The sequence below is a fragment of the Taurulus bubalis genome, assembly GCF_910589615.1.
Source record: "Taurulus bubalis genome assembly, chromosome: 21".
Taxonomy (NCBI): domain Eukaryota; kingdom Metazoa; phylum Chordata; class Actinopteri; order Perciformes; family Cottidae; genus Taurulus; species Taurulus bubalis.
Genome location: NC_136609.1, coordinates 4,142,791 through 4,286,969, shown reverse-complemented (window position 1 = coordinate 4,286,969; position 144,179 = coordinate 4,142,791). Strand labels below are relative to the sequence as shown.

Here is a 144,179-nt window from a genome sequence, read left to right as displayed (position 1 = left end):
CAAATGTAAATTAAGCGAACTGGATTATAGAGACGAAGTCTTGAATCAGCATTAGTTGAACTGTTTGGGCGACTTGGGGGCAGCAGAACATACTGCCAACACAATGTTGACACTAACACTCTAAATGGGGCATGAGAAACACGTTGGCAAGCTGTATCCCGCAGAAACTGCATCATCATTTCATCATTGTCTTGTTTTGGAGTCGTGTTTGTGTCCAATATCTCCTTTTAGCTTTGATCTCCATGAGAAACATGTCTGGCTGAGGTTTTGAGAGCTTTCTCACTGAAAACAGATGGCTGCTTTTTGGCATTGAGACCAACTGAACCAAAACAATGTGCTAAAAGAGGATTAGCATCAGAGGTGTGAGCCATGGTTGAGAAGTGCAGCTTGAAAGAATGAATGAATAATGGTGTTACAGGCACTGAATCGCATCATATAAGTAAGAGACCTCATCGTTGCTTTACCTTGAGCAACCTTTCCGATCTCTGGCTGGCTGCAGGCCTCCGCTGTGCTGGAGGAAACCCGGCCTACATGAACAGAGCAGTCATTGAACGGCCCAGGGGCACGGTAACACAAACAGGCTGCGATCATCACAGGAGTTCTCAGCGACAGTTTCAGACTTGGCCTGAGCCGAGCATGTGTGTAGGTACTGATGTGGTTTCAGTTCACTGGAGTCTTACTGGACTGGGTTCCCATATCTGCCTCTCTGTGTTAACCTATAGGAGAAGAAGTCCTCTGCAGGGCCATGGTACAGTAGAATCCAATTTCTGATCCGAGTCCAGGAAAAAGGTCTATACATCCTGCCGTTGGTCCATTTCTCCTGTGATAAATGGATCCCAGTATCTTTCCAGCAGCTGTAACCAGTTAAGTATGATTTCATCCTCTCTTCCCGCTCTGCAGAGAGGTCACGTTCATTTCACTTTTATACTCCTAAAAGCACCTCTTTACTTTCTAATTTGCCCACTTTGGGATCTCATTGGCAGTCCTCCTGCTGTCTCTATTAAGTCTTTTTCTTTCGCCCCACAAAAGCCGTCCGTCCTTTGCTAATGAGGTCTGAGGAAGGAGACAAGGAACCAGGGAATCAGAGTTATCCATCAGAATGCTGGTGGACAGATGGTTTCCATCAGCTCTTGGTAGTTTTCTGCGTAGGTGTGGCTCCCTCAACTCTGTGTTGTTGACCCATCAGCAGACAGGTGCTGATCTAAAGGAATGCACACACATACACTCACCTAAAGGATTATTAGGAACACCGGTTCAATTTCTCATTAGTGCAATTATCTAATCAACCAATCACATGGCAGTTGCTTCAATGCATTTAGGGGTGTGGTCCTGGTCAAGACAATCTCCTGAACTCCAAACTGAATGTCAGAATGGGAAAGAAAGGTGATTAAAGCCATTTTGAGCGTGGCATGGTTGTTGGTGCCAGACGGGCCGGTCTGAGTATTTCACAATCTGCTCAGTTACTGGGATTTTCACGCACAACCATTTCAAGGGTTTACAAAGAATGGTGTGAAAAGGGAAAAACATCCAGTATGCGGCAGTCCTGTGGTCGAAAATGCCTTGTTGATGCTAGAGGTCAGAGGAGAATGGGCCGACTGATTCGAGCTGATAGAAGAGCAACTTTGACTGAAATAACCACTCGTTACAACCGAGGTATGCAGCAAAGCATTTGTGAGGCCACAACACGCACAACCGTGAGGCGGATGGGCTACAACAGCAGAAGACCCCACCGGGTACCACTCATCTCCACTACAAATAGGAAAAAGAGGCTACAATTTGCAAGAGCTCACCAAAATTGGACAGTTGAAGACTGGAAAAATGTTGCCTGGTCTGATGAGTCTCGATTTCTGTTGAGACATTCAGATGGTAGAGTCAGAATTTGGCGTAAACAGAATGAGAACATGGATCCATCATGCCTTGTTACCACTGTGCAGGCTGGTGGTGGTGGCGTAATGGTGTGGGGGATGTTTTCTTGGCACACTTTAGACTCCTTAGTGCCAATTGGGCATCATTTAAATGCCACGGCCTACCTGAGCATTGTTTCTGACCATGTCCATCCCTTTATGGCCACCATGTACCCATCCTCTGATGGCTACTTCCAGCAGGATAATGCACCATGTCACAAAGCTCAAATCATTTCTAATTGGTTTCTTGAACATGACATTGAGTTCACTGTACTAAAATGGCCCCCACAGTCACCAGATCTCAACCCAATAGAGCATCTTTGGGATGTGGTGGAATGGGAGCTTCGTGCCCTGGATGTGCATCCCACAAATCTCCATCAACTGCAAGATGCTATCCTATCAATATGGGCCAACATTTCTAAAGAATGCTTTCAGCACCTTGTTGAATCAATGCCACGTAGAATTAAGGCAGTTCTGAAGGCGAAAGGGGGTCAAACACAGTATTAGTATGGTGTTCCTAATAATCCTTTAGGTGAGTGTATGTTACAACATGCTGTGGAAGCATGAAGCAGCCTCTGACCTTAAGCGACCTCTATTTTGGTATTGTAACAACACATAAGCTTGATACCTTTTGGGATACTTCCTGTTTGAGCTGGGTGAGCAATGGCCTCCAATTATCATGAAAAAGCTTATTAATGGCTGATATTTGGACATTTTGGACTGTTTTCGGACAGCCATGAGCTCTATGGCACAGAGGAAGAAGATGTCAGCTTTGATACACACACATTGCTGATGCACTGATATGTTATGCTGCATATTTCCATGCATTATACATTTCCATGTCACTTTATGCAAATTCAGTGCGTCTTCCAGGACCTTTTTGTCATGGCTCAAGCGTCTCAAACAGCATCGAGCTGAGTCCTGCTGCTCATTCCTAGACTGGAATAAAACATTTCCTGAACACATTCATGTAAATCAACACTCCAGGCTTCAGATTGTTGCTTTGAAAGAACTGGTACTTTCACTTTATGAGCTGTTACTCTCATTTTATTCACTTACGTTGACACCAACAGTTCATCCTGAAGGTCCTCATCACTTCCATTATAACACATTTCTGGCTGTAAAGAAGCCAACATTGTGAGCTTCCTGCCCACAACAAGTGTTTCCTTCCAGCAAACCCTCAATCCTTCACTGCAGCGATAATTACACTAAACACCGCTTTTCAGTCAGCTTTAAAAACAGCCAGCAGCTCCGCAACGTCTGTTATTTTGCAAACTCAGAGCCGTACGAGCTGTCCTGGATCGCTGAGCATTATCCTCTGGAGACGCATCTCACCGCTGATGGAGACAAATGGGCCTGGCTGAATTCCCCGTCCCCAGCTGAGGAAACAGAGAGCTGGCTGGTGCCCGGGGGAGCCGAGAGGGAGACACTCAATGAGAGGAGATTTGCCGAATGAGCAGACTTGCCTTAGGTTTGAAACCATGCTCCCTTATACTGATAGCTCCATGGAGACACTGGGTGCAGGAATATCCTTTTAGAGTCCATCGCTGTGATCTGGCTCCACGTGAACCTCCAGGACTGATCAGGTCAAAATGATGACTGTAAATCCAGCTATGAACCCTTGTTGTCAGGTTGTCAAGAGCAACTGGTAGGAGATCTTCCAGCGATGAGACAACCACACATGACAGACTGCATGCAGCATCCTACTCAGTAACAGGTGGTCGCCAAGCAGCGCTGCTCTTCCATGAAACTTTAGCTTGCACATCGATATTCCCCGCATAGCTTTCTCATGATCCTTCCTTATCATTGCTTCCTGGAATGCCAGACAGGGGAGTCATCCACAGCGGATCTGCTGCTCCCTCACGGCTCCACTTCACTTGACACCAACACATCTGGAGAGAGCCTTTGATGCATTTATGGAGTTCTGTAGTTATTCATATCATAAAATGTTCCGGATTTACACAACGTTGGAATCATTGTTTTTGGATTAAGCGAGACTGAGGATGACTGAGACTACAAGTATGTGGCGCTAATAAAACGGTTAGAGGCCGCACAGCAGACCATGAACAGTCAAATAAAACATCCACGTTATGATATGTATTAAACGACGCAGCACTGTGTTGCATTAACAGGGACCCAGTTAAGAATAACACCAATCACACTAAGCAGCACCAGTCCAATGTAAACCCACAGGACTACAGTCTGATGTGACTGAGGACCCGATGATGAGACTTATGAAATTATCTAAACATCACTCAAATAAATTATATCCAGCTCGAGAGTAAACACACTGTCAATATATAAATGTCAGATATGTTTGACATTTTTAATTTCACCCTTTCATCAGTTACGATATCCTCTACAGCCGTTTTTTGTGGAGCTTGTGATCAGAACCCAGCAGGAAGCAGCAGAAAACCTCATCAGTAGAACAGGAAGCGCAAGTTTCACTGTTTTATTTTAAAATATAAACATTATATTTTGAATCATACAGATTATATACATACATACACTGTATAATTATATGTATATTCCGATTTTATTGCACACATTCTAGTGTTGTAGTGATTATGAGGAGTAAAGGAGGAAGTCAGGTGACGTAGAATAAAGAGGAGGCTGTTTGTTTAAGTTTAAATTGTGCAGTGTATTTGATTTATGTCACATAAAACACAAGTTAACATACTTATTTCAACCCAAAGCATGATCTCACCCTGGACATAAAATGGAGGTTTAGTTTCCTCTCCTGCTTTCACTCGTACAAGCGGCCCATTCTCTTCTGGCCGCCCTGCGAATGTCTCTACATGTGTGTGTTCCTTTGTGTGTCGGCATATGATATCCTCGGACATGTCTGTTGGCATGTGACTGTGTGTTTAATGTGTGGAACCCTTCCACATTCCGGTAATTAGCGTGCAGGTTTAATGGCGGCGAGCGGGGCTCCAACACCTGGCAGCCAGTCGCCGGCTCCCCTCCTGACCTGCAGCCGGTTAGCGACCACTTCCCTTCTCTCTGCCCGGCAGCAGCAGACGGGAGGCGGCTGCTCCCACACAGCTGCAGCCCAGCGGGCAGAGCGGGGCGGCTCGGCCTCTGGAGGCCGGCGGCGAGCCAGCAGAATACTAAACGGAGGAAGTGACCCAGAAACCTGTGGCTGAGCCACCGGACCACGAGGGGCTGCTGATGGACATTTGATGAGCGTACGTGGCCGTATTAAATAACCATTCTGCTTTATTACGACTGATATGGATGCATGAGCAGCAATCAGTCACTGTCTGCTAAATGTATTATAGCACTTTCTCATCAGGCAGCGCTCATATGGAGTTTGAGTTTCTAACTAATGGCTTCATTGATAGTCAGTTAATAGGTGATTTACTTTGATCAATCATAACGCATTAATAGAACAATATACAAAACTCCTCCTCTCCCCTCTCTCTCTCTCTCTCTCTCTCTCTCTCTCTCTCTCTCTCTGCAGGTTCTCCGTAAGCTCCCTGGCTTCATAAATAAATAAATGATTTTAGTTTTATATATGCGCATTTTTCCTGTGCAGCCCTCAAATGTATGCTGACTTGGTGCTCAATCATCAAGACTTTGAGAACCCTGGACTAAGGCTGGCTTGGGTCTTTTTGTTGACAATAAGAAAAATATAGAATAATTTATTGAAGAAATTGTATTTCTTGATTCTTGTTGTTCTGAGTTTTTCCTCATGGTTGAATGCACTTATTATAAGTCACTTTGGATAGATGAAATGTAATGTAATGACGTGTCAGTGGGGAATAAGGAGAAGTTAAAGCACAATGTCAGTTCTTGCTAAATTATATAGATTTTCTGTTCCATTGAAAGTATATTCAAAGAATATTGCAATAACTCAATGCTGTCAAATTATTCAGATTACGTTCTTAAATTTGTTTAAAAAAATATTTTAATGCGAAAAATGCTGCATTTACATTCACAATGAACTAACAGGCTTCCCAACACGCAATGAGAGAACATGTGTGCAATAACACATGAGGAAAACAAGTATTATGGTTATGACATATTGATGCAGTGGATATTTGGTTGTCTTCGGTTTGGTCCTGCGTGTTGAGAAGGAGCGAGCTGTTTGTTTGTGTGCAGCTCTCTGCCTGCGAGGTGAGTCTGAAGAACTGAAGAACAGATGTTATTCTGCTCCCTCGGTGTGTGTGTGTGTGTGTGTGTGTGTGTGTGTGTGTGTGTGTGTGTGTGTGTGTGTGTGTGTGTGTGTGTGTGTGTGTGTGTGTGTGTGTGTGGGTGGGTGGGTCTGGCTGTTGACATCACAGAGCAAACTTCAGTGATTTCTAGATCAAGAGCATCTTGAGTGCAAGAGTTGTTCAGGGACTGAGATTAGAGTTGGCGGATACCTTCAGACAATGATTCAGCCAGCCTGTCAGTGAAGTATGCTTCAAGCTCTATCTTCTCCATCTGAATTGGCAGATAGCGGAACACAGTAATGTGCATTTGAAATGAACCTTCTATCTACATCGAGTCAGAAATGACCTCACTGAAAAGAAGCCAAATGAAACGCGGCAGGCAGACGGAGGCCTTGTGCCCTTAGCAACTCAGCCCAACCTCCTCTCACTGGTTCCTTTTCCACTACAGACAGGAAGTACCTCCTCCTTGTAGGCGGGTCTCTCAGCTGATGGTCACAGTGACGCCGCGTGAAACCGCCGTGACGTCATCCTCAATGCCATGTTCACTGAACCCTGTCATCAGCAGCTATTCAGAGGAACCCCTTCACTTCCAACTGTACGCTGTAGTGTTGGTAGTGTACGGCGTAATGTATGTGTGTCCTGCATAGAGTATGTGGTAGTGTACGCCGTAGTAAGATCTATATTATATGTAGTGTACAGCTAAGTGTATTTAGCGTGTAGTGTGGGTACTGTTTGGTTGGTGTTTGTAGTGAATGCCATCTACCAGTGTACACCGTAGTGTACGTGGTGTTATGCATAGTGCATGTACTGTATGCAGTATGGGCCGCGTACGTCATAGTGTACGACATAGTGTACGACATAGTTTACGACATAGTTTAAGACGTAATGTACGACGTAGTGTATGCCGTAATGTGTGTACATAAAAGAAAAAAGAAAACATATTAATAATAATCAAAAATCGTGGAATAAACGGATCACGGTCACTGAGGACGTTTGCTTGCTATTTCAAAGCATTTGTTCAGGATCTCCAGTGTTTTTTCTGGTGACGATTCTCTCTGACCCATCAGTGATCTGCAGTGTTTTCACTCCACCTACTAGTATCGACTCAGTTTCCTTGAAACCTCAACCGAGGTGCTACGTTGTTGGTACCACGTAAAGGTAAAAATCACAGAACTTCACAGAGCTCATGGAAAAACAAAAAAGAACGAGTTGAGGATCAGTCCGGACCTTGATGGCCACTGGACGCCAACCTTAAAAAGGGTGTGAACCTATCGAGACCCAACAAGTCTCTTGAGATAAGAATTATTATTTCACATATTTTTTCCTCAAGTCATTGTCAAAATGTGAGGCCTGAGGTCCAACTCCACCATAAATCTATTTTGGAACAGTGGTCACTGAGCTGAATCTCTGTTTGAAGAGTCCTGTCTGGTAGAAACGACTGCAGGAGCTTGAGTGACAGATGTCAGCTTGCTGCTGTCATCTGTCCGGGTCAGGCTCCTACATGAGGTCATAGCCGTCCCGGCGAGGAGGACGGGGGAGGACGAAATCAGTCCAGGTCGTGTTGCAAAGGCTGACACATGTTAACGCTCAAAAATGTGTCCTGGGGTGACAAAGTCATGGAGGATTTTCCATCCGGCAATGAGTTACTTTTTCCCCTCCTCTCCACGGACCGTAAAGCTGCCTTTACTCGATAATGACTAAAAGTTCAGTGAGGCTCTTATATCTGTACCTTTTTCCCAATTTCTGTCTCAGTGCTCGGAGGCTGAAATGGCGTGGGTGTGTGAATAAATCTTGAGGGATCCTGCTTCACCTCGCGCTGCCTCTCTCACTGCAAACAGTCTGGAGGGAAAGGATGAAGCGCTAATCCCTTTACCTTCTGCTGCCTCGTCAGCCTCCAACACCGCCGCCCGGGATGCATCTGCAGATGTAGAGGATTTCACCTTCTTACTTTCCAGGCATTAGGCTTCCCTTGGTGTTTACGTAGTGTCCAAACTGTATCCAAGAGCTCTCCGGCGGCTTTTTTTTCTCCAAGCAGATTGTCATTAGATGGCAGAAAGTCACTCTGAGAACACATGAAAGCCATATGTCTGACTGAGGGAGATTTATAGTGTGTGAAGGCAGGAATACTCTCGCTGATTCCTTTCACTTCTCTCTCTTTTATTGCCTTTTTCATTCGGTCTGTCTCAGACATATTTATACACTCAGCCGTTCTCTTAAACTGCGTTTAGTTTCAGGTGGCTGGAAGCAAACAGAGAGTCTCCTCATCCACAGGTCATCTGCTCACAGGCCACTGGAGGGATGGACAAGGCCGGTACTGTAAGAGTAGGATCAACGATATGATCTGTACGACCTTGTGTCACACATTATGTTCATATGCAAGTATTATCAGAAAATGCCATCTGGAATACAAATTATTCAACAACGTAGCGCAACAACGTAGCGCAACAACGTAGCGGAACAACGTAGCGGAACAACGTAGCGGAAACAACGTAGCGGAAACAACGTAGCGGAAACAACGTAACGGAAACAACGTAGCGGAAACAACGTAGCGGAAACAACGTAGCGGAAACAACGTAGCGGAAACAACATAACTTAACAACATAACTTAACATCGTAACTTAATAACGTAAAAACGTAATAACGTAAAAACGTAATAACTTAATAACGTATTAACAACCGTAACAAAGTTACTGTCGTAATTTGCGGATGTAACGAGTGTAAAGTAAATGCTTACTTTTGGTTTCACTTGGTAAAAGTTCGGCGTTTGTTTGATCCCTGTGGACTTTGTCACTTAATACTCGTTAATATTCGACATAACTTTCGATAACTAGATATACTATGTAACTTCCTCTGTGCGTTGCTCATTGTTCTACGTCACATGCTTTGACCAAATTCTAAAACTTCAACATTCAATGTGTTAATGCTTTACAGACACGTACAATGCAACTGAAGCAGAATCAGAGCTGAGGGTTGTAGCTGTATTGTCACTGACGTAAATACTGAAGTGCCTTTGAACGCTGATGAGATAATTTATCTTCTGAACAAACCACATAGTCAATGTCTACAACTTCAATAAGCAAAGTGATTTATTGTTTCCAGCGCTAGTTTGTTGTTGCCTTCCAAAGACGAATAAATGAAGAAATCTTACTGTAAACACGATAGTGGTTTGGTTATGTTGAGGCACAAAGGACCGTGGAAAGGTTCACTGAAACGTGGTTTGGGTTACAATGACCACTCTGTTAAGGTTAGGGGACTTTCAATGGTGCAGCTTTTTGGCCAGCGACATTCTGCAGGGACTTGTGATTGTGTGAACATGTATTATGATTGGACTGATACCAAATTCCTCATTTTAAAGTAGAGTTTTAAAACATAAGCAGAAAGCTTTAAGGGCATTTTGGAATCCAGGCCACTGTTTGCTATACCAGAATCAGGAAGTCCTATTTTTAACTCATTGAAGAGCAGCATTTATTCTAATGTGAGAATAATGGGATTATAAATGTTGAAAACAGCTTGAATTCATCACTGTAAAACTAAATACAGAGTAATTACTTGAATATGGTTCAGTCATAAAAATGAAACGAGCCACAGCATCGGATGATCGGAGAGAAACTCCATTCGGGTTCATTTTCTTCGATTAAAGTGACCACTCTTCCTCTGATGAAATAAATTCACTGTTCACAGAATTTTCCAACTGCAGCGTTTTTATAGATTGGGTCTCAGGCTGCATGTGCTTTCAGCAATTGAAGCAAATTCTTGTGGTCCATGACCCTCTCATCGCAGACCAAACCTCACAGAAGGAATCCCTCGTTCTAAAGATGAACTCAGCTAAACTAATTGTGCTATGATGAAAAAGTTCCACTCACATCATGTCCTGACTCCAACTAAAGCGTTGAACTTTAAGAGTGTGGACGTTGTGTTTGTGAAGGAATCACATGACGGAATTATACTTTAGATTTAAATTTGTTGATGGCAAAAATCTTTTTATTGTCAATGTAATGTAGTCTTGGTACAGATGTCATCGCGGTCCTTCATGATGCAATTTGACTCAATATTTCAATCAGCTCTGCATGGTCTGCTGGGTCTGCTGTGTGATTGACAGCAGGATAATCATCATGATATTCTTAAATAATTAAATGTCCATTTGCTGCTCTCTGTCATAGATTGTTGTAACACAGTAGTCATTCAACTCTCAGTTCATAAAAGCTTTTATTTTGACAGAGTCAGGTCCCTTTTAGATTCTGCTGTTCATGCCTGTGCTTTGCTGCTTTGGCATAATAATAATAATAATAATAATAATAATAATAATAATAATAATAATAATAATAATAAGGAATAAATCTCAAATACCAACACCTTCTGACCAGTTCCTGTTGAAGCAGTAACTCAACCAGCTGATTCCAGAAAACTCATCTGAGTCTGTGACAGCTCCCTAAAATGAAGCCAAAACATCTGGATCTTCTACTTTATTATGTGTTACTTAAAGCACAGTTTTATTTTAGCAACTCATTATAATGCACATATCATGTCAGTCACTTATCTGGAAAGCCGCTCATCAGATTAACTTTACACTTGGCGGTTGTTGTACATTTTGAATAAACAAGCAATAACACTATGTATTCTGTGCAGCAACAGGGGCGGGGCTTCAGGGTGAGCGTGTCGCCTGCAGTTCACCTTCACTGCTGATGTGTCTAATGTCACAACCTCTTCCTCACTTCAAGCTTTCACACCTGGCACCTCAATCAGGTGTTTTCAACCATATCAGTGAAAGATATTCCAAAAGCGATATGAATTCTGGATTAATTGTGATGAATTTAGCTGTTTACATTAAGGGAAAAGCTCAAAGCAAGATCTCTACAACTCAAGTCACCGGAGCAACACTGTTCCTGTAGAGCTGTGTTTTAAAAACTACATTTAAGTTTAGTTATGACTGCCTGTAGCTTTCATCCTCTTCCCTCTGCTGTCTCCAGATGAAACTATTCAACAAACCTGTAGAGCTTCATCTTTATTCTCGTTGGGGTCGACCTAAGAACAAACCCAACCAGTTGGATTGAAGCAGAAAGCATTATTATTATGCAATCCTCTCTCACACAGAGATGTTTACAGTTTTTGAAAAACCATAGAAGAAAAAGGCCGGACTGTTGCAAACTCGGACTGCATGTGAGTGACAGTAACACAAACACTTTGGTGGCTGAGCCATGCGGCCCCTCTGCTCAATGGAGCCACTCATTTTGAAATATCTGGGAACCAAACAGCCTGACCCACGGTGAGGTCATCTATCAATGTAATAGTCATTTTCTGATTAACGGCCTCGGCCTCAGGCAATAACTCTGAGGAGTTCCAGGAACAGGACTGCTGGGAATCCCAGAATGATGTTGTTGGGGTTGGATCTGAAGCTGCAAGAGGATCACTGTTGTGCTCACAGTCCATGGAGGATGGCACACCTTCTGCTATTATGTTCTTCAACACCAGTGATGAGGGTCGATCGGTTCTATCGCGTATGAAAACATTGTCTTCAGTAAAGTCATAACTGAGATATGAGAACGCAATGAACAGGGCAAGAGAAGAGCAGTCAGAGTCCACATTTAAAAGTGTGACCTCATAAACATTCATCAGTTTCATCAGACACACTTCTTGCTTGACCTTTGACCTTCTGTGACGAGTAGTATAATGAAACGAAGGTTGAAAGGTTTAATATCCAGTGAACAATTATATTCAGCTGACATATTTACTCAAATGTACATTTCTAAGATCTCCTGTTTATAAAGCGTCTAAAAGATGAACTGGACTTCTCTCGAATTCCTTATTTTACTTCTTAGTTTCAGTTATTTTCTTTTGTGTTATTGTGGCTCCAGATACACAACAAGTGCTGCGACAACGTGCAGATCCTTTGTGCTTAGACGTGTGGAACTAGAAACAACACAAACCTCATGATCCTATTCTCTAATTCCCAGAAAGCACTTGTACTGTGGGTTGACTTATTGATTTCTCTCTTTCATACTTGCCGAAGGAAGAATCTGTAGTGAAAAATTAGTGAGCCTTATAGTATGCAAAAGTAGTTTTTGTCTGGACCGGAGTATCTTTGATATGCTCATATTTGGTCCCTATTTAGATAGATATGTATAGAAATTAATAAAAATGTATGTCAAGGTACGTTGTTAATCATAAATGCACTGTACTTGTAGATATTTGTTCTAGTCTTTAACACAACATGTCATCATCCATCATACACTGGTGGGAGGAGCTACCATGCAAGGCTCCACCCACCCTTCAGGAATAGTTATTCATACCCATTCATACAGCCTGCGGGAGCAATTCTGGGGTTTAAGTGTCTTGCACAAGGACAGATCAACATGGTCTAGCAGAGCCGGGGATCGAACCGCCGATCCTCTGATTACAGGACGACCCTGGTCTACCACTGAGCCACCGCACCCCCACAAACGTGTTAGTATCTCAATAATTGTTGTTTAATATAAGTCCAAATGCTTCCTTTGTAGGAAATGCAATCTTCAAAAAGCAATGATTTGTTTTGCTTGGAGGGAAATGAGTTGTGATCTCATCTCCTACAAAAACATAAAGGTTCTCATGTTATTAAGAATCTCGCAGCATCGCCGTGATGTGTGAAGTGTTCGTAAATGTCAGATTATCGACTTTGAAAAATGAGAGACATTCTGCATCTCTTTCCTTTATCTGGGATGCTGCTCCGCCCACTTCCTGTGACCTTTGTGAACTGCAACATGATTGGCTGCTGGAGGCAAACCACCACGAGGCCCTAACTCCAGTTTACTTGTCCCATCGTAGACATGCCGTCCTAAACACCCGCAGCAGAGAGAGGTTCAGTTTCTCACTCAAGGACATGTGGACATGCGGACTAGATCAGATTACTGGACGACCTGCTTTAGGTGTGTAAGCTTCACACCTGTGTGACAGTTGTTTTAGCGGCTCTATGAAATATCACTTGTTCAAATAAAGTGATGCGTGGAGTGCAGGGCGGTGACGTCTTGATGGAGGAGTGAAGCCGTCCGCTGACCGTCACCAACACTTTCCTCCAACACTTTCCTCCAAAGCCGGACCAGCAGCTTCCGGACTGCAGCACTTAGGTGACGGAGGTTTCTGGAGGAGGGACTCTCAGGCCAGAGCGTCATAGGTCGAGCAGACATTCCACGTGACTGAGCCCAATCACAGCAGCATATAAAGTCCTACCACCTGAGCTTTGGGCCCAGATCAGAGCCGATATCAGAGAGATGTTCAGGTTCCTGTTCCAGTAGAGGACACACAGCTTCCCTCAGGTTGTCTGTCAGCTTCAGGATTAGATGTGAGGCCCTTTGTTCTTATGGCCTGTGTTGTCTGTGCATGCTTCTTTTTCCACTGGTTGTGTGTCTAGACTTCATGCTGTGAATATGTGAGTCAGGGTTAATGAAGGGCTTTGAAGTTATCCCCCTCCACAGAGAAGGGCCAACAGCAGGTTTTATGCTGACATAGCAATGTGGGTGATTTATGGCAAAGTGCAGTTCTACAGAAGCAAAGATCAATGTAACATATTTAAATCAATGTAACGTGTTGGACAGAATAACATCATCTCTGATGTCACAGTGATGTCAATGGCCACCAACGGCCAGTTGACCAATGGCACCCGAGTATTGACTTAGCAAGGGGAGTGTTTAATGTTGACGTGTCCACATGCCAACTGACCTCTTCACAGCCAAGTTAGTCGGTTGTTTATGGCAGTTCTCTGATTGGCTAATACTTGCTGCCTACTTTGCAGAATTTGTAAAGTTTATTGCTGATAGAGATGATTGGTGGAAGGTCGGTTAATGATTCCAATCCAGATGTTTTTCATGAGGATGGCCGCCTTCTAACAGCGTTCTTCTTCCTGATTATGTGAGATTGTTTTATTCTTTTTGTACGTTGCACATCGCCTCAATAGATGGAATACAATAACAGATCAGAGTTTTAAAGATTGTCGACTAAGAAAAATATGTCTATCATGTGGTCTCAGCTTATGTCAGAATATTCATGAATGGAGCCTTTTCTTTGTGTCTCTCCTTTATCTGGATGAACACAAACCAAATGTGTTTTTGTTGTTTTGAAGCAGTTCGAGACAACTTAGACAATTCTTTTAGTTTCCAGTTGCTCTCTTACATTACACACTCTTTAGTGATGATGGATCTTCAAATGCTTAGAATTTAAATCTCAAAGACTCTATGCCAACTGGAAACATATTTCCTCATTTGGAGTGAGAAAAAGTGTGGAGCATGAACACACACGCACACGCACGCACGCACACGCACACGCACACACACGCACACATACAGTCACATCTCAATACATAGACCTCCAGCTGCAAGAGAAGTAAACCAAAAATGAAACTTAAGCTTTTTACATCGTATTTAGTAGCATTTAAATTCATATTTATCTCTCAATATGGGCCTCATTTGACAGGTACGGCTTAGTTCAGGTCATGAACCTCATCCTGGTCTGCAGTTCTGATCTCTATCTGTCCCGTTGGGTTTAGATCTCCTCTTATTCAGCTGTTGAGATCAATCTCATTTATCATTGTTTCAATATGACTCATCCATATGTCCCAGCACCGCTAACCAATGCTTCATACTCTGCAGACTACAAGTGTTTGGCTCAGTAGCTGAGTATCATATAACTCAGTATCTCTCTCCAACTTCTTCTGTCCTCCAGACAAACTTCTGGCTCCTCCTGTTGCGTCGCGGCCGCGCGCCGCGCGCCGGAGACGCTCCTCACTCATTCCGGACTGGAGCTCCACAGAGCAGGACCCGGACCCAAACTCCCCCCAAGGATCTGACAGAGAGTCTGCGTTCAGCTTCTGCTCTGTGCAGTCTACACACTTTGCAACAGAAGCTTTGTTTATTGCCTCCTAGTTTCCGTTTTGGTTCGACTGCGCGTTCTGGACTTCAGCCTCGTTGAGATGGAATATGAGGAGTTCCCCAGAGACATGCTATCAAGATTGTGAGGTAAACGCATTTATATTTCCTTACAATGATTTGAGCTGAAGTTATTAAATATGCAGGCAGCACTTTGGCTGAAAGCAGCTGCAGTTCATCCTCTCACGCGCAGAGAGGAAGAGAGGAACTTCAGCCAAACTGGATCCGCGCGCAGCGACTTCAGTTTGACCTCCGACAGATTATGACGAGTCTGGGTGGTTTTGGTCCAGCTACAGTTTATTCTCACCAGAACCCTGAACTTGAACCTGAATACTTGTATTAATAATAATAATGATAATAATACGAATCATCAGAATAAAGATTAACTAATTAATGATAATTCATAATAGATAGATAGATGTATACTTTATTTATTCATTTGTTACAGTAGCAAGCAAGTTACATAAGACACAAACATTAAAAATGTATACAAAATATATCACAAAATATCCTAAATGCAAAATACTTAATACATACAACAAAACAAAACAGTAAAGCGTAATAATTTAGGAAATGAAACAATAAAGAAAGTGCAAAAATGCAAAGTATGTGCAGTGTATATGAAGTGTATAAAGAATGTTCAGTGATTAACTACACTGTGAGACTTTGATGTAAATTTACAGTGAAATTCTAACAGTAACCTACTGTATTGTGCTAATAGTAACTAACAGTATGTGCTAACAGTATAATGCTGTAAAAGCAATGCATTCTTGGAGGTATAGCGCTTGCTTCCATGATCCTACGGTCAAGTGTTTCTTTTCACAATAATTTACTGCGTACCGCTGAGAATCATGGGAAAGTAACGTCTATTGTTTAGAAGTTCTCATAAATAATGAGCAGCCAGAGCGGAGTTTTGCAATTCCTCAGTCAATCTTGTCATTTTCTATTTGAATTATAATGTCTTCCGTTTAAATATGTAAATCACTTTTAGTCCGCTGCTCGGTTCGTGCTCGTCGCAGCAGCAGGAGACCATTCCCTTAATGCAGGTGGAGGAGACACAACACCTCACAATGTTACGATCGATATGTTTTTTTGATTTTCACCACCTCCAGTTTGGGAAAGTCATGAGGATGTATTATTTTTACGTTTTGATCTTCAGTCCAGATGAAAAGCGCAAGAAGGACGACTATTAACTACCTCAAGGTAAGTCCAGTTGCAACTTAAGATACATTTTTGAACACCTTCGCTAATGTGTAGCTTAACTTTAGCACATGTTTCTACATGCTTTTTATGGTTATAACCATTAATTTGGCAAAGTTTTGTCTTTAACATGTCACGTATATAGAGATCACTTAAGTCAGAGGGAGTAGAAATTAAGTGAAGAATGTTCTGGCACAAGGACATTAACATTAGACATTTTATTGTCATTTACTTATCCCACTCTTCAGCAAGCAACAAAATATAATGTTCACAGCTGACAGCATAGTAGTCTGAGCTACTTATGTCTCAGGGATAGAACTTGACTCATGGTTTTAAAAGAATTACACCGCCAAACTGCATGATGGGTAAATCCCGCCCACTCAGTCACACAGGAAGAGACAGAAAAGTCTCCTGTGCACACCATGAGTCAAGTTTTATCCCTGAGAGTAAGTAGCTCCGACCGCTGCACCCTCAACTCTGAGCTGTGAACATTACATGTTGCTCCCTCCCAAATATTGCACGACCAGGATATGAAAAACAGCACCACTTTGAGAATCACTGCTTTAGGTTACAATCACTATAAATACATTTGATTAACTCCTGGCCAGAATAAACTAATCTGTTGTCCACAGAGCCCTCAAATGGCCAAATAAAGTAACTGCAGTACTAAAAACAACCACATGGCGAAACACTGTGACTGTAATAGAGATGTGTACTTATGCACAAGAATTGTCAAGTTATCAAAAACCCATAATGTTATTTGCACATTTCAAAGATGTGACACTTATAAAAACCTAAGAAAAGTAAGTATTAGCAATACATATAGCACCACTTTTCCATATATCTACTCTAATATGCATTATAAACATAAAGTAGGAAAAAGAACGATTATGCTAACAATATGTGGTGGCCATTAACATCAGTTTAGAAATGGTTTGACTCACGTTTATTTATTTTTGTTCTACCTTGCCATCCTTTCCAGAAGCTGTGTTGGAATCAACCCAGAGGGACAAAGGCACGTCAGAGAAAGGTGATCAGCAAGAAGAGCGGGAGAGCGGTCCAAAAGAAAGTGACATCCCTGAAGCCGCATGTGTGCACCCGCTTGAGGAAGCTCATGGATTTCGAGTGGGACTTTGTATGAGTTTGTCACTACCCTAACTCTGTCCATGGAGCGCACGCACACACGCACGCACACACACACACGCACACACACACACACACGCACACACACACAAACACACAAGCACACACACACACACACACACACACACACACTTCATATCTATGACTGTGTCTCACTCTTTCACATTGCTATTTGTATTTGTAAGGGCTATTTTTGTATTTATTTGTATTTAATTATCTTAACAATGTTCAACCAGGCATTATTTTTTGTTTAATATTGAAGTTGACTATTGGGTAAGCACACTATTGTTCAAGTAAATTAATCTCTTATTTGGATGCTATTTTTTGTCAAACTCAGGCTATTGTAATAAATAAAAATATTATATTGAATATGTCCTTTTGTCTTGTTTATTGTAAGTTGTTATTTGTCATGCTTGTTAATTGTCCTGATGCTGGCATTAAAAGTACTGTTGTATATTTGAATAATTTAGAAATTTACTTTACATTTGGATTACAACAACTTACTGTATTTCCATAAGAGAGTAGTGATGCTGTATATGTTACAGTAATTTTACAGGAGAAACTGCTGCCAGTAAATTACTGTATTTTAGAATTACAGTAAATTACTGTATGCAAAGAATACAGCAAGCTGCTGTAATCTAGTAAAAACAGTAGAGATGCTGTACATTTTACAGTAATTTACAGGAGAAACTGCTGCCAGTAAATTACTGTAAATTTGGAATTATTACAGTAGAGATGCTGTATCAATAGAATATAGCAATCTGCTGTATTCTATTGATACAGTAGAGATGCTGTACATTTTACAGTAACTTACTGGCAGCAGTTTCTCCTGTAAATTACTGTAATTTTACATGAAAAAGTTTTACAGTCTAGACAACAAAAGGGCTGTTGATGATGGTCAATAAGATAATAATAACCTGTGTCATGTGTTGATAACCAGATATTGTTATGGTAGTGATCACATGGCAGGCTGCTCTTCCCTGATGAAGATGCCCCCCCCAGCCCTCCTCTCGCTGCTGGTCCTGGTGGTCTTGCCCCTGGCGGCCTCGGCCTCCTGTCCCCGGCCCTGCTCCTGCCCCCAGCCTGCTGAGCTGCACTGCACCTTCCGCTCCCTCCTCACCATCCCAGCTGCTGTGTCCAGACACGTGGAGCGCATCAATCTGGGGTCAGTCCCTTTTGCATCCTCAGCTTTGACTTGGCATGCCTGTTATTGTGCTCCAGTGTCGGTGATTACCCTCTTAATGCAGTATAAGGAAGGGATTTGGGGATCGTGTAATGTTGATTTTACCGCCCACTCTGGTGTTGTTGTTTCAGGTTCAACAGCATTAATACGATTACAGACAAATCGCTGGCTGGTCTGAGCAAGCTGGAGCTTCTGATGATCCATGGGAACGACATCCACAGCCTTCCCGATGGTGTGTTCAAAGACCTTGCTTCACTGCAGGTACACCGGCTGACACGCAATGAACGCATTACCTGGGAAAGAAAGAGTGAATTAATGAATAGTGGCTGTCCTTGAGCAAGACTTCAGACAGCAGTGTCTTATGTGAGCCTGCAGGTCCTATTGTTGTGTGCTTTGTTGATTAAACTAGATAATGGTATTTTACAGCTCACATCTCCAAATGGCTTTTTTGGGTGTTAAAACTTTAGAAAAACACCATAAGATGCCACACTTTAGTGCTATCATCACCACATTTCAAACAGGGTGTGTCCAGCCCTTTGACTATGGTTCCATTATGTTTATTGACTAACCAGGTAAAGCTACGGCTGACATTTTTTTAAATGTTTGTTTAACAACATACAAATTTGCTTCTGTATCCCTAAACTCCCATCGGTTACTTTTTCAGATAAGACGGTGTTATGTATGTGTAGGGTATGGTGTCATGTATGTGCAGTGTACAGTGTCATGTATGTGTAATGTATGGTGTCATGTATGTGTAGTGCATGGTGTCATGTATGTGTAGTGTATAGTGTCATGTATGGGTAGTGTACAGTGTCATAGGTTTAGTGTACGTGTCATGTATGTGTAGTGCAAGGTGTCATGTATGTGTAGTGTACAGTGTCATGTATGTGTAGTGTACAGTGTCATAGGTTTAGTGTATGTGTCATGTATGTGTAGTGTACAGTCTCATGTATGTGTAGTGTACGGTGTCATAGGTTTAGTGTACGTGTCATGTAGGTGTAGTGTATGCCGTTCATATAAATGATGTCTTCATTATCACATTACATATCTAAATGTGTTGTTGAAGATCTCTGATCTGCTCAGCATAACGTGCCTCATCTAAGGGAAGTGTGGGATGTTGGTGGTGTGGGAGGTTTAAAGAGGATCATAATTTCATCATTTCTAATGATGGTTTTCTTTGTCCTCATTGGTTTAGATGTTGAAGATGAGCTACAACAAGCTGAAGGAGATCCACAGACACACCCTTCAGGGTCTCTGGGCCTTGGCCCGGTTGCACCTGGACCACAACCAACTGGAGTTCATTCACCCAGATGCCTTCCAGGGCCTCACCTCCCTGCGGCTGCTCCAGCTGGAAGGCAATCGGCTTCAGCAGCTGCACCCAGCCACCTTCACCACCTTCACCCTGATGGGCCACTTCCACGTGTCCACTCTGAGGCACCTCTATCTGTCAGACAACCGGCTGACGTCACTGCCCTCCAGGCTGGTGGTGACTATGCCGCAGCTGGAGAACCTGTACCTCCATGGGAACTCGTGGATATGCGACTGCAACATGAGGTGGCTCCATGACTGGGATAAAACTTCTCCAGGTCAGACTTTTCATTTCTGCACTGAAATTTGATTTACCGTTTCGTTATAGAGTTCACCGTTAATGCTTTTGCCAATCGATACATTTTTACTTGTCCCTATATAAAGTAAGAATTGTCTTGCCGTTTTCTCATGATAATCAGTATTATCAAGTTCAGTTTATTTATAGAGAACCTTTAAAACAACAAAAGTTGACCAAAATGGAATACAGTGGTGAAACCAACATATAATATATAAGAAGGCTCACTCCTTATGTACTTCAACAATCAGGTCAGGAAAAAAGCATTTCATTCTTTTTGACCACTTGCCTGATTGGGCAAAAGTGGTATTTTATTTCTCCCAGGCAAGTAGGAAGTCCTTATTGTTGAGCCTTTAAATATAGTGACCTAATACATTAAGGGCCGGTCCCAGTGTCCCCCCTAAGGCCACAAAAGCGGTAATAATCTACTTACTCGTTTTTGTCAAAACAGCTCCACTGACATGATGAATAAATCTGTGTAATATAGTCTCTGCTTTCATGTGTTTTAATGCTCCATCTTTAATCCTTAATGTTGTTGTGTAAATGTAACAGACTGAACACCCATGTGCCGTCCTCTTTGTTTACCTTTTTTTAGGTCTCTGTGCTTCCATTGGTAACTGCGTGTTTAATGTCACAACCCTATGAATTGTGGGTAATGCTGATTTACGGAAAGGGTTCATAAAGGGCTCAAAATGTCTGCCAGAGCCCTCAAACATTCAATGTGACAGTGGGACAAAACTAAACCCTCAAAGACTTTGCGGGAGTGCGCCTCAAAGTCTGTGAGTCTGGGAGATTGGAGAGAATGGGATTTGGCATATCTAAAAATAATATGTTAGATTGGAACATTGAAAGATGTTAATCCAAGAATACTTCAAGGTTTTATCTGACAGCTTTGTGTTTTTTGTCTTCAGGTGTCTTGAAATGTAAAAAGGACAGGGCCCTTCCCGGTGGCCAGCTGTGCCCCATGTGCTCCTCTCCTCGGCACCTCCACAATAAAGAGCTTCAGGCTATGGAGAACCTGGTCTGCAGCAGCCCCATCATCAGTTCTCTTCACAGGACTTCCCCACCTGATGATGTTGAGAGTGAGGTCATGACCATGGAGGACTTCAGGGAACCATTTGGGAACATCTCTCTGGGCCTGTCAGACGAACATGGCAATGAGGTGGATCTGGAGTGTGACATTGGCGAGCCAAGAGTCCTTACCAAGATCAACTGGGAGCAAGTCAACCAGCTCCAGCTGGCCTCCAACTTCACTGTGTCTGTGGATCTTGAATGCCCTGTCGATAGAGAAAAGTATGAGCAACTGTGGAGGCTTATCGCATACTACAGTAATGTGCCCGCCCACTTGCAAAGGGGGATTATGCTCAGAAATGAGCCAAATCCAATGTATGTGTACAGACAGGACTCTGAGAAGGATGCCCAATACTACACAGGTGTTAAAGTTAATATCATGGCCCAGCCGGCATGGCTGATGCAGACATCTGCAAACCTTCAGCTGAACAGACTTCAATCATCAGCCAAGATGATAAAATTGATCCTAAGCACGGACTTCTCAGAGACAGTTGAGACAGAGCTAGTGCGTAGACAGAGGCGGACATGGGTCATGATTGAGTCAATAAACACGACTAGCACAGCGTTGAGTGCTATCCTGGGAAATCCAAGTCAAATGAACTGCAACGTGCACAGTTCTGGCCAACCAGTCATCCACTGGATGCTGACAAACGGCTCTAAGGTGGAGGCACCATTCAATAGTCCAGACAACAGAGTGTCTCTGTCCAGGGATGGACAGCTGGTCATTAAAGCCGTCAGCCACGCAGACACTGGAATCTACTACTGTATTGCCAAGGTTAATGGAGACCTTGCTGTCATGCCATTCCATCTGACAGTGCAGGAATCGTCTAGCCCTCCTCCAGGGGAGGACGCCTCAATTACACCTATTGAAGGTTTTGCAGGCAACCCCATTTCCCTGCCTTGCACAGCATCTGGTTCTCCTGATGCTGAAATTAACTGGATTCTGCCAAACAGCAAGATAGTTAGTTTCCAAGCTAACTCCTCAAGAGTTTTGGTGTATTCCAACGGCACTCTACATATCCCACAGACTCAGCTATTGGATAGTGGTCATTATAAATGCATCGCCATTAATCAACATGGTGTGGATACACTGGCTACAAAAATCACTTTTCTCAGGCGAAAAGGGCTCATTAGGCCCTTGAGGAAGTTTCCAACAAGACCTCAGTCAGCGTCAGGGGTGAACACTCAGATTAAAGTCCCCACAGAGGATGCAGAGGAGGCATCAGGGGACATTGAGGTTACTCAGTTGGGGCCTCCAATAAGTCGCTTGGATCCTTTGAGGAAGAGAATACCAGGAGGTGTGGCCCCTGGCAGGAGGGGCGTCCATCCATCAAGGAATGTGTGGCGGAGGCCACCGGTGCTTCGAAAACCAATAGGATCACATGTTGAAGACAGGAAGAACACAGTTGAGAGCAGGAGGAAGACTAATATGTCAAAGAGTAAAATAGACCCAGAGAAATGGGCTGATATTTTGGCTAAGATTAGGGATCGAAATGCTCCAAATACCGTGACACCACTACCAGTTCAGCATACAACAGAGAGTAAACAGACAGAGAAGGCAACACAGACACAAGTTACTATTGAGGGATCTTCAGATGGCATGACAGTGCATGGCCAGGATTACTTCATAACACCACATACTCCAACACAATATACACAAATGAAAACAAATGAACATAGTACAGAAGGTCAAGGCACATACCTGACATCTCACAGCTATACCACCCCTAATGCACCCGATATGATATTCAACAGTCAGAACACACACAGCGATCATGTTGCAGTGGAGCCACACACAACACAGACTCCATACAATGCACAGCACACAGCCCAATACGCTACTTTGGATATACACACAACTTCAAACAGTGTATTTTTCCTCCCACAGCAGACCACATCTGTTCCCTTACACTATGTCACTTTCTGGCAGGCCAACACAAACACTGCAAGCAGCAGCAGTACATTTTCTCTAAAAGAAAACCAAAGCACAAATACAGATGTTGATGAAGTCAAAACAGCTGATGCATCCAACGCATCGGAGAGAAATGAGAATATGGACAGACCGAATGTTGGTGCCAGCTCTAATACAGACAGAGAACTCTCTTCAAGGGGAAGTCAAATTATCCCTTCGGTCAACCCAAATGAATCAGAATCAAGCCGAGAGGAAAATGGAAAATATCTGAGTGTGACTGCAACAACATCACAGTCGCATACTCATCTAAAGGAATCTGCACTGGATGATTTGCACTCTCAAGCAATGCTCACGGAAGTATCTCCAACAACAACACGAGTACCCACCACTCCAAAAAGGAGGGGGTCTGAAGGACGACTCGCTCCGCACATTCGACAACCTAACTCCAGGAGAAGGGGTTGGGGGCGTCAGAGAAAGCCAAACAAAAGGAAACAAAAGCTGATTAAACCTACACAGTTTAATGCCACCACACCTTCTTACGCTCTCCTAGCAACAGTCAGGACCACTTTCTCCACACAGCTAAAAATAGACCCATTAGAAGTTAAAACCGCCAATTTCAATACCACTGTTCCATTCAGTGGCAGCCAAGCGGCGTCATCAGGCATACTGAGTCATGAAGAAAGCACAGTCTCAGGGCATTACGACAAGGCAGCCAGAAAACTGTCCTCTCTAACAACTTCTCCCTCCGAAACACACGACAGCCATCAACCCACAGCCAAACCACTATTCAAAAGCACATCAGCGGCACCATCATTTCCAACAGCATCTCCAGAAGTGGGTCACGGAAAGACAACTTCTCAAACAGCTCTTAGAATCTCAGAAAGTACGTCTTCTCCCGAGCTCCTGGCTATGCTCACATCAGTCACTCAGCAGATGTTTACGGACAGCCCTCTTCCACCTGTTAAACCCTTAGAGGAGACACGACAGGTTAGCGATACAGGAGACCTTGGACCTATGGCACACGCTGGGGATGTTCACATTCTAACGCAACTGCTAACAGATGTCGGGCAGAACGAATCAGACTACACACCCACGGAAAAAGGTGAAAGAATGCTTTTGGAAGAGACTGCCGTTCTTGTTTCACTGCTGCCTTCTCCATTTGCCTCAGCTGCTTCCTTGGTCGAGCATGAAATCAAAACAACTTCTGGATACACTTCAAGTGGCTTAATTACGACACCGAGCGTGACTCCTAAGGGGGATTTGGACACAGAAGAGAGAGTTACCTCAAAGAAACCTACACTACCTGAAAGACCCTACCATAATTTTAGTAAAAATAAAGCCACAAGCAACGAGTCCGAGGTAGATTGGCATCTTAACAAAACTGCAAATGCAGGAAATAACTCTGATGTTGGAAATAACTCTAATGTTCCTTTTACAAGTATCACCATAATGTCAACTGTCTCTGCTACTTCATCAAGGCCTGATGTTGTGATCCCATCTAGAGTGGCGGCATATGTCACACTTCCCAAAACATCTTCCACAGAAACCAAAATAGGCCCTTCCTTTAGGGCCACCACTCAGGAGGCTCTCAGGATCAACCTCTTTCCAGACAACCACGGTATAGACCAACAAACCCAACCCATCGTCACATCAGAGCCTATGGGAACATCAGACCCCCATCCTGCTACCCAGTCAACTGACCAACAGCTGGCACTATTTATTAGCACAATGCCAACTTCTTCTGCCCTACAATTAACCAGTAAACCGACTGCCACCTCTGCCCCAACAATAGCTGCAATCCAAACCGATCCATTCAGAGAGGGACTTCCAACAAGCACTCAGGATGTGTCCAAAAAGCACCCCCTACCTGGAAAGGGCTCTATTCCAAGAGGGAAGCCAAGAATAACTAAGAGTAATTCCCAGACTTTCACAGTGGACGCTGGAACAGATGCTGAGCTTCCCTGTGGGGCCGAGGGTGAGCCAATGCCCTTCCTGTCATGGACTAAAGTTGCCAGTGGTATGTATGACTCAACCTTCTCACAACTCAGTGGTTTATATACATCAGTTCAGGCTCGTCAGGGGGGGGGGGGGGGGGAATGATGTAATCAGTTTATTCAGTTCGTAAGAGCCTATAATAAGGTACTTTATTTAAGTTTCCAAAAAGCACTAAGTAATATAAATTGTTTAATATGTTCAACATTCATCATCAGTGAAGATGTGTATTCAATGTGTACAGTAAAGCAGTGATTCTCAACTGGTGGGTCCCGTTTTCAGTGGGTGCCCAGGCCTGGGCAAAAAATACAAATAATAATAATTTTTAGTTTTGTATTTTTTTTTATCCTGTGGTTTTATTTTGATGGGACTTTTTTATGCAGCGGAGTGTCGTTTTTTGTTGCTAATTTAATGTAAAATGGAATAGTTTTCTAGCATCGCCACCAGCTGGTCGTTTTGGTTTATCATTAAACTTGTTTTTGTGTTGGCATGCATATTCTGTACTATCTCAGGTTCAATCTACACCGTCTTTTCATTAAATACATTTGAGAAGTTGAGAATGTTCCTCGATTTGGGTCGCGGCTTGTCATTCAGGGGTGATGGTGGGTCCTAGAGCCAGACCAGTTCAGTTGAGAACCACTGCAGTAAAGCACGATGTTTACACATGACCTCCAAAATTGATGAGTATGAGAATGATGAAATGTGACAGCTTTCAATTTTTTGTTCCAAGCCACTTTGTTAAAAATTTGAGGAAGCCGGCCTACTTATGCAGCTTTATGTGGCCATTTGAGGAACTGCAGTTTTTTGCAGTTTTTTGCTTTTTTATGATATTTATTTCGACAATATCTGTGCAACGTAACTCTGGGTTGGTTTAGGTGAGGGACAGATTGTGGTTTTGGCAAATACACTTTGTTTAAGATCATTAAGGTTAGGGAAAGATCATGTTTTTCATTTTTTTAAATCTGCCTCATCAACAGTATATTGTTTATTGACTTTTATACATTCAATTATTTATAATTGATCTTAAATTTATAATATGTCTGAACACTGTCTTTCTTGCAATACCTGTCTTTCCATTCATGCAGGGGCAAGTATTGCTCAGAACACCAGGGTCCAGAGGTTCGAGGTCCATCCAAATGGTACGTTAATCATCAGAAACACACATCCCTTGGATGGGGGCCAGTACCTTTGCACAGTCCAGAACCAGTATGGCACAGACGAGTTGGTGGTCAACCTTGTGGTCCTGTCTCAGCATCCGCGGGTCCTCCAGCCTCGGCACAGAGACATCACTGTGGGCCTGGGGGACAAAGTAAAATTGGAGTGTAAGGTGGAGGGGCACCCTACGCCTCGAGTCACATGGGTGCTCCCTAACCATGTCCACGTAGCTGCTGCCCCACTCGGTGTTGCCCCTCTACGGCATGTGGCTGTCTCTAGTAATGGGACACTCCAGATCAGCCAGGCCACTTCCACAGACAGAGGGATTTATAAGTGCATCGGCAGCAGTGCAGCTGGGGCCGACTCTGTTTCAGTCCGCCTTTATGTCTCAGTGTTGCCACCTGTGATCCAGCAGGCACATCATGAGAACACCACTCTCCCAGAGGGTAGCCCCGCCTACATCCACTGCACTGCCACAGGTGCACCTCAGCCAGTCATCAGCTGGATCACACCTGATGGCATACAGCTCACTGCTTCCCAATTTGGTACTGGACGTAACCTCATCGTCTTTCCCAATGGGACCCTGTACATACGGGGATTGGGCCAGGGAAATGCTGGGAGATATAAATGCTCAGCCAGTAACGCAGTGGCATCCAGCACGAGAACAGTGATCCTGAGCACAAGGAGGAATTCGAACTCTGCCAAAGCCAGTATCACCTTGTCGTCCCCCAAGAAGACCAATGTGATCTATGGGGGGAGGCTGCTGCTCAACTGTGTGGCAACAGGAGGGCCGGAGCCCCGGATCATCTGGAGGACACCCTCTAAAAAGCTTGTGGATGCTCAGTACAGGTAACAAATGTACATGCAAATTAATAGTTTTTTAAAGCAATTAAATGTTAAAATAAATGTATTTCATTAATAATTTGATGTCTTCCAAATGCTGTTATTTCTATTATATTTGCAGTTTTGACCCCAGGATAAAGGTGTTCCCCAATGGCACTATCACCATTCATTCTGTAACCGACAAGGACAGTGGTGACTACCTGTGTGTGGCACGTAACAAGATGGGTGATGACTACGTTCTGCTGCGGGTCGACGTGTTGACCAGACCGGCCAAGATCGAGCAGAAGCAGCAGAGATCCAATCAGGAGGTGGTGTACGGTGGGGACCTGAAGGTGGACTGTGTGGCATCTGGTCTCCCCAACCCAGAGATCAGCTGGGCACTGCCGGACGGCAGCATGGTCAACCCAGACAAACAAAGAGATATCGTCAGCGGGGGACGCAGTCGCAGGTATAAGCTGCTTCATAATGACTCTTAGAATTAACTTTCACTTCTAAAATATACTTCCATTGGTTCATTCAGAGGTGCTGAATCAACTTAAAGAATCGTTAAGAAGTTGAGAACTCATTGAGAACTTTATAAAGTATAGTCCAACTGTAAGAATAAACAGATTTGACGCAATGTTGATTTCTATTACAAAGCAGTTTAACCTGCTCTCTTGAATAATATATATAAAGTCAATTCATTAAGCTCAATATCTCAAATTTACTTCAAGGTGCTTTACAATCTGTACAGTTTATAAAAACTCCTGCCCTTTCACCATTGCTTTAATTTTGGAAAAACATTTCTTGGGAAAGAAAATGTAAGAAACATAAGCAAGTGTAACAGAGAGGCACAATGCATAATGTCCATATAATTGATTGGAAAATATTCCCTGACTCTGCTACTGTGGCAGCTCACCACCTGAAGATTGATGACTCTTTACACTTCCAAAGAAAATTACTTCAAGATCCAATTTTGGCATGTGCTGCTGCAATACAAAAACCCGGTGTGTTTCAACTGTATTCATTGTTTCCTGCCATGATACATGCAACACACTGTCAATACTTATTTTTAGTCTATCAAGGCTGGGCAACCAAACACATTTTTTTCTGACACATAATAGTTGACTGAACATAGGAAAAAGGCGTAGGGTATCATATTGTACCTTTGTTGTCATCTGTCTCAAAAAAGCCTTGGAAATGAATTCAGAACCTGTGTTCCTGGTACAATATGCAAAGAACTTCAATACCAGCTCTCATTCATGTGCATACAGTTCTTGACAAAGAAATTATTTTATTTGTGCTGAGTATTTCTTCGGTAAGAAAGATCTGTAAGTTACAATATGTGATGTCCAAATCTTCATAATTGCATTAATTCATACATGTTGTTATAAATGTACATGAATCCATTTAACTCTCAACTGATCTACAGTCATCAACGTGTAAAACAGTATCTCCCCCCACATCCCTTCACTCTCTCAATGTATAGGTATGTGGTGTTCGACAATGGAACGTTGTACTTCAACCATGTCGGCATGCCAGAAGAAGGGGATTACACCTGCTACGCCGAGAACCAACTTGGCAAGGATGAGATGAAGGTTAGAGTCAAAGTCAAGGTTGCAACTTCCCCACCACAAATCCAGGATAAAGACCAAAAGTCCATCAGGGTTTTCTATGGTGAGACAGTCACACTGAGATGCAATGCCAAAGGGGAACCAATGCCAACCATCACATGGATATCCCCTACAAATAGAGTGATCTCCCCTGCATTAGACAAATACCAGGTCCTGGATGATGGGACATTGGTGGTTCAAAAGGTCCAGCGCTTTGATGGAGGCAACTACACCTGCATGTCGAGGAACAATGCAGGACAAGACTATAAAGTAATTAGGCTGGAGGTCCTAGTAACATCTCCAATGATCAACGGCATAAGAGGAACTGCCAACACCATCAAGGTGGCCGCAGTCCAGGATCAGCGGAAGCTGTTGGACTGTGTGGCAAAGGGAACTCCCACCCCTCGCATCATGTGGGTACTACCAGGAAATGTGATCCTACCTGCACCATACTACAGCAACAGAATGACAGTACACCTAAATGGTACCTTGGAAATCCGGTCAGCCAAGAGGACGGACTCGGGGCAGCTGGCTTGTATCGCTCGTAATGAAGGAGGAGAGGTCAGGCTGGTGGTCAACTTGGTTGTGAAAGAAGTTGTTGAGAATCCACAAATTAGAGGTTCCAAAACTGATAGCTTTTCACTGACGGTGGGGAATACAATGACTTTGAATTGCTCTTTTGAGGGCTCAACACTTCCTCAGCTTACTTGGATCTTACCGAACGGCACACCATTGCATAGCGGTGCTCGGTTTTCAAAGTTTTTCCACAAGCCTGACGGCTCTTTGATCATCAGCAACCCATCTGTTGCTGAAACTGGTATGTATCGCTGTCTGGGGCATAATTCTCGAGGGCGTGTGGAGCGTACGATCACATTGTCCCCGGGGAGAAAGCCAGAGATGAACAACAGATATAACTCTCCTGTCAGCATTGTCAATGGAGAAAGACTTTTGCTTCATTGTCTAACCAGTGGCGAACCTCTCAGACTAACATGGACAATACCCAGTGGGGTGGTCCTCAACAGGCCACAGAGAGCTGGACGATATGCTGTCCTACCTAATGGGACACTTGCCATCCAACAAGTATCAGTCTATGATCGGGGTACCTACGTGTGCAGGGCAGCAAACGAGTACGGCAGCTCTCAGCTTTCTGCATCAGTAATTGTGATTGCATACCCACCTCGAATTACTAACGGCCCTCCCTCTGTGACGTATGCTAAACATGGAGTTGCTGTTCAGTTAAACTGTGTAGCAACTGGAATCCCAAGAGTGGAGGTAGCATGGGAAACACCTGATAAAACCCGCTTGGCTGTCAGTGCGCAGCCACGCCTTTTTGGGAACAAGTACCTCCATCCACAAGGTTCCCTCATCATCCAGAACCCGACACAAAGAGATGCTGGCGTCTATCGATGCACGGCTAGGAATGCAATAGGCATAGACTCTAAAGCTACCGTTCTCCAAGTGTTTTGAAGAATTTCACTTAATAATGGTCCATTAACATACTGTATGCCCAAGCAACTGCCGAGATAAAAACAGCTAATGTTTTTAATGATCATAATGTTGTAAAAACTGCTGTCACAATGATGGAATATTGTGTTGATTCAATCCTGCAGTTGTTCTGTTTAGTGGCAAGCAGTTGATGGTATTTTGCCACACCACTCTTTAACATATACATAATTCTTTTGTTTAATCCACATCACTGGGAATTATCAAGGGCATCCGATTGTGAGCAATGTTTGCTAAAGATTTGCGAATCGCTTGAGGAAGCAGAGTACAATAACGTTTGCCTGTGTTTGCATTACATACTTTTTTTTTTTTTTACAGTTATTGCTCATAGACTGCAGTTGCTGATGTTGTTCTCGTTTCTTTTGGATACCAAATGTTGTGTTTTGCAATTCAGCTTCAGGCAAATTACTGGTGTAGTCCCTTTGTACAGTCTATTACCCGTTACTGAATGATTTACATTTGACTAGTAATAATTAAAAACTGTAAAATATTGGCACCTCATCCTATAAGGTGATGGGTCAGATGAATAATTGTAGTTTTTGATTGGTTCTACCCAGGCCAAACACTATAATAAAACCAAAATTAATTGAAATACTTTGGCACATTTCTTAACTTCTAAATATTTCGAATTGGACAGGACGAAAAGTGAAAAAAACGTGTCTCTATATTCCTACCATACTAGGAAAGATAATACCAACAATGACGTAAATACGACAGCTTTTCTGTCCACAGTAGTCCTACAACTACTCGATGAAATATACATATATAGCTCACATAGCTCACACTTATAACAGTTACTAAATGGGAAAACACAATATAGAACAAATGAGTCATGTTGGACTCAAGTAGCAAACTGCATAATGGCATCAGACTCTATAAACTCCACTCGGTGTTTCACATTAAAGCAGTAAACTGTCTGACCAGTGTCTCCTCAGCTGTACATGAACCGTTGCTTTGATCACATCGTACAGTTTCTTCTGAGTTTGACAGAAGAATCGCATAAATTATATGACTCATTTTCTAACTAGGAAATATTGTTTAACTTAAGTACAGAATTGATTGATTTGTATATTTTACTCTAAAGACATCAGTTGGTATCCTGTGCTTTCCATAAATGTCCATCTTAAGGAGTTGCTGTGTTTCCATAACTGCACATATTTCAATAACTGATTGTTGTCTGCTCTCAGCAGTGAACCATTTTTTAATCTGCTTCTGAAAAATGCTGATCAATGTTCTATGTCCTCATTTGTAAATTATTTGTCTTTGACAGACTGTGGTGCATAGCAGCTTTATCATATTTTAATAAAACATTTCCACCTGTTTTTACGAAGCTCAGAGTAAAAAAGAAATGTTTTATTGCTGAGGCAGGGAAAGCAAAAGATTGGAAAATGATGGCTCAAGAATGTTTTCCATTGTAATATGAATTACATCCATAACTGAGAATCATTTTTAAAATAAACTTTAATAGAAGTGTTTGCCACAAAAGTTTCAGGAAACATACAGACGTGTGTGACTTTATATACTTTTTCGTTACGAAATTATTCAAAAGTTGAATGTAGTTTCTGTTCAGCTGTCCTTAGAAAGCGGAGCACAGATACAAAGCTGAGAGAATACTCAATTTAGCATGCTGGAGGAAGGAAGTAGGTCACCATTATTCTTGAAGACTAGAAACTTGCAATAATCGCTCAGGGAATACAGTTGCAGTCTCATCTTCCAGAAAGAAGAAACATCTGGAGCCATGAGGAAATCCCCCATTAGTTCAGCAGATCGACCTGAAAGAAATGTACCGGGTAGAAGTACCAAGTTGCATTTATTCTTTTTTACTGGAACAAAGTTTTCTTTTGTGTACTTTGAGTAATCTGTATTATATATTTAATATATTTGCTACATTTGCTACAAAAACAAAGGTTACAGGAAAAAGTCTTCATAGAATGTGAGAATGGAACAAAGAAAAGGACATAAATCAGCAGCTGCAGCAGAGAAGAAGCTGCTGGTGTGTCTGCGGCTGCAGGAGGACTGAGCTCCACAGAGAAGGCTCTCAGGGAAAGACGGTGTGCGCACCCTAATTCATCAAAGATGTAATCCATCGAGCATGCTAGGTAAGTGATCCAAATCAAACAAACCCAAATAGTGCATGCTGGTGACCACATTTGGAAGAAAGGGTGAAGATCAGCAAGGCCCAGGTATTGTTAGCATAACAAACGCTAAGTTACCAACTAACTAGCTAGCACCAGCGTTAGTTGGTCACTTAGCGTTACCTGCTTGGTAAGCACAGTATATTCATAATTCACTTTAACTGTTATATAATGGAGAATCTAATTTTGGCTGGACAAAATCACACTCAAACTAAATGTAGCTTAGATTAACATTTGACTTTTTCGAGTTTCTTTTAGTACTCAATGCTGAATACGACACCTTTAGCCAACCAAAATGTTACAATTAATCATTCATCTTTCATGAATAACCCATTGCCACTGGTTAGATTGTCAAAATGAGAAAAATAACTGAGGATCTATGGTTGTATGTACAATGGATAACAAAGATGTGCATCAGAGGGGGATTTAGAAGTAGTTGCATCAAAATAGGAATAAGTCAGACGTACATCTCTGCCCTATACTAGATGACAAGCTCAGTGTTACCTATAACTAGATAGCCAGATCCAAAGTTAACCATCCATTATGTTGCATTCTCTCACTCTACTCAACCATACAATATGAAGGTTGTGTCACAAACCTGTCTGTTAATGAGCCGGTGTTCTAGGTATATGTCCTGTATTAAGTAACAAGGGGTGGGCTAACATACAACATTTGTACTCTCTTCATGTCGGTTTACTTCCTGAGTCTCCATCCATCCTGTCAAACGCTGAATACACAACATAGTTATACGGTAAGCAAAGATACACACCTACATACATCTTTGACATAACTGGCAACCACTTGTTGTGAAGTCAATGCACAGCATTCCCTGCTTTATGCTCCATTTGACTCTAAATGACCATCATTTACTAAATGAACATCACATTGAAGAAGACTTGAAACTAGAAAACAATGTTTACTGAGGGAATAAATCAAGTAGTTTCTTGGAGTCACCCCCTGATGGCCATTAACAATAATGCAAGTTTAAATTACTTTCACATAGGGGGACAGTGAGGCTGAGAGGACTGGTTATAGTGGGACAGTGAGGCTGAGAGGACTGGTTATAGTGGGACAGACAGACTAAGTGGACTGGTTATAGTGGGAAGAACAGACTGAGTGGACTGGTTATAGTGGGACAGACAGACTGAGCGGACTGGTTATAGTGGGAAGAACAGACTGAGCGGACTGATTATAGTGGGAAGAACAGACTGAGTGGACTGGGTCTATTCTGGTATGTATTCTAGTTCTCCTTCCATCTCTGGAGATGTCCATATACATTATGCTCCCTAGTCAGGGGGTTAGCCAGTGCTGCATTGTGTCGCCTCCACTAACTTACAACCCCTCTTTAGTATTCTTCTTGCTAGTGAAATCAACATGTTCCCCTCTGAGAACTGATTAGGCTGCAGTGAGGCATGTTTTCGTCCAGCCAAACCAGATAGCTCACGGCGCTCCACTGGGATGCCTCTGTGTTATGAGGCTGTCTGTTTGTGACCCAGAACCTGCTTGAATACAGTTTGGAAAACCTCACATCTTGTACCCACCTGTTTTCCTTTAGTGCGTCTGTAGTCTGCTCTCATTACTGAAGGAGACGGTCATCAGCACTGAGTAATGCCACGCGTACAGATGTTTACCCTGCTCATGCACAGTTACCTTCCTGTGCTTATCTGCTCTGACTTTAAGGAAATAGACATCATAGGCAATTGAACAAAAAGTCCCTATTTAAGGGATTAGTTATAATCAAGGCATATATATATATATATATATATATATATATATATATATATATATATATATATATATATTGTGATGAGATGCAACAAAATGAAGAGAAGCCTCAGTGAGGGAACCTACTATGATCTGTGACTGACTGTTTTTTCACATGGTGCTGGAGCTGATTGACGAATCAAAGACAGTGCGGGAGCTCTGGCTGTGGAGAATCTGTGTCCTACAGCAACATCATCAATACATCTGCACATCAAGGCACTTCATGTCTGAGCAACAGAGACACTGAATTTGAAGAAAAGTTGAAAGGACTGCTCCATCAGAAGGCATTGGCTTCTTTCTTCAGTGAACGAGAACACGGCGTGGATTCCTTGGTGAAGAAGCAGCGCTGAGCTAACACCTTTCTTCCTCAGTGGCTGCTGTGATGTTGACGACATTTTCATCAGTCTCAGATTTAGCGCTTAAGTATGCATGTGTGATTTATTGTTTGTTTTTGACACAAGGGCTGAGCTGTCTTCAAGAATGTGGGTGTTCATAGTAAATCATATGATCATCAATGTCAGAAAAATAAGCAGCTAAATTGAAAAGAGGTGGGAGAATTTTGCAGCCTTGATGGTCATTTGTGGTCGGCTCCGTAAATCTTTCAGACTGCTAAAAGTTAAATCTACTAACATTCTAGAAGTGTTTTAACACCACCAAATACAGCATCCCCCCCCCCTAGTGGGACTACCAGATATCAGTCTTACAATCTGAATATAGTGCAGGAATGATGGACTCTGACTCCAATAATCAAACTGGCATATAAAAGGTAATCACTGAATTTAAACACAGCCAACACCCAAAGGAGAGAGCAGGCCGTCCTCCGTATATCAGGTATTTTGGCCTCCGGCTCAACATGTCCTCACACAACAGTTCATATCTTATGAAGATGTTTTTGGTGCTTTTTCCTACAAAAGCCAGCAACACATGTCTTCAGTCTTCACAAGAAACTACTTGGTTACGCTTTGGCAACAAAACAACTTAGTTTGGTTTTTGAAAAGATTGTTGTTTGGTTCAGTTTAACTTTGGTAGTGATGTCACAGAAGTATGCAAGTTACATGACGGATGAATCATCGTTGCGTTCTCATTGGGAATGAACCGTGGTCTCCTGGGTGGAAGATATGTCTTGGTTAAACCCATCCACCGCAAATCCCATCAAGATAGTGTTTATTAGAGCCTTAGAATTCCATCCCCACGTAGTTTGTTTCCTGAATGTTAAAGTCAACAGACTCTACTGTTTCGTTTCAACTGTTTACTTTCCCAAATATTCTCTGAGGTTCCAGCAGCCGTGCAGTAAACTTTGGACCTTTGGACCGTCTCCCACTCTGGGTATTAGTGTGCAAGTCTACGGATAAGAAAAATGTCTGTAGGCCAACCTGCAGCTGAATATTGTTTCATTTACTCTGCTTGGGTTAGAAAGGATTCACAAAATTGGTTTGTAATTCACAAGTTCTGGACCCCAGCAGCAGAAACAACAACTGCGAAATCCTCTTTTACGAGCTCACTGAAAAATGTATTTTAGCAAGTCATGAGGTAAGAAATGGACCTTCAGTGTTCCAGATGATGCATCTGTCCATTAAGTAGAGTGCTTACTGGTCTAATTGTGGGGAACTTGTTTCGTTAGTGGCCCAGTTTCAACCAGCACCCTGCAAGGACAAACTCCACTCAGCTGCTGCTCCCCAGCAGGGGGCTTGAAATGAGCACAGACCAGAAACTCCTCCACAGCTGACTGTCATTACTCTTGCAATCTCCAATTAGGCTGATCGCAGAAATTGTGGTTCATTAGAATTTGAAGCCGCCGGTTGATCCGCTGATCAAATTAGCTGAGCGACTTTAAACATGAATCAAAACAGTCATGCGACGGCTCCCACACAAGATGAGCGGAGGAGGCGGTTCAAAGCCGTTAACCCCAAAACATATGGAGGCGCTTATGATTCTGACAGCTCGCATGTCGTTCTCGTCCACACTGTGCATGTGAAGTCAGACGCAGCATGGCTTTAATAACAGCATGGACGTCTAGCCTACACCTGCACGCACATGTCTTCTGTCCTCTGTCACACACACAGACTCATTCACAGCCATCAGTCAACCACAAGCACACCATCAAGCAGAAAGCTGTGTACTCATCAAGCAACTGAGGAGTTCCAGATGGGGACATTATCAGGACTATTTGTTCATCTAAACACACTAAAGAGGTAGGAGAGGGGAAAACACTTTGGTTGAAAATGAAGAATAAACACAGGAAGGGGAACAGAACCCAGATGCCTCACCAATAGACCAAACGGTGCTCGGAGCTCCTTCTCCTTTCTCTAAGCATGGCTTTCACTTTCATCCTCCTTGAGATGTGTGTTGATGTGCCCCACAAAGATGGCATTTATTGGAAACACATATGGGTGTCAGTCCCACACTGTCAAAACAAATAGACTGGGTCGGTGTGGTGAAATTCTTTGTGGGGTCAGTGTGGAGTCAGTGCTGCTTATGTAAGTGAGGCTGAAGGCTCTCACTGAGTTCTGTATCAAACAAACGGCAGATTTTAAAGTTTGAAATATCTCAACAACTATTATAAATTAGGAACAGACAGTCGTCTCCAGAGGAAGAATTTGCCTACTGCCTTTGTGTCAGATATGCATGTTCCCCTCAGGGTGAAATGCAATAACTTCATCTAAAGACAACATGTGTCCAACTTCGGTTTATGATCAAATATCTGCAAAAACAACCACGATGTTGGCATTGTTTCTGCAAACCACGGATACGTTAAATGTCGACCCTTCTGGAACACATACGTTTCATATCAGCCTCGTATCGCGCCTGCAGAAACTCACAATACCACGTAGTTAATGTTTTGAAAGGATTTGTATTATAGGTTTAGGTTTAGGCTGTAAAAAGTTAGAAAAAAAGATAATGGTTAAATTCAAACAGCATCACAACTTTAGCAATATAATTAGCAAAACATATCCACATTGAACCACTTGGTCTTACATAATGTTGTCATAAGCTGAACAACATTACACATCAATCATAAAGTCTGTTTGTTTCACACGGGACATGGACAGCGGTCTCCTCAATGCCTCTCCTGTGTTTGTTTGACTCATCCTTCCAGTTCCCTCTCCCATTCAACTGGGCTGGAAAAACTAATGACACTCCCTTTAGCCTCAGCTGTACTTTGGGCTAGCTTTCCTACATATCAACTGTAAACCTCACAAAGCGCTTTTGTATTTCTTCGATCACCTTATCAGAAAGCAGAATCCTGGTTTCAAAGTCGCCGTATTGAAAGATCTTCATCTCGCTAAGATAGTAGCTCTGAAAGGCAGCGAAACAGCAGACCTAGCAAGAACGCTTCTTCTCACATGGTGGCGACGGCTCAGGGCTTTACAATATCATTTTCCGTTGCTTGTTGACTCAGAAATCATTTAACATGCCCTCCTTAACTGCTCCTCGGCCCTTCGTAATTCTTAGCACTATGAGTTGCAGGGCGAAAGAGCACGAAATCAGACCTTCCCTCCAGCAGGCCTATTAATGCAGCATGAGCCATTGAAGGGTCGGTGTTGTTGAGTTTTCAAAGCAGTGGAAGATTCTCCCTCAGGGACAAAATGCTGATGAGGATAAAAGGGGTTCGTTAAAGGGTCACTTTTTCTTTTTCTACACATCAAAATTGTTTTAGGAGTCAAGAGGAATATGAACGCTGCTGTCGAAAAGTTAGAAATCTCCTTCCACAAGCTTGATTGTGTCCAGTTAAAGGTCTGAGCGGACTGAATGGTCTTTAAAGCTTCAGCTTATAGAAATTCTCTTTATTAATAGATGCTAATGAGTTATTTTAACATCAATGCAACAGGTGATTAGTAACTATACACAGCCCAGGTGTGTGTATGTGAACACAGTTGTAGAATATCTTCTGTGGCTCTGGAGGGGAAGAAACAATAACCCAGTTGATGTCGTAGTGTCACGTTTCTGGGGGTGGTAGAGCAGCGACTCGGGAGCAGAGGACGACACAGGAGATGAGGCGAGGCGAAAGGTAAGGTCTTTACTAGGCCAATGGTCATACACTGGGGGTCAGACAGGGTCAAAAACAGAGAGTAATGCAGAGCCCAAAAAAACATAAAACTGACACTGGAAAATATAGCTGGAAGACGACGCACAAAGACTAACAGGGGAGTATATGTGTGGGGTTGGCAGAGGGACAAACCAGGGACAGGTGATTGGAACGACCAATCAGGAGACACACATGGAACCAACGGGATGTTACACATAGTGATGTCATGAGGGCCATCTGAGCTTTAGCTTGGAGACTACAGATACATGACAGAAGGTTATAAACCTGGGATGTGAAGTTAGAAGGAAAAGGATGTTTACCAATAACCAAAAAGCTGAAAAGCTGTTGAGTTGAATCATGGGAAATGTTTGGAGCTGAACCTTTGTTAAAGGTCAGGATATGTCAGCCTCTGCTGCTTGTTTTTGACTATTTGTGTCTTTTGAAGCAGTTTTATCGAAGTGACCAAGTGGCTGCTGTGACCCTCAGTATTTCAACAAACATCTGGACCCAGGACGACCGCCAATTCCTACAAAAACATATATTTATGATTTTGTTTGACTATTCTAGCCCTTAATGAAATATGTTTCCTAAAGGATATTCATTATTTGTCCTGTGGTTGAGTTGAATTTGGACATTATGATGTTTTATACTATGAGGTCAACATGTCCGCCAGGAAGTAACTTACACCCATCATCTATTTTTCTGTATTTATTTGCTTAACCATTAACGGACTGCAGCAGACTTAGCTGTGGCATTTCTAACTGCTTTAAACAGTATTACTGTCATCATAATTTTGACTTTTATTATCTTTGACTGCCACATCGGTTATTAATGAATGTCAGTGTTTGCCACATGTGTTGACAGTCTTTGTCAATCCCCTCTTGTAATTACCACCAGGGCTCTCAAGTTTTTAAGACAGGTAAGAGTGACATATCCTCCTCCTCCTCCTCCCCCTCTCAGATGTAAACGCGTTCATCTGAGAGGGGAGCTCAAAATAAAGACATGGCTGTTCTTCTGTTGTTAGTTTGAGGTGCTAGATGTGAGACTGGGAGCCTTTCTCTTGCCTCTTAAAGGCTCTCAACATGGCAACAGCTGAGCTGGCAGATAACAGCGTTAACTCCACTATGTCCTTACACAGATAATAGTGGTTTGCTGCTATATTAAGGCTCTGATTCCTGTTTGTTGCACCTTCAACCTGGTTTAAACGCTTCTCTAACCTGGTTTAAACACTTCTCTAACGGCTCTTTGTGGAGCAGCGTCAGCAGGGACGGATACTCCTTCTGATTCATTTTGCCTTTTTGGAGCTTAATGGTCAAGAGATTCCAGCACTTTAATCTCGATGAATCGGAGTCAAGCGGGAGCCACTCACCTGAGAGCAGCGACGTGCCAGGTTCTTTTCAAAGCAATCATCATGAGGCCTTTTCACCGCCGACCCGGCTCCGGCTCGAGCTCACCTCCTGCCATTCGCTTTGTATTCAGCTCACCATCTTCCTTCACTGTGCCATGACTTCATGAGAGGGATGCCGATGAAAATGACATGCACCGTGTGCCCAGTGGATAAGGATCACACGCATACTGTGACTGTAGTCAGACATCTATTCATCTGGGTTCCTGCGTGGTGGAGGCTCCTGATGGAAGGGCCACAGTGCTCCCTGCTGGAGGAGCGAGCACGCTGAAGCAGAAACCAGTCCGTGTTCATGGGTTTACACAAAATAAAGAAATCAAAAGTATCACATGCTTTATTGCAAATGAGGATATATTATAAGAGTGGAGCATTCACAATGTGGAGATTTTGAATCATTGTGTTGAAGCATAATGTTTTGTTTTATGAGTCCCATCATTTTCTCGTGATTCGCTTGAAACAATGTGAGTATTAATTATATTAAAATGGGTAAAATGGAAAGATTTTCTGAGACATCTGTTTGAATTAGTTGTGCTGGGTTTAAAAGTACATTTTCAGAAGAAGTTCGAAGAAGAACTGTTAAATTTTATGATTGGAAGCAAACCAATTGAGCACGGTCTCCACTTCCCCATTATTACCAAATTACATTCTTTCCGGGTAATGTTTAGGAAACCTGGGACCTGTAAAATAAAGCGTTACAGAATGTTTTAAAAGCTTCTTCTTCCATGTGAATGTCATAATTAAATATGTATCACTGCAGAGCAAAAGCATTGAACCACAGATATTAGTTAAGATATGAGTTTGATATTCAGTGCTTGAAAGGTCTGATCGTTCCCAATGTGGAAGGGGTAAAGAGATGTCATCTTGTTTTAATGCAGACACATAGTTATGCATCAGTTTGCTCTTGAATTCATCAGAGTATAAACAACAAAATTAGAAGGTGAGAAATTCTGCCATGGAGCCAAAATAAAGACATGACAAACATGTACTTAAAATATGTTTGTTTTATATAAATGAGGCTCATACTGTGCAGTTAAAAAACCATCCAACTATTAAACAACACATCAATGAGTTTCCTGTTTGGCTCAGTTCAAGAGTTTATTAAGCATTATTTTTCATTTTTAGAACCTGAAGTTGAGTCCCGATCATCTTTCAAATGATTTAATTGTAGGGTTTGTAGAAAAATAAAGCAACCCCAGTGAAGATGTCTGGCATCTCTCAGCCTGTGTCTTGATACTACCACTAGCTGTGCTGCACGGCGGGACGAGAATATTTTAGTTTAACTCATAAATCTGATCCTGAAATCCGCCTGGCGATCACTACAGGGGTCAGAATGAGCTCCACCTCAGAGGAGATGTAACATGAACTAAAGGTGTGTTTGGGTGGCGTAATCGTCCCCATGACTTAATCCAGAAAGCGGTCCAGCATCTTCTGGATGTTGTGGAAGGTGTCTCTGCCCAAGTAGTCGGCCTGGCCGGCCTCCCAAAGCCGGCGATGCTCCAGCTGCTCCGCCTCTTTGCCGGCATCGGCCTCGGCAGCGCTCTGCCACGATCAAGGAGCAGAATAACAAATCAGTCTTCAAAGGCACTTCATCACAAGAAGCAGCAGACTCCATGCAGGCAGACTTTTAGCTGCTGGTTTCATCTCAGTGCACAAACAGAATGCAGTGGAGCATATCAAATCAGAATAGTGGAGTGACGTCATTCTTTCATGCTGTCTTGTAAACATGTTCAATAACCTGCGTCTTCAATTACATTCAGAATCATCTCTCAACTCAGAACACAGACACTTTGTGCTGGGGAGAAAGATACACTTTTGTTTTATTATTTTAAATAATTGACTAATGCTTAACATATCAGTAGTAACAAGAGCAGCTTTTGGATTACATTATAAATAATTACATTTATAACTGCAGACTTGATGGATATATATATATATATATATATATATATATATATATATATATATATACATATATATATATATATATATATATATATATATATATATATATATATGTGCATGATTTAAATCCAGAAAGGTTTACATACAGGATCTGAGTCTGTGTTTGAGGAGCCATCACTGTCCTCTGCTCCCAGGTCCTGGATCTCCGTCCTCTCACTCGTTCCTGCCTCTTCCTCCTCCAGTGGTGTGTTGTCTGCCTCTTCCTCCTCCAGAGGTGTGTTATCTGTGTGGGAACACTGCACACAGCAGCCATGTCACCACCAGTGCACTGCAGTGTGTGCTGTACACCAGTGTGAGAGCAGAGTGAGGTTGAACCATCACTGTGCAGCGCGTGATAACACTGTTGATGTATGTTCTGCTCAGGCTAATCTTACAAGCTTGTTTAAGCACAATGCATCAAGTTGAAAGGAATTAAACAAATGACAGAAATGCAATGAGGAGCTCAGAGGCCTGTAGCAGATAATACACTCTGTGTCCCTGTGTTGTGTCTTTCTGCCAGAGTCAAAGCAGCCAAGCAGAAATGCTCATGCATTAACAGAAACTAACAAGAGGCACTTGAGCTGCCTAATAAGCTACCGTAATAATCAACATGACATATTATAAACACAAGCGGCTATGAGGTCATCCATTTCGCTAATTAAGGAATTGATCAGCATTTCTAATGACGACTCACTTGGCTTTACAGAACACGTGACTTTTAATGAACTCTGTGCTAAACGTAGTTTGAAGATTTTTTTTATTTTTTTTGCAGAGAGATAGCAACTTCATATATATTAATGCTTTGAATAGACTTAAGTCTGAGACCAATCAAAAAGTCTGGACACAACTACACAGACCTGAGAACCGGTCTGAAGAGGTCAAAAAGGTTAAGACATGTGTGTGTGCACAGGTGCAAGGCCTTAAAAGCAGCATTAGTATTTGTTTTGGTCACTTTGGGACAGCAGCGCAAAAAGAACAATGTTAAATGCGTGACCAAACAGTTAACTATCTACACACCCAGCAGACAGAGAGCAATTTTAACATTAATTTGGAATCATGGTTGTGTGTCTTCACCAGGTCCTGAGGGACATATCTGTCTGTTTAGTTGCTAAATGATCCACTATGTTCCCCAGCTGTTTGTTGCTGAGCAGGCAGTAACAGCGGGTTCACAGAGCATTTTCACCAAAAACAGCTGCTGTTGCTGTAAGCAGGTCTATGAAAGTGTTTGTGAGCCATAAAACCAAAGCACCGAGCTGTAGAGTTCATTCTGTGTTTGTCCTTCCGAGCAACACCTTCTGATTTGACCCAGTGGTAATGCACAAATAGTGCGTCAGTACAGGAACACACTGGTAGCACTGCAGAGGCACTTTTAGCTCTGTCAGCATTGCTGCTAGAACTGTCAGCACTGCAGCTAGCACTGTAAGCTCTGTAAGCACTGCTGCTAGCACTGCAGGGCTCTCAAGTGTCACGCATTGAGCGTGACTGTCACGCATTTCGGTCTTAAGTCACGCCCTCCCGCCACACATCGTATTTCCAGGGCTCTCAAGTGTCACGCATTGAGCGTGACTGTCACGCATTTCGGTCTTAAGTCACGCCCTCCCGCCACACATCATATTTCTCACGCTGAAAAAAAACTCTAGGCTATTTAATGTGCCGCAGCGCGCAAACATGACCTGGTCGCGCTGCCCTCACCATGGAGGAATCAAGCACGTCTCCCCCGAATCCCCTGCTAATCAATAAAAAGAAATGGGCTACACGAATAGCCAATCAGAAAAACGTATCTGTTGTATCTGGCTGCTAGCACTCTTAGCTCTGTCAGCGCTGCTGCTAGCACTGTTAGCTCTGTCAGCACTGCTGAGAGCACTGTTAGCTAGCTCCACCTCGTCCATGTTGAGAGACGTGTGTAGGCAGTAGACATGCTCTGGGTTTAGCACCTTAAAGGATTATAACTTCGGAGAAATGGTTCCAGAAAGTGTGTTTTATTGAATTGTATAAAAATGTGTAGCAAAGTGCTTTAAAATCTGAGATGATCTCCTCTATAGGGGGAGGATGTTTCCATTATACTGAGGCACTGTGTGTGCAGGAACATGTCTGTGCAAACAAAATCACTCACGTGTAAAGATAGCATGGCCATAACAACATCATATCAACACTGACACAGAATAAGGTCTTGGCTTACTGTCACTGGTTCAGGCATTGCATGCAGACTTTCAGGAGGGTGTGGGGAAACCACAGCCAGTGGATTGGAACTGTCTGAGTGTTCTCTAAATGGCATCTTGGCTTCGTCTTCTCGCTCTTGGATCTGCAAAGCAAGGGAGGATGTTGAGTGTTGGAACGGCGGCCAATCGTCGGACTGGGCAGCCATGTGTCGCGTTTGGCTGCCGGGCTGCATGTTTATGTTCCAGCCAAACTCTGCAGCAGCTTCTGTGACTGATTAACAAACCTTCAACTAAAGAGGGGAAGTCATCAGTGAAATGTTCTGCTCGAGTGTTTGGAGCAAAAACCTGCAGAGCATCCCACAGACATGGCACATGCTGACTTCTGCACAACATTGAGTGTCTCTGCTGAACACTATAATCAAAGCCATTATTATGACTGTTGCGGATTAACAGTCACATACAGAGGTTTTTAACTGCATTACAGGGAAACTATTGGTGACACTTAATTTTACAGCCTCTGTACCATATCTTTTATCAATCTACTCTATATTTATGAAGGTTCTGACGTATTACCTATGGGTATGATCGAGATTTGATGCACCTTAAATATATTAATGCTGTTTAATTTCGAGTGAACCCTGAGAATAATTAAGTCAGGATAAAGATGTAAAATGCATCCAGAGGAAAACATAACTGAAAAACTAATGTATAGGGAAAAGGTTTCTAATAATAAAATAACAATGAATGAATATTGACTCGGGTTAGTGTGATGGTATACCATGTTGTTCTCTCATGTGCAGATAAATAGAAGTTATTATGTTCAAACAGTGCTGGATGTTATTTGAACTGAGAGGCATTCATGTTATTAAAGCATTGTTTTAAATGAGGTCGACAACATAATAAGAACATATCTTCATAAACCTTCTTTCTGACTGGTTAACAGCGTGGAACTCCATTCATGGACGTGGCCTACTTTTAAGATAAAGATAAAGACTTCCCACAGATGTCCGTACCTGTGGCTGCTTCCCTGCCTCACAGGATGCCGGGTCCCTGAGGTACTCTTTCCACCACAGAGACACAAACTGCTGCATGGTGGGCGAGCGGCTCTCCTCCCTCGGGCTCCAGGGCTTCACTGCTCCTAAGAAATGGACGATCTTTGCGTTGTGGCCAAACCTGCAGGAACAAAGCTGTAACTCCAGCATGCGCTACCGTGCATCAACCTGAACTGTGGAGGATGGCAGGAACAACGGACTGCAAGCCATAAGGGGCTGTCTGCACTGTTCTATTGAACAAGCTTTACACTTTAAAATGTACAGGCCACTGACCCTGTTTTTATCTGAAGAAGAACGCCGTACAAGAGAGTCGACAGGTGAGCTGTGTGTGTGTGTGTGTGTGTGTGTGTGTGTGTGCGTTGAACATTTCATTTCTTCTATGTGTAAAATGGGTTTTTAGGCAATAACTTCAAGGATTGTTTTTGTTCCTCAGATACAAAACTAAATCAAATGCATAATAACAAAGCTAACACAGAGCATTCTGATATAGAAAACTACATTAGAGATGGAATGTGTTATAGAGATACAATCAAAGTTTAGATTATGTCTGTAGTTGTCACTAATTTGGCAAATCATCCTTTTAAAGCTGTATATATTAAGTATTATAGGTATTTTAATTATTATAAGTCCAGTGTCACTATAGCTGACGGCAGTATTCCCAAAACTAGACATATGTTGTAAAAAGCCCAAATATGTTTTGTGTCGGCCTGAAAATGAGATTGACTCTAATCCACAGATGGAGAAGTGTGTGAAGAGAGTTGAGGTGCATTGTGGGTAGCAGGACACTCACTGATGGAAAGCAGGGAGGTAGCTGTAGAAGGAGCTGGCGCTCAGGTTGTAGACGAACGGCAGGTGTTTGCTGATGTCTCCAGTCGGCCAGCTGCTGAAGAACGAATTCAACAGACCCTGGTCTCCTCCTGACCGCAACAAACGTGTTAATCACTGCAATGTGTACATATTGATATGCATTAGATGTGAGGAGAGGAGATGTGAGGAGCTTCACTGTCCAATGTTTCCCTTCTGAAACTCCTTGAAACAGAATGTTGGGACGATGAAACCCATATTCTCTTGCATCATCTCTTAATGTTGTATGAATGATTGGGTGAGTTGTCAGTATTCAGAGCACACGGTGTCCTCCGACATCGTGACCATTGTACCATCAAAGCTGCCGTGCTGCTGCGCGTGGTCCAGCAGGCCGCTGTGGGTGAGGAGCGACGGTCTGAAGACGAACACGCCGGAGTTGAAGCAGTCGGGCCAGCCGGGGTCGGGAGCAGCCGACAGCTCGCCTCTCTCAAACAGCTCGTCCACGTTACACAGAACCTGAGAGGGAGCGGGCCAATCAGAGAGCAGGAGCGCTGGATGTTGGGCGTGAGCACTTTATCGTTTTTTAGGTGAATCTTCCAAGAGACAGACTATGTTCATCAATTTTGTTGTGCTTTAGTTGTTTTGATGCTCAGTATGAGAGTGGACGGTTCACCATCTGATCAAGGCCTCTGCTGCAAGGGGTCCCTACTCTGCCCCATTACGACATCCCCTAATACCTATAGGTTCTGAGTGTGTGTTTAGGGACCATGTGTGTGCTTAAAGAAAACATTGCATTATGTTGTTGTGCTTAGGAGGGTTTTAAGAGTACCCAAGTTCTTTGAATTGTTTTTACATAGCCAGATCTTAGTCATGGCCCTGCCTGAAATTGTACAACCAGGCGTAAACCACCAGTTCTCCGCTACTATGAAATCTTTACTCGACATTTGGTCGTAGCCTTGACGCAATGTGTGTGCACAAGTAGAAGCATGTGCATCAGTGCAGGTATACCCTTGAGACTGTTTGCTCATGCCAACATGAGAGCATGTTTACACTGAGCCAACAGAGGAGCTCATGTCCTCCACATGCGTGCTGTAGTGATCTCAGGACGACATGTCCATAACGTGACCCTCAACGGGACTGACGCCGTGTGTTGACTGATAGATAGAGATGTAAAGAAGGGTCAACACGCCAGCTTGTGTGCATGTTGCCGTGGTTTGTGCAATATCTGCTTTGGCATTTCTTTGGACAGAGTCCGGTGTGTTTGTTTCGATGAATTATTATGAAGAGGATCAAAGCGATGGTTTGAAATGTGTAAAACACAATAAAAAGAATAGAACGGCTGAAAGTTGCACATATATAAGATTAATTTGCACCGTCAGAATAATGTGAAACCCACTATTAACTGTGTTGCTGTGTGTTCAGAGCACTCACGAGCGTGTCCGCATCCAGGAACACACATTTGCTGTACTGGGTCAGAGTCCAGCAGTGGAGCTTGGTGAAGGTGATGCCGAGCTCTGGACGTCCCAGCCAGGACAGGTGGACGTGGTCATCACTGTCTATGACATCCACCGTGATGACCTCATCGAATACGTCCTGAAGGGCAAACCTGAGGTATAGAGATGTAGCTGGTGAGCCTACAGCAGCTCTTCAGTTAAACTGAATTACAGGCTTTGACAGACGATGAAACAGAACAAAATCATTTGGGATCCATCACCCACCTTGACCGCTGTGAGATGTTTGGTGTGACCATGACCACGGTGCTGCGCGTGGTCCCGTGGCGCCGTAGACTCCGGGCCACCACCACGGCTCCCTTGCAGTACGAGTCTGTGGTGGCCAGGGTGACGAAGGCCTCGCCTGCTACACAGCGGCCAGAGGACAGGGTTACACTGATATCCAAGCACTGGTGTCATTGTGGACCTCAACTGGAATCAGCTGGAATATGTTTTTGTCTTTAAAATACATAACCTCCCATCTGGGTTGCACCAGCTGCTCATGAATTCATTACGGAGTCCGAATATAAAGTTATGTCCTGGCTCGTTTCAAACTAGTGCCCCATTAAACAGTAAGACATGTCTTGAGCTGGTAAATACTTTATTAATGTCTAAATCCCTGGCTAGGAAACGTCTATGACACACTCCAATCAAGAGATATCAAACAGGAAGTCATGTGGCATCAAATGTTAGAATAAGGTCCCAAAATGAGGCATTGAAGATCAATCTTTTAAATGAGGAATATATGATTATGCAAAGGTTTTTACTCATTTAACATTGTTTAAATGTTAGCATAATTTAAAGGTCTGTCGTGACATTTTCGTGAAATTCGGAAATAATGTCTGTGGTCAACAGGCGGTTTCAAACCAGCGGCTAAATGAGACGGCTAACACTGTCCCAGCTTTATATTTGTGGTGTGAAGTTTATATTCTGCAATAATCCAAAATCCAATGGAAGAATCCTGCTGTCCTTCTGTGGTTATCTTCTGGTTCGGCATACGAAGACACGCTTCAGCACTTTACCTCTTTCATTCTTCACTCAGAACAGAGCAGATATTAACATGCTAATGTTAGCGCTGCTAGATTGTTCAGTAGTTCACAGCAGCAGCACCACCTGGCCTTCAGTGGGTGTAAGTATTTAGTAAGTAATAATCTTAACATACTGGTTTGTGATGAGTGATGCATACTAGTCTACTTCTTAAACACTGACGTTGGACTCGGGTTGAAGAAACGTCTGCTGCTAACAGCTCCAGCTGCTGCGTCTCCATGGACTAACTGCCGGTAGTTTGAGGTGCTATTTATTATTATTATTTATTTAATGTCCTCTACAGGCCTTCTGAGGGACTACAGCGCTGGACCGCCTCAAACATTGTCTCATGAGGGCGTCTGTTATTAGCTACCAGATGGTCAGTTTGCAAGCGATGTCTATATTGGCACAACATGAAGCCAGAGGGAAAGAATTGACTCTTCTTACTGTGACAGTCGTTTTGTTGTGTACTTTGTGTACTTTTTTGGCCTGGGCCTACAGTTAGAAAACAGTACAAATGCACAACAATGCTATCAAATTAGGGAACCCGTCTTTATGGGTTATGGTTATGATTATCGTTATTGTACCTCAGCCTTGTTTAAAAAGGTTGCATCTACCGTACCTATTCCATCACTGCTTTAATGCACCACCCGGCACTCTCATGAAACACAGCCACCGTGCTGCATGGCCTCTGGGTGCATGAGGCTCTGCTGTGTGTGACAATACTGTGGAGATCTCATCCTCAACTGGTCCACACAACAGATACAGTACATGTGTCTGTACATCTGGATTTTTATCTGCACCTCACAGCTCACTTATCATCATTTGTGAATAAACACAAACTGTTGCACATATTTTTTACTAAAACACCTGCATTGCGTATTAACGTTCCTGTGGATCCTTTACAGACAGCCTTCATGGATGCTGCATTAAAAACTAGTGTATAACTGATAACTGTTTTACATGTATGCAACTGCTGTTAAGTCAAATAAACACCAGTCCAACGGTACCGCTCTGTAATTCCATGGGTACTTCCTGAATACTTCCTGATCCTAAAAGGCTGAAAAGGGCAGGATGTTTATGGCTAAGCGTTGATGAGTTTAAAAACAACAACTCTGCAGACACCTGAAGGCAGCATGCATTGTTCCTTCACACGGTGACTCTGCAGACACCTGAAGGCAGCATGCATTGTTCCTTCACACGGTGACTCTGCAGACACCTGAAGGCAGCATGCATTGTTCCTTCACACGGTGAGTCTGCAGACACCTGAAGGCAGCATGCATTGTTCCTTCACACGGTGACTCTGCAGACACCTGAAGGCAGCATGCATTGTTCCTTCACACGGTGACTCTGCAGACACCTGAAGGCAGCATGCATTGTTCCACCTGAGTGACCACTGCTGACTTTCTTACCGCCATCAGACTGTCAACGACGTCTGTGACCACAATAACATGCATTAAACACACGTCAGTAGTAATCTACTGGTCTGTGTTTACTCATTTACTGTAATATTAATAATATTAATTAATTTACATTTACATCATTACTGTACATGTACATATCCACTTATAAATATAGTGAAGTTATCAGTTAGAAATGCTTTGTTCATCTCTGATGTTACAACATCCCCCCCTACTGGAGAGCTTTATATGACACACGGGTCTCTCAGGAATAAGGTTCTCAAGGTTTTGAAATAAACGATTCACAGATGAATATAAGGATTGTGAATGTTATTAAGTAATGAAATGGAGATGGTTTTAATACAAATAAGATAAGATATTTGTGCAACTTTTTGTGTTGATTTACAAATGTTTAAACGTGAGATGTAAATATAAAGGCAGAGAACAGAAACAGATTTATGGATCAAAATATTTGTGCATTGTGTTTCACGATTATAGCTTAACATTTGTTTGTGAATACTTACAAGACTGTTTTAATTCATAATTCAATGTATTCCTTTATACAATGCACTCACAGAGACTGTGGTCTTCATGCAGAAGTTATTTTTCTTCATAATCTTACTATTACTTGATAGTTAATGTGATTTTTAAATCCCTGCCAAAAAAGCAGGTGCATAGTGCATATCACTATTAAAAGCTGAAAACATAAAACCTACAAAGTGTTGAAGTGCCGGCTTCTTTCTGTATGTGATCCTTCTCTTGGTTCACAGAAATCAAAACTTTTTAAGATCAGAACTATGTCACGAACCAATTCTGCTTCTAAAAATGACTCGGAGTGCAACTCTGAATATGACTTCACACAAAAGGTGGAACATGAAATGTTTGGTTGAAAGCGTCAGTGCTTCATCTTCCTGTCTGCTCGTCGGGGAAGTGAACCTTTAGTCTCTGGGCTGCGAGCCCGAGCACACGGGTCCGCACAATGTGCTCCATATCATTAAAAACTCGGAGAAAAGGACGACTACAAAAAAGTTTGTATTTTATTTTATTTCTTTCAGTTTACTTAACTTGTGTTCAGATGGTCAACTAGCAGACTGAATCATCTATATCACTACATGTTATGTTGAGCTCAACAACGAAAAGAACAATTCCAAATATATATTATTTTCTTCGTTTATAATAAATGACGTCACTTACCTGACATTTTTACAATCTTCCTCAAATCCTGCAACTTTATCCAGGAAGGCGATCAGATCTTGTGTTTCCTCGTATGCAGAAGGCCTCTCATCCAGGAGACGAGGTCACATCTTTAGACCAGCGCCTTAAGTACTGAGAGGAAGAGTTGGTATTCTCTCTGTGTGTGTGTGTGTGTGTGTGTGTGTGTGTGTGTGTGTGTGTGTGTGTGTGTGTGTGTGTGTGTGTGTGTGTGTGTGTTCAACTGGTCATTCAACTAGTAGATAGCGAGCTCTGCCGAGTGTTGCGCAACAGCCTGGACCTCCATACCCCCCTTGTCCCTCGACTCACATCATGTGTAAACTTTTCATTTCCACATTTAAATAATAATCCCACGGAGCGGTTCTTGTCACACTAAAGAAAACAAACAGGTGAAAGGGGTGGGACTTCTTGGTCCTATCAGGAGCCGTCGATGTCCCGCCAGGCGGGTCCCCTCCTCCCCAACCGCCAAGAGGGTTTTATTCCAGCCTCGGCTCAGTGAGAGATTAACGTTCTGATCAGACTGTAATGTAAACAAGTGAACAAATGAGCTCTGCGCCTGATAATAACCCTGCAATACATATCTAAAGTTATATCTAGGTTCATCATAGGAAAGTAGTGAAGTGTATTCATGATTGTAAAAAGTACTACTGTGTGCATAACATCAATATAGCTCTGAATGGTTATTCTAGTTACTAGTCCACTAACAACCTGGCACCTCAGCAAGAGCCAGGGTCCAAGGGCCAGGGTCCATTAGAGGAACGCTGCCATTAAGTGACTGAGAGCTGTGTTCAGACAAGAGGATCAGTGAGACAGACAGGAGGGACGGCAGTGAGACAGACAGGAGAGTTTCCTCGACCACCAGCTTAATTAAACAGATGTCCACCCGTCTACGGAGATCCGGACCTTTTGAACGGAGCGCTGGTTCATTATAAGTCCTGAAGAGGACTTATCTCCCAGATCTAAAAACATGTGAAACAAATAGTCAACGTACACTTCAAGTTGAGTAGTTACCATGGGTTTAGTTACCATATCATGGGTTTCATAACAGTAACTTAACTTAACTTAACATAACAGAGTGTAACGGAAGTTGACTTAAGCAACTTAGCGTGACTTAAGTTGACTTAAGGTAAATCAAGTTAACTTAACATATCTTAACATAACTTCATATGACATAACTTATAATGACTTAACGTGTCTTATCGTAGCTTAACGTAACTTAGCCTAACTTAACGCATTTTAACACGACTCAACGTGACGTAACTTAAAGCAATTTAAGGTAACTTTACATGAACTTACAACTTACAAGACTTAACGTGTCTTAACATCTTAACGTGTCTTAACGTAACTTAACATGTCTTAACGTAACTTAACGCATTTTAACGAGACTCAACGTGACGTGACTTAAGGTAACTTAAGGTAACTTATGACTTCACTTGACTTAACGTGACTTACGGTAACTTTACGCGACTAACGTGACTTAAAGTAACTCAAGGTAACTTAACATGACTTAACGCGACTTATTATGACTATGTGACCCAATTTAATGTGACTTAATGCGAATTAACTCAAGGTAACTTAACAGGATTTAATGCGACTTAACATGACTTAACGTGATCTTAACGTGATCTTAACGTGACTTTATGTGACTTAACTTGACGTGACTTAATGTGATTCAATTTAACGTTTATGTGACTTAACGTGACTCAGCGTGACTTAACGTGATCTTAGCGTGATTTAGCATAGCTTAACGCAACTTAATGTAACTTAATGTGACTTATCACGACGTAACGTAACTTAAGGTGACTAATCAAAACTTACCGGAACGGAAGCTAACATGACGGACAGAATGCAATGTAATGCAATTAAAGTCGTATCCCTATATGACAACGTAAGAAACTCACTTATTGAAACCAAATCATGAGTTGTTTCCTGTGCACATGAAAGTATATTGTGAGCACTTTATAATAACTACACAATATTTAGCATTAGTAAAGCATGAATAAACACTTAATTCATCATTTATAAAGTATTGTTCCAACATGAATACTCATTAGTAACTCATTAGTAAGCAATTCATAAACACACATGTTTTATTCTAGATTAATAAGCAATTATGCTTATTATAACATAAAATAAGATGATCCTTTATTAGTCCCGCAGTGCAGAATTACAGCAGCAATGCACACAAGAGACACATAGTGAATCAAAATCAAGTAATACAAATAAACAGTAAACAGTAATAAAAACAGTAAGAAGAATACAATAGCAATATTAAATATACAGACGGAGTAAAAGTATTTACAAAAGTATTTAACTATATTTATATTGCACCAGTTGAACGTGATTAAAGTGGCCAATCATGCGTTTCATGATGCATTCATTTATACATATGAGTTAGATATGCACTTTATAAACGTGTTTTAATACTGCAATTCATGATTAATTCAGGTAGTTACTACTCGTTAGTTAAGTTAAGTATTAGTTAAGTATGTTCTGTGACCTCATCTAAAGTGAGGACTATATTTACGCATTTATGTCAAAGCTAACACAAGTCTCAGTTGTCTTCTCAACAGAAAAAGGAAAAAGACACAACACAAAGTGATAAAGAACATTAATATGTGATGACAAGCTTGCGAGCTATGGCTAGCTAGCGAGCTAGTGAGCTAGCCATAGCTAGCAAACTATGGAACACTCGTGCTACTGATGGACATGGCCCCCATCACCATCATATTAATGTTCTTTATCACTTTGTGTTGTGTCTATTTCCCTTTTCTGTTGAGAAGATAACTGAGACTTCTGCTTCAGTTTTGAGCCACTGCTTATAAATGCTTTGTAAAGCATAGAGTCTTCACTTTAGATGAGGTCACAGAACATACTTAACTAATACTTAACTAACCAGTAGTAATTACCTGAAGCAAGCTTATTAATCAAGAATGAAACATTTATAACTGTGTTTATGAATGAGTTACTAATGAGTGTTCATGTTTGTATAATGCTTTATAAATGATGAACTCAGTGTTTATTCATGCTTTACCAATGATAAATAGTTATTATAAAGTGCTACCCATGCACGTCACCAATGGAGAAATGCACATGCAGAAAACTGTTGCTTGATGGGTAAGCAGAGCGTCATCGCTGGAAGTGTTTGCTGTATCTGAATGTATGATGCTACTGACATGTCATAACCACGTGTTTTACACATAGAAACTTAAAAACATGTTATCACACGATGAAGCAGCTTAGTTATGAGGGCAGCGAGAAGACTCTGAATGAGATGAGATTATTTAGTCCCTCTGACTGTTTGTGAGCTTCCATCCTAAATTCCATCCTAAATTCGTAATTATAAAGGAAGCAACGACAAACTGTACAACAACACTTTATTGAAAACATATACACACTTTAAATCCACACACAAAAGTGACATCCGTCTCCTCGTCAGATGTCATATATCTGGATTAAGTGCTTGTAAAACGGAGACTTCAGATTCAGAACATGATGTTGAGACTGAAAAACAAAAAGCACACTGCAGCCAAAAAGCCGAAAGCAAAGGTCAGCAGGCATTTATACGCATTATGATCAAGTATTTACAGCTCACAAGGGTGCAACTCGTTTTAATATTCCAGCATCATAACAACAATCCCCAGCTGCAATACGTCTGAATTGATGATATGTGCTGCAAAGATGAGATGACTCATGAGGGAAATCAACCAGCTGAATGTTGTGGACAGAAGGGCCTCGGCGTGGCCCTCGCTGCTGTAAGCACAACCCGGAGTACTAAAAGGGACACAACACATACACTGCAAAAAAAATAAAAAATTGATTTCCTAAAAACAAGTGTGTCCAGAGTTTTGCTTGTTTTAAAGCTGCATTCATTCGTTGTTTCTTCCGTTGTTTGACCACTAGGAGGCAGTGGAGCGCTTATGACATAAGAGTAGCTGCTTATTTACACAGGCAGTAGCTGCAGAGCAACACAAGACTGACTACTATAACCCAAACTATGAGCTAAAACTATGAGCTAACGTGAAGTCATATAGTTAATACAAAAATATGAATTGCTGCAGCTTTAAGAAAATCTAACTTTAAGGAATCCAATTCCAGACAAAAAGCCGATGCTCACGCTGTGTTGTTAGTCACATTTACACGTGCGATACAAAAGATTGCACATCTATTGGATGTTCTCCTTTGTGTTTCACAACCTCCAACATCACAATTCATATTAAAAAGCTCCTTCTGCTGGATTCACATCCAGCGACATGATGACTGTAACAACACAACTTGAAACACGGTAGTGCTTCAATTGCAGATGCACAACTGTACAATGATGAATTGTGTATAATGTACATTACACAACGTGGGTTCGCTCTCACTCACTGCTGCTCACTGACAATCATATCGGGCGACTCCTCACCGCAAATAAACATCCAGCAAAGTGCTGGTCTCTACTGGAGGCTCAGACTGGTTGTGTTGGTATTCCATGACATTGAACATCTGTCAGACAATACGATGGCGACCAGCAGAGTAGTGAGCAGCTTGTTACTCGTGGTGTTTGCGGCCTCGATGCTTCTATTTGTTCATGCCGCTCTGCTCCTCCTTGTATTCTAATACCTGCTTCTATTTGAGGGTTTAAGGCACTTTAAGGCAGACTGAGGTGTACAATAAAGGGTCGTTTTACAAAAACTAGATACGTGACGGAGGCAGAAATCGCTGATGGGAAAATAAAACAACCACACGTTTAATTGTTTTCTTCTCTCGTGATTTGGATGAACAAACTGTTAAAGATTTAAGGTGCTACAGAAAAAACTGAGCCACGGAGAGAGAGCCGGTGAGGGCCGGTTCACACTGGAGGGAGGAGCACCCTGAGGTGCCGCCACGAGGTCTGGAGAGCAATCCTCACCGACAGTTTTGGCGTCTAATTTATTTTTCTGTGTGCCGTGAGCGAATCTGGCAACAGAACATACAAATAATCTATAAACAATACTATAAACAATAAGGATGATGTATATGCTATGAATGAAGGATGCAGACAGACAGACTAGACTAGGAAGCAGCAGATGAACAAAGAGTTTCTGGTGTGCGTCTCAGCTTCCAGTGTGAACCTTCAGGCTGAACAGGCCTCCTGTGACCAATGACAGTTGATTGACAGTTGATTGACAGCTGAGTTGCGTGGAGGCGGGTTGCTGACGGGTCTTTCTAAGACGTCTTGAGCAGGTTGCTGAAGACTGAAAGAACAGAAGAAAGAAAGAGTTCACTTCCTGCGTACTCTCTCAATTACGACAGATTCTAAACTATATAGAGCTGTGGGATGGGAGAAATATATAATATAGTAAAAAAAACTCACAAATGTACTAAACAAATATTCTCTGAATATATAAAGTCATACATTTGGGAAAGTATAAATGAAAAATGCCAATCCGTGGTCATTTAAATTGACTTTATCAAGATACATACACATGTTCTTTGTGTTCTTTTATGATCATAAATACTAATATCATTATTATATTTCGGTGGGATCCACCTCAAACCATCACAGTGAAGCGATGTGGTTCCCAGTATGTTCTTGTAAATCTTGAATCATAGAATAGTATCTTTATTCATAAAGTGTAAACCTGCTCTGGCCCTAATACCCTGCTGTATTGATCTTTATGTGGAGATCTCGTATATGATGTACAGTTATGGATTAAACTAAACACAGCAGTTACTGCACAGCACTGAATCAATAACACATCACAGACTCACAGTAACTGTACCTTGAGGACACGTAGACAATAACCACGTGGAATCGATTTCTTTCATATAAGTTTTTTATATATATATATATATTATATATCTGTTTTTCTCTTCCCATGAATTTGAATAAACAGAACGCACCTTGAGGATCCGACTGAGTCCCCTGGTGGCCTTTCTCTGGATCTGCACCTACACAAGCGACACGGCATCGTTACCACAGCAGCAGCAGCTTCTATCTCACAGTCTGAGGGTTTCTTTGTGACTTTGGAAGATAAAGAAAAACACAACAACCTCCTTGAATCTTGAAGCAGAGCTTCTTCTTCTGGTACGCAAAGTAGCTGGACGCTGCTCCCAGCAGAGCCACGCCAATGGCGCTGACGATGCCCGCGATCTTTCCAGATCCAGCTTCTGCAGGACACACACAAAGAGAGAGGGAGAGAGAGAGAGAGAGAGAGAGAGAGAGAGAGAGAGAGAGAGAGAGAGAGAGAGAGAGACAGACAGACACACACACACACACCATCAGTATTGTATCGCCTGCTCGCGTCATCGTTATCTTCATCTTTCTGGAACTTTCATATTCCTCCTTCTATCCTCATTCTTTTGGTTTCCAGTTCCAAGTCCAAATATATTGGTGTTAATTTCACGGGTTAATTGCTAGTGAAGGATAAAGTCATTCACAAGTATGGAATATATTTTTGAAAATAAATCCTATGTTTTCTTTGACAACATTTCTATCTTTAAAAAGGAGAATGCAGATGTTGGTAAATCCTTGTGTCTGATTGGCTCAGAGCTGCCATGTTTCATTCTCTTATTCCTAAACTTTAAGCTGCCATGTCCTCAGTGTGCCACCAGGTGGCGGTCCACAGCTGCAGACTGCAGCTCTAGTGCACAGAACAAAGTGTACACAACTACACAACAAGTTCAACAGCAACACAAAGACAAAGAGTCACTTTCAGACGGGAGAAGAAAAACCAGCACGGTGAGGAGAACGAGGACCAGGATTTAGAGTGAACACACCCAAGGTCCAGGGCAGGGCGTGGCGCACACACACACACACACACACACACACACACACACACACACACACACACACACACACCATGAATAATACTGTCTCTCCACAGTGAGTCATGGGGAGAGGAGTGTCTTGTGATGAAGCTGTGTGTTAAAACAGGGCGTCGCCCAGACATAAAAAAGAAACACAGGATGCTTTAAGCCTCCAGCATGACTATATGCTGGGAAATGCTACACGCACGCACACACACACACACACACACACACACACACCTGAGGGTGTACTGTTGATTCTGCAGCCTTTGTGGATCACAAATCAACACACTGCAGTGTTCCATGTGACTTTTATTCATTGTCAGGACTTTACATCACAATCATTGCAGCAACGTTACAAACACCAGAAAGACTCCGGGCCAAAAGTTAAAAAAAGCACCCACCAAAATAAATATGCTGACCGTTACCAAAGAGAAAACATCCACAGATGATCAGAGTGAGAACACCTGGACAGCTGAAGGTGTGACAGCTGAACAACGTGGAGAATGTGAGCAGACGGCTGCTGCAGAGGACACGCTCATGAACAAAGACTCGTGCACGCTCATGTATTATATATATATATATATACATATATATATATATATATATTCTACAGCTTCAAGTGAAGTCAGGATCAGCTTCTACACCATCAGTAACAGAGCCACAGCTCAACAAGTCACTTCCTGTCATAAGAGCTTATTTCTAAATACAATACAGGCATCAAAACAAATGTATTCTATAGAAGTACCACGTCCACTCACACGGGAAAAGAAGGGCAGCGTATGAGTCACGGCTGCTGGGGGGCGTGGCCAGACTGTCTGGTAAGTCTGGAATAACAGGGAGGACGTTTCTGATCCGCCTCACAGCGCTGCCAATAGTTTATAGTCTTCTCCACCTTTTACACCAATATACAGATTTTACAGTTCAAGCACAGACCTGCAGCTGTGAGTGTCCATGAGGGAGTAAGCCAGAGGCCAAAGGGCACAGGAAGTATACAGGGTTTCAAAATAAGAGGAAAAATAAAACAAAGTATCCCGGTAGTGTTCCTGACTTTTCGAACACCATACCAGGTATTTATTATCAGGACCGAGAACGTCAGACGTCTGTAAACATCAGACCTGAGAGCCAATCAGAACTTAAAGGGAAACTCCCCACCTTTAATGTGCATGTCTAGTCAGTGTTGGTGGTAAATGTAGTTCATTGAAGCGATGCATCCCTCAGTGCTGCTATGTTGACATAAATCAGCGCCTATAGAGCTCAAAACAGAACTTTCTGGTTCTCTTTGCTTGTACTGCGAACTGCAACATGGCATCCCATCCTCTGGCTGCAGAGGATCATGGGCGAGGACACATTACACATATTACACATATTACCGTGTTTCGTCTGACTCAGGTATTCATTGGCGTGTACCAGAGCTCAATGGAGAGGGCGAGGGCGGTGGAAATCCACTTTCTGGGTCAACATAACAGCACGGGGAGAGAATGACTTCAAAGGACTACATTTACCATCAGCCACATGAAAAGTGTCAAAGCGTCCCTGTAAACGGAGGGAGGGTTCAGGGCACAGCTTGCAGCAGATCCATGACCCTCTCTAACAGAGGGGTTAGCATGTGCTTTAAGTTGGATATCCACATAAAGAACTCTTCTGGCATGTTAGCATTTAGCATCTTCAGGATTTGGCCCCACAGAAGGTCTGGATCTGCAACGACACAGAATCGGAGCAGGGTTTTAGCCAAAGGAACCAGACCGAGGCTGCTAATTTGAAGAACACCAAGCCAGCTATCATCCTCAAAGACACCAGGTGTGTGAGGGAAACTAAATGCAGCTGGTCACACATCTGGAGTGATCCAGCTGGCAAAGCCTTGATACAGATACTGTCTGACAAATGTACAGCGAGGTAAAGCGCTGCTCTCAGAGCCACCAGCAAATATGTGACGTCGCCGTGTCAAACCAATTAAACACCAACACAACAAAAGTTGGTTCGGCAACAACACAAGCAGAGGACACAACTTCCTCTGAGGCGGGAAACAGGAAATCCCCAACAAGAAGTCCAGAAACGATCAGTCTGCAGGGAGGTTGCCATGGTGAAGTAGCTTTACAGCCTTGATGATGGATACGGACAGACACAAACACAAGAAGGAGATCCAGAAGAGTACAGAACCAGATCACAAGGGGATTTACCTTGAGGCGGGTCAGCTCCACCTGCAAGAGAGACACAATGAAATCAATCTACGCTGTTGATGACAGGTGTTGTTGTCAGTGAGGCCTTTGGGCTCTCCTGTATAAACTATACAGCAAGCGTCTCACGACCAGTAGAATAAAAACACAGAACGTACCATGGGAGTCTTCGTTGGGGTACGCTCCTCCACCTGGATTCAAAAGACAGAAGCAGAAAAGAGTGAAACTGGAGTGATGTCTGGCTCCGCAAATAGAAATGGACCCAACGGATCAGTATTGCGTGTTTTAATAAGCGGTTAGCAGAGCTGCTCCTTCATGAAAACGATGGAGCAGAACCCAGACATGTGGCTCCAATTAGGCTGGAGAGGCCGTGGGTTTTTAGTTATTTTTCCTTCTCGGCTAGAAGAACAACTAATGACTTCCATGCTCTGACTCCACACGAGACAGGAAACAAAGAACAACAGGCAGGAACTGAAACTGCTGTCAGACTCTGAGAAGAAGGACCATCAACGGCCTCTTCTTCCATGAAAGACCAGGACAACCCAGAGGAACACAAGCTGGCTCAGCTTGTAATGCAAGTAGAATTTCTTTGATAATTTAGTTTACAAAAATTGGAAAACAATGCAGTGCCAACAAGCACAGAATATGGAGGCTCCATCTTCCATTTCCATTTGAACAACCTGCTTCTCAATCCCGATGGCGGGTTCAGAGGGTTCATGAACCCAGGGGAAGAATAACACTTTCAAGAAGGAAAGGGTTCCTGAAGCTCTCTGCTGTCAAGAATGAAAGCATGTGTTTTCAGTGTTATAGTGCTGTATTCACAAGAAAGCACATTCATGACTGTCAGACAATATTCCCATACTCTGACAGTCTAACATGTGTGTGCATGCCTGGTTAATAGGACAAAGGCACATACCAGGAAACCACGTCACCGGGTGTGAAACCATTTAACTCTTTAACTAATCCACTAAATTCACTAAACCACGTTCACTAATCCACGATCACTAAACCACGTCACTAAACCATGTTCACTAAACTACGTCACTAGTCCACGTTACTAAACCACATTCACTAATCCACGTCACTAAACCATGTTCACTAAACCACGTTCACTAATCCACGTCACTAAACCACATTCACCAAACTACGTCACTAAACCACGTCACTAGTCCACGTCACTAAACCACGTTCACTAATCCACGTCACTAAACCACATTCACTAATCCACGTCACTAAACCACGTCACTAGACCACATTCACTAATCCACGTCACTAAACCATGTTCACTAAACTACGTCACTAAACCACGTCACTAGTCCACGTCACTAAACCACGTTCACTAATCCACGTCACTAAACCACGTTCACTAATCCACGTCACTAAACCACATCACTAGTCCACGTCACTAAACCACGTTCACTAATCCACGTCAGTAAACCACGTTCACTAATCCACGTCACTAAACCACGTCACTAGTTCACGTCACTAAACCACGTTCACTAGTCCACGTCACTAAACCACGTCACTAAACCACGTTCACTAATCCACGTCACTAAACCACGTTCACTAATCCACGTCACTAAACCATGTTCACTAAACCACGTCACTAAACCACGTCACTAATCCACGTCACTAAACCACGTCACTAAACCATGTTCACTAAACCACGTCACTAAACCACGTCACTAATCCACGTCACTAAACCACGTCACTAATCCACGTCACTAAACCACGTCACTAGTCCACATCACTAAACCCCGTTCACTAATCCACGTCACTAAACCACGTTCACTAATCCACGTCACTAAACCACGTCACTAGTCCACGTCACTAAACCACGTTCACTAATCCACGTCACTAAACCACGTTCACTAATCCACGTCACTAAACCACGTCACTAGTCCACGTCACTAAACCACGTCACTAAACCACGTCACTAAACCACGTTCACTAATCCACGTCACTAAACCACGTCACTAAACCATGTTCACTAAACCACGTTCACTAATCCACGTCACTAAACCACGTTCACTAATCCACGTCACTAAACCACATCACTAGTCCACGTCACTAAACCACGTCACTAAACCACGTCACTAATCCACGTCACTAAACCACGTCACTAAACCACGTTCACTAATCCACGTCACTAAACCACGTCACTAAACCATGTTCACTAAACCACGTTCACTAATCCACGTCACTAAACCACGTTCACTAATCCACGTCACTAAACCACGTTCACTAATCCACGTCACTAATCCACGTCACTAAACCATGTTCACTAAACCACGTCACTAAACCACGTCACTAAACCACGTCACTAATCCACGTCACTAATCCACGTCACTAAACCACATTCACTAATCCACGTCACTAGTCCACGTCAGTAAACCACGTTCACTAATCCACGTCACTAAACCACGTTCACTAATCCACGTCACTAAACCACGTTCACTAATCCACGTCACTAAACCACGTTCACTAATCCACGTCACTAATCCACGTCACTAAACCACGTTCACTAATCCACGTCACTAAACCACGTCACTAATCCACGTCACTAAACCATGTTCACTAAACCACGTCACTAAACCACGTCACTAATCCACGTCACTAAACCATGTTCACTAAACCACGTCACTAAACCACGTTCACTAATCCACGTCACTAAACCACGTTCACTAATCCACGTCACTAAACCACGTCACTAATCCACGTCACTAAACCACGTCACTAAACCATGTTCACTAAACCACGTCACTAAACCACGTCACTAATCCACGTCACTAAACCACGTCACTAATCCACGTCACTAAACCACGTCACTAGTCCACATCACTAAACCCCGTTCACTAATCCACGTCACTAAACCACGTTCACTAATCCACGTCACTAAACCACGTCACTAGTCCACGTCACTAAACCACGTTCACTAATCCACGTCACTAAACCACGTTCACTAATCCACGTCACTAAACCACGTCACTAGTCCACGTCACTAAACCACGTCACTAAACCACGTTCACTAATCCACGTCACTAAACCACGTCACTAAACCATGTTCACTAAACCACGTTCACTAATCCACGTCACTAAACCACGTTCACTAATCCACGTCACTAAACCACGTTCACTAATCCACGTCACTAATCCACGTCACTAAACCATGTTCACTAAACCACGTCACTAAACCACGTCACTAAACCACGTCACTAATCCACGTCACTAATCCACGTCACTAAACCACATTCACTAATCCACGTCACTAGTCCACGTCAGTAAACCACGTTCACTAATCCACGTCACTAAACCACGTTCACTAATCCACGTCACTAAACCACGTTCACTAATCCACGTCACTAAACCACGTTCACTAATCCACGTCACTAATCCACGTCACTAAACCACGTTCACTAATCCACGTCACTAAACCACGTCACTAATCCACGTCACTAAACCATGTTCACTAAACCACGTCACTAAACCACGTCACTAATCCACGTCACTAAACCATGTTCACTAAACCACGTCACTAAACCACGTTCACTAATCCACGTCACTAAACCACGTTCACTAATCCACGTCACTAAACCACGTCACTAATCCACGTCACTAAACCACGTCACTAAACCATGTTCACTAAACCACGTCACTAAACCACGTCACTAATCCACGTCACTAAACCACGTCACTAATCCACGTCACTAAACCACGTCACTAGTCCACATCACTAAACCCCGTTCACTAATCCACGTCACTAAACCACGTTCACTAATCCACGTCACTAAACCACGTCACTAGTCCACGTCACTAAACCACGTTCACTAATCCACGTCACTAAACCACGTTCACTAATCCACGTCACTAAACCACGTCACTAGTCCACGTCACTAAACCACGTCACTAAACCACGTTCACTAATCCACGTCACTAAACCACGTCACTAAACCATGTTCACTAAACCACGTTCACTAATCCACGTCACTAAACCACGTTCACTAATCCACGTCACTAAACCACGTTCACTAATCCACGTCACTAATCCACGTCACTAAACCATGTTCACTAAACCACGTCACTAAACCACGTCACTAAACCACGTCACTAATCCACGTCACTAATCCACGTCACTAAACCACATTCACTAATCCACGTCACTAGTCCACGTCAGTAAACCACGTTCACTAATCCACGTCACTAAACCACGTTCACTAATCCACGTCACCAAACCACGTTCACTAATCCACGTCACTAAACCACGTTCACTAATCCACGTCACTAATCCACGTCACTAAACCACGTTCACTAATCCACGTCACTAAACCACGTCACTAATCCACGTCACTAAACCATGTTCACTAAACCACGTCACTAAACCACGTCACTAATCCACGTCACTAAACCATGTTCACTAAACCACGTCACTAAACCACGTTCACTAATCCACGTCACTAATCCACGTCACTAAACCATGTTCACTAAACCACGTCACTAGTCCACGTCACTAAACCATGTTCACTAAACTACGTCACTAATCCACGTCACTAAACCACGTCACTAATCCACGTCACTAAACCACGTCACTAATCCACGTTCACTAAACTACGTCACTAATCCACATTCACAAAACGATGTTCACTAAACCACGTCCACTAATCCACGATCACTAAACCACGTCACTTGTCCACGTCGCTAATCCACGTTCACTAAACCACGTCCGCTAATCCACGTTCGCTAATCCACGTCACTAAACCACGTTCACTAAACCCCGCTCCCTTCCCGTGAGGCAACAAGGGCAGATGGTTACAAAGACACACACACACGCACGCACACACACACACACACACACACACACACACACACACACACACACACACACACACACACACACACACACACACACACACACACACAGTCCCGTCACAGTGGTCAGCGTTACATGGCGTTTAATAAATGTTCTATTTTCCTCTGGAGACGCTCAGCTTGACTTCGTCAGCGGTTGCTAAGGACAACAAGACACAACAAAGGGAAGACAGCTAAATTCACTCCAAACCACGGGTTTTCATATCAATAGATGCATCTACCAAAAATATTCATATTCTACACCAGCATGTTAATGTGGACGACAGAAGCATGTATAATGTATGCTTCACAGTCCAGTTAAATGGTCAATGGTGTGACACTTCTATTCTTATATACTTCTATATAACTCAGATCTGAACACAGATTGACTTATTCTTAGATTAATCTGACACCATCATCTCTGAAGTAAATAAATCCAGGTATGAATCATAGCCCCACTGGAACACCATGTTTCTTCAGTACAGAGGGATCCACTGGTTGCTGATCCCAGATCATTCAGCTCACTTTTAACTGGGCTCCACTTAATGCCCACGATGGAACTCACTGAGTCCATGGCAACAACGTATGTCCCGTTTACATCCCCCAAAGCATCATGGGAGCTCCAAAAGAGCATGACAGCTAGCTAAGTATGACGTAACCTAGACGTGAGCTGAGAGCACAGACTCAACCCAATGTTGTGTGTGAGGACATGAGAGAGATTTGCAGCCAGGATAAAAGCTGTGGATATCTAACACTTTATTTATTTAGTATGTGGTTAGTGTATCCTTTTTAGAAATCTGCTCATTAAAATATAACCATAGTAGCCCGTGCCATCCTCATGTGACCAAAGGATGAGCCAGCGTTCCGTCGCTGTGGTTTCAGACTCAGCTGTGAGCTGTGTTTGACACACTGGGGTGTGATTCTGGATGGAGGGTGCTGTACTAAACTCTGTGGCAGTGGATCAAGCTGCTGGCACCACAGTGGTAACAGGGAGAAAAGGCGCCGCAGCAGAGGAATTAAATGCATAATCCAAATGGAGAGATGTTGCATGTTGATGTCTTACCCGCATTTGGGTGGCCTGCATCAGGCTTGTAGTCTCCTCCTCCTCCACCACCACCAATATCGAATAAGTCGGAGTCACCAAAACTTCCTCCTCCACCTTCAAGAGAGGAACACAATGTACAACAAACTGTAGATTACAATTTTCTATAAAAAAAAAAAAACTATCTGCGTGGCCCAAACAATGAGATGGAAAACGTACCAGCATCTCCAGAACTTGGTTTATTGGGTTTTACAGTTGCAGGCTCGTCTGTGGGAAAACAAAAGGATTTAGCCAAGGACAACTAAACATCTCTCTAACAATTGTACTAGAACCTCTCACTGCAATGGCGGCTTCACCGCTCACACTGGCACCAGAGAGAATAGTAGAAGCACAGCAGCTCTAACTTGCACAGTGTAACTTACCTGGTCCAAAGGCGTCGGCCAGGTCCAGCCCATCTGGAGGAGAGAGGAAGTAGAAGAGCTTTAAGACACAGGACTCGGTCCAGACCCGCCATCGCATGCAAACTGAACTCACACCTCTTCATAGCTGAGATCAGGCTTCAGCCAATCACCGACATCACGCATGTTCAATTCAATTCAATTCAATTTATTTTATATAGCCCAACATCACAAATACAAGTTTGCCTCGGAGTGCTTTACAATCGGTACACATGACATCCCTGTCCCGGGACCTCACATCGGATCAGGAAAAACTCCCCCAATAAAGATAGTAAAAACCCTTTCACAGGGAAAAAAGGGGAAGAAACCTGAGGGAGAGCAACAGAGGAGGATCCCTCTCCCCGGATGGACAGTAGCAATAGATGTCATGTGGCCAGAATGAATAACGTAACGGAGTTACAGCACATTCAATGAATGTGACAGAAATGATTCATATAATGAGTAGTAGGCATGGTCCATGATCCAGAGAGCCACGATCCATTAAGCAGAAGGAGGTAGAGAGGAGGGGCATCAGCAGGGCTATGGCAGCTGGCAGCTGCATGTGTAACAACAACCACAGTAAGTACTATCAAACAGGAAGTGGCTCCACGCGATGAAGTGGTTATTTACAATGTGAATGGCTGTCTCTTTTGTTCTCCCTTCCAAATAAGAGGTTTGGATGATGTGGTTTCAAATCGGCCTGACCACCTGTGTGGTGTCTCAGCTGGATTGTAAAGCGCCGCGAGGCAAACTCACACACCCCGGGTTAATAAAATGTCTGGATGTCATGTTTGACAGATCACTTTGAATAAAAAGGAAGTGCCTGCAAAACAACACACAATACGTTGTCCTTGGCTACTGGATTGTCACGGCATGAATCATGTTCCCCTGAGGAGGAGTTTGAAAAATGTTGGCGATCCTCTTACTTTTCATCTAGCACCACCATCAAGGTGATGTGTTAATGTGTGCAATACTTTGGTTTATGTACAAGTACCTGCAGAACTAAAGACATTAGACACATTGTGTTCATTAAGGTCAGGGGTCACCAAAACCCGTCCCCTGGGAATCACTGTTACAACTCTTAGCTCATCGTCCCATCAGACCAGATGGGACTCTGGCAGGTGGAGGGATACAAACCATCACTTTTCGGCTTCTCTGTGACCTTCGGTTTGGGCTTTTCAGTTGGTACTAAGGAACAGAAACAATTGAGTAGCGTTAGTGTCTGACAGCCGGTGAACATTTCTACCCAGAACCCACCCTGTTCCTCCTGACGTCACCCTGAAGGATGTTGACCAAAAACATTTACTAAAAGGTCCACTTACGAGCTTTTTCAAGCGCAGTCACCGTCTTCCTCGGCAGGAAGGGGTTGCTTGTTTCATACGTCATGACCCCTGAGCAAACCCCATCCCCCGAAGAAGACCATGAGGCATGAAGGAAAGCTCTGGTAGAAAAGTGGATTTCAAGCCTTTTCTTTACTATTCTATTTATTTAGGTTAGCACACAGTAATACCCGATGGGATTCACCTGGTCTGACCCAGGTCCGGGTCAGGGTCAGGTTACTGACCATGTGGACCAGTGAAGACTATATATAGAGCGTACATTCACACTGGGAAGGGACTGAAGAGTACAGTATAAACAGGGTTCATACACATTCTGACCAATGGATTTCCATGACTTTTCCATGACTTTAAACCACATTTCCATGACCAAACATTTTGTGAAATCTGGGTGTAAACAGTAAAAAGTGAGTAAATGTAGTATTTAAACTAACAATGAGAATACAAAGCATACAGTAAACCTTAAATCACACAAATGAATGGACAATAGTTTGATTAAAAGAATAAACATTTATATAGATGCCTGTATGTTTGCCTTCTTATATTTTGAGCGTCTTTCTTTTAAAAGCATATTAATTATTTCAAACTCAGCGTAAATGAACGTCATGAACACATGAATATAACACATTGCCATGATTTTTACAAAACTTTTGGGATTTTATTGTTTTCAAGGACTTTTCCAGGCCTGGAAATAACCATTTTAGAATTCCATGACTTTTCCAGGTTTTCCGTGACCGTAAGAACCCTGTATAAAGTGTGTATGTGGGTTGCTCTATGGACGGGCAGCAGCAACACGAATCCGAGGCTCCACTAGAAATGAGGACACTATATTTAGATGTTGTCAGTGCTTTGTCCTGCCATCAGACCGCCCTCTGTGATGGGAACTGAGTCGTTATTGAAATAACCACAGAACAGTAGCAGGTCAAACGCTGCCATCGAGTCATTTTTTTTGTGTTATTCTGTGACCTTAGAGTTGTTAGGGGTAAATTTGGGTTGCTGAGAGGCTCCATTCACTATTTCAGAAGCTAAACGTTGTGTTCATGCATAACCTACAAAGCAGTCCCTCTACAGAGAAAGTCACTCACCTAGATCGTCTAGAGCATCACCCAGGTCGAACCCTGTGGAAGGAAGACACGAGCAACGTTATTTACACTCAGCCCTCGGGGGTTTCCCTCCATAGCGGCAGCACATGTTCTGCGTTTGGGTGTTGCAGGGAGTCCTGCACTGTATTGTTTGGTTCCTATGGCAACACTAATACAGCGGGCGACCTTGAAGCATGAGTCACTGAGACCAGTGAGTCGTCTCCCACATGGCAACATGAAGCAGGAAGTAAAGCAGAGCCAATGCAGAGTGAGACACATAAAAGTCTTCAAAGAGGTGTATCTTACTACACATACATACCATAATATGGGACCAGAATCAGACTACTACACAAGGATTGATACCAGCTTCACTCTACTGCAGTGACATAATAAATCTAGCGTCCAGTGATCAGCCCTTTGAAGCAGCTACAGGGATCTGCTTCTACAGTGAAGCAGCTGCTGTGACATTTCTTGGAATCACTTCCACCAAAATAGCCAAATATAACCAAAGAACCCAGCCGGTTCCTACAGAAGCTGGAGGTCTGAGTTCTGTTCTCCTTTCAATACTCAACATATTTGTCATGTGTAATCATGATATACGGACATGGACTGCATAATTTTTACCTCATTGACTCGTATCACATTGAACTAGATCACTCAGCTAGTCTGCATATTGCCGTGTTTACACACGTCTTTGTTTACAGGAGAACGTCAGCACCGTGACATAAAGCCAGATTGAACAGCAGACTGGGCAGGGCACAGTTCTGTTAGCAGAGAGTCCATTTTATTTGTTGTTTTGGTCGTTTGGTTTGATCTGATTTCTAGTTTGTTCATTTATTTATTCCGATGTCTGAATATTCTCAAGAACTAAAAGGTCTTTGAAAAAGCGTACTTGAATTATTATGCTTTCATTAAATCAGTGGCATAAAAAAAATCACAATATTATATGTATAAAAAAGCAGTTATTTCTAGCACGATATATCATCAAAGAAAAGTAGCTCAGGTAAAGAACAGCAACTCCAAACTGAAGGCGGTCTTTATGTTGTGCCCGCCTGAGTCAGCCGCTTCCTGCCGAGAGAGAGAGAGACCTCAGCTCTTCACTGGAGAAGACTCAACATTCCTCTCTGGCTCGTCTTACATAACATCGCATTCAGATGAAGGAATGTGGAGTCACGTTTGGAGGTCAGATGTTAAACATTTAACTGCTTTTTAGACGATGTATTTGAGCTTTGAGCAACTGTTGTGATTCGGCTGATTCTGAAATCAGGATTCCTCAGTGCAGCTGCTGAATATAAAATATTAGTTTGGTGATGAGGAGGGGTGTATGAGGAGAAAAGAATCCCTTCCAGTCAATATGGCTCATTCCTCTTCAAGCTATGGTTTGATTAACACACCACATGGAATATTATTAATTAATTTTTCCTTTCCCTGAGTGAAACCTGAGTGAAGTCTCTGTTGTGGGTTCAGCATTATGTTTATGTTCCACACGCTATCCCAGAATTACCGACCAAAGCAAATCTCCCAGTTTAGAATGTAGAGATGTGGAATCTCTGCAACATATCTCGACTGAGCTGCAAGCTATGCACCTTCAGCTGCAGGCCGACAGCGTGCCAACGCAGTCTCATGTGCGTGCCTGTGGTTTTCTCTCAGCCCTCGCTGGCACAGGAAGCCGAGGCCGAGAGCACACACAGATGACTCAGGGGATTTGAACTTCTGGAGTGAGCTTTGCTGTGGTTCCGTCTTTTGCTAGCGTCTTTCTTTTTCAGTCATGTACATATTCATTCTGAAACTGTTACAGTCATTGTCTTTGTTAGCTTTACTGTTCTACATGTATTGTTAGGTAAGAGCACTGACGAGGCCTCAACATAGACTGTATATAAGAAGTGGACATCGTCACTTGGTTCGGCATTATGGTTGTCGCCATTAAAGTCGCCATCAAAGTGAGCACCATCAAAGCAGTATGTTACAATTAACTTGCATGAAGTGAAAACACGCAGTGAAAGGGTTCAAGAAAAACATGGACAACACCCAGACCTGACAAAGGGGTGTAAGCGACCTGTCAATCACAGTAAGCCCTGCCCTAAATCATCCCCTGCTTTATGGTCTGTTTGACTCTAAATGACCATAATCTACTAAATGAACATCATGCTGTATTGAAGAAGACTTGAAACTAGAGATTGAGACATAAACTCATGTTTACAATGTTTACTGAGGGAATAAATCAAGAGAGAAGTAAAGTAATTTATATAGACTTCTATACAACCAGAGGAGTCACCCCCTGGTGGTCAGGAGAGAGAATGCAGCTTTAACACATGAAGCATAGACTTCTATACAACCAGAGGAGTCGCCCCCTGGTGGTCAGTAGAGAGAATGCAGCTTTAACACAACCAGAGGAGACTGCTTCTTTAAGAGCTGGTGCGGTCTTGTTGGAACAGGAGAGGGCCTGCCCAAACTACTGCACTAATGTCCTCTGTATCTTTAGGATTTCCCTTTAGCAGACATGAGGGACTTATTCCAAGCCATGAGCAAAACAAAGCTGTAAAATGAGAAAGCAGTGAAGCCGAAACCGAACGCCGCCCACCGCCTGCAACTTGTTAGACATGACTTAAGGTTGTTTTCATTAACATTACCAACTGTAGCGCACTACTACACACGGTGGTCCTCGTCATTCTACTAGCTCATTTCAAATCGAGACCTCATCCCAATAAAATCACATCTCCACGACCTAAATTTTCACTCATTTGTAAAAAAAATAGTGTGCGCGTGTGTGTGTGTGTGTGTGTGTGTGTGTGTGTGTGTGTGTGTGTGTGTGTGTGTGTGTGTGTGTGTGAAGGGGTCCAGCCCTGGTCAATTAGGGACGTTGTCCTCAAATAGAGCTCAGTAAAAGAGAACTTCCCAGTCTCCTCTTACAGCTACACTGTCCAGCCATGGTGGACTACATAGTAGACTCCATAGTAGACTACATAGTGGACTACATAGTAGACTCCATAGTGGACTACATAGTAGACTCCATTGTGGACTACATAGTAGACTCCATAGTAGACTACATGGCAGACTCCATAGTGGACTACATGGTGGCTACAAAGTGTCAGACTAAAGGACAGACCAGAATACACAACACCAGAATACACTACAGCAGAAGCCATAGTGACGTGTTCTTACCGTCCTGCGTGAGCGTCCCAGTAGCGAGAAGAAGGAGTAAACTGATCCTCAGGAAGAACTTCATGGTGACTGGAGCTGCTCTCTCTTGTGCTTTCAGCTCGCAGGTCTGTGTGGCCCCTCTGGTCCCGACTGAGCGCGCACCTCCTCCGGTGTCCCGTTACAGCGGGTGAGAGCAGACCGGGTGTGGCTGCTCGTCAGAGGGCAGTCCCGCACGGAGCGCACGTGACTTTGTCTGTAACACACACACACACACACACACGCACACACACACAGACACACGCGCGCGCACACGCACACTTTCTACTGCTGGAGTCGGTTACCGCCTTCAAGGCGTCGTTTCACGCAGAACTGTATTCACAAAAAGCGGTGAAGGATAAAGGATCATTCCGTTGCCTTAGTTTGTTAGTTTTTTTCTTAATGGCATTTGGCCAAAGATTTCTACATTTCCCGATATCTCTAAAATATAAATATAATGGTTAAGAAGTATTTAACCTCACAAAACAAATGAAAGTGACTGTATTCATCTAAAAAGAGAACTTTACAACGAGCTTTATTAAGGCCCGTTGGAGACGCATTCAGGTACAACGTCATTAAAGGCATAACCTGAAGTATTAGAATAAATAGTTCAACATGAACCAATCACGGCGCTCTGCTGAGGGCATGCGCCACCTAGTGGATGAGGTTGCTTCTTGTGGGGGGGGGGGGGGCGGGGGGGCTTCTCGTGACTACTGATGATGATGATGATGATGATGATAGTTTATTTCCATATTCACAAGACGAGATGGGTGCGGTCCAAACCAAATATTGGAAACAAACTATGAATATGGCACCATAATAATAGAGAATAGTTCAGAATAAATGAAAAGATATTATGTGTTTGATAATTTTTTTTCATTTTACGTTGTGTATGTACCCAAACATGCACAGTTTTACATATTGTTAATGTACATGAGTTATCTTGAATTAAGAAATGAGAAGAAGAATCCAGCTATGACAGAATCTCAAATTAACAATGTATTTATTATTATTCCTAATGGTTCTGATAATAATAATAATAATAACAATAATAACAATAATAATAATAATAGACTCATGCAACTCTGATACTGCTTTTAACTTGTGATAGTTCTTTATTTAGTTTCTCACTATTGTCACCTTTCTTGTTTTATTGCTTCTATTGTTTGTCTTTACCATGTAAAGTTCCTTGAGTATCTCTAAATCGCTATACAAATATTATTATTATAAATATCAAACATTATATACTTTTGTCATATATTTAGAGAGCTATGTTCTATCGTCCAAATAAATGCTGCAAGGACGACACCTCAGATGACACCTCACTAACTGTCTTAGTTCCTAATATGTAATGATGTATTTATGCTTCAGCAGCTTCTTCATATCTGGGATTTGTTTGATGAGCAGCACCAGATTTACATTTCCTCCTATTTCAAAAGTCTGTCTACCTCCTACTTCCCGTTATTTAGCTTTCTGAATGCATTTCTGCAAACTTGAAGGTTGATATTTCAGCGAACATCGAAGCATTCTTGATATTCATAAAGTCAGACTCATTGAAAGCAGTGACGGTAATTACATAATACCAAGCTCATAATAATGAGTGGACACACAAGTTCACCATTCAAGAGCCTCTTTATTGATTCACCAGAGCAGCTATGCTGAGTCATCACCTGTGCATTTACAATCATATGGTGATATGAAATATAATCAGTACTTCTATATGCAACAATCAGTAAAAAGCATGAAGAAGGTCCAGCGCAGTGAGGGAGGTGATCATAACTCGTCTTCCTCACATCTGAAACACAAGCAAGGGGCAGTCAGTAAAGGAGTCTCTTAAAGGCACAGGGAACATATATTTCTCTTAAAGGCACAGGAAACGTTTTCTTTCTCTTAAAGGGACAGGGAACGTGTTCTTTCTCTTAAAGGCACAGGGAATGTTTTCTTTCTCTTAAAGGGACAAGGAACGTTTTCTTTCTCTTAAAGGCACAGGGAACGTGTTCTTTCTCTTAAAGGCACAGGGAATGTTTTATTTCTCTTAGAGGCACAGAGAACGTGTTCTTTCTCTTAAAGGCACAGATTTAAGTCAAAGTTGCTCATTTTTCTATTTCTGAACCGAAAAACGTGATTTTTGGACTGGAAAGGCTTGAAAAAATGTAATTGCTTTTGTTTATTGTGACTATTAGATGTGGATGCTTTAGGTCTTAATCTTTCTATAGAGGTGCAGTATTAGTCTGGGGCATGATGGGAAGGCACCAAAAATACAATTAAAAAAACTTGCGGAGCGATCGAGGAGTCATTTTTTGATCAGACTCTTGACTTTTCATCATATTTATGCAGAAAATAAATAATACATATTATTATTTTATTTTTTTAAAGGCAAGGAGTTGCTGATTCTTTAGAGATCAAGGACAATAGGGGCTGGTATTCATATCAAGGTCATATGAGCTGTAGAACACCTAGGTCAACCCTAGGTTCCCCTAATTAGGGGACCCTAGGGTTGATGAGAGGCGCAGGGAAAATGTTCTTTCTCTTAAAGGCACGGGGAACGTGTTCTTTCTCTTAAAAGCACAGGGAATGGTTTAAAAAAAAAAGGTTTAAAAAAGTTATCCTCACGAAGGTTCCTGAGCGTCGGCCTCAGCGTGTGCGCGGCTGGTAGAAGCGAGACGTGGGGATCATCTGCCTCAGCATGCGCAGCTGCTGGTTCTGGTTCTCAATCACCGCGTTCAGCTTCTCCACCAGGTTTCCCTGGCAGTCTGAGGAAGGGTCAGAAAGAGGTCCTTTATTACACTGTGGACAGGTCTATGATGCTTAACTATGATGATTTATGATCTGTTTACAACATAGTTGCAAAGGTCATAGTGTACTATAGGTCCCATAGATATAAAACATTATAGTGTTTTTGTAATGCATATACTTATTGTTATAATTGACTATAACGTGTTAATCTGCATGATCATTGGGCGCTTTAAGTAAAAAGAAATAAATACACAACACAACATTGTAAAATTACTTTTTCAATGTGTACTTGTCAGCGATTATAAAGTATTATGATACTTTATATATTATGAGTCATTATAAAATACTTCATATTGTGATTATTGTTGTCAAGCATTATGGACATTTATGAGTGCTTGTAATAATTATACAGTGGTATATAATGTTTACAAACAGTGTTACCAAACTGAGAGAGACAAATATCGCATGATTATAGTAATGATGTAATAATATGTCAGTAAATGAACAGGCGTGTAGTAAAGGAGCTGTGACTCACTTCCTCCTCTGGGATCAGCGGTGGGTTTCTGAGCTGAGGGAACAGAACGTTTCAAAACATGAGCCAGACGCCAAAACGGCAAAAAATATATTATTCATGCACGTTCATGTTGGCATTAAAATATATATTTTTTGATGGCTGTTGACAATATTTTCTGAGATATGGACTTATACAAAGAGATATCCAAAGTAAATACCTTTCACTCTAATATGTCAACCAAATAAAATAATTAATTTTGAACCTGGGTTTATCCAATGTTCAGATTTCTCTACAATACATCTATATAATAATAATAATAATAATAATAATAATAATAATAATAATAATAATTCAACTTAAACTAAGAGCTTTACCTGGACGGAGAGCATCCTCCAGTCTGAATCCACCGGCATCTGGAATGAAGAACATTTAGAAAATCACAGATGAATTTTTTTTTTAAAATATTTTATACATTGTAGTTGTTATTAAACTAAATATAACTCAATCCGTACATGTGGCAGGTGGCAAAGAAGTGCAAATGTTTGCATATAACAGGATTGTGTGTCACCCGATCTCCATCTTTACTTTCATTTGTTTCATTTGTTTTTGTCAATATTTGCAAAGAAATGAACAATAAGTGGTTGTTGTGTACTCACTTCGTCCAGCAGGCTTGGCGGTTTTGGGATCTAAAAGATAAAGAAGTGTTCATTTAAACTTAAATATATTAGCAATTTGGATTCTGACTTGAAACACACACATGAACAACTTGATGATTACATATTGATTATTCGTATACAAGCTGTCATGTGTCATGTTACCTGTGGCTCAGTTTTAATGTTCCAGTAAATATTTAACACAACAACACAACAACATGAGAACAAATCAGTGCAAGAAACCAGCAGCACGCACAATGTGGAACCTATTGTTGAAAAGGCACTCATTAAAACAAAAGCATAAAACAATCAATATTTGGTGTGAATTAATGCTAATGCTAATGTTGGGGTTAATATTAGTGAAACCTTTGAAATATTTAAAAAAGTGTAATAAAGAGAGTATTTACCTTTATTAACAGCATCAGCTAAATTGAACCCGCCATCTAAAAGAATGCAGAATGTCAAATTGAAGAAATCCAAATAAAACAAAACCAGTATTTACTCATAATACATTTAATTGTGTGAGTAAGATGCTTCACCTCCTCCAGCAGACGGTCTGGCAGCTGTGGGTTTGGGAGAGACTCCTGTAACACAGAGAGGCATGAGGAGAGGACTCACTGTGTTCACTAGCTCCTAGCTCCTTGTGTCCTCCTCTCTTGTGACTGAGCTCACTAGCTTCCATCACAAATGCATCCATAAACTAAGAATAATTTAGTTTGACCACCAGACAAATAGAAACAATCACTTTGTATAATTCTCTTTTTTAATTGAGATTTAGAGACATAAACACCATAAGATCAAGTCTTTTCATTCATTTAGTCGGAAGACGTTGAGAGAAAGAAATAATAATGGAACATAAAAATTAAATTAAATGAAATTAGACGTGTCCTGGTATCTTTTGTCCTTGAACCACAGGACGCCACAGAGCCACTAAAGAACTCCACTGGGCTCCATGAGCTCCTTATGAATATGAACATGCTATAACCACTGAAAATACTCACCGTTGCTCCGGAAAATATCGAACAGTCCTGCAGAGAAAGAGAAGAAGAGTCGTCACTAAACACAAGAAAATATTCTGCTGTTGTTGTGAAGCTCTTCCCCTCATGTGATGAGGCTCTGGAATAAAAGGCTCATTCAACTTTACAAACACTATGAACAAATGTAGAGATTATACAATATATAACTTTGGCCTTCCTCAGCTGATAAACAATTATTCTGCTGATAATATCTCTTCCTCATCATAAGGATGTTACGATGCGTCTGACATCGGTAAGTAAAGCTGTAAATACAACTTCCTGTTTGCTGGCTTTTCATTTGTTCTGTAGTTTATCATATCCACCCTGCTGCAGTGCATATGAAAGATCATGAAAGGTGTTCTTGTGAATGTATTATTAATGATGTGTACAGCATTAATTCATGAGTGATTGCTATTGATAAAGAAAGTTATAAACCATTATAAAGTTGCACAACTCACTATTTAAAGATTTAGATATCTTGCATCAGGGACACATTTTCTCTTGAATATCAGAAAAAGAATTGTGACACAAGGCAGGATTATCAATGTATCAATTGTCTGTCTGTCTGTCTGTCTGTCTCTTGAACCGGACTCACCCTGACTGTAGCTTTGTTATGCTAAAAGAATCCACTAGATGGCGCTGTGTCTTTAAGAAGTCTCCTCAGTTGTCCCACATATTATATTAATATATTATAGTTGCAGAGCTCTTGCTAAACAAAGGACTATATATATACATTTACATATATATATATATATATATATATATATATATATATATATGTGTGTGTGTATATACATATATATATATATATATACATATATATATATATATGTATATACATATATGCATATATATATTCACACATGTATATATATATATATAAAACGTTTGAACATTCACTGTTATCATATATATGTCATTCCATTATATATTTATATATATATATATATATATATATATATATATATATATATATATATATATATATATACATATATATATATGTATATATATGTATATATATATATATATATATATATATATATATATATATATATATATATATATATATATATATAATGTTTCACCAGTTCTGAGATGTTTTTAAAGTAACCTGTTAAATGTCTAGAATATATACGTGAAAATCATTTAAGTTATTGCAGGATAGCGTTGTGACCCATCAGCTGACTTCCGTCTGATGTATACTGTTTATAAGTATATATTATAACACAGAACTCCACTTCCACTGCTACCACTGAGGCCACGCCTCCACTGTGCTCTACTTGTGTGTTGAGCTGGTGACACCACTGGGGGGACCCTGAAGAAGAAGAACCAGCAGGTTAACAGCTGATTCAAACTGTGTTCCCCTGTGTGTGCGCTTGTGTGGTCACACAACATGTGTTCAGGGTTAGGTGTGAGCTGGCTCCGCCCACTGACCATGGACACCATGAGTCACTAGGAGGTTGTTTCCCAACAGAAAGCCTTGTGTTAACCTCCTAACCAGGATGGTGTAAACAAAGAGCAGAACACAGTGTGGAGCGTCTACAAAGGTCACACACACACACACACACACACACAGTCCTACTGCCACAAGTACTTCTTAGACTAGAGCACCAAATGTGGATTAATCCGCCGCTGAAAATAGTCCCTGACCAAATCCCCCACATGTTTGAGTGACGTTTGTTAGAAGCGGCGGAAATATTGGAGCTGGAGCGCAATTTCAAAGCGAAATGTGTTCTGTGTTTGTGAGAAGATGTCTTCAGGGGAGAAGTTGTAAATAGTTCAGTGATGGACTAACACTCTGTGGATTCTTTTAGTTTTATTCAAACTCCTGACATATGCTTTAAAAGTCAACAAGCAATACAATGAGATTATTGTTCATGATAAATATACATCTAACAACACTAAACATGTAATGTAATGAAATGTAATGTAGTGTCTTGTGTTTCATTCCTATAGAATTGCTTTTAACTGACGTCGTCCTTTTGATCTATTATGCAGTTTTTTTGTTCCCCAGGTTTTGTTTGTATATTTTATTTATTTGTTTGTGTTCTACTCCATTTGTTTTTTTTGGTTATTAGTTTGTTTTTGTTGTATTCATTGCCTTTATGGCATGGTCCTTTTTGTTTACCGGTATTTAAGTTATGTCTATTCTTTGATTCTCTGTAAAGCCCTTTGTCAACTTTGTTTTAAAGCTGCTATATAAATAAAGTTATTATTATGTATTATTACTATTCTGATTACATCTGACCTCCTGGTTCCATCTTCTCTTCTGGCTTTAAAGGCCAATGGAGACCAGGTGAGATAACCGGCTTCATGACCATCGAGGTGTGGCCCTCGTCCCCTAATGATCACAGGTTACAGATCCCGGATGGATGGAACAATACGAATAAGAATACCTGGCGACCATTAAGCAGAACAAGTTCTCATCTGGAAAGCTTCTTCACTGAAGGTTCAGCCGACTGAGCCTCTTCACTCTGAATAATGAGTCTTTTGTCAAAAGATAAAACCAGGTAACCCTGTGTATCACCTTAACAAGGTAAGTCCATAACATAACCAACACCACATAAAGAGGACTTGTTCAGTGTCTCACCTCTCGCGGTCACTGTTCCAGTGACCAGAAGCAGCAGGAAAGCGACCCTCAAAGCAGACGACGTCATCATCATCATCATCTCGTGGTTCCTCTCAGGAGATGATCTGCTTCAGACGGACGCTGCCTTTTAAAGAGCCGCCTGGGCGTGGAGCTCCTCACCAAACAGACGTTGTGAAAGCATCTCCTCACCAAGCAAACATTGTGTAAGCATCTTCTTAGTGAACCTGACGAAAGCAGATTAGTTAGAAATAAACAGAACCATTAGTGGTTAGAGAAGTCTGTCAGTAACAGAACGAGGAACCTCCCTGTGGTCCCTTCACACCTCTTGTGAAATGATGTTATGATTCCTTTAGTATCAGGTATTACTCAGTATCATCAGTATATAGTGTCATTCCAGCTTAACGGATCATTCTTTATTTCTATTTGAAGAACAAAAAATTAAATGTATTTTTTCCGTGAGAAAATGGACATATTTTATGATAATATAGATCTATATCACAGACATGGGGCCAACGAACCGCATATCCTGGAGTTGAGGAAAGAGTTGGACTAGTCAGTTGTCGATCGAGCGCGTTATTAATCGTTATTAAGCGCGTTATTAATCGTTCGGTTACATGGCAGCGGACCCAAGCTTTAAGACCCCATCTTAAAGACCCCATATTAAAGACCCCCATCTTAAATACCCCATCTTAAAGACCCCAGTTTAAAGACCCCTGTTTAAAGATCCCAGTTTAAAGACCCCATTTTACAAAATCTTGTGCTTTTATTTTGAAGGATTTTCTTATTTTGAAGGGGAGTGCCATCTATTCAGAGTCCTTAGCGAGCCGGAGAGGAGGAGGGGCTTATCGCCATGAAAACAGTTAGTTTCCACCGTCCACCATGGAGTAAATATCCACTAGTTCTGCTTTGTACTTTGAACTACTGGGTTCATAATATTATCCGTGAATGAGGCACACTTTTTTCAGCCATTCGCGTCCATTCACGTTGCCCGGCGGAAATGCGAGTTTGTGCACTGACTCTGCATGTAATCTAGTCGCAAAGCTTTTAGTGTGAACGCAGCATAACTCCAGACTTTGAGACTCTTGTCAGGAGCAAAAAACATCCCCAGTTCTCCCAGTATGAATTCCTCCAGACTCAGGTCTATGTTAAGTGTTACCTCAGGTTGAAGCATTGGCAGGCCGTGCATTCCCTACCTAGGCCTGCTGTCTGATATCGTATACATAAATACGCGCATGACGAGATGCTGATTTGCTGTATTTACCTACTGATAAGGTAATCAGAAGAAAAGTTAATTTTGTACACTCAAATATTTTTTTAATTGCTTTTTGTTTTATTTATTTTGAGTTTTTGATTAAAGCTGCTCCTCAAGACACTGAATTAGCTCCACAGGGCAGCGTTTGCTGTCATAGATTCAGTGAGTTAGTATTCTCAGCTAAAGTTACATCATTTGAGTTTTTTTGAAACTGCATCTCAGTAGTTGGATTTTTTTATTTCATGTGTGTGCATGAAAACTTTTATGCATGTTGTATTATTATATATATTATATATTACCTTGTATCCATAAGATGCACTTTTGGGTTTTTAATCGACTATAAAAGGGAATATTTCAAACTAGTTTGTTTCTTGTTGGCATACTGTGATATCCTGTAATATCTCAGGTTCAAACTGCACCATCTTTTCATTAAATCAATTTGAAAAGTTGAACATTTTCCGTGATTTGGGTCTCGGCTTGTCATTCAGGGTGATGAGCTGAGCTGCAGTCAGAGGACGAGGAAGCACGTTATTAATATGTATGGATCGTCTTGGACGGTTATTCATTTGAAGCCCTCTTAAAAGGCAAGAAGGTACGTTGACATATTTACATCCTGCATGAGGTAAGTCTCTTATTGGTTTCTCTTTCATCATCTAAAGCTTTGGTTTTAAATTGAGGAGTTGCTCAAAGCAGAATGTGTCTAAAAGGCACAATTTATAGTACTTTCAGAAATCATTTTATTCCACATATATGTCATAGGCAGGGATCTCTGTCTCAATTTAACGAGTGACGTCTCATCGCTCTATTGCAAATGATGACAGGAAGAGACTCCTTATAGATAGTGTGTGAGGACACGTCATGCATTCTCTTTGTTAGAAGTAGCTGCCATCTGGGCTTAAGAAAATAACAATACACTTGAGTATCAATATATTATGTTTTGTAATCCTGTATTGATTCTCAAAAAACTCAAACCTGATTCATTGTTTGAATGAAAGTATTTCTGGCAGGCAGTGCTGTGATGGTGATGTCACAGGGAGTATAATCAGATGGCAGAAACAAGTACAATCAGATGTTGTGCATATGGCGGTGTGTTTATACTATGATAGTTTTTCATCACTGAACTTAATGAAAGTAGGGTGTGATTAATTATTTGTAGATGGTGTTATTTCAGGATGACTGAATATGTCACACTTCCCTTTACCAGGAGCATGCAGACTGCTTTGATAAACACTAGTATCCATGAGGACATCATCTGTTGCACTGAGACATACTGTACTTCATGGAACACGGCTCATTCAGCACTCACCATCTGCTGTGGATGCCAGCAGCAGTTTAAGGGGTAGCTCTCTGTGTCTGCTGTCTGTGTGGTTGAGTCCGCAGCCTTCACTAACTGATATAAACTCTGAACCACTGGGAAAACCCAAGGAAAAACCCAGGAAAAACCCAGGAAAACCCGATCATCATCATAGATTTTTACTTAACTTACTCAATAAAAACAAGAGTTCAAAGGATACTTTTGGAGATAAAACAGAGGTGAGGAGAGTTGTGAGTTGTGTGACTTCAGTAGAATCTGACTCCACTAGACGTCCTAATAATGCAACATGCTGCGTCGCTTTAAATCTTTGGTAAAAGGATGTCCGAGTGTTTCCTCTGCTAAAGGATACAAGAAAGGAAGCATTGAAGCACCGATTCTTAGCATTTAAAAAATTCAACCAGCTCTTATCATGGCTGACACTTACTTTCAGAGTTATTTCCCTTAGTTAGGAAGCTTCCATAGCTAAAAAGACTATTCGACGGCAGCCCTGCAGAACACCTGAGTAGGTGGGCTTCAGTAGCGACGTTTATCCGACGGTCTGACCTTTATAATGGGATTTTTTTTCTCTTTCTAGTTTGTGAGATGGCCTACAAACCTCTGTATGCAAATCATCCTCCCTCCTGTAGCTTCCAAGTGATTACTTGAGTAGGGTTAAGTAATCACTTGAGTGGACAGGCCATCAACATCAGGGCAGAACAAAGACCTTCAGGTTCTCTCTGTTCGTATCACAACCTGAAGCCACATATTCCTTTGTGAATCCCACCTTTGTCTTCTGTGTATAAATATGTGAATTGTCACTCTTGAGTGCATCCTTAGGCAAAGTCAAGCGACTCTGTGTAACGCTGTCTCTTCTCTGCGCCGGGAATGATTTCATAGACAAGTTCTGGTTCTTTGAAATTCGTTATTTCAGCTTGAAAAGAGTCAACAGGGTAAAACCCCGGTAGAGGTTTGATTGAGACGTGTTACGGTTCTCCTGAACAACCTGTGGAGCAACATGAGCAGAGAACATCAGCCCACCTCTACCTAGCGTTAGCAGTGCTATTTTACATTAGCTAAACTGAATGTGTACACAGGCTGCTTGAGTGTTTTAGTTGCTGTAACAGTGAATACAGACGTACCCCATCAGAACAGTGCTGTTCCTTAACCTCATTGTCTTCAGTCCTGATCACCAGGTGATGTGCTGGTTCACGTTTACACTGGGATCTGTCAAATGTACCTTTCTGTCGGTTTCTCTCTGAAATCGCTTTTTTATTTTTTCCTAAAATTTGTTCATATTTCTTGAGGGAAATGAGTTAGTGGCAGTGTGGGCTCCACGGCTTTATTTTGGTATGGTAGATTAGGTTATAATTGCATAATTAATTTTCTTTTGCACAGCTCACAGACATAGCAGACCGAATAGAATTTAGCTAGTGTTCACTAACGGTAGTTGCCGGATCTCAGACAGAGACCTCACACAGTTAATTGTCTCTGAATATTTCTATGAAGAATGGATCCAATAATGACTTTGAGAATCGGTCATAATCTGCGTTCCTGTTCACTGTTCACAGGATACATGGAATGAGTTACAAAGTATAGAAAAGCCATTATACTGTGATTTAAGTGTTCCTACTGTAATATATATGAACAGTTGTAATTCTGTAAAATGCATTAAAGTACTGAATGTGATATTTACACGCTAACACTGCTAGAAGCTGATGATTTTAAAATGTAATATTTAAAAATGAAAACCCCTGAAAATTGCTTGCATAGAAATAACTGGGAGATGGCCTTACAATATTAAGCTTTTATTAACTGACCAATTTAAAGTGCTTATATTTTTGGAAAATACGAGTAATAAAATGACCGTTACTTATATCCATTTTTTAAATCATCTTTCTATAAGCATGACTTATGTTGACTTATGTTTCATACTCCACGTCTTGCTTATGTGATACTGTGGTATTACCCAGATCATAGAGGATCTTATCGGCCTGTGCATAAAGCATAACATATTGACGTTGTTCACGTTAAGATTAGGGGTATAGTTCCATTGTTCTACTTGTGCTCATGCAAATGTATTCTGATACGTGTGAGTATGTTCTTCTACAGCCGATGCTGCTTAAACGTGGTTAGAGCTTTCAGTTCAATTCAATTTACTTCCCAAATTTTCCTCAGAGGGCTGAACACATGCGACATCCTCTGTCTCGGGACCTCACGTCGGTTCAGGAAACACTCCCCAAAGAAACCTTTAACTGGGCTTTGCCTGCTGTTGTCTCATTGAATGGACACGTGTCCGCTTTCTGCCACTTTTCCAGAACTGATCCTGAATAAATTCTTCAATGGGCAAACACTAGAATGATCTGTTTGTAACGATTCATTAAATTATCTATTTATTTATTGAATAAACTATTTGTGTGGATGATTCTGACTACAGTGCTGAGACGTGTCTGATTTACCTTGAACTTTGATTTTACATTGCAAGTGTCCTTCAATACAACAACAACAAGCCAAAGCGTTAACCACCTTTAAGCAGTGCGGCTGTTAAAGAACCAACTCACACAACGTTGAATACATTTTTACTATATTGCATGATCACAAGTAGCCAATACCCATTATCAGATAAATTAGACTTTTCTTTCTCCCAAGGCATCAACATGTTGGTATATTCAACTGTATTGATATGAAGAACAGTACATTTCTAGGATTTCTTTTTTTTCCAGCAATTCCATACAGTGGGGTTAAAAGATTGGAAACGTATCCAAAGTAGATAGCAATTGTATCTGGTCCCACATGTAAAATGTAAAATATAAAATGGCCTCACTCTATCGCCATAACAAATCATTCATTAGATATCATGTCCTCCAAATCATCCGTCACGGATCCAACGGACTGCAAAACAACAGGACTCTGTTATTCCCCAGTGAAAGTCTGCCATTACAAATGACATTAGGAAGGGACCGAGGAAGAATGTTCACTCTGTAAGAGGCTTTGGGGAATATACCAAAACTGGATGGAGGAAATTAGTCTCTGTTTCAAAGAGGACATTTCACAGTAGTCTACTGTAGGAGGAGGCCAATCACTTCAGGCACCCGAACTCAGCTAGTGTTCGACTAATACGAGACAAACCTTGTGGCTTTGTACCTTTCTGCAGAGCCAGGATGAGATGAATGTCAGCCTTTCTGAACACCAAACGTGTTTCACAAACATGTTTCATGTCATGCTCAATGACATGCAGTTATCATTATGAAACATTTGGTTGGGTTTAGGCATCAAAACTACTTAGTTAAGCTTAGAAGAAAAAGACCCTGGTTTGTGTTGAAATAATAACGTGTAACATAACAACGTAACTAAACTAAATATATAGTTATATATATAAAGCAGACTTTCTTTCAAACAAAACCCTTGCGTGTCCCTGGGGAGTCGAGGTGTTCAGTGTTCACCGCGTCATCCACCTACCATCATTGGCATCATTGGCCCGGTAGGTGATGGCCTCCAGGTGGGTCAACACCGGTCTCTCAAAGGATTACATGACAACAGACGTCGACGGGTCTGTAGTCATTTGATACTGTGATGGAGGATTTCTTGAGGACCGGGATGAAGGTGGAGCGTTTGAAGCCGGAGGGTCAGGACAGACTGAGGCAGGAGGGCCTTCCTGATCTTGAAAGAGCAGGCTCAAGTCCTTTCGCAGATCTTCAGTGCAGGTAGGGGGGCAGTTGGGAGAGGTGAGGAATTGGCAGGGGGTAATGATGGTGGGGGTGAAAGTGGGCTCATCAAATCTGCATTAGAACACATTCAGGCCAGTTCGTGACCTCCACACGGACGCAGGGTCGTTGGCTGAAAACCTGTTTTCCAACTTTTCAGCGTAGCTCCTCCTCCATATTCTGATCTCCTTTGTCAGTGTGTTTCTGGCTGGGTTGTACCAGATACTGACCCCTCCCCCTCCTTGGCCTGACGAAACGGCCTGAGTTTTGCAGGAAACCAGGGTTTATTGTCGTTGTGTGTGCGAAAGGTTTTTGTCGGCACACACATGTCCTTGTTGGTCCAATTCCTCACAGTCTTCACCACAGATTAGATGATCAGAGAGTCCCAAAGCTGCACAGGAGACGGAGTTAGAGGCGTCCTGTATTACTGAGTGTAGCAGGTAAGATAAAGACTAATACAAATATTTAACATTTTGCAATCGCAACGTATATATATATATATATATATATATATATATATATATATATATATATATATATATATCATGAAAGGGTGTGTTAAATGAGTTGGTGGTGTTAAAGGGCACAGCTTTAAGCCCACAATACAATACAATGCATTCATAGAATGTAGTATGACGATGAGAAAGTCCTAAAAGTCAGCTTTCTTGTCTTAACAGCTCATCTGAAGCCGTTTTGACATCTTATGACTCAATTTTCTTGGAGGCGGAACCACGGAGGGGTACATCCCGTTCAGGCTGCGAGCCGGACACTTTAGCGCGAAGCACACACGAAGCCGGAAGCTGTTCGAACGGAAGCGAGATGTGGCTGCAGACCGTGCTGCTGCCTCTGCTCAGGCTCTACCTGTGCGGTATGAAAGTTCTGTTTTATCAGATGTTCAACGGATCCTTCACGCTACCAGGTGAGATACACGTATACTTTAGTGTTCTATGACGTCACTGTGGGCCGTTTCCAAAACGGACTCAGTTAGAAAGGTGACCGTTTACACGTATGTGACGTATTCAATCGACAAAATGAACATATTTGATACAACCGGAGCGCAGGTTTTTAATGGCGCGGTCTTCTGATCACTTTGGCATACATGTGATGTAAGTGTGAGGAGCAGTGGGTACAGTCCGGTATAATCTTCCGGCACAATAATACTTATGAACCAAATGTAAATAATGCGCCTGTAGTGGACAGAGAAGCGGTGTAAATAAACATGTCGAAGGAGAGAGAGAGAGAGAGAGAGAGAGACAAATAGTGCACAGGGATGAAGACGAGGCAGGCAGACTCAATGGTGGATATTTGGCACGTTCACATTAAAAACGTGATGGGAAACTAAGACTGTCTAATATTGTATCTATAGAATAATGCTCTTAGTTAAAGGAGCTTGAACTGTGGGTGTGTAGACACCACATTGATTTGTGTGCGTAAGTAGAGATGTTGTTTTCAACGGCTGGAGAGTGTAGAGTAAACTCTATTGTCTCTGATGGAAAATGAGTGAGACAGTCCATTACTATACATAAATCACATCACAGTAACAATATGAAAACATCTTAAAAAATATGAAACATTAACAACTTGGCGGCTAAAACAACGGTCCGCTGGAAATGTGGATAAAAGTGTTCAGTAAAACACTTTTCATGAGTAGCTGTGAAAGCGTAAATGTAGTAAAATGTGCCTTTTTTAACCGGGTCAATAAACCCAATAACGTAATAACTTGACCAACAATGTGATAAAATGCCTGACTGATATTAAAATAACATTGTACCGATAGTGTAATACTCTTCAGGTTTCAGTTTTTATGAAATGTTGTTCATCAAATGATTCTCATTAAGTGTCTGCTTTGCCTCCTGGTCTTACACAAATGAAGACAAAAGTTCACCATAACACATTTAATAAAGGACATTATTGGTACAATATATTGGCCTTTTAATTAATTAGTTACATTATTGGTTACGGTATGAACATTATTAACTTTTAATTACAGTTTTAATACATTTTCAATAATAAGTGCAACTTGTATTACATTTTCAGAAAATGATATGTTATTTGGTGCTACAAGATAACAGAGTAGTATTTGGAATGGACCCGTCTACTATGAAGATATGTTTTGCCCTGATTGAGTATGTAAATATTAATGGAATGTCTATTTTCTGATTATGAATATAGCTCTTTCATGCACACACATGAACTACTCAAAGTGATGTTGAAGCCGCTCTGTGTTCATAAGTAATCTCTCTGTATGCGACAAAACAATGAACCTAATTTAGTTTTTTAGCTCAGAGGAAGACAAGTGGAGGCTTGTCTCCAGACGGCTTGAAGCGGGTGGGCTGAGGTTTACACACTTCTAATCTCACAAAGAATGCAGGCTATTTATCAAGTGATAAGAGGATTTCATAAATGCTTGTTATTTATATGGAATTTCCCACACTGTGACTAAAATATAAAGGCTGACTTGCTTGTGATTTTTGCAAAAATTCCAGTTTTTTCGCTGTGCTCTTTTTATTAATTTTTCTCCTTTCTTTATTTGGTTGGTTTGGACATCAGTGTTATTGGTTTCTTATCTACTCCTTGTTATTTAAACTCCTTGTTCAACATTGAAAATGAGGTTTCCGCTGCATTGTGCTCTGAGTGCCAGGGCTACAGCGTTTATTATATGGTTAAAATTTCTTTGCTTAGTTTGTAATACATTATTACAGTTATTACAATACGAGTGGCTTCAGCCTTTTTAAAGGAATGATTTACCATTGAAATGACTGAGATGAGAAGATTGTTACCACTGTCCAATCCTACATTTCTGCAGCTTCATAATGAACATAATATCATATATCATATGCGATATCAAGAGCAGCAATCTCTTCCTCCAGTTAATATCTAGTGTGCACTTTAACTTCTTACTGTGATATTGCATTCTGAGTGATATAGAAAGTAGAGCAGTATGTAGACAAAAGGCCCAGGACACTTTATTTGTCTCTATCCTGTCTGAAATGTTCTTGTATCATGTTGTATTATCACTTAATTACAATAAATTAAGAACAGGCTAATACACAACATGTGCCAATCTTGGTTGAAAAAGGTGGTCGAGAGAAATCAAATTTAAGGACATTTGAATACACTCAGTTTGCCAGTTTATTAGGTACACCTAGCTGAAGCTTGTGCAGTCTAATACAAAAGCCCCCTGCAGGAAATCCTGCCTTTAGGAAGGTTGTAATGTTCAGTTTTGGTCATACAGTGTAAAAACAATTAGCAACGGCACTGTAATTAAAATGGTAATCCAATTGAACAACTCTTAAAGAATTTCAATAAAAACAAAACCATATAAACTTTATGAATGCAGAATGTTTTGCAGAACTGTTGAACTTTATTAATATTGACTCATACCTAATGAATTTCAACAAAGTGTACATAAACTGGGTGTTTATAGATCAGCCCACAGCATCACAGGTAACCCAGTTCACTAACTGTTTTCACTGTGATCTAGTTTGTTGTGTGCATTTATTATCCCATCTCAACGTAGCTTTACAAATGGCTAGACTGTTTTTAACAACATCCTCAAATGTGTATTTTACTATTCCTGCTAGGTGCTCAATAAGTGAAGGTACCCAAGTGAATGCGTACCAAAGGAACCAATGGAGGGTAAAAGTTCAGAACCGTCCTGCTGTGTCCTCAAGCTGGTGGCGCACCCACGGGCAAAAAGCAAAGTCTGGAAATACTTTGGCTTTGACACCGATGCAAATGGATGCATCGTGCACTGGAAACGGATATACTGTCGAGTATGCATGACTCAAATAGCGTACTCTGGAAACACCTCCAATCTCTCGTACCACCTTGAAAAGAACCACCCTGTAGAATTCAGTGAATTTGTGAAGAGCAACACGGATCAGATCCGCGAGGCGTTTGTCACAGCATTCACCAGGATAAAGACTGAGCCTTCAGTGGTCCCTGTCCAGCAGCAAGACCCAAACTTAAGGCAGAATCTAGATCATGAAAACAGACGACACAACGATCTAACAATAGCGGTCATCAACTTCATCTGTGAGGGCCTGTACCCTGTATCTATAGTTGAAGAGCCTACTTTCAAGAGCTTAATGAGTACCGTCGATCCCGGGTACTCTCCACCGAGCAAAAGTGATGTGGCGGTTAAAATGCTCCCTCAGATGTACTGCCGCACCCGGGACATGGTCTTCAGCGAGCTTGCTGGGGTTGTGAACTGTGGCGTCACCACTGACCTTTGGCAAAGCCAAACTCAGAATAGGACATACATTTCACTCTCTATGCATTCAGTCAACTACAATCGTGCTTTCGGCTTCTCTGTGATCAACAAGTGTCTTAAAACCTTTGAAGTGCAAGACGACAACACGGCCGAGAACATCACCAGAGCGATGTATGAGGCCTTTGTTGAATGGGGGATAACTCATAAAGTCAGCGGCGCCACCACGAATGGTTCCATTGACATTGTCAAAGCATGCTCGCTCCTGGAACTGTCCGTGGAGATGCCTTGCTTCGGCCATACCATCAACCGTGCCATGAATGAAGCCTTCCAGCTGCCGCTAGTCAGCAGTTTTTTGGGATGTTGCCGAAAGCTCGTTGACCATTTCAAAGAACCGACGCTGTATCTGCTGAAGGAAAAACAGAAGCAGCACGGCCTCCCACAGTGTGCGCTCATCACAGACAGGGATAGGTCTTGGTGGGCCACGTTGGCGATGTTACAAAGACTAAAAGAGCAAAAAATAGCTATAACTGCCACACCGAGAGAAAGCAGTCACCATTTGAGCTTTGAAGGCCCTCACTGGGCTTTGTTGGGTGGCTTGATTGAAGTCCTTCAGCCTTTTAAAGTTGTGGCAAACATGATGACTTCTTGTAGGTACCCAACAATCAGCATGGTTAGGCCCGTGCTTCATATGCTGCTGAACACCACCCTCAAGGTCAAGGAAGGGGATCTCAAAGAGATCATTATCACCAAAGAGGTCATCTCAAAGGTCCTATCCGGCACGTATTCACAGAATACACAGCTACTGCAAGACATCTCAACATTCCTCAACATTGCTACCTTTTTGGATCCTCGGTACAAGAAGTTGCCGTTCTTGTCCGCTCAGGAGCGCTCCAAAGTTGAGAGTAACATCATCGAGGAGGCAAAAGGAATCCTTGAGAAGCAGATGGCCGAGCGACCGGGCCTAGATGATTTCTCCTTGGGATCTGACGAGCCACCGAGCAAAAAAAGGGCCTTTCACAGAGAATCTGCCAGGAGTTCAACCCAAGACAACCCTTTGGCTGCCATATTTTGTCAGTCCGATACAGACCAGAGCCAGGAGGAGCTGCATGCACAGGTGTTGGAGGAGCTGAGCAACTACAAATCTCAAAGAGTCCTCGGTCTGAATGAAGACCCTTTACTCTGGTGGTCCAGTCACGCCCCCTTGTTCCCCACCTTGCCCAAGGTGGTCCAGAAGTACTGGTGTGTTCCTGCCACCAGTGTACCCAGTCACAGGCTGCTGAGCTCCTCTGGGACGGCTCTGTGTGGGAAGCGGAACCGCATCGCTCCGGCTTTAGTAGATCAGCAGATCTTCGTGTACGAGAACTCGAGAAGCTACTATGAGCCGGAACCCTGTGAGGAGTATTTGGAGAACGTTTTGTAGAGAAAGTAGTCGGGGCCAGACTCTTGAGGGACTGTGAGCTTAACAATGCAAAAGGTCAAAGAATTGTGATGCCATTATACCTTTTCATACTGTGTAGCCTGCATGTCAATGCTTGAGCATCGAAAATGAGTCAGTCAGCTAAACTAACATCGTGAACACACGTTGGAGACGACCGTTTGTTCAAAACATCAGTTCTTTAAAACCCCTTAAACTGTGGAGCCCATATGGCAGATATTGCTATAAAAAGTGTATAATTCACTTCTTCATTTACTCATAACCAGCAACATATAGACTAAACACATCTGAACCCACAACTCGCATTATACACTCTTATTATAACACCAACATTATTCAAATAGCCCTAGTGGTTACAGAGATACACCTTTTTTAGTTTGGGGATGCAATTTTTGAGTAGAGGTCTAAAATAGGTGGGTTTTCAAAAGGTTAAATCTGAGAAAATAATACATTTGTGTATGTTTCCGTAAAGAGAACCTGAGTGTACTCGCGGGCGCAGCAAGAAGAACCGCAGCTTTAGCTTTTTTTTCTGTTCATGAATCTGTTAACAAAATAGATTCATGTTGCGTTAATTACTAAGCTTTAGAGGTCCAGTTATACTTTGAACTCTTCTCAGTCTCTGAAAGGAAAAAGCTCAAACTAGAATGAGTTTATTAAAGCCTGTAAATCACGTCTGTCAACATCTGTACAGTAGATTCGCAAACGCACCTATAATATAAAACAATCATTTTTCAAATCTTTTTAAATCTTTTTTTTTTTTATCGTGTTGGATTTTATTAAAAAAACAATGTATATGGATGGGCGAGGGTTTTATGTCTTGCTGTGCAAAATACTGGCACATATTGATTTTGATGTAAAAGCAATCTATAAAAGTAAAGATCTTGTTTTCAATATTTGCCGTTTGACTTTCTTTTCTTCATTGTAGCAGTTGCATTTTCATGAATACACACACACTTCTTATTTATTATATTTGTGATAGTTATATTAAACACAGATGAGACGTTCCTGTCCTGACGTGGTCCACTCAGCTGATGTCACCACATCTGTCACTCACACAGGACACGCCCACACTGACTCATCCTGGTGCTGATTGGATACTGTTGTCATGTGACTCGCTCTCTCCTCCCACAGTCTTGCCCAAGCAGAATGGAAGGGTTGCCATAGTGACGGGGGGCACCAGAGGGATGGGTTATGAGACGGCGAGACACCTGGCAGGCCTCGGCATGCATGTGGTCATAGGTAGGCTCCTGTCCAATCACACGCCTCCACCAGATGACACGCCCTGCTGGTCAATGCATGCTTCAGTATCTAGCAGCTTAACCTTTTACTGTAGGTCAATAAACAGTGAATGCTTTTCCAAAGAAGACACCGGTTGTGTCTAATGTTTTTTATTTTAACTCCTAACACAGGATTCTTTCTTTTAATGCAGAACATGTAGTTTGACATTCGTAACAATTGGTCAACCCTCTTTTTTTCTTTTGGCGCTTTTGAGAATGCACTGATTGGTGGCTCATTTGAGAGACTCCTTATTTAAATGTGTTCTTCATGTCCTGAAGGCAGAGACGTTGAGAGGAAGCAGGGTTTATGTGATCTGCTTAAGGATCTCCTGTGTTCTCTTCATGTATCAAGACTTTGCTGCACACACTGCATTATCCTAAATCACCTTTACATTTCAGTCAAACATGTGATGTTGGGTTTTGTTCAGTCGGCAAAATATTAAATATATATAAGCCTGGATTGATTCCATGCCAGCTAGTGGTTTTCATACAGGATGAACATGTAGTGGTGACATGAGTGTTAGTCGGTAGCGTCGCAGTAGAAGTTTGTTGGACGTCACAGAGTCTCTCTGATCTCCGTCCTCTCAGCTGGAAACGAGAGGGAAGAAGGAGCGGCCGCCGTGAGGAAGATCCAGGAGGAAGGTGTGGACGGGAAAGGTAAGAGTCCGTCTGCCGTATATATATGAGGAAAGGCGTGGAGGAGAAAGGTAAGCACCCGTCTGTCTGTCTCCGTCACATCGCTCACTTAGGACGGGAGGAAAGAGCTCTAAAATAGTATGAAATATGAGGTGGACCAAAACCAAACCAATTAAACCAATGAATAAATATATGCACAGAAGTTAGACTGTCTGTATCAAATCATTTCTAAATGATTCTATTTATTTTTTTAACAAACTTTGTCATCTCTAAAAAAGTTTCCAATCCTTTTTTTGATATTCAAAATCCATATTGGCTTTTATATTCCACTAGAAAAGTTTGATTTGAAAGCCATATCTCTGCTCATGCCTCGTATGATCGCTAACGTTGTTGAATGATTAGTTGTCATGAGACAATATGGCTTGAATTGAGAATCTCAAGGAAATATGTATAAATTGAATTTGCATTCATTCTGTAATTGTCGCTTGTTGGAGCTGCTCAGCAGTCTGTTCTAAAGTCCTCTAACTAGCTTTGAGTTTATTATGAATGAAATGAGTCCAGGAAAAGACATCCTATGGTTATTTGGCTGAAGTCCTTTGTGCTGAACATAAAACCTCCCTCAGGGCTTCATGAATACTCAGCCAGTGTCTGGAGGGATCTAACCCATTTCCTCTTATTTTGAAACATCAACTCTAGAATAGTGAATTGCCTAAGCGCCCGATGCCTGAACAGTGCTGATCAGCAGCTTTACAGGGACCAGCTGGTCAGAGCGGAGTGAAGATGAGGTCCTTAAATTATTAAATCTTCAGAGACCACAACTCCAAACTGTTTAACTTGTGTTTTATATATTTTAAAGCTGATCATATCAGTCTGATGATGTGATGTGAAAGCTCTTCAGCTCACAAGACTGACGTGACTCTCAGGAGAAACACAACCTGAGCTAGAGGAGGGAGGATGTCAGGTGGAGGAAAACACGACTCCAAAAGAAAGATCATGTTGTTGAGAAGATGATTTTTCAGTTTTCTGAAAATGTGATCGGTTGAATATGAAGATTTTATTTTATGAAGGTTCTGACTCTCACGTTTGATAAAACAGCTTTTTCCTAAATCAAACTTTTATTACAGACTCAAGGTCCAAATATTACAAAAGACATTAAATAGAATAAAATACATACAAAAGCACAATTAAAATGCATATACATATCAATGCTTTATTAATAAACAGAGACCAGTGTCTCACAGATGGGACTGGTAGCGTGTGGTACCAAACTTTATGTTTGATAAAACCATCTCATGTTCAGAGTCATTAAGTCGACAGATACATTTATACATGACCCGGTGCTAACATCTCTTTCTGTTCTCAGTGGAGTTCGTCTTCGTGGACCTGACCTCCCTGAAGTCGGTGAGGCAGTTTGCCCAAAAGTTCACAGAGCGAGGACTCCCACTGCATGTCCTGGTGAACAACGGTACGAGAGCACACACACACGCACACACACACACACCAACACACTTAACACACTGCACGAGAACACACACACACTGCACGTCCTGGTGAACAACGGTATGCTCACACACACACACACACTCACTAACCCCCCTCTCCCCGTGCAGCGGGCACCATGATGGTTCCTGAGAGGCGGACGGAGGACGGCTTTGAATTCCACTTCATGCTGAACTACCTGGGTCACTTCCTGCTGACCCGCCTGCTGCTGGCCGCGCTGCAGAGGGCCGGCCGGCCGGGCCGCTGCTCCCGGGTCATCAACATGTCCTCCGCCACGCACTACGCAGGAGAGGTGCACATGGAGGACCTGAACAGGAGGTGAGGGGCATCACCTGTGCTCTGCTGCTGTTGCAGTTATTGCAACAAAGATGTGTCAAAAAAAAGTAGATGAAAAGTATCAGCATGGGATGAAAACTAAGTACATGTTTTTAAAAAACAACCTGCAAAAGAATGTTATGATTAAACGTGAGCTCGTAACAGAGATGAAGTCTTATGGGATTATTTTAGATTCTCAGTTCCATGTTAAGCCATCAAAGAAGATTAAGGCTCACTTTAGTTTAAAATGATCAGAAATGGACTGCCTCGCTGCTTCTCCAGGAATGTTTCCACGTCGGTCTTGTGGTTTGGAACCAGCCTTTTAAGCCCCTTTAGAGGCCTTAGTGAGGTCTGTAGGAGTAGTTGGCAACCTCTTATCCACTATTATAATATATCAAACCAACCATCAAATACTGCTAAAAAGAAAATCTATATTTTCAGCAGAAATATGATTAAAAGTCAAGAGTCTGAGCAAGATTCCCCAAAAATGACTCATCGGGAGCTGTATGGTTCAATGCCTTAGAAACAACCCACATGCTTGTACTGTACATCCTTAGAAAGATTAGGACCTAAAGCATCTACATATGCAACACAAATCACAATCCAATAATGTATTATTATGTTAGGAAGGAGTTTCAGTCAAAAAACTGAAAACAGAAATGGAAAAATTACTTATTTTATGGCAAAACATTGTCTGACCAAGACCCTCTCCCCTCCGTAGGGTCTGCTACAGTTCCCACGGGGCGTACGCCCAGAGCAAGCTGGCGCTGGTCCTCTTCACCTACCACCTGCAGGAGCTGCTGGCGGCCGGCGGGCTCCCGGTGACGGTGAACGCCGTGGACCCCGGCATGGTGGACACAGCGCTGTACGACAACCTGTGGAGCCTCGCGCAGGCGCTAAAGAGGCCGGTGGCCAAGATCCTGTTCAGGGTACGGACCTAGTGGCCGTGGTCGGAGGCCTCCCATTGGAGCAGGAGGCGGTAAAGGGGGCGGGGCCAAGACGGGAAGCTGACTCAGTGGGCCGCCTCCTGTCTCCTGCCTCCTGTCTCCTGCCTCATAAACATAAATATCAGCTGTATCTCACTGTCTCCTCCAGAGATTAATGTTTCATTCATATTCCTCCAGTGCTTCATGTTTCATTCATACTCTTAGCATCATAATATGTATGTTCTGCACGAGGTATCATATCTGCTATAACTCTGAGGAACTAAAGTGTCCTCTCTGCTCTCCTCAGACTCCAGCAGAGGGAGCGTCCATCTCCGTCTACGCGGCCGCGGCCTCTGAGCTGGAGGGCGTGGGCGCCTGCTACCTGTACAACGGCCTCAGGACCCAGTCCTCCCTCAGCTCCTACGACCCCGCGCTGCAGGCCCGGCTGTGGGAGAAGAGCTGCGAGCTGGTGGGCCTGCAGGGGGGCCTCCCGGGGCCGGTGGGCCTGCAGGCCTAGGTCAGATCCTACTGGACCAGGACCGGACTACATGGTGCCCAACACTCGAACATAGAGAACTATATCTGCTGACGGTGGTTTGACAGCTACAGCTGTTCCACAGAGCGCAGGTGTAAACAATGTAAAAGATGCAAAAGATGTAAAAAAATGCCCAAACCATCCAATAATGATACGAAAGCTTCCAGAGTTCCACGTTTATCTAATTCTGTTGAGTGAAAGGAAGCGCTATGCTAACACTAACGCTAATGCTGTTGCACGGTTGGTGCTTGTAGTTGCCGTGACATTAATCAAGTTGAGCAATTATTCATTATTAAAAGGAAAGTCCTTTCCTATTAATTAAAACATGATGTTCCATACAACAAAACTGCATTTTCAATTACATTTAGAGGGAAATGTATTTTCTTTGTTTTTGACGCATCTCAAAATGTATTTCTAATCTAAGTAGAGAGGTGATGAGCAGGTCCACACAGGAGACCAGTGTTTGTCTCTTATTTTAATGTACATCTATAGCTTAACTTGCCTTAATAACACGCTTACCTATTTTACACCAAACTATGAAGTTTTTACTAAACCTAAAGAGTAGTTTTGTAATTTTCTTTTAGTTTAAAACCGCAGCTTTACTCAGGAGAAAGAATGTTTACCCACACAGCAGCATACAGTTTAGGTGTATGGAATGTCATGTTGTAGGTTATCACACAGATACATTATTCTGTTTGCTTTATGCTTTATTTTACAGTCAGCCCTTCATATAAACCAGCCTGTGACATGTTGATATTGTTCCACGCTTCCATATAGAGCAGCTTTTTTATTTAAATACTTAAATGCCTTTGCAGTGCCTACGGATGATGTCTCATTTATGTGATTTGATCTGTGATTTAATGTGATGAGTTTGTAATTTTTACCGAATCAGTATTCAGTCACAACAATCTGGGACTGACTTAATTTAAACGTTGAGGTTTTAATACATTTAAATTATTTCATCTCTATGCCAAAAATAATTCAGTATTGAATGTACCATATCTTATTGCAGAAAAATAATAACTACCTAGAGCTTAAAGGGCTCATGGAAGAAGTTTCACTCGGTTGCATTCTGCATTCTCACCACTAGAGGCCACCAGATTCTACACACTGGCCCTTTAAGAGATTCAGTTTCAGGGTCTAGATTTCACATTTGTATACCAAAAAAGGCCTTAATGAAAATTCATTTTTACATTAATATATTGAATCAACATGTATAGTGCAATATCATTTAAGATGCTAATAGCTTTAGCTGACAAACTAATGTTTGCTAAAGCCAAGCTGCTCAACAGCTGGAGTTGATCTTTGGTACTGAGAGTCAACGTTATATTGTCTTGTCCTGAGAACAGAACCATCAACGATGCACACGCCGTGCTGCTGCTGGAAATATAGAACACCAAATGTGGATTAATACTCGCCTCAGAATATTCCTCAACAAAGCTCCCGTTTGAGAAGTGTCATAAAAACTACTGCGACCAGCTGTTTATCTTGAAAAGTCTCTTTTCAGTTGTGATCAGTTGGATTGAATATGCAGAGGATGAGCAAACAGCTCATCTGCTCGATACCCCCAAAAGCTTGTGTAAGACTCCACGTCATCAGCCAAAGTGTTAATGTAACGTCCATGCCGTCCTGGTTCATGAAGATGTCTACGTTATAGATGTAAAAAGGTTCATAAGCTATATATATATATGTGTGTATGTTTCTAATATCCTGGAGCCTGACCTCTTCTCTGTAATGCTCTGTGTACATTTCAGTGTTTTAGTTTTAAAAACTGTTTTCTAATCAAAGTGATTATTTTCACAAATAGTTTACACGATGACTGAATTATGTCTTTTTTCCAGATTGTATTAATTTATCACGTGAGCCTATTTACATGTATTGTATGAACAGATTATGAAAGATGTCCCACCAATTAATATAATAAACTCTAACAAATTGCTTTGTCTGGATTCATTGTTATAATCCTGAGATCAGGTCTGAGGGTCTCGAGGAGAGCCTGCATCTCGTTGGCCTTCAGAGGAAAACTGATCTCAGGTGATGACGGATTACATAATTAAGAATCGTTCTCAGGTTTCCCTCAAGAAGATGTACTTCCTGTGGGAGGACTCGAGACACAATGAAAAGCTTTAACTCTTAAAGTGCAGCAGGTTCTCCTCCGACCTAGTGGAGAGTCCAGAGTCTGATCTGGTGAGTCTACTGACAGAGGAGAGGATGGTCCTCTGCTACAGCGCCATCTAGAGGTGGAACTCGCCCTGAGCACCGTTGGACTGGCCCAGCTGGTGAGTGGTGTATACTGTAGTGAACTGAGACTATTTATTCAGTCCCTTAAGGAGCAGTAGTTTGGTCACATGACTTGGACCCATAAACACAGATGTAAGATGACATATTAGACACACAGTCCTTTATACATGTGATCCAGTTTATTATTTAATCAGAATAAGAACAGCAAACCCCTCAACAAGTAAACAGGGTCAATATTATTATTCAAACATAAAGGTTTGACTTATTATGACGTGCAAATAGAAATATAAGAGCTGCTTTGTTCAAATGTGCAAAGATGTAATAAAAACATCAAAGGTGCCATTGTAGTACAAATACACAAATACTGTGTGTTAATGACTTATTGCAGCAGCACTTGGTAGACTTCCTCTTGAGGGACTGATTCATTGTTTATCTTCCACCATTAAAACCTTAAACCCCTTTAATAACCCAGTCCAGCTGAAGTACAGATAAACCACGTTGCTAAAAAGTTACATTTCATTATTTTGTCTCTGTGGAAAATGGAAAATTATAATTCGATTGATACAGGATGTACATACAAAACTGACTGATATATCAGCTAAGACACTTTGTTTTCACACAACATTTTCTATATGTGCCGTGTGACATTTTACTAATAAGCCAAAATACAGCCGGTGCCAATCCATCGATCCGGTTCTACTGGAGAGAACCGTTAAAGGATATGACCTCATATGTAGGAATCATATAATCTGCATAATAACAGTGAGACTGAGTCCTCAAATAGAACCACGGGTCAGACAACCAGCCTGTCCATCAGTGGTGGAGAACCTCAACAGAACCTTGAACCGTGAGACCGGCTGAAGTCAGGTTCTGACGTGAAGCAGCTTGTGGTGAGTCCGTCATGAACGTTTCAGGACTTTTCATAAAGTGTTCCTCTGATCCAGTCTGGCTCCCACCCACCAGCTCATGCTATACACATTTAAACACTGTCCATAATGTGCATGCCTGTGAAGTAAACTATTTGGATTGATCCACTTCCCTGGGTTGAGTCCGCTCCAGATGACTTTGTGTTGACCTTGTAGTCAAACACTGCCCACACAAGGTCAAACACAGAGCTGAGGTTAAAACAGCATTTCAGTCAATGTTGTTACAGGTAAGCTTTAAAAAAACACATTTTCTTCTGGCGGATTAAAATCCTGGTCCTGTAAAAGTAAGTAAACCAGCCGAGACCAGAAGGCCTCACTGACCCTAAAACCTCGTGACACGTAAACCTGCCTGCAGATTAGGGACTCGTGGTCCACAGCTCAGGGTCACTCTGTGTGGATCAAGAGGAGCTGACGGACAGAGTCACCATGGCTAACGTGTGTGTGTGTTTGACTAAGCGATGATAAAAATTCACTAAAACGCTCATAAGTACACCTACAATGGCGGATTTCACTCAAAGTATCTTCCCTGTAACCGTAGAGACTGTGTGAGTCTAACAGTAACAGTAAGAACATTGTCTGAGTATTGGAGTCTCGCACTGCGAAGCAGGAACCAGAGTTGTTTTTATTGATTGTTGGGGCGTTGGAGGTCCTGTGATCTCATTGGTCCCCAGACTCGTCAGATGACACATGCGGAAGGAGACGGTCATGTCAAATACATGTAGTTCATGGTGAGAGCAAGATTCAGGTCAAAGTTGGTCATTTTTCAATTTCTGAACCGAAAAACACGTTTTTTGGGACTGAAAATGCTTCAAAATGTCATTGCTTGTGTTTATTGTGATTATTATTGCAGATGCAGATGCTTCAGGTCGTAATCTTTCTAAAGATGTGCAGTATTACTCTGCTGAATGATGGGAAGGCACTGAACAGTACAATTTAAAAAAATAAAAAAAACTAAAAAAAAACTTGGGGAGCAATCACATTTCTTTTTTAAAGGCAAGGAGTTGCGCATTCGTTAGAGATCCAGGACAATAGGGTCTGGTATTCATATCAAGGTCATATGAGCTGTAGAACACCAAGGGTCTTATGCTGAGAGAAACATTGGATTTCTGGCCTTTTGCAATTCTAACTGAACTAACCAGACTTGTTCTAGGAGCAGGACTAGATGACGAGCAGTGAGGACCTGAGGCTCAAACTGCCTCAACCATCATGAACACATGAGAGCCTTTCATAGCACATTCTGTAACAACTACTACTACATGTGTCTGCTATGAGGAACAGGGTTGAATTCGTTTTAAATTAGAGTCTCATGGGACAAATTGAGCAAAGGATTTTAAGAGATCTACCTTTTCAAGGATTGCTGATGACTTGGAACACGAATGTTCACATCTTGAGATGCTGAATATCATAAAGTATCAGCTTTCACTACCAAATAAAAAAACAGCTCCAAGCTGAATTGTTCAACACTGTGTGCTTAAACCGTTGACGTCCCTGTAAACTATGTCTGTCCCGTGTCGGCATTGCTCTCACCCAAAGAAGTGGGTCTTGGGTCTGGCCCTAAAGGAACCCTTCCCAGACCCGGACCCCTCCTCCGCCTCTCTAAACGTGGCGCTGTGGATGATCTGCGATGTCCTCACGCGCAGCCGGTGCAGTTTGGGCCTCATCCTGCTGAGCGAGGACTTGCTCCTGAGGACCATGGCCCTGGGCCGGACCTCCCCGTCCACGGAGTCGGCGCCGTCGTTAGGGGCGAGGAGTCTGAGGGGCTTCGGGTCGGACCGGAGAACCTCGGAGAACCTCCAGCGGCCTCCGCCCCTGCGGTCTCCACCCCTGCGGTCTCCGCCCCTGCGGCCCGCCTCGTCGCTCTCGGAGTCGCACCGCTCATACGCGCCGATGATGTCCCGGATGTCCACGCTGGCGTTGTCCGTGAGGTACTGGCAGGCCTTCTTCCCGCCGTGGTCCCGGATCTCCACGTCGGCGCCGTAGGCCCCCACCAGCAGCTTCACCACCTCCATGTGGTCGTGCATGGCGGCCACGTGCAGCGGCGTGTAGCCGGCGCTGGAGCGGACGTCGGTGCCGACGGGGACATCGTGCCGCTTGGCGAAGTCGATGAGCAGCGCCATCAGCTCCGCATTGCCCTGCTTGGCCGCCCAGTGTAGGCACGTGAACCCGGTGACGAAGTCCTTCCTCAGGACCAGGCTCGGGTCCGTGGCGAGCAGCGGGCGCAGGCGGGCCCACTCGCCGTCCGAGGCGCACAGCATCCACTCGTGCTCCAGCGGGTCCAGTGCCACCGAGGCGCGCTCGTAGTCTGGGTTGGAGGACGCCAGCGACACCGAGTCGCCGTCGGTGCCGGAAGTCAGGTACACGCTCCTCCTCAGCTGGGGGGAGCTGCTCATCATGACCTCCAGGAAGTGTTTACGGCTGCCTTTGGGGCTGCCGGGCCCTTCATCCTCCTCCTCCTCGTCTTCGTCTGACCCCGGCTGCCTGGAGGGACCTCTCTGGGCTCCTTTAGCGCTCCTGAACGCCACGTTAACGCCTTCCACCTCCTTCTTCGGGCCTTCTGGTGGGGGAGACTCAGCCGATCTGGGGAGGAGTCCACTGCCGGCTGCGCCTACCTGTCCTGTAGGACCGGTTTGGACAGGCCCCGGCAGGATGAACACAGATCCCTCTGCAGGAAGAGGCAACGCTTTACTCACTGAAATGTCTGGTATGTCCAGCTCCTTCCTGGACTCCTTCCTGGACTCCCTCTTCTCTCTTTTGAAGCTACCTCTGTTCCCCATCTCCTCCTCTACCTCTGTCTGCTCCGCACTAATGGTCGCGGTGTTGAAAGCATGCGGAACTCTCACCTGGATGTTGTCATTTCCGTAACCTGAGCCAGGTGGCTGCCAGATCGGGAGCTCCACTGCTGCGTCATTGCTGCGCGGCCCCGCGGGGCCCGCGCGAACAGTGAGCCCGCGAAGTCCCTCTCGGGACTCCGCGGGCTCACTGTCCGCGCGCGTCCCGTCGCCAGGCTGCCCCCTCTGAGAACCGCGAAACTTTTTCTTCAGGCAGACATATTTAACGTCACTCTCCGTCTTCACGAACGCAATGTGGTCGACGTGGCGTTTAAACGTCTGACGGACAGCCGCTTTCTTCTCCGGCTCCTCAGGGAACGCGACCTTAAAATGCTCAATTAAATCCGTGTTTTTCACTTTGCCCCCGTTCTCCTTCAGAAAGTCTAGAATCGCCTCTTGAGTGCACTCGGACGCCATTGTTAACTATTAAGTTGTAATACCCGTCAAAGCAGCGAAACAACATGTCAACATTATCTCCTTTAGTTCCGTGTCAGACTGAAAACATCCAACGGCTCAGACGTGAAAGCAGTAGAACCGTTAACTGTGTCGCGTGAGGACGAGTGAGGAGAGCTTTTCACTGCGTTGTATTTCTAGCGTTCTCCGCCTCCTAGCAACCGAGACACCCGCGGACCGTACCATTTGTTCTGTAGGGGGGTTAATGGTTAAAAACTAAGGTTAAAAACCGTGTTCTATTTCTAAAAACACGTTTATATGAACTGTTATACATACTTGTATTACGTACACTTTCAAACATTAACGTGTTTGAAATAAAATAATACATTCTAACATTTTGTTTTGTCCCTTCTGAATTAAGTGGTCCTCAAGGGCAATACCGGGTTTGCAATGAAGCGTGGCGCCGTCTGTTAGATGAAGAAATCAATTTAGAGTGAACGTGTAATTATGAAACATGTTTTATTCTGAATGAGTCATGTGTGAACTGTATGTTATGGGAAAACATGAACTGGTTGCTGTATTGCACGACAGGACTGAACATGTCAGCCACTCAAAACTGCACAAGATAGATTATTAACGTTTCACCTGTATTTCAGTTTAAGGGATCATGGGAAATATTCTGATGCAGTGAACAGGTTTCCACTGTTAATCTACACATGGACTTTATTCTGCATATATCATGAACCCACAAAGTGTTCAAGATGGGATTGATATTGCCATAGCTGTCAGAGTTCATGTACTTCTGCACTGGTTTGTAATCACTTTATCACACAGAACAAACACATAACAGATATATAAAAAACCTAATTAAATATAGAAAATAACCAGTAGGCCAATTGTGAAACAAATATATATTTTTTAAAAAGGTATAATATGAAGCATTTCCCTATAAAACAAGAGACTGCTCCACACAATAACCCTTAATCACTTATGACCCACTGGACGTGTGAACCCTGAACTCTGCTTCTACGTTTGCTGTGTTCAGGACGTTTCTGAAAAGTGGAACATTTGGGAGTCAAAAGTCCAAAGTCTGACTTCCTCCATCTACTGGAGATACCAACATTGTTTGTTTGTCATTAACCCACACAGTTCCCCCAAATGTAGCATATAAAACTGACTAAGGCTGCACAAGTATGGCCAAAATGAAAATCACAATTACTTTGATAATTATTGAACACAATGATTGAATCATGAATTTCGGGGATACATATTTGTATATTTAAATGAAGAGCACAGCTTTCACGTCTATGCTGTGCTGCATTCCTGCTCATGCACAAACCTTCACATTGAAAGAAGGCTGGTCCTTCTTCACGTTGCATCTCTTGGACACAGAAATACAATTGTACCAAAATGTTTTACCCAAAATGAAACCAATTTGTGGATCTCCCCCTGGTGGCCGGTTGTTTAGGAAGCCCTTGATTTGACACGCAGTAATTTCTATGAGCAGAGCATGCATTATAAACATCAATACCACATTGCATTTAATTGTGGGAAGCCAACATCATGATTATAATGAATATCATTCAACTTACTCCAACAGTGTTAAAGAGACCAATCAAAAGCACCAATGATAACATGATATATAGCAAAGAGGGATCATACAAGTGTAACTGTAAAGAGCTGCTTCTGTTTTACTGAACATATAAATGATCTGGCTTGTTGCAAAATGAAGTTATATTCACTCAGCCGTCTTTATCTATTCAGTTTTTATTCAAAATCTAAAATCACACAAGCATTACATTGAAGAAAGCCCAGCACGGTTCAGTAAAGCAGCATGTCACTGAGCCGTTTGTTTCAAAGACTTCAGCGCTGGAAGGATGTCGTCCAGGTGACTCACTCCTGAAACACAGAGCACATGTGATCAAACATGTGTCATATCACACGCACAAATTAAGTGTCATTTCTCCTGATGGGGAACAATACATGATTTTTTCGTAATAAAAAGATGCAAAATACCATACAATCATGTATTTTGCATCTTTTTATTACAAAAAAAATGTATTCCTCTCCATATATATATGCTTTATATGTGTTGCTTTGTGTCTTTACATGTTTCATATTTACCTAGAGTCTGTAACATATCCACGATGAGGCCATGGAAAGCAGGGAAGAACTCCCCGTGCTGCTTCACTTTGACGATGATGCTGGAAAACAAGAGCAGGTTCATCACTGCGGCCCAACAGACACACTGACAACACCACAACACGCGTGTGCAACAACCTGTCGATGTCAGCATCTCCCAGCAGGTCTTGGATTCCAGCAAGGTGCTCAGTGGAGGAAACCAGCCGGGCCACCTGGTTCACCACCTCAGCAGCAGGAACCCTGCTGTCTGACACAGAACCACAAACCACCATATGACTGCTGTCTAGACCGCCAACAGACTAAAGAACATGTGAAGCTTTGACTACAGCTGCAGGGTACCTAGCTGCAGAACATCTCGAAGGTTCGTCAGGGTGTTGGTCATCGCCCCCAGCCGGCTGTAGACCTCGTTCATACGGGGGTACACTCCACTGAGGGAGTCCACGTCAAACAGCTTCTGGAAGTGAGACACCATGGAGCCCAGCATGTACCGAGTGGGACTACGGAGCACCTGGCAGGACAAACCACAGAAAGGCTGTTAAGGTCCAGAGTAAAGGATTGAGTAGCATCTAGCAGTGAAGTTCATACCTTTCTAGAGGGTTCATACCATTCTGACCAATGGGTTTCCATGACTGTAAACCAAATTGCCATGACTGTAAACCAAATTTCCTTGTGAAATCTGGGTTTAAACATGAAAGTGAGAAAATGTAGTATTTAAACTAACAATGAGAATTCCAAAGCATACAGTAAACCTTAAATGACACAAATGAATGAGACAATAGTTTGATTAAAAGAATAAACATTAATATAGATGTCTGTATGTATGTCTGCTTATATTTTGAGCGGCTTTCTTTTAAAAGTATATTAATTATTTCAAACTCAGCGTAACTGAACATCATGAACACATTAATATAACACATTTCCAATCACTTTTACAACATTTTGGGGATTTCATTTCTTCCAAGGACTTTTCCAGGCCTGGAAATAACCATTTTATAATTCCATGACTTTTCCAGGTTTTCCATGACCGTAAGAACCCTGTACAGATTAAAACCACCTGAACCTATTTTACACCAGACACAACACAAGTAGTACAAAGCATGCAGATCTCTACCTTCTCGTCATCAGCCGAGGCGTTTTCCAGCATGGTGTCCACCAGCAGCAGCATGTCCTCCACCTTCACCGCTTCGGCAGCAAGATGGCCGCCATCGCATGGCTGCCAGGGCATCAGTCTGGCGGTCAACTTATTTAAAGCCCTTTGCAGATCCTAAAAACAGACACATTGAATAATTCAGTTAGCTAAACATTTGGAAACACATCCTTGAATTTGACCCCACACACAGGTTCATCTCCAGAAATGCAAGCTGGTCATTGGCGTTTCCTGGTCAATGACCAGCTTGCATTTCTCCCATTTCCCATCGACTCCTCTGGCGTTTACCTCCAGTAGGCGGAGCTGCTGGGCCCAGACCTCCAGTGTGGGGAGGAAGGCCTGAAACTCAGCCAGGTCCAAACCAGCAGAGGAGGGTCTCTGTCTGCGCAGTCGCAACGGAGCGTCGGGATTGGTCACAACGGCTCTGATCTCATTCAACAGCTGGAATCCAGGACGAGAGATGACCGTTAGTTTTTAAGTTAGAAAGAAATTACATTTTCAGACCTTGAGGAACCAAACAACGGGCTCACGTGGTGGTAGTGCGCACACAGACGGGCCTCACTGGTGTTCTCACTGATCTCACTTGTGTCGTCTTCTTTTGGCAATCTGCAAAGAAGGTTGGTTCTTTATATGCGTTAAGCTTCTAATTAGACCAATAACAGGATACACAAGAAGCTCTCACATCAGGGACCTGGATCTGAGTACTCTTGAACCCAAAGTCCAGTTCCCTTGAAAAATGTCCAATCAGCAATCATACTCAGCCTTGGTACGCAGCAATCATACCTAATGTGAAAATGCTCTGACATTACAATGCTTAAAACTAAGCCCGGGATGAAATATCAAAGAGTGAATTAAGAAATAAACAATAATAATAATGCTATTAGAATTAACCAATCCATGACTTTAAACCAAATTTCCATGACCAAACATTTTGTGAAATCTGGGTGTAAACATGAAAAAGTGAGAAAATGTAGTATTTAAACTAACAATGAGAATACAAAGCATACAGTAAACCTTAAATGACACAAATGAATGAGAGACAACAGTTTGAGAGCAGCCTTCATTACCTTGAGTTACTGAGTTGGTTTGACCCCTCCAGACGGCGGAGTTTGTGTTTGTAGAACTTGACGTCTCTGAGCGACGGCCTACACAGAGAGCACAGTCAGTGTTTACTCATGAGACAGCGCATGTTTCAGGCTACAGGAACACGCACCTCGTCTCCAACTCTTGCTTCAGGCGCTGCACCTCCCTCTTCAGCTCCTTTATTTGAGTGCTGCTTCCCTGTTGCTGCTCCTGATGTGCCTTGGAAGAAATGCACAAGCATTACCGACTGCCTTCAGGTGAACACATCTGAGAGAGTCCACGTTTGTCAGGTTACCTTGAGAATGCTTTTGAAAGGTGGAGTAACCTTCTGGATTCCCGTCTGCTGAGCCGCTTGAGAGCCTTCTGATCGACCTTTGACAGATCTGGGGTGAAAAGCAGAGGCAACAGTTTCCCGCCACAGTGATCATCATGCGAAACCCTTAGAAGTGTCTCTCATTGCGTAATAAAGAAAACACGCGATGCGCTGCAGTGCATCATCCTGTAGAAACGTGTCAGCATGCGTTACCTGAGCTCGTCCAGCAGCCGAGTCATTTTGGTCTCATAGAAGTCGATCACATCCAACACCCTGCAAACAGGAGCATCAGGTCAACGGTAGCATCGTCTCACCACGGAGAGCATTTAGTTTTCAAAGACCCTTTCAACATTTTCACGAAGATGTTTGCCTACAAATAGTCCAGTTCTAGTCAACATGTTTAACAGCATGCAGCCATAGTCGCGGTGTGTTTAAAACCTCATCAGAACAGGTATGGGTCCTTTAAAAGCCTTCAACCACTATCAAACGCAGACTCGTGTGTTTATCGTCTGCTAAACATTTACAAAAGTTACAACAAGCAACCACAAACGCATGGCCGGGGAAAACGCCGTTTTGTGCTCATGCATATTGTTGATGGCGTCAGCTGTAAAAGGGTCCATATCTATATCACGATATGTTTGTTAAAAATCACAAAGTGCTCTAAGTTTACAAGGCAGCAGAGAAAACTCATATCTATGAATAACAGTTCTTTCCGGGTTTCTTTAAGGCCGTGTCCTCACTGCTGGTCTGAAGGGGAGCTCTGCTGGCTGACTTTGGAGCCGAGGTGCTGGATGGTGTGACTCTGTCGAGACAATCGTCGCTCCTCTTCTTTGATGGTGAAGTAGAGTTTTCTCTGTAGTTGAGCTGCTTCCTCCCTCTGATGAGACAGCTGCTGCTCCAAAGCCTCACACCGTTTCTAGACACGGAACAAAAGATGCTTTCCTCACTGAGAACATCACACGTTCTGACGGAGGCTGATGATAGAGAACATTCACCCATCAATTTATCTTCATGTATTCCCCTCTTGTGAATTGGATTTTGTATTTCTTTTATAAAAAGGCTATGCATTCTTTGAACAGAGAGAGAGAGAGAGAGAGAGAGAGAGAGATAGATAGATATATTATTTTATATATATTATTTATTAATGTGTGTAAAAATTTTTTTTTTTAAAACACATTAATAAATAATCCAACATTATGAATCATTTAATCAGCCTTTATTGGCTGGTTGACATACCTGTGCTTCTTGCTTTTCCTGCTGCAGCTGTTGTGTGTGGCTGCGCTGCTGGGCGGTCTTGGAGAGGTAGCGGTCCTCCAGCTCCTGGACTCGGGTCCTCACCAGGTCCAGCAGGCCCTCCAGCTCTGAGGCCCTCTGAGACTGCTGAGCCGATTGACTCGTGTGCTCACGAACCTCCTCTCTAAAGACAAAGCACAGAGAAGTTCTAACAAAGCAACAGGTGCATTTCCTATTATTCTTTTACTTTAAACTATGACTGTGTTTAGCCAGGTCAGGTGTAAAGATAGAATACAGGAAATGGGACCGTTTGGTCTTAATCAATGAAGATCTCTTTAGTCTGATGTAACACAGTAGTCTTATAACTACAAGACTTCTTTTGACTAAATGATCCTGAGCCCAGGAGAGGCTGTGGAGCCTTACGGCTGCATTACAGTCACCAGGCTGAGACTTCATACCGGCACTGAGCTGGAGGACAGGTGTACCTCTGATGCTCACCTGATGCTGATGAGATTGGATGACAGGAGGACAGGTGGTCGACACACTGCATATACATTATTAAGTAGATACAGACACTAACGCCCACCGTAATATATACTGCAGGCATGTGTGCAATGTTCGACCTCAATCTGAATCGCTCCACACATTGCAGGACATAATGCTATTTTATATATTTTCTTGAGTCCTTGACTTTCTGTGACAGATTTATTTTTGTACAATTGTTGGATGAGACAATAAAGAATACTATACTATAACATTTATTTAAAATGATGTAAAGTTCTGCAAGTTTGTCCAGCTATTTGAGGTAATTGGAAAAAAATAAAACAAACTACTGGTACTTAGCATAATGTTTTTAACTTGGAATAAAAATGGAGTGAACTGGTTCTGTTTGACGTACTTGAGTTGGCTGTTGGCCTTGATGAGCTCCTGGATCAGAGCCTGTCTTCTCTCTGAGTCCGTGAGCATCGTCCTCAGAGTCATCCGGATCTCAGCAGCTGACTTCTTGTCCAGCAGAACCAGATCTAAGGACACATGGAGTCATGTGACAGCGCTCATGGGGAGTATTCACATCACAAAGACAAAGGATCTTCAAACCTCTCCAAGCAAAATTTCCAAATGAGAGTTAACATTGTAATGTCATCAGGACAGAAGTAAAGCATAGAGAGAATAATGCCACTAAACTTGATTTTTTAGTAATAACTAAATAATGGGCACAATGTAGCAATTATAGCCCAATTAAATCTGAGAACATGATCAATTTAACTAAAACATACTTTGTCTCATTGACTCTTACCTGGAATATTCTTATTCTCTACAGGATCTGCAAAAAGCACGGGTTTGAACCCACACCGCTGCAGCAGAGCGTTCACGTCATCCCATTCTCCCTGCTCCTGCTGGAGGACAGAACAAGCAATGAGCAACGTCCCAGAGCCATGAACACATCACCCCATTCTCCCTGCTCCTGCTGCAACAGAACAAGCAATGAGCAACGTCACAGAGCAACGCACCCGTTCACCTGAGCGCTGAAGTTACCTGGAGCTGCCTGCTCGTCCACAGATAAACAAACGTCTTATCTCCTGACTGTAAACCAGGAGTCCTACTGTCCGTGTCCATTATTAAATGTGCAGGACTGCAGCAGGAGCTTACTTCAACCTGAACGCTGCGCTCTGAGCCTCCTGTCAACCCAGCCAGTGAGCAGCTGTCTGCACAAGCTGCCTCATCACCACAGGAGTGAATGAAAGGCGATCCTCACACAAGCCTCTCTGATGAACATGATGATGTTACTCTGCTGTGGTTGACTCACCTGGGCCATCGTCTCACCTGCTGCAGGAGACACAACACAATGCACGTGTTAGACTTCATTTTGTTTTGTTTACAAAAAATGTCTGTTTGTTTTGTTTGCTCTGTCTTCCCATGTTTTGTTTTGTTCCATTTGTCTCTTGTCCCCAGTGTAAAGCGTCTTTGAGTATCTCGTAAGTTTGAATTATTATTAGTAGTATTATTATTATGAGAGTAGTTAGATCCGATTCTGGCAATTTATCCGATTTCATGCTGAACTCGACTTAAAAATCAGGCAATTTTAAAATGTTGAGCAACAGGAGCTGTTGGTAACAACACAGACACAATTGAGAAAAGAGTATAAACCAGGAAGTGGTTTATAACCAAGCGAGACCTTTAACTCATTAAAATAATACAATGCTACATTTTTAATAGAGCTCTTCATCAATGTACATGCATGACAGAATCAGCTAGAATTCAGTTTCTCCACAAGTGGTCTCTGAATATCAGTCGATCAACTAACGTCACGTTGCTTTAATAGAACGCGATCAGCAAACTAGCGTTGAACAAATCAGCTTGTAACGTTAACTCTGATCACGTGACGCAAGTAGCTATGTAGCTAACTAGCTACGTTAACTTCTGTAGCTAACAAGGTAGCGTTTCCACTTCACATTAGCAGAGTATTAGTCAAGTGACCGCTGTGGCATTAATTACGAGGTAAGTTACCGTGTTGGCGTTGCCGTCACCAGGTAGCGAGCTTTCCGCTGCTGACAGCAGCTGGGTGACAGCAACAGGTGACGGGTTACTTCCCCACACTTCCGGCTCTTTCAAACTAATGCGCTGTGAAGAAATCTTAAGCAGCCAATGGGATGAGGCTGTTTTGGTCTTCCACCAATTGGCGTTAAGTCTCGCCCTTCTGTGCTGTGATTGGCTCGTGCTTCAGCGCTGCAAGAAAGGGTTCCTTTTTATTTCTTTTTTTAAACACCCTGTGAAGCCTGACCCATCAAATAATATTGAGAAAATTCATGTTTTTTTATACTAAAGTGTTTATTGGAACTTTATTCCCAAAAAAAAAAAAAAAAAAAAAAAAATATATATATATATATATATATATATATATATATATATATATATATATATATACATGGTATATTTTTTGTTTATCACAATTGATACACCAGGCATATTTGTCAATGTATTGATCAGAACAATGTTTATTTTTTTAGAAACAATTACATATACATTATATTCATTGCTTTTGGAACATTTGGAACATTTCAGTTGGTTTGGTGCTTATTTTTCCCAAACAGGAACCCTTTTACAACCTTTTAGTTCGAATTGTGGTAGGCAAAAAATAATTTCTGTCCTTATGCTCGTTCGAGATGAGCCAGTTCTGCACAGAATCGATCGGCGGCGATCGGCGCGCAATGCATGCCGGTTAGATTTGTGTCCGACTTGCTCCCGACTTGCTCTGACGTCATGCACACGTGATCAACGATACTCTCACGAGATCAAGTCGCTGTCGATTTCAGAGTCAGCCGCCGCAGTTGCTTTCCAACGACTGCGTGGCCAAGTGCATGATGGGAAACGCCTGGCTGTCGCCACATTAGAGAGCTGATTGGCTCTTAGATTTGACAGCATCAAACACCACGTGTTGTAGAAAATCCTTATTTTATGTGTAGTTGGAATACTTAACGCTGGATTATTGACTATTAGTCTCATGTTTGATCTAAAAACATTTCTTGCGTGGTTGTTAATACTAAAATCGTATTTATACAATACACATCAAAACTACTAGTAATGTATTTCACAGGCAGACATAAAAAAGAAGAAAGGATGCAGCTACACACACATTTCTACATACACATATATTTACAAACACATATGAATAAATCCAAACGTGATTTGTAAACTACAAGTAGACAAAAGTTTGGAACTAAGAGGAAGTCATTTTTTCTGTGACTTCCTGTGTCTACTTCGAAGGCAGCTGAAAACTGTCTGACTTGATCGCAGGTTATTGTCAACGCCTCCTGCTGCGGCCGCCTGCTCTCGTCTGGATTCCAGGCGAGGCGCAGCTCTAACGAACGAGCCTCTTGTCAGCCAAAAAAAGACTGAAATCGACGGCCGCCTTGATCTCGTGGGATTATCGTTGACCATGTGTGCATGACGTCAGAGCAAGTCGGGACCAAGTCAGACACACATCTAACCGGCATGCATTGCGCGCCGATCGATTCTGCACAGAACTGGCTCATCTCGAACGAGCCTAATGTCAATACTTTAAACACCTGCTGTGGCCATTTTGAATGTGGTAATTAGGGCCCGAGCACTGACGTAGTCAGAGTTGAGGACCTATTGTTATTCGAATTTTTAATATAATTTGGGTGTCGGCCAAAAGTCTGAGAAAATGTCTCTATAGCGCCCCCTTTAGTTGTGAAAGCCCACCCTTTTTGCAAACTTTGACCGATTGACTTGAAATTTTGCACACATGTCCGGGTGGGACTGCTCTACAAAAAAGTAATCCGTGAAATTAAAATGCGCCTAATTAGATTTTCCGCCATTTTGAATTTTGTAAAAAACTCATGTTTGCCCATTCCTCCTAAACGCTGGGTCCATTTCTTACGAAATGTTCAGTGGATAATCATTGACTCAATGTGATCAAAGGATATCTCCCACTTTGTTGATATCTCATTGCGTTCAGAAGTTATTAACCAATTAACCTCTAAAGGGCGTGGCTCAATATGTCAATACACATAACTTCCAAATTACTTGGCCTATTTTCACAAACTTTGTAGCATATGTCAACATCATGTCCCTTAACGTACATAAATTGTTTCATAATATTCAGACACTAGAGGGCACTGCAGTGAACCGCTCATCCTGAAGACATCCATATGATCATTTTTAATCCTAGCAAGTTCGATCCTTCGCCAGGACCGAATAAACCGATGTGACTCGACTCCACATGATCTTTTCCAGGTTTCACATGTTTGATGAGACTCCAGGCCTGAAGACATGTGCAGTCTAATTTTTTATTAGAGTCATAGCGCCACCTAATGGCAACAGGAAGTAAATATTTCTATACTTTGGCTTGCTTCTCTTAGTCGGTCAATCAGATCAACTTCCAATTCCTTCAAGACAAAAATAAGACTTTCATGATGCCAGCCCACAAAGCTTTTGATGTTTCGTGAAACGCTGTTGCCGTGGCGACCCATCCTTCGCGGTCAACAATAAAGTCACTTTTGAGGGACTAGGCAAACACAATTAAAGGCAAAGATGTAGTTACCTGATGTGATTTGAATGACTCAAAATGTCCCTTTGGCTCGATAGCGCCCCCTACAAATATTCAATTAAGCAGCCCCAGCGCTACGGTTGACCTACATGTATGAAACCTGGTAGCCATATGTAACACATGTAAACTTAAAAATAACAACCTTTGACAACCTTTGAGTTGTGAAAGCCCACAGTTTTTGCCCCCTATCACCAATTGTCCTGCAATTTAGCACACATGTCCGGTTCTGTCTGCTCTACAAAAAAGGACGTGGTCGCACTAAAGTCCGCCTCCTTAGAATTTCCACCATTCTGAATTTTGATAAAAACAATTTTTTCCTCTTATCTCCCTAAACGCTGGCTTCCATTTGTACAACATTCTCTGTGGATCATTAAAGGTTCAATTTCATAAAAGTATATCAAAAGCTTGTTTGTATCTCATTGTGTTCAAAAGAAAAGGACCCATTAACTTCTCAGGGGTAAATTCAACTAAATTCAACAAAGCAGCCCTCGCAGCACGTTCAACACAGATATACAATATTTGATCGGCGTATGTACCACATATAAACTTCAAAATAACTCTCTTGGGACCATGCTCTTAACCGTACCAGAAGTCGGCCAATTTCATTTTCGTCCTTCTTTTCTAGTTCAAATTGCCATAGTTTCCCAGTAGGTGGCGCTCTGACTATGAGTTCATATTGGCATGCAGAAGTCTTCCAGCCATGCCTCTCATAAAGCATGTTAACTTTGGAACAGTTTTGACAAAGTAAAGTGGAGTTACAACAGCTTGCTGCATGATCACGAACCATATGAAATAGTCGTCACACCACTTCCACGCCGTTCCATGAAACCTCAAGCTTTTGATCACTTTTAATACATATTTTTATATTTTATATATATTTATATACATATTTACATGTATAAAGTATATATACATATATTCCATTTTCCAGAGGTCAACCTTTCTGCGAAAAAGAGGAAATATGTGTCTGTCATCACATCAAATGACAGAACTCAGTCTGCGCTTCCAAGATCTTTCTGCCATTGAGAAATAATTCAAGTTGTTCTCGGCTCCCTTCCTGCAGAAGAAGGGAAGAGAGTCTTAACTAGAACTGATGGAGATGCAGTGATGAATCTCTGAAGAACCAGCTTCAGTTTCTCTCCCAACCGACTTCTACTGGAACTTGGAAAAGGCCAAATTTCCTCTGATGTGATTCTTTTATGTATATATATATATATATATATATATATATATATATATATATATATATATATATATATATATATATATATGCATAATTGACTTCATTTGATTCATTTGGCCATATACCTCACCTGAGTAGCCCAGACATTCATATATTTTTCTGTTTGTGGCCCTCGGTGAAAAAAGCTTTGACCCCTGATATATATGTAATATATATAATATATATGTGTGTATATATATATCCCTCTAAATTAAAGCTTCGCTTCCAGCACGTCGGGGTAAGCCCGACGTGCTGGAAGCGAGGGCCCAGTCACAGCTGCGAGCAGCTTTAATTCATTATGGAACCCTAAGGTCAGAGCGGAGAACCTTCAGATCAGAGCAGAGAACCGGCTTAGAGGGATCAGAGAACCCTGAGGTCAGAGACTGGAACCCTGAAATCAGAGCATAGAACACTGAGATCAGAGCGTAGAACTTTGAGGTCAGAGCATAGAACCCTAAAGTCAGAGCATAGAACCCTGTAACCAGAACATAGAAACTTAAGGCCAGACCATATAACCTTGAGATCAGAGCATAGAACCTTGAGATCACATAACCCTGAGGTTAGAGCATAGAACACTAAGAGTAGAGAACCTTGAGGGCAAGGCAAGTGTATGTGTAGAGCACATTTCAACAACAAGGGGATTAAAAGTGCTTCACATAAAAGCATTAAAACATAATGCAGAGAAAACAGGATTCAAAAACAGTTAAGAAAACATTAAAACAGTCAAAAAGCAAAATAAAAAATTCAAATTGAATAAAAGTTGCAGTGCATTTTAAGAAATATAGATGCAGCAATTGAATCTGGTTCAATTAAAGGCAACAGCAAACAGAAAAGTCTTCAATCTAGATTTAAAGGAGCTGAGGGTCTCAGCAGACCTGCAGCTTTCAGGGACCTTATTCCAGATATGTGGAGCAGAAAAGGTGAATGCTGCTTCTTCGTGTTTAGTTCTGACTCTTGGAGCAGGAAGTAGACCAGTCTAGGGCTGCAACAACGAATCGATAAAATCAATAAAATTTGATTATCAAAAGAATTGGCAATGGATTTCATTATCAATTTGTTGTGCCGCGTGATTATTACGGCATCCAATAAATCGCGGAGAAAAAAAGAGAGCAGAGCAGAGAAGAGCAACTGGCCTGCCAGCGTTTCTGAGATTGGAGTGAGACACAGAGAAAAGCTGAGGTCGTGATCCTTACAATAAAACATCTTTGATGTGTCGAGTCTTTGCCAATCAGCGTTAAGATATCTTCAGCGTCTTCATTTCCCTCAAACTTGTTTTTAATGGAAGCTAATCAGCTTGCTATCACGTTAGCTAACGTGTTTGGGTTGTGTATTGTCGTTAAAGTTACGTTATGTTCCGTATTTTTTATATTTTTTTACTCAAAGTAGAATGAATTAAATCACGTAGTTCAGCTTAGACAACAACGTGATGTCGTGGTCATAAGGGGCCTAGATATTGATAAGATGATATGAATGCAACCTGTTTGTACACTTTCTGAAGATGTTTTGCACTGTCAGTTCTGTTTTTTAATAAAGGGTTGGAAATTAATGTTTTTTTATCCGATTCATCGATTAATCAGAAAAAATATTCAACAGATTAATCGATTATTAAAATAATGGTTAGTTGCAGCCCTAGACCAGTCCCAGACGACCTGAGGGGTCTGGATGGCTCATAAGGTAGAGAAGTCCCAGACCACTTGAGGGGTCAGATGGTTCATAAGGTAGACCAGTCCCAGACCACATGAGGGGCTGGGATGGTTCATTAGGTAGACCAGTCCCAGATAGGTAGCCAGTGCAAAGACCTCAGAACTGGACTGATGTGATCCACTTTCCTGGTCTTAGTGAGGACTGGAGCTGCAGCGTTATGTATCAGCTGCAGCTTTCTGATTGACTTTTAACAGAGGCCTGTGAACACACCTTTACAGTAGTCCAGTCTACTGAAGATAAATGACCTGTGAACACACCGTGACAGTAGTCAAGTCTACTGAAGATAAATGACCTGTGAACACACCTCAATAACTTTTATTATGTATGTAATTAAAATCAGAGAGAGGAAACACTTATTTGCAACACACAACGAAGAGAAACTATATTTATATTGTGGGTTATTTTATAATGATGTCACAATCAGAATTTAAAAACATACCGATGTAAATAATAAATAAATAAATAAGACTTATTCCGCCAGTAGAAATCAATCCTGTGCGTATAAGCAGGACACATCACAGTACAAAAATACTCAATGCAGTTTATTAAACATGTAACAGACGACAGAGAAAACATTTCCACTCTGACACTCATGATTACTGTGTCTTTAGTAATAGTTGTAGTTTAACACCATTAAATCAACTGAAAACATACGATAATTTTTATCAATATTTTAAGTGCATTTGTATTGCTTATAGCTGTGATCAGCTGTCAGTCTGCCACAGTCATCATTAACTGACGTCGCTTCACGTGACACACAGAAGAGAAGAGTTGTAACGCGACCGTGTAGAGCCAGAAATGACATGCTGTCGTGTAGATACGATCAATAACATACGGCTGTTTAGTTTGTTTAATAACAGAAGAAGGTGTAGACCTTCTCAATAGGAAATTACTCTGCCAGCCACTATATTGCAGGCTCAGACGCTCAACAATGGAAAAATATTTGCGGCAACTAAATAATATTTTTTGGACCAATTAAATGAAATTAGATATTTTCCCACGGACACTGGTGTGCTGCGGCACAGTGGTTGAAAATCACTGTTTTAGAGAACCCAAAATCTAGTGCCATTCGGGTTAGGACAAATGGCCTGCATGACCAGTTTTTAGATTATTATACCCTGTCGGAAAGGTCGCTTGGGAAACAGTCCTGTACTGTACTGTCATGTAGATTGTTGTTGGGTCCCATAAAACACTTCTAAAAATGACATATGCTAGACAACAGAGGACATCTGTTACGTATCAGTGTTTGGTGTTCTCCCCTCCCCTCTTGTTTTCCCCCACAACCTGTTAATTGGTTGCCACCAGTGAAGGCCAATCAGTGGAGTGGCGGACATTTTAAAAGGAGAAAGCCAAAAGAGTTCGGGGGTGTTTTTTTTTTTTTTTCCTGGGTTGGGCTTTCCGGTCGTGACGTCGGTTGGTGCGTGTGGCTTGCTGCTCTGTGACGAGAAAGGTGACATGTCCACAAACCCACAAAGTTACCGGAGAGAGTACTCTCGAAGTAGGAGCTGTGTTCGAGAGAAAGAGTTGGCGGTGACATCTGCAGGATATGAACGGGGAAAAACTAATAGGCAAAATGCGCGACATGTAAATCGAGCAGAAGCAACTTCTTTGGAGGCAGTTGAGCAGGACTGCTCCGTGAATGGATCAGGCAGTTGGGCAGAAATGGAGTGTGGTCATGAGAGTGAAGAAGAGAGTGAGGGGGAGTTAAAGGGGCAGAAAAATAAAGGTCGAGGCAATCATGTGCAGACAAATAAACAAACAAAAACTGATAATAATATATATATATATATATATATATATATATATATATATATATATATATATATATATATATATATTTTTATTTTTTTAATATATATTTCATTTTTTCTACAATTTGTTTGTGTCTTATAGGGGTTCGAAATCAGTGATTCACACACCTTCTGCAGAGAGTCAGAGCACTGGTGTATCAGAGGTTGTCCCTAGTAAACGCCATAAAAGGTACGTATCGAAAGATTATTATTAATTGGGTGTTATCTATTTATTATGGGTTATTTATTTAATGTTATTTGTGTGTCTAGGGGATCGAAAAAGACGCCAGAAACACCAGTTGCAGAGAGTCAGGGCCCCAGTAAACATCGTTAAAAGTATGTACCGAAATATTATTATTATAATAACTATTATTATTGTTCTTTATTGTTGTTTATTGTGGGTTATTTATTTCCTTTTTTATTTTTGTGTCTTAGGGGGGCTAGAACACCTGTGAAGACTAATCTGTATGAAGAAGAATTCACAGTACTAGCCCGTGAAAGAGCAGAAGCAGAGGAACGCCAACTGCAAGAAGAAGAAAAAGAGACAGGAATAAACACTGTTGATGCTGTGGCTAAAATCAACAACAATCACCTCGGATTTACAGGAGGCCTAAACAGGATCCGTACGCATCACCAGAACAGCTACCAGGTAACATAAATACGCTGGTGGTTCCACAGAACATCATACCTATAGACCAGGATGTGGCTGTACATCAGCCTGTGGGGTATGACATGTATGGTCTAGATGGCACTTTGGATGGTTTAGAGGCTTTAGATGGTACTTTGGATGGTTTGAGCCTTACTAATCTGTTGTACGAAGCGCAGATGCTAGAATCTGTAACCGGTCATGATACAGTTATTGTCGAGTATCAGAGATGCGTGGCAAACAATCAGTATGGTGAATTGATTGGTGAATTGTGTGCTACCAATACCAGATTCATCGATTTAGTCACAGGTCTCTGCACGTCGCAAGCCAACGCAGATAAATACATACGGATGCAAATGGAGGCACAGAACGAGCTCAACAGCATCATACGAGCACGACTCGTAGAGGGGTGTGATAACTTGTCATAGAGTAGTAGTTAGAGGTGTTTTCCTTTTTCTTTTTTTTCTTTTTTCTTTTCTGTTTTTGTTTTGTTTTTACACATTAACCCGGACTGATCCAACATGGCTCCCCCAAATAAAGCATCACGACACAGTACAGAGCATGAATTCAGAGGTAGGGTACCTGATCATAGTACTGATAGTGATGATGATGATGATGATGAACGGGGTTTCAGACCACTGCTGCAGAGGCTGCGCAATCAAGTGCTAATGGCACGGGCCATGGTCTTTAGGGTGAATGAGAAGGTGGCTGTGGCTGCTGCTGCTACAGCTCTGATGCATGCTCAGGGGTGTGCTACTCCTGATGTTCCTATGGCTATTCGTGATGTTTCTACGTGTGCTATGGATGCTACTCTTCATGTTAATGTTGCTACTCCCCATAATGACAATGATAATTTAATATGCTTATGTGACTACTGTGACTGTCTGATGATGCTAATGCGACAGGCCCTGTTGTTGCTCATGACGAGTTTGTGGGGTCTGTCGACCTGTCACCCCGTGGTACCCCGTGATGCAACAGCTACAGGGGTGCATCAGGTGGGTGGAGGTCTTGTAAGGTGGGACGCTGATCATGACGAGTTTGAGTGGGTTGACAATTTGTCACCCCCTGGGGTAGCCCCTGTGGTAACCTCTGTGGTAACCCAGGATGCAACAGCAGCAGCATCAACGAGTGTACATCAAGGGGGTGGGGCCCCTGTAAGGAGGACCCCTAGGGCCGGTATTCACAGACGGAATATCTCCATTTTTAATTCATTTGAGCTGAGCCAGGATGTAGATTTCAGTGATATTAATTTTGATGATGTGGTGCAGATCCCTAATATGATCAGAGAGCGGTTGTCTGGTATAATCAAGCAAGCAGTGGAGGATTCTGCACCCAACCGTATTTTGAATAGTGTGTAGGTGCCTCTCTGGCCAGTGATGAACAGGATATTTTACAGTCCAATGCCTCTTACAATGTTGACCAGTTTATGGAGCGGATATCAAATGTTCTTCAGAGCAATGATGATTCAATAGCTGATGGCACGTTGGAAATGGTTGTGACGGTTGCTCAAAATATTAGTGTGGGGTGGGTGAGGGGGGCAGGGAATCGCCACAGATTAGGTACTGTCACCTATGATGAGATACTGCTAAAGAAAGGACGCCATCTATACATCTGCAACAATATAGGAAACAATGTATGTTTCACAATGTGCCTCGCACATTTTGAAAACCCAAACAGGTCCGAGGCCGATAAACTGATAGCTGCAGAGCGGAAGCAGTGATTGGCAGGCTTGGACAGCAACCATAGTGTTGCACTTGCGGAAGTCTGTAGATTTGAACAACTAAGGGCTGTAAAGATCATAGTATTCCATCACAACATAGATGCGCAGATTTAAAAAACTAGATTGTTATAAAACACACAACAAATATCATCCACGCACCGTCTGGTTGTATTTATACAACAACCATTACTATATGATTGAAAGCAAGACAGGGTTTTTTGGATCATCATATGCATGCAAATACTGTTATCAAACCTATGAGACGAGCATGGACCACAATTGCCCACAGCTATGCAGGGTTTGTCATACAACCGATTGCCACACTCAACACCCGGAAATGTCCCGATTGCAAGCACATATGTAGATCACAATACTGTCTTGAGCAGCATACACTCCCAGAGTCAGTTCATCTTAAAATCCCCTGTAAGAGTAGAATGTATTGCGAACCCTGTGGATCAGTATACAGGGTTACCAAAAAGACCCACATCTATAAATCCCCAGTATGCGAACACTGTGGGGAGCCGCAAGGGGATAATGCCACAGAACACAAGTGTTTTATTCAGCCTCTCGAGAAGTAATAAATACATACTGTACGACTTTGAGACTCGTTATCATGACGGTAAACATGAGGCAAACTATATCTGTGCGATGGACATTGACGGAACAGATTTTGTTGTTCCACTTTGAAGTGCGTTGACACCTTTTTGTAAAACGCTACCGAACAAAGAAGTACAGGGGTTACACATTCATAGCCCACAATGCGTCCGGTTTTGACAACTAAATTCTTCTAGAGTATTTTGTCAAAAAGCATATCGCACCCCAGGTGACCATGAGGGGTAGCAGAGTCATATTGATGTTTGATGAATCATATCGTCAGAGATGGATTGATTCCTTCAGCTTTCTACCCATGAGTTTGGCAAAAACACCAGAGGCCTTGGGCTTTATAGATCTGGCTGAGGGCCATTTCCCACACAAGTTCAACACCAGAGATCATGACAAATATGTAGGCAGCTATCCAGACCCCTCCTACTATGGTTATGACTCAATGTATGACAGTGGCAAATCAGCATTCATGATTTGGTATGAGACTAAGAGGAATCACATATTCAATCTTCAAAGGGAGCTCGGGGAGTATTGAACCAATGATATTGAGGTGTTACGGCGTGCATGCATCTCGTATCGTGAGAGCTTTATGGAGTGCACTCAATTGGACCCCTTTGCGATGTTGGCAAGTAGTTGTATGGGTGTATTTAAAATGTTGTTTTTACCCAAAGACACAGTGGCACTAACGTATAATAGTGCATACACGTGACAGAATAAGGCATATTCTGACGTTTCCATGCAGTGGCTTGAATACATGGCTCACACGGAGCGCATTGAAATCACCCATGCTCTGAACTATGGAGAAAAGAAGATTGGATCATTCTTTGTGGACGGGTACAACACTGTGAGAAACACATGTTATAAATTTGCAGGGTGCTTTTACCACAGTTGTACCACATGTCGGGCTCAGGGTGCTGTGAATCCTGTTACTGGACTAGTCCAGGGCCTAGAATACAATCGTTTTATGGACAGAATGCACACCCTGCGTATCCGATGCGGACAGACGGTCATTGTGAAGTGGGAATGTGAATGGACCATATTAAAGCGCACCGACTCTGCTGTGCAGACTTTTATGGAAACATACACAAAGTATGTGCGTTTTTAGAACCCCGGGCGGCCCTCTTTGGCGGACGTACAAACGCAATGAAACTGTAACATGAAGTCAACACTGATGTTGATGAAAAAATTAGGTAATATGACTTCACCAGCTTGTACCCTATGGTTCAGTCTACAAAGGTGTACCCCATAGGACACCCCACGATCATCTTCAAGGACTTTGAGTCTGTCGAGAAATATTTCGGATTTGTCAAGTGCACAATGCTACCTCCAAAAGGCTTATTCCATCCTGTTTTGCCTTTAAGATGTCACGGAAAACTCATGTTCCTATTGTGTCGGACGTGTGCCTTGGCTTTGAACCAGACCACTCCCTGTACGCACAGAGACAGAGAGCTATCAGGATTGTGGGTGACCTTTGAACTTGAGGCTATTGAAAAGGGGTACCATGTCGTGTGCATTGAGGTGTGGCATTTCCCCAAAACGACAACCACATTGTTTAGTGGGTATGTCAAGACCTTTCTCAAATGCAAGCAAGAAGCATCTGGATACCCAGGTCATATAAAAACACCAGAGGAGCAGGAGAAATATGTATCAGACTATTTGCAAAAAGAGGGCATTCAGCTCGATCCTGCCAAAATCAGGGTTAACAAGTCCATGCGGAGTTGCAACAAGCTGCTCCTAAACTCTCTGTGGGGCGTTTTAGCATGAAGAGCAATTTGCCATCCTGTGGCTCATCACTGAACCCTGCCAAGTTTACCAAATTCATGTTCACCGATGACTATGATGTGCGGCAGTTCTGCTTTATCTCGGACGAGGTGGCAATGGTTCAGTGGCGATATGCAGACGCCCGGGCATCACGAGTTAAGGACGTAAACGTCTTTCTAGGGGCTACTACAGCCCATGCTAGACTTATGTTATACGACTTGCTGGACACACTGCAGAAGAGTGTTGTATTGCGACACAGACAGTGTCGTCTTTACACCACAGAGGGGGGGATGTGGTTCCACCACTAGGGACATATCTAGGTGACTTGACCGACGAGATCAACAGTGGTGATGTGTGTGGCCTACCTGAGGACTATATCGCACATTTTGTATCGGGCGGCCCAAAATGTTATGCCTATAATACACTGCAGGGCAAAACAACTGTCAAATGTAAATGTGTTACGTTAAACGCCAGAAATGCTGCTCTCGTCAAAACAGAGGCCCTGACCGAGCTAGTACATGCCTTTGTTGCTAACCCGAACAGCAATGCACACCCAATAGTGACAGTATCTGAAACAATCAAGCGGAATAAAAAGCATTTTCATCTAAAGCACGAGACAGTTTAAAAAAAGATTAAAAACGTAAACATCTGGTTTAATGCGTCGATGCAGGCCCCGCCTCCAAACGGTTAACACGGTATTGTACGTCTGAATCAGTTATCAGAGCAAATTCATCTTTTGCAGGGGTGAATTTCCCCTTTGAGTAATAATTTCTCTTGAAAAAACAAATCTGCATGTATTGGAGCAACTAGTTCCACTATACGACTTGCTCCGGTGTAGGCTCCCTCTGTAGGGATATGTGTTTGAGGACTGAGATATGAGTCTATCACCAAGCATTATAACCTGCGAGAAGAGTGTACAGCCCGGATAGTTTATGAAGCCTATATCAGCATCAACAGTCAAATTGGTTCCGTTTGCATTGGTGATCTTGGCTCTCATATACACATAGCTATCATTCAGATCCAGGTAATCCTCGCCACTAGCAGAGATGTGAAATTCCAACGGGCCTGTGTCTGTCATCGCTGAGACGGGAGGTATTTCGATAAATGTAGATTTCTCTATGGATGTTTGGGTAAATGGTAGTGAGAAGAGGTCCAATTTGGTCTTTACACATTCTGCCGATTGATTATGAATGAGTGCTATAGTTTTTCCAGCGTATAATCTTAAAATGTATCTTTTGTTGAAATCCGGGAGCGTTTTATCTGAGGTCTGCCACGTCCTGCTCCTGTCTTTTTTGACTACTCAAAACTACTTTGACTACATTTGGTTTTACGTTTTTTCTTAGAGCCCCCTCGTCATCGACATCATACACTGCCTTTAGAAAAACTGCTTTATAGGCCTGAAATGGAGGTTTACGGTCACCTTTCCGTATATAAAAATGGTATATACTGATTTTGATCATCTTTTAGTGCAATCCCAATATCATCAATAATGTTTTTGGAGAGCAATGTGTAGTGTGGCCTGTCATGTCAGAGTGGGTATACGCCGTTGATCACCCGTAGCATTTATACATCACAGGAGCGGTACATAACTGTGCCCCACCAACTGATGGTCAACAATGTCTCTATCTATGAATATATTATAAGACCCTGCATGAATATCTGCGGGATGTGGAGCCTGGTATATTCTGACTTGTTCATCAGGGGGGAATGGATAGGGTTCACCTGGCTTGAAACCTAGTATCTCAGCCACCTTACCTTCGATACACCACCTAACCCTCCTGGGTGTGCAGGATCATGGTAAATCCTTTGCAATGTACAGCGTCAGAGTATAAATGAACACACGTGCATCTGTTACAAAGTATTTTATTTCATTCTGTTGTACAAAGTCCTATGATAAACAAAAACAACCACACACACATTTTTTTTTTATAATGTTAATTGTAATTCTTCCCAGTTTCCCAGTTGTGTTGAACATATTCCATAACAGCATTTTGGACATCATACATGCCAAACAGGTTATGATACATTTTGTCCATTTCAGGGGCAGCTACAGCTTTCAGGTCATGCAAGACCATTTCTGCAGCCCCCTGTATGCGCTCGTAGTTGGCTTCGATACCCCGTAGACACAGATAAACATCTATGGCGTGAATGAAGCTTGCGTTCCACAGTTTTTTCATCAAAGGTTCAAAGTGGCATCTGTATAACCCATCCTCCATAGGCATCAAACATGTATGATGACTATGGAGGCTGGGTTGATTGATCAGGCAACCATTGCAGTCCTCTTGCTGGTAATTATGCATGACTCACCAAGTATAGCACACTAATTTTAACTCTGTCCAGGAATATGGGCAATAGCGGTAGCGACCTGTCAATCAGATGGTAGCCCCACCCAAAGCATACCCTACGTTATGCTCTATTTCAGCGGTCCCCAACATTTATTGCGCCACGGAACGGTTTCGTGTAAGATAATATTTTCATGGACCGGCCTGGACCGATAACAATGACGTAATAAAATTATACGACCGGCATGAAATAAATATTAAGTGCATACAAATATCACTCACCATTACGCCAAATTAGTGGGAGTCCTGAGCTTGTTAGGTTCCATCTCGGGGTTATGGGAGACAACGACACCCCCAGTCTACTCTGTAACCTAAAGCTTTATGTCCAGTCTACTCCGTAACTTAAACCGTTCTGTCGAGTCTACTCCGTAACTTAAACCTTTAGTCCAGTCCACTCCGTAACCTAAACCTTTATGCCCAGTCCACTCCGTAACTTAAACCTTTATGTCCAGTCTACTCCGTAACTTAAACCGTTCCGTCGAGTCTACTCCGTAACTTAAACCTTTAGTCCAGTCCACTCCGTAACCTAAACCTTTATGCCCAGTCCACTCCGTAACTTAAACCTTTATGTCCAGTCCACTCGTAACTTAAACCTTTATGCCCAGTCCACTCCGTAACTTAAACCTTTATGTCCAGTCCACTTGTTACTTAAACCTTTATGTCCAGTCCACTCGTAACTTAAACCTTTATGCCCAGTCCACTTCGTAACTTAAACCTTTATGTCCAGTCCACTTGTTACTTAAACCTTTAGTCCAGTCTACTGCTAAAACCCGCTTCACAAAGACAGGATGTTGGAAATGGAAGCAGGGTTTTTAGACCAGAACTTATTTTTAAGCTTCATTTTTGGGGTAGCGTATCACATGACCTCTTGAATGTGGCAAGAGGCTCAGACTCTAAATGGCACCTTCAGCCTTCTAATGGGATACACAGAAGTCCTCTAGAGAGACAAGGTTGCCTTAAGTCAAGGAACTTTTTGACTTGTAAATGAGCTTCTTTAACTTCTTTAAAGCTAAATCCATTTGTTCACGTATTACATGCAAATCATCAAAGATGATTTACCTACCTCAACTGCCACATCTGTCACTAAACTGCAAGACCTAAGATTGATTACACGGTGTCTGATGCTAGAAACAAGCTGTGGAAGATGACCTGCAAAGACGTTTACCGTGAGTATTATCTTTGAATTATTTTAAAGCTAAATCTAATAGTCCTGTTATTTACTTGTTGCACTTACCTGTGTGAATAGTTTGATTTGTTTAGTATTCAGGACTGTTTATCCAACAGTTTGCCCAAAAATTCAAGCATTCTGTATTTATTCATGTGTGAATTCACATTAATCGGCATTGACATTTTAACAACATCAGTATTATTTGTGTACCCGTAGTTCCAACACAGCCACTTCCCGTTTCCTAACACCATTAACACACATCGTTAATCACATCATCTGTATACATTTGTAAATGAACTTCAGAGCTTTGGTTTGTCATTGATTGAGACATTGAAAGGTAATGGGCCTGTTACGGAACCTGGCGTTGTGTTTCATCCATGAAAGTGTTTCAAATTTGAGGCAGAAAGCATCTGTCCTGATAGAGTTGTCACCCTTTCTTCTGTTTTATTCAAACACTTATTTATTTGTAGTTTTACATACATTTTGAAGCCCCCTGAGACAAATTCAGAACTTTTGAGCTGTGCAAATATAATTTACTTGAGTTAGAGTTGGATATTGCTGGAGTATGTTTCAGCAATCCTTTAAATACTACACAGTCCGTCTCAGAAATGGACATTATATATTAGTAGAGAAAAATAATAGTATTACTAATAATTAAATGTATAATTAAGGAAACTACTGTGTGGGCAAGAGCTGATATTGTTATAAAGTTACTCTCATTCAGCTGACCTTACAATGGTTTCCCCCAATGAAAGGCAGGTCAGTCCGTCCTTTAATCATGCACAACACTTCAGATGAAGTTGATTTCTTTAGTTTTATGAAAACAAATGACACAAACAATGACTAACACAATTTTGGTTGATAAAATTTCACTAAGGGTTAGCTCTACTCTACACTGCATTGTGATATCAGCCATCCGTCCACTACATTGTTGCTTATTCATGTCGGACTTGGTTGCTATACGGTAATACTAATTCATGGAAATGAATATGAAGTTAAGCCTAATTTATGGTTCTCCGTCTGGTTGACGGCGTAGGTACACCGTCGACCTGACGCAGACCCCTACGCCGTAGCCTGACGCGCACCTCCAAAAAATCCTAACTACGCGTCGCGTTGACGCGGACCGCAAGCGCTGTGATTAGTCCGCTCAGAACGTAATTTCCGGCAGTTGCTTTTTCCCAGCCTCGACCGGTTTAGTGGTCGTACAGACCACCTCCGCAAACGTCTTCTCTGTCGCCTGCGCTTCAACATTTGCAATCTAAGCATTTGCTCTTCAATATTGATGAGCTCCAACTCCAAATGCAGCCGCTCCAACTTGGTCGCCATTGTTTACTGTGACCGGAATTCGGCTATAACCTATGAAACCACACAGGCACACACCCTTGGCGGCATGGCGGTTAATTGCAGAGCAATGCGGTCCCTCGACGCAGAACTTCGAATGCTCAACGACGGCGTCACGTCGACCTGACGAAGAACCATAAACTAGGCTTTAATATGTTCATAGTGAACAGACTGGGGATCCTGTAAGAATGATGTTAAGAGGACATTGGGAATATTACAGCAAACTCCAAAGCTTGTTGAATATACAGTTCTATGGCTTTGATTTGAACAATTCCTTTTTCTAGTTGGATAGTTGTCATACGGTTACCCATATGACTATATGAAAATAAGATATTGAATATTTGTCTGGTTTTGATCTAAAAGATGAGCAATTTTTCTCGAAAAATTGATGATATTATAGACCAAAGTGTTTTTGACATAGTGAAAAATAAGAAGTAAATAAATGTACGTTTCCATATGATGAATATGTGAAACACTGATTATGGCTGATTTACATGTTTTTGCATACAGAGTATTTAGTAATTTGAATATGACGTCTGAATCCCATCTATTTAAAACTTAGTTGCAAATCTCCCTTTTTACCTGCCACTGCCAACACTATGTATTTAGTTTAAAGAGCACATGTTCTACTCATGTGACACTGAAATGAATGAAGATAGTGATCTTTTGCATTAAAGGTAAACTGAAAACTTCATGTTTACAATTTCAGAGGACACTTTTTGTTGCTTTTAGTCGTCGTCACAGAATAAAGTGCGTCAGTGTTTGTATTGTAACTCAACCTTCCATCTTTCATCTTTGCCGTCTGTGCTTGAGGAGAGCATCAAAAGCTCAGAATTCGACTGGATTTCTTATTTCTGTATTTTCTCCAATAGCTAAAGACACAAGTGTACTAATTTGTGAGCAGCTTCAGCACATGGACTGTCAGAAGAAAATAACAGCCTTTGGTTTCTCGCTGCAATTAACAAAGTCAGGCTGGTTCTTATGCTGCAGAGTAGAGATGTGACCCACAGGATCAGACCTAACTGCAAGAGTCTGCATAGTTATGTCCACGGCAGCAGTTGTAGACCTGAGCCCAATCTAAAGACTTGATTAAACTGAACTTCCACTGTAAAATAAATGTAAACAATAAATATATGTATGTATGTATGTATGTATGTATGTATGTATGTATGTATGTATGTATGTATATATATATATATATATATATATATATATATATATATATGCGCAGACACACACACACACAAATGTATTACAAGCTAAAGTCTTAAGAGTGCACCCACAGATGTTTTAATAAGGTATTAAAAACATGATTTATAGTTTAAAGAATAACATGAAACCAATGTTTGAATGTTTCTGATTGAGTAATCGTTTTCATTTTGAAGGTGTTTTCTTCCATGTGTGGCTCCTCACTGGCTCCACAGGTAAGATCCAGGCAATTCATTTAATGTTATAAAGTTATAGATATATCGTCACTTTAGTGTTTCAAAAACCTTTCCCACAAGAATTGACTATAAAATTGCAATGATGTGCAATTATTGTATCGCTCCCCTTGTTTGGGTTCTGTTTAAAGTGCATTTCTTTTAGCTGAATCCTTAAATGATTTTGCCAAAACAGCCCTCAGTTCCCATTTGATCATGTAAAGGTCAATTCTTCCAGATCTCAAAAACTGATAATGACTAAATGTGTTTTTTAGAACCAATGTCCCTGTTGGATTTCACCATATTTTGCCTGCTTTGGTACGTGTGGATTATCCTGAGTAATCGTGACAAAGACCACGCTAGTAGGGATATTGGTTTCCAATGGTTTATTGCGAGAAGGTTAGATTTGGAAGCGGAAAAGGGGTCGAGGGAGGGAGGGAGGAAGGGATGGAGATCGAGGGATGAAGGGTATGCGAATGAAACAGGATCCTCCATCATACATTGTTTGGAGAAAGTATGGGAGAAAATCACATTTGCATTGAGGCTTCAAACCCCCACATTCATAAAGAGGTTAAAAGACAATGCAGCTTGATGAATAAAAAGTGAAACGTCAACATAATAAATTGCTTTTAAATTGTATAATTGTATGAGATGCAATGTAAGACAAGTTGTAGATTGAATGTTTGTGCAAGGCTAATCAAGTTTGACTTTTTTTTTGTCACAACCAAGTTACCTCTTTGTGCAATGTGGCGCCCCGTGGAACGTCCACTCAATCATCGACTTATGAAAGCTATACCGCTTCGTTGGCGAACGACGGGAATAGCGACCCAAGCTACTACAATGGATCCTGCAGCCATACCGGAGTGAATGTAGGACAGGAGCCGTGGTGGAGGCTACGCCTGCAGACCACATACAGGATCTCGTCTGTCAGCATCACCAACAGGATGTCTTTCGCCTCCAGCAGATTCAAGAATGTCAGGCTCCTCATTGGGAATTCCACCGTGAACAACGGCAACGACAACCCGAGGTAATCCTGGAGTTTATATGGTTCTACCACACCAGTGCATGCATTTAGCATACAAGCGTCTCACAGACAATAATAGGTTTATAATCGTACTTTATTTAAATATGTCATTAAGCGTTCAACTGTACAACAAGAGCTTTTCCTCAGTAGACGGCATTCAACCAGTTGTCATGGCATTAAGCAAGATAAGATTGTGATAGATGCTCTCAAAATATAGCAACATCAAATGTGACACTTTTTACTTCCCCCAATGTCTCGAGAGGACAGCAGCCGGCCAAACTGTCCTTATCTTAACCTTTTTAAAAACCAGCCTATTTTTAGAAATAAGAAGTAAATATCAGTCTATATGTGACTGGTTACGAGTAAATGAAGATGACACATAGAAAATTAAAAGGTTTCAGGTCTGCCTATAAAAGAAATCACTTTCAGGATGATTATTTCTTTGAAATGATGCAGCTGTAAGGTCCAACTGTAACCCAAATCATAGCTCAATATGTGAACATTCTCTAACCCAAATCATAGCACAATATGTGAACATTCTCTAACCCAAATCATAGCACAATAAGTGAACATTCTCTAACCCAAATCATAGCTCAATATGTGAACATTCTCTAACCCAAACCATAGCTGAATATGTGAACATTCTCTAACTCAAATCATAGCACAGTATGTGAACATTCTCTAACCCAAACCATAGCTGAATATGTGAACATTCTCTAACCCAAATCATAGCACAGTATGTGAACATTCTCTCTGTAAAGGTTGACTTTGATGTGAAGCAGAACAAAGTTAGAGAGGGTTTAGTACAGAGAACATTCAGGCGAGAACTCCAAAATTTGCATGTGGGCAAATTTGTGAAATTTGAATTTTCTCATGTACCAAACCATATATTTGACTTGTATATTACTTATGGTGATTACTACATCCAAATACAGCAGTTTGGGGCTTTTTTTTCATAAAACAAACTATGATTTACATTTTATTTAACAATCGCTTAGCTAGGGTTTCTAAAAGGTAAATCAATAAATTATCTTTTGGTTGGTTCTACAAACGATCGTTTGACTGCCACGTCAAAACATTTAGCACTTTATGTACCAAACGCGTTGCTATAAACTAGAATTATCCTTTAATTTCCTTCTCTTGTCTTTTTTTGTCAGCTGTGTCGTTATCGCTTCCATCCCGGCAGGAACTACAAGCACCTTCAACTGCGGAGGGATGATAGGCCAGTTTGTCAATGTGTATATGAACCAGTATAACGCTATACTGACAATGTGTGAGTTGAAGGTGTACGGAGGTAAGTCCACCAAAGCATGATATTTTATTGAACAATTTATTTTTGTATTTCTCAACAGAGCAGAGTGATTTTTAAACCCTAATACAGAATTTAAAAAATCTCTCACAGATACAAAAATGAAAAGTCTGGTACAACACTATTGGCTGTCTGCGCCGCAGCGTCTCCAAACCAGATGTGCTCTCGCTTCCATTTTACAGACCCAAACTTTCCTCTCTTCAATGCGGTGGTGAGGGGCCAGAACGTAGTGGTGGTGCAAAAGAAGCTGGCCTGGTCGGACGCCCTGTTCTTCTGCAGGGACTTCTACTGGGACCTGCTCAGCATACGCAGTGAGGGGGAGCAGAGGGAGGTGGAAGAGGTGCTGAGAGCCACCTCCTCTACCCTCACCAAACACCTTTGGATGGGGCTGCGCAGGTACAGAACTCCATGGTGGATGTTACTCCTGCTTTTTAGTTTTTTTGTTCGTTTATACTTTCAAAAGTCAAAGATTCTGCTTTACCCGTTAGTTTATGTTGACGTTACAATTCAAATCACTTCAAATCTAGGTTTAAAATAGTGCTGCGTCTGCATACTGGCCATTTTTATTTGTATTTTTCTTGACTTTTTGTCTATATATTTTTTTATTTTCAAAAAAGGATGAAATACAAAGTAAAAATTGGACCATCCCAAAATAATGAGATAGCAGAAGACAAGATTATCCTTTATTATTATTTATTATAGAATCTTTATTATTATTCCCGCAGTGGGGAAATTGCAGGATTACAGCAGCAGACAGTTTAAGTGCCCACAAGAGACACATGAAAAACAAGTAACATAAATAAGATGTAAAACAGTAAAGAATTCACAATAACAGTATTATATATACAGACAGAATAAAAATGTATGTATGTTTTTTTTATTATTACCAAATTGAAATGATGCATTGCCTGAAGCCCCGCCTCCTGCTATTGCATGTTTATTACAAGTTGATTGACATCTAAAGTATTGAGTCCAAACTGCACCACATTCGGCACTGGGCCGGGTCGCACAGTTAACCCTCTGGGGTCTTGAATCACGGCGGCGTGATAGACGGTGTTTACGTTTTTTTTAAATATTTATATCTTCGCGAAAAAACGGTGCAGAAAAAAGAATCCGCTGTTGTTAGATGCATTTATTTACATGCATCTACCATTTTATTCATATATCCCACTGTTTTTGTGAACCTAAGACCTTTGGTAAACCAATATCCATCACCAAAACGTTTCGTCCACATGAGTAAAGTTATGTTTTCACAAGAGATATGAAGAATTAAAAAAAATCAAGCTTACATTTTTCAGCTTTAGGGCCATATTATCTCTTTACACTTGTGCCTTAGGACAATGGTGCCTCATTACAGTATATGGAGAGCCGAGATTGTTCTGCAAGGTTTGAATATATGCAAGTACCTTTAAAGGTGAATTTAAGAAATTATGTAAAATCGAGAAAAGGGCCTAAGACCCTGAAGGGTTAATGGTGTGGTGATGTTTTTTCCCACCATGATTGATCCACGAAAGATTGTCCTTGCCGATCCTTGCCTCTACAATCACACACTGACATGCATCCACACTGGGACACTGACCTTTGATCACTAAAAAGTACAATAAAATCATTACGTTTTGGACGAATGAACAAAAGTTATTGTTTTCCAAAACCACAGTTAGTGCTTGAAAAGTTCAAATATCAAAGCATCCTCTTCAGGTACATGATGGAAGGCACGTGGTTCTGGATGTCCGGGGCCTCCGTGGACTACAGCTACTGGGAGAGAAAGTCCATCTGGCAAAACACCAGTCCCTGTGGCGGCATCGACACCCGCGGCGACTGGAAGGATCTCCCATGTGGAGATCACCTTCACTTCATCTGTTTGGCAGGTGAGGATTTTTTTTAAGTAAAGTGCAGTTTAATACTACAGGCCCCATAATTCTTGGGGTGGCAAACACTGCGTTGTCAGATACATATCTAACAGCACAAACTAACAAACTCATGTTGTTTTAAAAAGAAGACTAATTGGCTTTTTCCTATCTTGCCTTGAGCAACATTGGATTTTAAGTTGCATTGGAGGTGTACGGACTGAAACGTGGTATCGAAAAATAGTGAACTGGGTAATGGGTTTAAAAACGTTTTAACTATTGTATTTAAAAACACAGCTGGCCTTTTTTTTTATCCGCTCCCTTCATTGGTTAGCGCCGTCACTGCTTCAGCCAATCGGCTTGTAGCTCTGTCGCTGCGAGCTAAACGCTCTACAAAGTCCTGACTGTTTGCTGTCCTGGCTCATCAATGGTGGAATGAGCTCCCGATTGACAGCAGGAAGTCTCTACATCTTCCACCGCAAATCTCTTCTGACTATATCTTGAACAACAAAAAAACATTGAAGAAATTGTACTTTCTTGAATCGTGTTGTTCTGAGTTTGTCCTCATGGTTGAATACACTTATTGTAAGTGGCTTTGGATAAAAGCGTCAGCTAAATGAAATGTAAAACACTTCCTCTCCTTGCGCCTCGAGACTCGAGTGACATCACTTGAGGCCCTTCATCAGACTCACATAGCTCCCTCTGAAGACGCTAACGCTGTAACGCTACTTGTTCACATATGCAGTAGTGTTCCCTAACACCTGGAAGCACCTGTGTAAAATGAGTGGAGTTCCCCCTTTTAATTGTGATATTTTTCTTGTAATCTATGCTTTATTAACCAGACCTTCCGCCTCTTCTACCCTCGTGTCTTCACAGACTGTCCTGAAGACGACACACGGGTGAAGTTCTTCAGCAGCACCAGACCAACAGAACAGTGACCATGAAGAGAAACTCAAGAGTCACTCAACAGTAGTTGGCTTTCCTTTGGGGCTTTAATATTATATCATTCCATTTCTTTTGCTGCTTTAATTTGACATCCCACTCCAACAGTAAACATAACTTTCTCTGAATGTTAAGTTCATAAGTGTAGCATAAGTAATGAGTTCTCCCTCTGATGGTCCAGCTGAGCCCACACTGAGTGAGATGTAACAGCTACAATGTCCGACTTTATTGATCATTTAGTGAGGCTCCTGATCCAAAGTTGGCCAGAAGGGTACTGAGGTTTTAAAACTCTTGCAGTAGCTATGACTATATTTAACATTGTGTGCTACAATATTAGTTGATAATACTGATTATTATTTATGTTACTTCTTTTGATTTTACTATGTCTCTGTGTGCGCTTTACCCTGTTTGCAGCTGTAATCCTGCAAATCTCCCCACTGCGGGACTACTAAAGGAATATACAATCTAATCTAATACATTACTTTTGAAAAATGTATTCTGCCGCTTCCTTGCAACTCTAATTATGCCAAAGGATGTTTGAGTTCTTTCCGTTGATACTTACAAAAGCACATATTTAGGTACGTCTGTGGCTAATAAATAAAGATACTAAAGAAGAACTGAAGAGTGTCTTTTGTTATTTTTCACCCTTTCTCAAACCAAAGTGTAAGGAATGGATTCAATTTTAATTTGTCTGCTCACTAAGCTGTAAACATTTGATTGGAAATGTGGTTACTAAAGTACGGAAGTTACTGAAGAAATAAATTGTTTTTCACACAGGACACGAACAGCGGTCTCCTGGGTGAAAGTCTGGTACATGTTATAAATTAACTACATTGTTATGGGATTAGAAAACAAATGCTCAGGTCCAGCACATCCATTTCGATGCTTTCATATTATAGTTTAGGCTCTGTCGTTTAAAGAATATATCTTATTGAGAAAGCAGAGGGAGGAGATGAGACAGTTTTACATTGAATGATAAAACTCCATCACCTTGCCAACGTGCAAAGATAAAAATATGACAACTGAATGAAGAATGGAATGTGAAATAATTTACATCACAAAAACACAAAACACAGTAATTGCACATAAGTTGGTCCACAAGCACTTAGAACTATGAATGCATACTGAGAGCAAAGCACATTATTATAAATGATTGATCTCAAGTGTGTATTCATTCAATGAGAATGAATGACAGCAGATACTTTGCTGCTGGACACTAAAGGTGTATCACCACAAGATGGCAGACATGTTTCAGTGCTTCTTCACATGCAACATTGTCTCCATGAAACACACATCTCACCACTCAATGTGAAATGACTCTCTTATACAAATGTGTTTCATTACTGACCAGTCTGACATTTGCAAAGAATAGAATCAAAAATCATTTAATAGCTCCTTTTTGACAGCAGCAACATTCCTCGGGGACTGGAACTGGAAAGTTGCCTTTTCTCCCACAAAACATGGCAATTATTATTATTTAATTAGCTCTGTGATGCATTATTTAGCACACAATGCAATGTCAATATGCTTGATTTCATGTTTATATTTACACTGAATGAACCTTGAGGCACATTTCATACATTTTTCTTAATTAATGTTCAAAATACTGTATAATCACTTCAGATCATAAACAGCGGGAGCCAGTGGCGGGTTATGAATCACATATTGAATATGATGATTTCACATGAATGTATACTCACACAGGCAATCTCTCTTTGACTCAATAGACTCTGAGATTATTTATCTTGACTTTGAGCTAAAACAATAAAAAGGTCAAACATACACATGCATAATCCAGATTGTATTTGTGACCTGCACAGGGTGAAGCGTTCTCATGTTTCCAGAGGTCTTTATTCATGTTCGACCGTCAGCCTTATTGTGATAAACATAAATGTGCTTTATCTCCAGAAGCTAAGGAACAGATCAAACACAAAAGAGCTCTATGAGTATAAACACTCATTACATGCATGTGGGCATTTATCAAAACATGTGTCTCTTATATTCAAAAAGCACAAAGTCAACCTAGTAGACCTATTGTGGTTTCTGTTGTGGCCAGGAAGTGAATGTCCACAGAGACCAGGTAATTAGAAGCAAGACATGCAGACCCAGAGGTCAGGAACATCACCGTGCATACGATCCTGGCTGAGTAGAGTGCTGACCCTGTGAATAAACTGCTTCAGTACTACTCAAGGTGGGACAGACTGAAGAGAGCAGTTGCATGGATTTTTGCATATTTTTCGCACGAGTAGATTACATGCAAAGTCAATGCACAGACGCAAATGGTTGCAAACAATGCGAATTTTATGAAAGTTAAGAAAATGACGAAAGCCAATCAGCGTTGAGAAGCTCCGCCGTCGTCACCGCCGTCGTCACCGCCGTCGCTGAATCACACTGCTGCTGGTCCTGAAGGAGCGCTGGAAGCGGCTTCATTCAGACACTTGTCCTGGAGGAGTCGGAGCTGTGTGCGACTACGGATAATATGGGGGTGTGGCAAAAGAACCACATCAAGTCGAGCAAGGAAACTCATGCGAAAAAGCGATTGCGAAAAAGCACTGAAAAAAGGTTTTGGTGTGATTGTAGCATAAGAGCTGGAGGAGAGCTGGATAAATCCACCATGACAGACAGTGCCAAACACCCAGCAATTCTTTCAAAAGACTCATTTTGCTTGATCTTCATGAAAAGATTCAACATGGTGGGCGCAAGTATATGTTGTCGCACTTAACCCTCGTGTTGTCTTGGGGTCAAAATGATCCGTGTACGAGTGTATGTGTGTTGATGGGTCATTTTGACCCCAAGACAACACGAGGGTGACAAAAGTTTTGGATTCCGCAAGCAACCTCAGACATCAGAAAGCTTATCTCAAGATGCTCAGTCTGCAGGAGGCTCAACGGCAGACTGAATGATTGGGAGACTCCCAATCATCTGCTGCTGATGAAAGTGCAACCCAACATGCCACCGGGAACAATCAACAAGGACGATAAGTATGTAAGGAGACGCTGAAGTACAGTATCTCGCAGATCTGTTTTGGACCAGATGGACTCGAGAATACTTACCTCTCCTCCAGGAGCAGCAAAAGTGGTCATGGTTGAAGAGAAACTTTAAGCATGGAGATGTGGTGCTAGTAGTTGACAGTTTGTCACCACGAAACACGGATAATGGGAATGATAACCCAAATCGTACCGGACTCCAGTGGAGCTGTACGCAGAGTGAAGCTGCAGAAACCTGTAAATAAACTGTGTTTACTGCAGGAAGCAACATGAACACAAGAAGATCAGAGGATGAAGAAATGTGAAGAAAAAGACTGGTAACCAAGACTTAGATTGGTAGTGTTATGAATATTTATTTAGTTTGATATTTGATTCAATTGATGGCTCTTTGAATTTAAGTTGTTTGGTAATGGTTTAATCTTCAAGCTTAGCCATTATTTTTCAAGAGCCACACGTGTATATATATCAGTAGGAGCAAGCTCAAATCGTGGCACCGGCACCTCGTATAGGCACTTCCTGTGGCACCTCTAGTTGCCACTAGTTTTTGTGGCAAGCTGCCACGTTTTTGTGGCAGCTTGCCACAACAACTAGTGGCAACTAGAGGTGCCACTAGTTTTTGTGGCAAGTTGCCACAACAACTAGTGGCAACTAGAGGTGCCACTAGTTTTTGTGGCAGCTTGCCACAACTTTGCGGCATTGCCACAACTTAATCGTGGCACCGGCACCTCGTATAGGCACTTCCTGTGGCACCAGGCATCAGGTGCCACTAGCCACAACCATGTACAATATTTTTAGACTTGAATAAACAATAATCAAATACAAAGAAAAACAACTATTTGTGGCATCTGGTGAGATGCCCAGATGCATAGTTTAAGGATGTCAGTAGTCAATGTCGTACTCCCTAGAAGTAGCATTTCCATCATGTGGTTTTTGCATTCATTTGCAAGGTTTCCTTCTGAAACCAGTATTTCTGCACATATTGAAGATGAGTGTTATTGACCCATTTGGCCACAAGAGGGAGTTTACCTTTGTGTGAGCGCTTTTGTCAGGAGTAAACACATGCAGGTATGTTTCTCTTTTAAAATGTTTTTTTTTTTTAATTTATAAATCCATTGTGCAATGTAATTCGTTAGCATAGCCGTTCATTAATTTTCTGTTTTGATATTGGTTGAATAAATTAAAGATTGGTATTCTGGCTATTGAATATCTATTGAATCAAATATCTGCCTCTTTGTCTAATTTAACTCATCATTCATATTTCTCCAACCAAATCTAATATTTATTATGTAGGACTATTCATTTTTTGGTTAGACTTAAGTATTGTAATGTGAATAATGTCATACAGCCTTCATAATAATTTATATTCTTTTGTCAATTTTAATCAAGCCATTCATTTTTTTTAACTCCTTACTAAATCAGACCAAAAAAAATAATTGACTGTGCTGTAATTGAGAAATAAGCCAGGTATGCATTTACAAGTTATGTACAAAGTCTTTATTGGTCTTTAAATAATGCAGTTATTAATTTAATCTCTCTTTTTAATTTTATCTCTCTGGATCAGAAGAAATACACGTTTTAGGTAGGTTTTTATTCATTGGTTTAAACTCAACAGAAATACTTTCAAGCTTGTTTGTATTATTATAATGAATACAATCCATAATATTCTACTGTAACATAACTAATAATAATTAGTAGTAGTAATATTAATGATATGTGCACTGCCACCCTGTAATTATTATGAAATCAAACATTATTAGTTTATGTTCCACATTTGAATATGCTTATTTGTCATTGTCTTTTATGACTGTATGTAGAGATAATTAACATTTGTTTACAGCAACTTTTTTTTATATTTACAACAGTAAATATTTCTCTGATATTATTAAGTTATTTTTTAATTGGCCTTGCTTTTAAATCTTCTTACGCATTACTACCAATGGGCTTCTAATGGGGCTCAGTGTCTCTCTCCAACACTCTCAACAGTACAGCGGACAGTAGGTGTGGATGGAATCACAACCTTGAGTTGCCCTGGTGAAAGAGAAAGGGCTGTTCTGTGCTCTTAATTTTCCCTTTCTGTTACAAACTGCATTTATTTTCTTTTTATTTTGTTCAAGAGGGACAATGTACAATGTACGTGTATTGGATGCCTTGTTAAAAATAATGATAAAGAACCTTGCAAATGAATGCAAAACGACTGACATCCTTAAACTGTGCATCTGTGCATCTCAACAGAAGCCACAAATAGTGGCAGGCAGTTGCCAAAACATCTTCTGAATCTATTCTGCAGCGATGACAACTGTGGCCACAAATACCTGCCACAGCGGCCATCTAGACTAAACATTCAACCAGAAAACTATTGTTGTGCCTCAATGACTGTCTATGTACCACAATATAGCCTAATTAATAGACCTGTGTTTAAGATTTGACCAAGGTAGGTTGATTGACATTTTGATTACAATGGTATTCAACTAATTATTGACTGAAACCTAACCTATATTGTTAATACTTGTATTCTTAAGAGCACTTAATGATTTATGTTCAGCAAAAAATTACACAAGATTAGCTAGGGAAAAATATTTTTCATTATCAAACAAAAAAGTGCAACAAACAAAGTGTTTAAACAGTAGCCTTTTAAAGCAAAACAATAGATCAACACATAAATAAAATAACAAAAAATTAGGTATTAGAAGGAGATCAAAAGCTGGGTAGAACGCACGTCTGGAACGAACGCGTCTGGAACGAACGCGTCTGGAACGAACCCTCACCTGGAACGAACGCGCGCCTGGAAGGAACGCGCGCTGGAAGGAACGCGCGCTGGAAGGAACGCGCGCTGGAAGGAACGCGCCTCGGTCCAAAATCAGAATTTTTTTTTGCCGTGAGAAATTGGTTGTGTGGCGTGAGTGCGTGTGAAAACATGCAAAAGCATGTGTCACACGGCGAAACCGTGAGAGTTGGTAGCTCTGATAATATATACCTTCCAGGACCTTAAGCAGGATGCGGCACCGCTCCCTCTAACACAGGCAGGTGCCTCAAAAACTAGTGGCAACTCGTAAGTGCCCCGCCACCTGAGACGTGCCATCGGAAATGCTGCCTCTAAAGTAGTGGCAGCTCGCAGCATATGAGACGTGCCACCGGAAATGCTGCCTCTAAAGTAGTGGCAGCTTCCGGAACAGTGGCATCTGCCTCCGGCACTGCGGCACCTCCCTCCTGCACCGCGGCAGGTGCCTCCAGCACTGTGGCAACTGAGCGGTGCCACAGGAAGTGCCTGTACAAGATGCCGGTGCCGCAATTTGAGCTTGCCCTCTCTCATATATATATTGGTTAAAATTGGAATTTCAGGAATATTAATACTTTAATTTCTAAATTATGCTCATTGTGCAGGAACTAAGATATGTAAAACATATCAAAAGACATTTATGTTAATGCTTGCTCCCTCTTTGTGATTTAATGACGTCATGACGGGAGCATATCGTTGTTCTACCTAGAGTCTAGAGTTTATTTATTTGTGTATTTAGTTAACGCTTTGCGGCATAAAATAAAGACAAACGGAAAAGAGTTAAACGATCTCCTGTCCCTGGCGTACGATAAGGAACTCAATGCAGCTCTTTAGCGGCTTAACGATGAACAACGGAGACGGAACGCCGCTACACATGAGCTCTGAGTTCTTTGGCCTCGTACTTTACTGAGCAGCCCTTCTGGGATCTCAACTCTACTTGACAGGATATGATGGAAGTGCAACAACAAACTCGACAATTACATCCCGGATGACAATAGTGGTACATCAAATAAAAGTAGGTCATAAAAACATATTCATGAAACATCAGAATGCGGTTCCATACACAATAACTAAGATACAACATTTTGACCCACAGTAAATTTGCCTAATGTATGATACAAACAGATGAATAATGATTTGTATTCTTCGTTACTACTAATAATCAATAAAAAGAAGATCAAAGTATATTCCAAACACTATTTTCAAATGAACATTATGAGTTGGAGCATTGAATGAGCTCTGCGGTCCAGGTAGCATCGAGGTGATGTAATCACCTGCCATAAATCATACTGCAGGTTAATGGGACCCCCGACTCCGTTCAAGGCCTAAACTTCCATTTTAATTTTCTGCTCAGTGGAGCTGATGTATGTGGGACACAGTGAGTAGCCAGGCTCTCCACTCCCTTCTCTTCATCGTGAGATGACGATGACCTTTCCTTTCTGGATCTGTAATACCAGACTCTCTCACATGGTGGGCGTGCACTAGTCACATGAGACATTTCTTATCCAGTGAAGACAAATATCAGGACAGCTGAGAATTAGATTGCTTCTGAGAGTTTTAAACACACTGAGCAGTAATATTGGATCTTTTTCAAAGAGCGTTCACATGTGATTGGTAATCGTCAGTTTCAGAGCATTGTATTCTTTTGATATTCTGCTGGGAAATCAAAGCTGACAAACACTGACTTCATGAAAGGGATTAGTTGAACTTTCTTGTTTCAAATCTCAGACACATTTCTGTTTGCAGCTATAACACAAAGAGAAAAGGTTTTAAAGTTCGCTGCTCGTGTGCCACATGTGACAGAGGATCTTGTACGTAACATCACTTCATTAGGCTACGTTAAAACCCAGCCAAGTGGTTTTGTTGCCTAAATCTAGGCCTTAGTGTGTAAAAACAGGGATGGTTTCACTTCCAGCACGTTCCAGTAGCTGCAGTTTGCTCATCTGAAGCATGAGAATAGTCGTGATAAGAACTGATGACGCACTTTCAGTTGGCCGATAGTTGGAAACGAGCGTGTGTTTATGTCTAATTAGTGTCATATTGTTGCAACCTATCGGACACTATGTCATTGGGCTTCAAGGCCATACATATTTCATTGAGAGGAGTGCGCGCCGCGATCAGCTGTTAAACTCAACAGCCAGCGTAGGTACCAACTCCACGGCCTGCCACTGATCAATACCTACTGCTAGGAGACAGAATGAGCACAGACACATGACTCTACAGATGAAACTGTTGCGTGTCTTCCACGTCTACAGGAGACAAAACGTTTCTCTGGAGAAGCAGAGCCCGATGATGATGTCAACCCAACACTGGAAATGAATGATCGGTTACAGCATGGCGACGTGAGGCAAACAGATGAGCACCAATGAGGCTTCCCTCAGTGGTAATGAGGCCGACCGGCTGGAAGCTGATCTGATTCTCAGGGTTTGTCATCACTCTAATTGTCCCTGACAGAGCAGATACCTGCGTTCTCTTTTTACTGCCTGTTCTTATATTAGAAACACAATAGGGTTCCTGTGTTTGGTCTCATAGAGAGCTGGACACTGGACTCATAATACAATGAGAAGAATGGTATGAATGATAAATCAATGTCTGACATGATATTATCCATTTTGAGGTTATCAATGTACACTTTTACACTGCAGGTTTAAGTCTCAGAGAAAAGGGAACTGGGGTTGGAGTATTTTCTGACCGTCTGCTGAGTGCTACTGTACGGTATACATGAAGTTCATGCAGAGGCCCATTAGGTGGATAATGGGGTTTGATTGTCGGGGAAACGAGCTGCGACCAATGAGAAGACGCCCTCATGGATGGACAACTTCAGCCTACGAGCCAGAGCTTGATGGAGGGCGACGGGGCACTCAGGCTCTGCTCCGTGTGCTTCCTCAGCTGCAATGTTCTGTTTTCACAGAGAAAGAATCATTCATATCAAGTCAGCATTCCAATGATATCTCCAGATTCCGGCAGTTCACATTAAGAATTGCAGGAATGGGTTCACTTGGTCAAAGCGTGCATGTTGTACAGAACAAGCTTTAACTAAAAAACTATTTATATTTTATCGATTAAACATGAAATATAATTTGGTTTTGAGGATCAAGCAAACTTTATTATTTTATTATTTATTCACAGTCACATTAAATCAGTTTGACTGAGGGAAAGGTTAATATGTATAACTTAAGATTTTAATTTTACTTTTACTTTGAACTATAGTGGTGTCTTTTTACTTTTGACCATATTGTTTGCAATTATGTGTATCTATAAAAATATATAAGTATATATATATATATATATATATATATATATATATATATATATATATATATATATATATATATATATATATATACTTATATATTTTTATATATATATATCAAATACATACAAAAATACATATTCATTCATTGTTAATTACAATTTATTACATATTAATAATATATTACATATATAATATATATACAAGATATATATAGATAATACATATTAAAAATACATATTAATTAATTGATAAAGCAGGGTATGCTCCAAGAAGATCAATTACAGTAAAAAGGGCTCACATCAAACTGCACCCCTCCTATGCAATTATTCACAGCCTCACAAAATACCGCATAGTGTCCTCCTTTTTGATGTTATGGATATGGTCAGCCTATCGCCAGCGGTTCAGGCCACTCAAAAAAGAGAAGCGGTCTCACGTAGAGTTTGCTCGTGATTTAACAACTCATTTTAATCGCTGGCGTGCTGCTTCAAAGGTAGATATAAAGAAGGACCTTGAGGAATTGATCTTGCTTGAACAGTTAAAAAAATGCTCTGCATGACCGTGTGGCTACCTACATTCAGGAAAAGTAAGTAAGCAAGGTTACAGATGCGGCTAGGTAGGCAGATGAGTTTGTCTTAACGCATAAATGATTTTTTTGGTGAGAGCCTTGGTTGTTGAGAGCTTGATTTCCAAGAGAGAATACCACTAACTTTTGTTCAGAAGGGCCAAATACGTTTTCAGCTAAAGCAGACCGGGGGTTATGGGGAAGAATGGACCCGAATCGTGTCTGTAATTATTGTTTTGGGAAGCGTCACTGGCGAAATGAGTGTCCAGTGTTAAAAAAAGGTTAGAGGCTGGGTTTTTACCAGCAAAACTGTGTGGGGCTGTTGTGTCCTTGCGTGGGGAAGAAAGATC

At 41.9% G+C, this 144,179-nt stretch overlaps 8 protein-coding genes across 10 annotated transcripts; 3 read left to right on the top strand and 5 right to left on the bottom strand.

Moving 5' to 3' along the window:
• Nucleotides 1-18,278: 18,278 nt before the first annotated feature.
• Nucleotides 18,279-31,537, top strand: mxra5a (matrix-remodelling associated 5a; the record flags this gene model as incomplete). The annotated part of the gene is made up of 8 exons (XM_079236818.1): nucleotides 18,279-18,460; nucleotides 18,610-18,739; nucleotides 19,674-20,064; nucleotides 20,993-24,391; nucleotides 24,608-25,081; nucleotides 26,142-27,060; nucleotides 27,176-27,502; nucleotides 28,523-31,537. 8 exons carry the CDS (start codon nucleotides 18,279-18,281, stop codon nucleotides 30,111-30,113), a joined length of 7,413 nt encoding a protein of 2,470 aa, XP_079092944.1. The 3' UTR covers nucleotides 30,114-31,537.
• A 9,344-nt stretch (nucleotides 31,538-40,881) lies between these two features.
• On the bottom strand, nucleotides 40,882-50,553 carry gyg2 (glycogenin 2; the record flags this gene model as incomplete). The annotated part of the gene is made up of 8 exons (XM_079236817.1): nucleotides 40,882-41,019; nucleotides 41,529-41,678; nucleotides 44,594-44,753; nucleotides 45,423-45,549; nucleotides 45,790-45,952; nucleotides 46,868-47,042; nucleotides 47,155-47,293; nucleotides 50,547-50,553. 8 exons carry the CDS (start codon nucleotides 50,551-50,553, stop codon nucleotides 40,882-40,884), a joined length of 1,059 nt encoding a protein of 352 aa, XP_079092943.1.
• Nucleotides 50,554-53,924: 3,371 nt separating this feature from the next.
• On the bottom strand, nucleotides 53,925-71,529 carry cd99 (CD99 molecule). Of its 2 annotated transcripts, XM_079236742.1 has the most exons (11): nucleotides 71,421-71,529; nucleotides 68,262-68,294; nucleotides 66,977-67,027; nucleotides 65,825-65,857; nucleotides 65,622-65,669; nucleotides 65,424-65,519; nucleotides 59,674-59,706; nucleotides 59,519-59,539; nucleotides 56,583-56,699; nucleotides 56,433-56,480; nucleotides 53,925-55,783 (listed from the first exon to the last, which is right to left on the bottom strand). In XM_079236742.1, the coding sequence occupies exons 1-11, from the start codon at nucleotides 71,482-71,484 to the stop codon at nucleotides 55,755-55,757; spliced, it is 573 nt and encodes a 190-aa protein (XP_079092868.1). In that variant the 5' UTR covers nucleotides 71,485-71,529; the 3' UTR covers nucleotides 53,925-55,754. The 2 variants fall into 2 exon arrangements, with proteins under 2 accessions (XP_079092868.1, XP_079092869.1); XM_079236743.1 differs by lacking the exons at nucleotides 53,925-55,783; nucleotides 56,433-56,480; nucleotides 56,583-56,699 and adding an exon at nucleotides 57,633-59,036.
• A 1,543-nt stretch (nucleotides 71,530-73,072) lies between these two features.
• On the bottom strand, nucleotides 73,073-79,026 carry LOC306752984 (uncharacterized protein; the record flags this gene model as incomplete). The annotated part of the gene is made up of 9 exons (XM_079236816.1): nucleotides 73,073-73,230; nucleotides 74,049-74,188; nucleotides 74,707-74,739; nucleotides 75,060-75,098; nucleotides 75,342-75,371; nucleotides 75,746-75,781; nucleotides 75,878-75,922; nucleotides 76,340-76,366; nucleotides 78,948-79,026. The coding sequence occupies 8 exons, from the start codon at nucleotides 79,024-79,026 to the stop codon at nucleotides 74,070-74,072; spliced, it is 408 nt and encodes a 135-aa protein (XP_079092942.1). The 3' UTR covers nucleotides 73,073-73,230; nucleotides 74,049-74,069.
• A 6,987-nt stretch (nucleotides 79,027-86,013) lies between these two features.
• Nucleotides 86,014-96,016, top strand: dhrsx (dehydrogenase/reductase (SDR family) X-linked; the record flags this gene model as incomplete). Its single annotated transcript, XM_079236815.1, has 7 exons — nucleotides 86,014-86,113; nucleotides 91,977-92,084; nucleotides 92,711-92,779; nucleotides 94,122-94,223; nucleotides 94,369-94,576; nucleotides 95,295-95,502; nucleotides 95,807-96,016. The coding sequence occupies 7 exons, from the start codon at nucleotides 86,014-86,016 to the stop codon at nucleotides 96,014-96,016; spliced, it is 1,005 nt and encodes a 334-aa protein (XP_079092941.1).
• On the top strand, nucleotides 88,821-90,830 carry LOC306752919 (E3 SUMO-protein ligase ZBED1-like; the record flags this gene model as incomplete). The annotated part of the gene is made up of 1 exon (XM_079236753.1): nucleotides 88,821-90,830. Exon 1 carries the CDS (start codon nucleotides 88,827-88,829, stop codon nucleotides 90,828-90,830), a length of 2,004 nt encoding a protein of 667 aa, XP_079092879.1. The 5' UTR covers nucleotides 88,821-88,826.
• Nucleotides 96,017-100,283: 4,267 nt separating the features above from the next.
• LOC306752982 (ankyrin repeat domain-containing protein SOWAHC-like) lies at nucleotides 100,284-102,446 on the bottom strand (the record flags this gene model as incomplete). Its single annotated transcript, XM_079236814.1, has 1 exon — nucleotides 100,284-102,446. One exon carries the CDS (start codon nucleotides 102,444-102,446, stop codon nucleotides 100,725-100,727), a length of 1,722 nt encoding a protein of 573 aa, XP_079092940.1. The 3' UTR covers nucleotides 100,284-100,724.
• A 1,487-nt stretch (nucleotides 102,447-103,933) lies between these two features.
• Nucleotides 103,934-110,882, bottom strand: cep70 (centrosomal protein 70). Of its 2 annotated transcripts, XM_079237011.1 has the most exons (17): nucleotides 110,846-110,882; nucleotides 110,145-110,164; nucleotides 109,635-109,734; nucleotides 109,239-109,362; nucleotides 108,344-108,524; nucleotides 107,848-108,023; nucleotides 107,321-107,380; nucleotides 107,090-107,177; nucleotides 106,925-107,013; nucleotides 106,779-106,856; nucleotides 106,242-106,317; nucleotides 106,000-106,152; nucleotides 105,676-105,828; nucleotides 104,904-105,072; nucleotides 104,703-104,811; nucleotides 104,547-104,626; nucleotides 103,934-104,321 (listed from the first exon to the last, which is right to left on the bottom strand). In XM_079237011.1, exons 2-17 carry the CDS (start codon nucleotides 110,151-110,153, stop codon nucleotides 104,260-104,262), a joined length of 1,707 nt encoding a protein of 568 aa, XP_079093137.1. In that variant the 5' UTR covers nucleotides 110,154-110,164; nucleotides 110,846-110,882; the 3' UTR covers nucleotides 103,934-104,259. The 2 variants fall into 2 exon arrangements, with proteins under 2 accessions (XP_079093137.1, XP_079093136.1); XM_079237010.1 differs by having other exon boundaries at nucleotides 104,547-104,811.
• Between the last annotated feature and the right edge of the window lie 33,297 nt (nucleotides 110,883-144,179).

Excerpts from the sequence above, each read along its gene's own strand:
- cd99 (XM_079236742.1), bottom strand. The coding sequence starts at position 71,484 with ATGAAGTTCTTCCTGAGGATCAGTTTACTCCTTCTTCTCGCTACTGGG. Across the intron at positions 67,028-68,261 it reads TGATGCTCTAGACGATCTAG|TACCAACTGAAAAGCCCAAA; the intron begins GTGAGTGACTTT and ends TCTGTTCCTTAG. Across the intron at positions 56,481-56,582 it reads CTGCTTCAAGATTCAAGGAG|GTGCAGATCCAGAGAAAGGC; the intron begins GTTGTTGTGTTT and ends TCGCTTGTGTAG.
- cep70 (XM_079237010.1), bottom strand. Across the intron at positions 107,381-107,847 it reads AGCTCCCCTTCAGACCAGCA|GGTGTTGGATGTGATCGACT; the intron begins GTGAGGACACGG and ends TCCTGTTTGCAG. Across the intron at positions 106,857-106,924 it reads AAGCAAGAGTTGGAGACGAG|GCCGTCGCTCAGAGACGTCA; the intron begins GTGCGTGTTCCT and ends CTCTCTGTGTAG.